At 52.0% G+C, this 132,059-nt stretch overlaps 50 protein-coding genes and 1 non-coding gene across 51 annotated transcripts in view; 26 read left to right on the top strand and 25 right to left on the bottom strand.

The window, feature by feature from the left end:
- The window catches only part of Z520_06405 (uncharacterized protein), a gene marked incomplete at both ends in the record, with an annotated part of 2,602 nt that extends 1,487 nt beyond the window's left edge, over positions 1-1,115 (bottom strand). Inside the window, 4 exons of the mRNA XM_016776905.1 lie at positions 1-127; positions 183-263; positions 320-633; positions 695-1,115. The exon at positions 1-127 is cut by the window's left edge and continues 523 nt beyond it. Of these exons, the coding sequence (XP_016631750.1) occupies positions 1-127; positions 183-263; positions 320-633; positions 695-1,115 (943 nt within the window). The remainder of the gene's footprint in view (positions 128-182; positions 264-319; positions 634-694) is intronic.
- A 704-nt stretch (positions 1,116-1,819) lies between these two features.
- Z520_06404 (uncharacterized protein) lies at positions 1,820-2,614 on the top strand (the record flags this gene model as incomplete). The annotated part of the gene is made up of 1 exon (XM_016776904.1): positions 1,820-2,614. The coding sequence occupies one exon, from the start codon at positions 1,820-1,822 to the stop codon at positions 2,612-2,614; it is 795 nt and encodes a 264-aa protein (XP_016631749.1).
- A 1,422-nt stretch (positions 2,615-4,036) lies between these two features.
- Z520_06403 (uncharacterized protein) lies at positions 4,037-5,870 on the bottom strand (the record flags this gene model as incomplete). Its single annotated transcript, XM_016776903.1, has 4 exons — positions 4,037-4,205; positions 4,375-4,976; positions 5,043-5,581; positions 5,651-5,870. 4 exons carry the CDS (start codon positions 5,868-5,870, stop codon positions 4,037-4,039), a joined length of 1,530 nt encoding a protein of 509 aa, XP_016631748.1.
- Positions 5,871-6,381: 511 nt separating this feature from the next.
- Z520_06402 (uncharacterized protein) lies at positions 6,382-7,521 on the bottom strand (the record flags this gene model as incomplete). The annotated part of the gene is made up of 3 exons (XM_016776902.1): positions 6,382-6,618; positions 6,664-7,380; positions 7,450-7,521. 3 exons carry the CDS (start codon positions 7,519-7,521, stop codon positions 6,382-6,384), a joined length of 1,026 nt encoding a protein of 341 aa, XP_016631747.1.
- Positions 7,522-8,767: 1,246 nt separating this feature from the next.
- Z520_06401 (uncharacterized protein) lies at positions 8,768-9,997 on the top strand (the record flags this gene model as incomplete). Its single annotated transcript, XM_016776901.1, has 1 exon — positions 8,768-9,997. The coding sequence occupies one exon, from the start codon at positions 8,768-8,770 to the stop codon at positions 9,995-9,997; it is 1,230 nt and encodes a 409-aa protein (XP_016631746.1).
- Positions 9,998-10,215: 218 nt separating this feature from the next.
- Positions 10,216-12,018, bottom strand: Z520_06400 (uncharacterized protein; the record flags this gene model as incomplete). Its single annotated transcript, XM_016776900.1, has 1 exon — positions 10,216-12,018. The coding sequence occupies one exon, from the start codon at positions 12,016-12,018 to the stop codon at positions 10,216-10,218; it is 1,803 nt and encodes a 600-aa protein (XP_016631745.1).
- Positions 12,019-12,252: 234 nt separating this feature from the next.
- Z520_06399 (FACT complex subunit pob3) lies at positions 12,253-14,747 on the top strand (the record flags this gene model as incomplete). Its single annotated transcript, XM_016776899.1, has 4 exons — positions 12,253-12,290; positions 12,921-13,658; positions 13,720-14,359; positions 14,415-14,747. The coding sequence occupies 4 exons, from the start codon at positions 12,253-12,255 to the stop codon at positions 14,745-14,747; spliced, it is 1,749 nt and encodes a 582-aa protein (XP_016631744.1).
- Positions 14,748-15,191: 444 nt separating this feature from the next.
- Positions 15,192-16,158, top strand: Z520_06398 (uncharacterized protein; the record flags this gene model as incomplete). Its single annotated transcript, XM_016776898.1, has 4 exons — positions 15,192-15,290; positions 15,350-15,407; positions 15,464-15,598; positions 15,653-16,158. 4 exons carry the CDS (start codon positions 15,192-15,194, stop codon positions 16,156-16,158), a joined length of 798 nt encoding a protein of 265 aa, XP_016631743.1.
- A 1,743-nt stretch (positions 16,159-17,901) lies between these two features.
- On the top strand, positions 17,902-21,636 carry Z520_06397 (uncharacterized protein; the record flags this gene model as incomplete). Its single annotated transcript, XM_016776897.1, has 5 exons — positions 17,902-18,191; positions 18,244-18,281; positions 18,338-18,370; positions 18,423-18,580; positions 18,634-21,636. 5 exons carry the CDS (start codon positions 17,902-17,904, stop codon positions 21,634-21,636), a joined length of 3,522 nt encoding a protein of 1,173 aa, XP_016631742.1.
- A 1,058-nt stretch (positions 21,637-22,694) lies between these two features.
- Positions 22,695-26,934, top strand: Z520_06396 (uncharacterized protein; the record flags this gene model as incomplete). The annotated part of the gene is made up of 2 exons (XM_016776896.1): positions 22,695-23,172; positions 23,228-26,934. The coding sequence occupies 2 exons, from the start codon at positions 22,695-22,697 to the stop codon at positions 26,932-26,934; spliced, it is 4,185 nt and encodes a 1,394-aa protein (XP_016631741.1).
- Positions 26,935-27,714: 780 nt separating this feature from the next.
- Z520_06395 (uncharacterized protein) lies at positions 27,715-29,611 on the bottom strand (the record flags this gene model as incomplete). Its single annotated transcript, XM_016776895.1, has 4 exons — positions 27,715-28,114; positions 28,224-29,025; positions 29,119-29,373; positions 29,491-29,611. The coding sequence occupies 4 exons, from the start codon at positions 29,609-29,611 to the stop codon at positions 27,715-27,717; spliced, it is 1,578 nt and encodes a 525-aa protein (XP_016631740.1).
- Positions 29,612-31,090: 1,479 nt separating this feature from the next.
- Positions 31,091-32,290, bottom strand: Z520_06394 (uncharacterized protein; the record flags this gene model as incomplete). The annotated part of the gene is made up of 3 exons (XM_016776894.1): positions 31,091-31,693; positions 31,778-32,089; positions 32,192-32,290. The coding sequence occupies 3 exons, from the start codon at positions 32,288-32,290 to the stop codon at positions 31,091-31,093; spliced, it is 1,014 nt and encodes a 337-aa protein (XP_016631739.1).
- Positions 32,291-32,647: 357 nt separating this feature from the next.
- Positions 32,648-34,490, bottom strand: Z520_06393 (uncharacterized protein; the record flags this gene model as incomplete). Its single annotated transcript, XM_016776893.1, has 4 exons — positions 32,648-33,324; positions 33,378-33,661; positions 33,721-33,939; positions 33,991-34,490. The coding sequence occupies 4 exons, from the start codon at positions 34,488-34,490 to the stop codon at positions 32,648-32,650; spliced, it is 1,680 nt and encodes a 559-aa protein (XP_016631738.1).
- Positions 34,491-35,681: 1,191 nt separating this feature from the next.
- On the bottom strand, positions 35,682-36,825 carry Z520_06392 (uncharacterized protein; the record flags this gene model as incomplete). The annotated part of the gene is made up of 3 exons (XM_016776892.1): positions 35,682-36,013; positions 36,067-36,507; positions 36,564-36,825. 3 exons carry the CDS (start codon positions 36,823-36,825, stop codon positions 35,682-35,684), a joined length of 1,035 nt encoding a protein of 344 aa, XP_016631737.1.
- A 332-nt stretch (positions 36,826-37,157) lies between these two features.
- On the top strand, positions 37,158-38,817 carry Z520_06391 (uncharacterized protein; the record flags this gene model as incomplete). Its single annotated transcript, XM_016776891.1, has 6 exons — positions 37,158-37,190; positions 37,244-37,441; positions 37,498-37,852; positions 37,894-38,053; positions 38,102-38,403; positions 38,471-38,817. The coding sequence occupies 6 exons, from the start codon at positions 37,158-37,160 to the stop codon at positions 38,815-38,817; spliced, it is 1,395 nt and encodes a 464-aa protein (XP_016631736.1).
- A 56-nt stretch (positions 38,818-38,873) lies between these two features.
- Z520_06390 (uncharacterized protein) lies at positions 38,874-41,362 on the bottom strand (the record flags this gene model as incomplete). The annotated part of the gene is made up of 7 exons (XM_016776890.1): positions 38,874-39,391; positions 39,441-39,916; positions 39,964-40,131; positions 40,184-40,376; positions 40,422-40,913; positions 40,963-41,207; positions 41,253-41,362. The coding sequence occupies 7 exons, from the start codon at positions 41,360-41,362 to the stop codon at positions 38,874-38,876; spliced, it is 2,202 nt and encodes a 733-aa protein (XP_016631735.1).
- A 543-nt stretch (positions 41,363-41,905) lies between these two features.
- Z520_06389 (uncharacterized protein) lies at positions 41,906-42,367 on the top strand (the record flags this gene model as incomplete). The annotated part of the gene is made up of 1 exon (XM_016776889.1): positions 41,906-42,367. One exon carries the CDS (start codon positions 41,906-41,908, stop codon positions 42,365-42,367), a length of 462 nt encoding a protein of 153 aa, XP_016631734.1.
- A 423-nt stretch (positions 42,368-42,790) lies between these two features.
- Positions 42,791-43,785, top strand: Z520_06388 (uncharacterized protein; the record flags this gene model as incomplete). The annotated part of the gene is made up of 3 exons (XM_016776888.1): positions 42,791-43,067; positions 43,117-43,620; positions 43,679-43,785. 3 exons carry the CDS (start codon positions 42,791-42,793, stop codon positions 43,783-43,785), a joined length of 888 nt encoding a protein of 295 aa, XP_016631733.1.
- A 1,143-nt stretch (positions 43,786-44,928) lies between these two features.
- Positions 44,929-45,529, top strand: Z520_06387 (uncharacterized protein; the record flags this gene model as incomplete). The annotated part of the gene is made up of 3 exons (XM_016776887.1): positions 44,929-45,121; positions 45,188-45,414; positions 45,473-45,529. 3 exons carry the CDS (start codon positions 44,929-44,931, stop codon positions 45,527-45,529), a joined length of 477 nt encoding a protein of 158 aa, XP_016631732.1.
- Positions 45,530-45,607: 78 nt separating this feature from the next.
- Z520_06386 (uncharacterized protein) lies at positions 45,608-46,774 on the bottom strand (the record flags this gene model as incomplete). Its single annotated transcript, XM_016776886.1, has 1 exon — positions 45,608-46,774. One exon carries the CDS (start codon positions 46,772-46,774, stop codon positions 45,608-45,610), a length of 1,167 nt encoding a protein of 388 aa, XP_016631731.1.
- Positions 46,775-47,233: 459 nt separating this feature from the next.
- Positions 47,234-48,358, top strand: Z520_06385 (uncharacterized protein; the record flags this gene model as incomplete). Its single annotated transcript, XM_016776885.1, has 1 exon — positions 47,234-48,358. One exon carries the CDS (start codon positions 47,234-47,236, stop codon positions 48,356-48,358), a length of 1,125 nt encoding a protein of 374 aa, XP_016631730.1.
- An 811-nt stretch (positions 48,359-49,169) lies between these two features.
- Z520_06384 (uncharacterized protein) lies at positions 49,170-51,245 on the top strand (the record flags this gene model as incomplete). The annotated part of the gene is made up of 7 exons (XM_016776884.1): positions 49,170-49,311; positions 49,366-49,854; positions 49,906-50,098; positions 50,145-50,300; positions 50,348-50,805; positions 50,855-51,058; positions 51,109-51,245. 7 exons carry the CDS (start codon positions 49,170-49,172, stop codon positions 51,243-51,245), a joined length of 1,779 nt encoding a protein of 592 aa, XP_016631729.1.
- Positions 51,246-51,343: 98 nt separating this feature from the next.
- Z520_06383 (uncharacterized protein) lies at positions 51,344-52,339 on the bottom strand (the record flags this gene model as incomplete). The annotated part of the gene is made up of 1 exon (XM_016776883.1): positions 51,344-52,339. The coding sequence occupies one exon, from the start codon at positions 52,337-52,339 to the stop codon at positions 51,344-51,346; it is 996 nt and encodes a 331-aa protein (XP_016631728.1).
- Positions 52,340-52,829: 490 nt separating this feature from the next.
- Positions 52,830-54,497, top strand: Z520_06382 (uncharacterized protein; the record flags this gene model as incomplete). The annotated part of the gene is made up of 1 exon (XM_016776882.1): positions 52,830-54,497. One exon carries the CDS (start codon positions 52,830-52,832, stop codon positions 54,495-54,497), a length of 1,668 nt encoding a protein of 555 aa, XP_016631727.1.
- Positions 54,498-54,643: 146 nt separating this feature from the next.
- Positions 54,644-55,075, bottom strand: Z520_06381 (uncharacterized protein; the record flags this gene model as incomplete). Its single annotated transcript, XM_016776881.1, has 1 exon — positions 54,644-55,075. One exon carries the CDS (start codon positions 55,073-55,075, stop codon positions 54,644-54,646), a length of 432 nt encoding a protein of 143 aa, XP_016631726.1.
- A 1,428-nt stretch (positions 55,076-56,503) lies between these two features.
- Positions 56,504-56,762, bottom strand: Z520_06380 (uncharacterized protein; the record flags this gene model as incomplete). Its single annotated transcript, XM_016776880.1, has 2 exons — positions 56,504-56,578; positions 56,628-56,762. 2 exons carry the CDS (start codon positions 56,760-56,762, stop codon positions 56,504-56,506), a joined length of 210 nt encoding a protein of 69 aa, XP_016631725.1.
- An 820-nt stretch (positions 56,763-57,582) lies between these two features.
- Z520_06379 (uncharacterized protein) lies at positions 57,583-61,183 on the top strand (the record flags this gene model as incomplete). Its single annotated transcript, XM_016776879.1, has 14 exons — positions 57,583-58,189; positions 58,248-58,410; positions 58,458-58,588; positions 58,693-58,901; positions 59,210-59,228; positions 59,280-59,479; positions 59,533-59,721; positions 59,766-59,852; positions 59,904-60,196; positions 60,245-60,316; positions 60,382-60,574; positions 60,628-60,747; positions 60,800-60,940; positions 60,992-61,183. The coding sequence occupies 14 exons, from the start codon at positions 57,583-57,585 to the stop codon at positions 61,181-61,183; spliced, it is 2,616 nt and encodes an 871-aa protein (XP_016631724.1).
- Positions 61,184-61,939: 756 nt separating this feature from the next.
- On the top strand, positions 61,940-62,398 carry Z520_06378 (uncharacterized protein; the record flags this gene model as incomplete). Its single annotated transcript, XM_016776878.1, has 1 exon — positions 61,940-62,398. One exon carries the CDS (start codon positions 61,940-61,942, stop codon positions 62,396-62,398), a length of 459 nt encoding a protein of 152 aa, XP_016631723.1.
- Positions 62,399-62,626: 228 nt separating this feature from the next.
- Positions 62,627-64,689, bottom strand: Z520_06377 (uncharacterized protein; the record flags this gene model as incomplete). Its single annotated transcript, XM_016776877.1, has 4 exons — positions 62,627-63,920; positions 63,972-64,234; positions 64,308-64,417; positions 64,479-64,689. The coding sequence occupies 4 exons, from the start codon at positions 64,687-64,689 to the stop codon at positions 62,627-62,629; spliced, it is 1,878 nt and encodes a 625-aa protein (XP_016631722.1).
- An 857-nt stretch (positions 64,690-65,546) lies between these two features.
- Positions 65,547-66,268, bottom strand: Z520_06376 (eukaryotic translation initiation factor 5A; the record flags this gene model as incomplete). The annotated part of the gene is made up of 4 exons (XM_016776876.1): positions 65,547-65,611; positions 65,665-65,797; positions 65,857-66,123; positions 66,245-66,268. The coding sequence occupies 4 exons, from the start codon at positions 66,266-66,268 to the stop codon at positions 65,547-65,549; spliced, it is 489 nt and encodes a 162-aa protein (XP_016631721.1).
- Positions 66,269-67,097: 829 nt separating this feature from the next.
- Positions 67,098-68,861, bottom strand: Z520_06375 (uncharacterized protein; the record flags this gene model as incomplete). The annotated part of the gene is made up of 4 exons (XM_016776875.1): positions 67,098-67,275; positions 67,347-67,963; positions 68,017-68,555; positions 68,651-68,861. 4 exons carry the CDS (start codon positions 68,859-68,861, stop codon positions 67,098-67,100), a joined length of 1,545 nt encoding a protein of 514 aa, XP_016631720.1.
- A 1,514-nt stretch (positions 68,862-70,375) lies between these two features.
- On the bottom strand, positions 70,376-72,065 carry Z520_06374 (uncharacterized protein; the record flags this gene model as incomplete). The annotated part of the gene is made up of 4 exons (XM_016776874.1): positions 70,376-70,725; positions 70,808-71,028; positions 71,090-71,898; positions 72,036-72,065. 4 exons carry the CDS (start codon positions 72,063-72,065, stop codon positions 70,376-70,378), a joined length of 1,410 nt encoding a protein of 469 aa, XP_016631719.1.
- An 844-nt stretch (positions 72,066-72,909) lies between these two features.
- Positions 72,910-74,958, top strand: Z520_06373 (uncharacterized protein; the record flags this gene model as incomplete). Its single annotated transcript, XM_016776873.1, has 1 exon — positions 72,910-74,958. The coding sequence occupies one exon, from the start codon at positions 72,910-72,912 to the stop codon at positions 74,956-74,958; it is 2,049 nt and encodes a 682-aa protein (XP_016631718.1).
- A 419-nt stretch (positions 74,959-75,377) lies between these two features.
- Positions 75,378-75,494, bottom strand: Z520_06372. The gene has a single exon. It is a non-coding gene; the product is annotated as a tRNA-Cys (tRNA).
- An 883-nt stretch (positions 75,495-76,377) lies between these two features.
- Z520_06371 (uncharacterized protein) lies at positions 76,378-79,404 on the top strand (the record flags this gene model as incomplete). The annotated part of the gene is made up of 5 exons (XM_016776872.1): positions 76,378-76,795; positions 76,841-77,292; positions 77,340-77,910; positions 78,393-79,207; positions 79,258-79,404. The coding sequence occupies 5 exons, from the start codon at positions 76,378-76,380 to the stop codon at positions 79,402-79,404; spliced, it is 2,403 nt and encodes an 800-aa protein (XP_016631717.1).
- Positions 79,405-79,940: 536 nt separating this feature from the next.
- Z520_06370 (uncharacterized protein) lies at positions 79,941-81,989 on the top strand (the record flags this gene model as incomplete). The annotated part of the gene is made up of 1 exon (XM_016776871.1): positions 79,941-81,989. The coding sequence occupies one exon, from the start codon at positions 79,941-79,943 to the stop codon at positions 81,987-81,989; it is 2,049 nt and encodes a 682-aa protein (XP_016631716.1).
- Positions 81,990-85,353: 3,364 nt separating this feature from the next.
- Z520_06369 (uncharacterized protein) lies at positions 85,354-87,126 on the top strand (the record flags this gene model as incomplete). Its single annotated transcript, XM_016776870.1, has 2 exons — positions 85,354-85,443; positions 85,516-87,126. 2 exons carry the CDS (start codon positions 85,354-85,356, stop codon positions 87,124-87,126), a joined length of 1,701 nt encoding a protein of 566 aa, XP_016631715.1.
- Positions 87,127-89,158: 2,032 nt separating this feature from the next.
- Positions 89,159-91,198, bottom strand: Z520_06368 (uncharacterized protein; the record flags this gene model as incomplete). Its single annotated transcript, XM_016776869.1, has 2 exons — positions 89,159-90,736; positions 90,791-91,198. 2 exons carry the CDS (start codon positions 91,196-91,198, stop codon positions 89,159-89,161), a joined length of 1,986 nt encoding a protein of 661 aa, XP_016631714.1.
- A 605-nt stretch (positions 91,199-91,803) lies between these two features.
- Z520_06367 (uncharacterized protein) lies at positions 91,804-92,466 on the bottom strand (the record flags this gene model as incomplete). Its single annotated transcript, XM_016776868.1, has 1 exon — positions 91,804-92,466. The coding sequence occupies one exon, from the start codon at positions 92,464-92,466 to the stop codon at positions 91,804-91,806; it is 663 nt and encodes a 220-aa protein (XP_016631713.1).
- Positions 92,467-93,342: 876 nt separating this feature from the next.
- Positions 93,343-93,864, bottom strand: Z520_06366 (uncharacterized protein; the record flags this gene model as incomplete). Its single annotated transcript, XM_016776867.1, has 1 exon — positions 93,343-93,864. One exon carries the CDS (start codon positions 93,862-93,864, stop codon positions 93,343-93,345), a length of 522 nt encoding a protein of 173 aa, XP_016631712.1.
- Positions 93,865-94,549: 685 nt separating this feature from the next.
- Positions 94,550-94,987, top strand: Z520_06365 (uncharacterized protein; the record flags this gene model as incomplete). Its single annotated transcript, XM_016776866.1, has 5 exons — positions 94,550-94,561; positions 94,620-94,645; positions 94,699-94,764; positions 94,821-94,869; positions 94,925-94,987. 5 exons carry the CDS (start codon positions 94,550-94,552, stop codon positions 94,985-94,987), a joined length of 216 nt encoding a protein of 71 aa, XP_016631711.1.
- A 922-nt stretch (positions 94,988-95,909) lies between these two features.
- Z520_06364 (uncharacterized protein) lies at positions 95,910-102,329 on the top strand (the record flags this gene model as incomplete). The annotated part of the gene is made up of 1 exon (XM_016776865.1): positions 95,910-102,329. The coding sequence occupies one exon, from the start codon at positions 95,910-95,912 to the stop codon at positions 102,327-102,329; it is 6,420 nt and encodes a 2,139-aa protein (XP_016631710.1).
- Positions 102,330-102,989: 660 nt separating this feature from the next.
- Z520_06363 (uncharacterized protein) lies at positions 102,990-103,803 on the top strand (the record flags this gene model as incomplete). The annotated part of the gene is made up of 2 exons (XM_016776864.1): positions 102,990-103,254; positions 103,340-103,803. 2 exons carry the CDS (start codon positions 102,990-102,992, stop codon positions 103,801-103,803), a joined length of 729 nt encoding a protein of 242 aa, XP_016631709.1.
- A 567-nt stretch (positions 103,804-104,370) lies between these two features.
- Z520_06362 (uncharacterized protein) lies at positions 104,371-108,245 on the top strand (the record flags this gene model as incomplete). Its single annotated transcript, XM_016776863.1, has 2 exons — positions 104,371-104,470; positions 104,527-108,245. 2 exons carry the CDS (start codon positions 104,371-104,373, stop codon positions 108,243-108,245), a joined length of 3,819 nt encoding a protein of 1,272 aa, XP_016631708.1.
- Positions 108,246-110,990: 2,745 nt separating this feature from the next.
- Z520_06361 (uncharacterized protein) lies at positions 110,991-112,617 on the bottom strand (the record flags this gene model as incomplete). Its single annotated transcript, XM_016776862.1, has 2 exons — positions 110,991-111,008; positions 111,064-112,617. 2 exons carry the CDS (start codon positions 112,615-112,617, stop codon positions 110,991-110,993), a joined length of 1,572 nt encoding a protein of 523 aa, XP_016631707.1.
- A 1,374-nt stretch (positions 112,618-113,991) lies between these two features.
- On the bottom strand, positions 113,992-115,683 carry Z520_06360 (uncharacterized protein; the record flags this gene model as incomplete). Its single annotated transcript, XM_016776861.1, has 4 exons — positions 113,992-114,338; positions 114,392-114,548; positions 114,639-115,525; positions 115,578-115,683. The coding sequence occupies 4 exons, from the start codon at positions 115,681-115,683 to the stop codon at positions 113,992-113,994; spliced, it is 1,497 nt and encodes a 498-aa protein (XP_016631706.1).
- Positions 115,684-116,550: 867 nt separating this feature from the next.
- Positions 116,551-117,744, bottom strand: Z520_06359 (uncharacterized protein; the record flags this gene model as incomplete). Its single annotated transcript, XM_016776860.1, has 1 exon — positions 116,551-117,744. The coding sequence occupies one exon, from the start codon at positions 117,742-117,744 to the stop codon at positions 116,551-116,553; it is 1,194 nt and encodes a 397-aa protein (XP_016631705.1).
- Positions 117,745-118,568: 824 nt separating this feature from the next.
- Z520_06358 (uncharacterized protein) lies at positions 118,569-119,258 on the top strand (the record flags this gene model as incomplete). Its single annotated transcript, XM_016776859.1, has 1 exon — positions 118,569-119,258. One exon carries the CDS (start codon positions 118,569-118,571, stop codon positions 119,256-119,258), a length of 690 nt encoding a protein of 229 aa, XP_016631704.1.
- Positions 119,259-120,512: 1,254 nt separating this feature from the next.
- Z520_06357 (uncharacterized protein) lies at positions 120,513-121,379 on the top strand (the record flags this gene model as incomplete). Its single annotated transcript, XM_016776858.1, has 1 exon — positions 120,513-121,379. The coding sequence occupies one exon, from the start codon at positions 120,513-120,515 to the stop codon at positions 121,377-121,379; it is 867 nt and encodes a 288-aa protein (XP_016631703.1).
- A 1,322-nt stretch (positions 121,380-122,701) lies between these two features.
- Z520_06356 (uncharacterized protein) lies at positions 122,702-123,568 on the bottom strand (the record flags this gene model as incomplete). The annotated part of the gene is made up of 2 exons (XM_016776857.1): positions 122,702-123,272; positions 123,330-123,568. The coding sequence occupies 2 exons, from the start codon at positions 123,566-123,568 to the stop codon at positions 122,702-122,704; spliced, it is 810 nt and encodes a 269-aa protein (XP_016631702.1).
- A 2,129-nt stretch (positions 123,569-125,697) lies between these two features.
- Z520_06355 (uncharacterized protein) lies at positions 125,698-131,429 on the top strand (the record flags this gene model as incomplete). Its single annotated transcript, XM_016776856.1, has 3 exons — positions 125,698-126,023; positions 126,079-126,167; positions 126,220-131,429. 3 exons carry the CDS (start codon positions 125,698-125,700, stop codon positions 131,427-131,429), a joined length of 5,625 nt encoding a protein of 1,874 aa, XP_016631701.1.
- Between the last annotated feature and the right edge of the window lie 630 nt (positions 131,430-132,059).

Here is a 132,059-nt window from a genome sequence, read left to right as displayed (position 1 = left end):
TGATTGCTACACCTACCCAGTGCCAGCTGTCGGTCCTGTCGTGGGCTTGTCCCAACCAATAACCAAGCAGTAGGACTGATTGGATCAGGCATATCTTGTCCGTTTCGTACTCGAAGTCGTAAAGTGCCTGTCGGCAACAGATCAGCTCCCAGGCCTCAAGCGTTGGACAGGTCATAAATCACCTTGGCTCTCTCGTAGAATCTTCTCTTCATATGCTTGAGCGACGGCCAGCCGGACCTTGTGAGCCCATCTGTCGAGATAAACTAGAAGCTTGGAACTGAGGACTTGTTGATGTACAATGGTCAAGGTGGATGCTTACGTTGCATGCAGCAAGAAACATGCTCTGAAGCAAGAGCGGACTGATGCTTTGGACACCGCCAGCCTCGTACCGACGACGAAAATCGTAAGGGTCCACAATCGGCAGGATCGGGTAGACATAATCGAAAAACAGGCCAAGGAGCTCGTCCCTCAGGTCATCCGACTCCGTTGAGAATGCCCCCTTGGCCTGTAGACAGGCGTACTCTTCCGGTGACAATTGACGCCTCTTTGGCTGAGGAACTAGGTAATGGGCCTTGGAGGCGATGCTCTTGTCTCTGGCCACATGGAATATGAAACGAAGCGATTGGAGCTCGCCTGAAACTTCATGCTTAGCTGCTTTCACTCGTGCAACACACGGGACACTGCGCAAACGCACCGACATACAGCGGGACCTTGGCTCCGCTCGTCTCAACTGCATCGACAATATTCCTGTAAGCTTCCACATTGGCCTTGGACTCATACTCATCCCGCGATGGTGGTTCTAATGGCAGGGCGATCGAGTGATTCGAGTCCGGAAGATCGGTAGAGCCCGTTGGGGGGTTATGAGCCTCCGCAGTTGGTCCAGCCGAAGACAACGAAGCGGGCGTGCCAGAGCGGGCGTGGTTATTCTTGTTCAGTTTTCGCCGTTTGTGTTTACCTCTGGCCGAGACATGCAAAGCACATTCAGTCTGGTCTTGGTGGCAGTTGGAGCAGGGCTGGCCAACAAGGACGACATTGCAACGGACTTTCCGAACATGGCAAGCCGTGCATGCAATGGGAGCACGTCGCTTCTTTCCGGTAGAGATTGCAGTAGACATCGGAGAAATCGTGTCTCTGGGGAAGCTGGGAATTGTCAACAAGGCCAACAGAGCCGTGTCTTGGATGCGGAGAAGGCGACAAATACCGGGGAGACATTCTCGGTTATATGCTCTTCAGTTCTGAGCCGAGGGTATAGCAAGGCCATGGAGGTATGTACTTCCAGACTTCCCCGGATGAAGCGGAGTTGGCATGCTAAAGAACGACATGGTGGATCGCATGGGTGAGAGTCTGAGAAGAGATGGAGTGACTCGAGTGACTCCGAGTGAGTCAGTTCATACTGTAATTACCTTGTAGTTGTGAACTGCACCTCATCAAAACTGACAAACTGGACAAAGTGACAACCTGGAAACAAGCGAACGACGGGGCCGTAAGCGTCCAGCGCCTTACACAACACCATGGCGTGTCTCAAGGACGCCGACATCGGCCATTGACTTGATCATCTTTAAGCCTCATAACACCAACAACGCATCACTCTCATCTTGACATTGACAAACCTCATGCCTCAGGTGATGAGGAGCCACACCGAAAGCGACATCCCATCTTGAGTATGAGCGCTGTCCGCAGGTCTCTTTGGTTGCAGGCGACAGCTTCAGTACACAGACACATTAGGAGCACACACCGCCCACAACAGCCCTTCCTGAACGAGAGCGTCAAGCTACTCCAACCCGCTAGTCGTCGATCGTTGCGTTCGTCAGGAGTTACAATGGAAGGTAAAGAGGGTAAAGACTGGAGCGCAGCTCAGTATCTAAAGTTTGAAGCCGAGCGGACTCGTCCAGCGAGGGACCTCCTCGCGCAGGTGCCCTTGACGGCCCCAAAACGAGTAGTCGACCTGGGCTGCGGACCTGGCAATTCGACAGAAGTGCTCTGGAAGCAATTCCCCCAGGCTCACGTTGTCGGTCTCGACTCGTCCCCGGATATGATCGAAAAGGCGCGAAAGAGGCTGCCTGACCTCGAGTTCGTCCTTAGCGACGTGGGTTCATTCGAGCAGGCCGAACCGGCCGACCTGCTTTACTCCAATGCCGTGTATCAATGGCTTCCCCACGAAAAGCGCATCCCAACATTCATCGACCTGATCAAAACTCTGAAGTCGGGCGGCGTCTTCGCCTTCCAGGTCCCTGACAACTTTTCAGAGCCCTCCCATGTTGCCATGCGCGAGGTCGCCGACCAGGGCCCCTGGTCCGACACTCTTAAGCGCCTGCATCCAGCTCGCAAGGCATTTCAGTCACCTCAAGAGCTCTACGATCATTTGAAGCCCCTGTGTTCGGATATCAATATCTGGCATACCCAATACTACCATATCCTGCAAGACCACAAGGCCATTGTGGAGTGGGTGAAAGGGACAGGTCTGAGACCCTACGTCGACCCTCTGTTGGCCTCGGAGAGGGAGGCCTTCCTCGAGGAATACCTGAAGCGAATACAGGAGGCGTATCCCCTCCTTGTTGACGGGAAGGTCTGCTTGGGCTATCCGCGCCTGTTTCTGGTGGCTACTCGGGCTTGATTTCTGTTCCCTTCATTCGACAGCTTTCGCTAGCCTAGACACCCTCCTCCAGTATGTGATCCTGATTGAGTGACGGGCAACCACATATCAATTCCCTCGTGCAGCCCGATCACAACCGAATGATGTCCTCGGAGGAGATGCAGCGACCCTAGAGTTTACTCAATCGGCGGTCTTTGTTCTCTTACTTCTCCCATCCCGGAGCTGGTGGCGGTCGGCCTGATATTTCCTGGTGCATGGACGCTTGCGGGCAAAGCATTTGGCTATCAGCACGAAGTCTATTGGTCGAGGGATGGAGGTTTGTGGTACACGTCATGATAAGGCTCGCCCACAGACAAGTTTCTTCATTTCGACAAGCCCCATTCGTCTGAACGAAGACCGCCTTCGCTCAAAGGAGTTCAAGAACCATCCTCAAGGCAAATCTCCCCGGCGTCGGGAGACCGTGACGCCCCACAAAATTTCTTGCATGGCTGAGCGCAACCCAAGAGGGTCCTGCTGTACAAATACATTAAACGGCACCTGTCTTGTTCGGATACGTAGTTGGGTGTCAAGCAACGATCGCAGAATTGTTTGGACCATGCCCCCCGTCTGTGTTACCCGTGCCCCTCTCCACTGCGTCCCGAGGAAAAAAGGCCCAATGATCCAAAGACTTCTCGACATAAGAGACTGTACAGGCTCCCGAAGGGACGAGTCACCTATTGTCACGACTAGATATGTTCCAAAAAAAAACCTGACTAAAGTTAGATTTGAATATCCTCAGGACCTTAAGAAGCTTTTTATTTTTTAACCTTCCTAATCAAAAGTAATTATTGTTCAGCAGGAGCCAATCTGTAGTCTACTCTAGGTCATAAGAGTGCTAGCCTTTTGCCCATATTCAGCGGGTATGTGTTGTGACTTCGTCAAGGATTGACTATAGTCACCGACATGGGTCATGACTACCTAGGTATATAGTCTCAACATCGCTGCACATGGATACAAAAAGAGAGGTGGAGAGGCCGGGACCACGGTTCTTTTGTTGACCCTCCTCTCTTCGCTTGGCAACTGGGTTTGTTTGAACGTACTCGGGGTATGGCAAGTCGAGATCAAGCGTTGTCACCGAAACCCCTGGACTCTGGACTCTGTGCAACGAATACCGCATATTTCCCATCCGCTTTAATCAGACACTCCAGGAACTGGTCCCATCATCGGATTCCTAAATCGGCGGCAATCTGTCACACGTCGCTCAGGGTTCGTTTGTCTCGCTCGTTTTGAGGCTTACAATTCGTCATGAGGACTATACTGAGCTAGGTACCTAGTGTATCCTATCCCTCTTCTCCCATCACTGCACGCCAGCTTCCCACTCGTGCCACGGTCCATGATAGAGAGGGAGTCTTGTAAATGCTTGTTTCGTCGAATCGGTTGTTGCGTCGCGTCGTGAGGCTTCTACTACTCCTGCTTCAGCACCTTGACCCTGACACCTTTGCTGTCTAGCTTTGGACTGGGCAGGAAGAAATCGTGCGCGAGCTCGACGTCCGTAATGTCCGTGTCATATAGCTCGAAGCGGAAGTTGCGGAAGACGGCGGCGAGGGTCATGTAGAGTTCGGCGTGGGCGAGACTGGAGCGTTGAAAGGTTTAGCTAGACGTCTTTTGCTAGACCGGAGTACCAGCCGCGCAAAGAGAGATTGACAAATGGACTAACTGAGTCCAGAGAGCGGCATAGAATGATGCCCCGCTGCGTTTTCTCGCTCCATCACAATAAGGGACAAGGGCGAGGTGCGACTTACTTGATCCCCAAGCAACTCCTACTCCCCTTCCCAAACCCGACAAAATATCTCTCGAGGCTACTGCCATCCTTCGTCTTGGGCGGATTGATCCATCTCTCGGGCTTGAACTCGCGCGGGTGTGGAAAGATGTCCTCATCGTCATTCACGTCGACGATGGTCATCGACACTGGCGTACGCGGCGGGATCACCCAATTATGGTAAGCGAGAGGCTTGTTAAACAGCCGCGGATTGCGTGTGGTTACGGCGTAGGACAGTCTAACAGCCTCCCGCACGCAGCCGGTCAGGTAGGGCAGCTTCTCAAGCTCGGTCCAGGACAGCGGAGCGGTCGGGTCGGGAATGGCGGACTCCAACTCAGCGCGAAGCTTAGCCAAAGTGTTTGGATTATTGACTAAGTGGAATGTTGCTGTTGTCAGGGCCCAGCCTGTGGTTGTCACACCCGCGGCGACGACGAGTTGTGCTTCGTCCTGTAGGCGGAGGGTCTCTTTCTCTGACGCCGGCATACTACCAGAGATGAGTTCTTGGAAGACAGTCGGATGGCCGGCCTTCTTCATCAAGTCATCCATTTTGCCCTCTTTCATGGCTGTGATCTGCTTGCGGAAATCCTAGCGACAGAGTGTGGCTATGAGACTCTGTATTGTTTTCATGCTCATGAGGAGGACTCAACATACAGCTTGCATTCGGAAAACCAGTGCGTACAGCGGCTCGATCTTGACGAGCACGGATTCCGGCAGCGAAAATAGCAATTTGGGTACCCAAGGACACTGAAGCGAGAGATGCCCGCTGATACTCGCTGCCATAAACGGCTCGTGTAGCGTCTTCTCGAAATTGGGCAGTTTCAAGTGATCATATGCCATTGAGAAGCAATATTCCATCACAACATCGCCGGTCAGAGCCATAAAAGCGCGATTGATGGGCAAAACTTTCTCCTCGTCCCGAAACTCACGAATTCGTTCGAGAAGAAGGTTGATTTTCTGCCGGATAATGGTCTGCAGGTCGACAATCCGAGCACGGGAGAACAAAGGGTTGAGCGCACCCCGCCGGATTCGATGCAACTCGTCAGGCCCGGTCGTGAACACCGATGTGTCACAGCCAAAGCGGCCTGCCATCCAATCATATTTATCGACTCGACCAGCTTTCGCGTACAGCGTGTCATAGAACTGTGAATCTTGGATGTGAATTTCATCTGGGACGATACGGACGATTGGTCCTTGACGGATGAATGGTTCAGCATGTCGCGAAAGGGCGACGGATCAGGGACAGCTGGACGCGAACTGACCATATCGCTTGTGATATTCCTGGACTTTGAAGGTGAATTGTCCTTTTTTCACTACCTCATAGTAGAACTCATGCCATCTGCTGATTGCCGCATATCTGGGTCCCGGGAATTTCGCCAAAGGGTGGAAGTAAAGCCGGTAGACGACCAATCCCCCGAGATAGGCAAGGTATGCGACGAGGAGGCTCGTGACAGGGTACGACAGAGCCCAGGAGATCGACATTTCTGTTTCTCTGTTGCTATTCGGGACCATCAACATAGATACACTCCAGACCGACATAAGAAGTTGAAATCGTCGTTGGGGCAGAGCTCCGGATACAGGCTATGGCGGTCCGTGAACCTGGCGGGGAGTTGCAAGTACCGGCGGATGGTGCGACTGATTTGGCGACGCGCATGGGATGGTTGCATGGCACTTATGCAACACCTTGCATCCGCGGATACTCGTACTCTGATGGTGGGGATTGTGGACTCAATGTAAGCCGTGATTGGTGAATGCTTGGAGACAATATACCGGCGCTTCATGCATTGATGTACATTAGATCTCGTTTGGTGCGGTTGAAACGAAGCCGGTGTGAGCAGAAGCAATGCCGCAAGCTGGTAAGTACCAACCACTGCCTGGACACGTGTCTTTGCATCAACCGCCTCGAGAGAGGTACATACCTGGGACGATGCAGGTCAGTTGTTTCGCTTGAAATTGGAGTATGGAAGTCTCCATCACCCTCTGACCCTGCTTGCTATCTCATCGGCTTCTGCCCGTACACAAAATGCCACCGTAGATAAAGGTGTAGGCTTTTGTCTTGAAATTCCTTCTTTACTAGCGCCATCGTGACCTGTGTCCGTTCCATGCTATGACCTAGAATTCGGGTATAGTAGGCCAGCATGAAAGACGGTATGCTTTGTATCATTTGCACTCGCATCAGTCTGCCAATTTCTTTCAGTTTGGGGTCTGTCGCCCAGGAACCGATCGGTATCTGTAGGGAGCTTAGCATCGTTCAGACTGGGAACCATGAACATACCTTGCGAATGGTCTCGGAAACTCCCTCGAATCCAGCATCTACCATCCACTGGCGGTGTTGATGCGCGACGTTCAGTCGTTTTCCAAAAATGACACTGGCTCTGTCGACCTCGCGAATCCATTCGGAACATCCAGGGGCTTTGTCCATTCCACCATCGTCGCTGTTGATCCAGCATTCATGGTCCTGCATCTCCATCCACCCCCCGGGCTCGAGATTATCGTAGGCCTGAGCATAGAATCTTGGCCAGTCCGCGATGGCTCCACATAGAGCACGGCCATGGATGAAGTCGAACTTTTCCGATTCGCTGAACATCCATTCGCTCTCCGCGTCGTCGATATAGAATTGAACATTTGGAGGGACCCAGTTTGGTTGAATGGGCGACAAATCCGTGCCGACCACAACCGCCATTGGAAATTGATCACCCATTTCAATAGCCCAGATGCCGGTGCCGGTCCCAACGTCCAGGACTCGATGAGGCTCTCTAGGTAAAGGCGCTGTGAAGAGCCTTCCTCCGAGAACCATTTTAAAAAGATGATGCAAAAGGTCGAGACGGTCTTGTTCCTCGGCGTCATTTGGGATTGGATATTCGCCGTCACGGAAAGCATGATACGTGCGGCCATTTTCGTACCGATGATTGTAAATCGACGATCGCAATGAGTGGCTTAGGACGGTCTGCGAGTCGTCGCTGAATGCAGAATCGACGTCGTCTGAAGATGCCTGGACAAAGCTGGGTTAAAGAATTCATTCGCCCACTGCTCGCAATTGTCTCGGGGAGCTCCCTCTTACATTCGAGGCGTCTTCGGCACTAACATGATCATCTTCCATCGTTGAGAATGCTGCGTCGTGGTTGAGAGCCATATTATCATAGCGGTCTCAACCGTTGTGTGTCGTGGTTCAGATGAGGACTCGACCAGCCGACAATCAAAGCAACACTTGTGCTAAGGCTTCTCGAGTGGCAGCGGCAGCTATTAACACCGGGTTGAATGTTATGATAACAGCCCCGCGCCATTGAATGAGTCGCTGAGCAAATAATGCAGCTAGGACAGTCACCATAACAGAGCCAATGCAGCCCTTGTAAGTCGGTAGCCTGACACTATGGCGACGAGGGAGGGCCGCCAGTGACTAGTACTTAGCACTTGACCGAGCGCATGAGCTAGTCTTCGAGCAGCAGCCGGGAAAAGCTGTCTTTCGGCATCAGTAGGAAATTCCTCCATCGGGCCGAACAGCGAACAGGAAGGGCCGGTAGATGCATGCTTACTTCTTCGATTGGATCCAGACCCCCTTTTACAGCGCTGACCTGTTGGAGGATGGGAGGGGTCAGGGGTGAGCCTTCGTCGACTATACAAGGTTAAGCGTATATTCTGAATCGGCCTCGTCGGTTTGTGCTCGTGTTGGCAAACGGTGCCCATGAAGGATGGAACAGGAAGAAGGATGCCTCGACAAAGATCCGGGAATATTTGGCCACATAAAGTCTGCGTCTCACGAAGGCATTCAGCGATGAAGCAGGTAATATCAGCGTAAGATGAGGCAAAACGTTCGGTCATATCACGTCAATTGCGAACCTGTTTCCATAGCTTCAACCATTCCAAAAGCATTCGGTGTCTTCTACTCGCAGCATGCCCACAAGTTTGCTCCAGCCTTGAGCTTGCTGTTATATGCATTCTCTTTGTAATAGGTGGTCACCCCAGTCGTACAGACACACGTGCCTCCAATGGTCACTCCTGAGCTTGAATATCGAGCGCCGCTGGGCCTGCACAACGACAGGGACAAATACACACACATCACAATGAACCTGAAGTGCAAGAAGTCAGTGACCGCGACGTGCAATGCTCCTTCCGTGTGCCATTCATCGACCGTGATTCACACGTCAGACATGAACAATGGCTTTGGCTTCTTGGACCTCCATCATATCCTCATTGTCATTGTTTGAACCTGCGCTCGCGCCTCGCACATCGGGTTGGGCCGTATACTATATGTTTTTTAATTGCATCTCATGCTCCGTCCTTGTCTTAATTCGCTGCATTTCAGACATACCTATCAACCGCAGCAGACTCGCAGCTGGCCAGGCCGGCCAGATCCATCTGGTGGCAAGGATCAAGCAACTATGCCTACTCCGTCACACCAGCCAGCAGATTTGACGCGGCTGTTCGACACGAATCTCCAACCGCGTCGCCGTGTTGCTGCGATAGAGCGAATGAGCCTCCTCTCCGAGTATCGTGAGACGATACGCAGGCTGTTACAGCACATGGTATTTGCCCTCCTCCTGGCAATCCGACTGTACATGCTGCCTCTCCTATACATCTCCCACAAACTCTCGGTACACGACGACCCTTGGTATCCTGCAATCTGGGATCTGATCCTGCGTCCTGGTCGGACACTAGCCAATTGCCGCCGATGCCGGAAGAGAAATGACAATGTGACAGTTTGGAAAGCATTGGCCAATGTTGGAGACGGGCTCTTTGCTCCTGTCAGAATATTCGGGAGCTTGTATGCGTTGGCCAGAATGATCGGCGAAGATCCAAATGCCTTACAATCGGGTCCGTTCCCTCAGCCAAATGCTGACACAATCAGAGATGTTGACGACCGAAGCAAGGACGAGGGCAGCGTGGAAGACCAAGGCACAGGATCGTCGAACTCTACGCTTGAAGCACCCGTTAGTGCTTCCCAGATATACCATGCAGCATTGCTCAGTAACAGCACCCTCGATGACTTGCTTGCAGCTTTTGAAGCCGACAGAGACAACCAGGCAATGGGTGGCAGTCGCGTGAGGATTGGCCACGGTCGGAATGCATATCTTTCTGCTGTACCTCGTGATGCAGCAGGTCAGATTAAGCCGCAACAATACCGAAGTCTGAGCATTCGATCTACACCTGAAGCGGTGCTGGCTGCTGGAAAGGCGGACGAACCATTTCGCAGTCGTGATATTCAGTCAAGTCCACAGGATTTTCAACCGCCCAAGTCCCCAGACAAGCGAGCCAACGCGTGCCTAGTGCAGGACCAAGGTGAAGTTCAAGAAGGCCACGAATCACCCAAGAACAGCCCTGAGTTACACACATCCATTTACACCCGTTACCTTCCTGAGGTACAGCAACCTGACGGAGGACTAGATGCGCTTGCTTTGGATCGCTGCCCAACATTTGTTCGTCGACAGGCTCAAAGCCGCCTTCCCAGACGATCGGAAAGCAAAGACAAACAAGCCCTCGCCATGTTGAAAGCAAGAGGTGCAGTGTCAACCCCTGAGCTCACCGCATCTCCGCCCACCCCGACTAAACGCGTACGGTTGCAACGAAGAGTACGACCGAGGAAGAATGTGGTGAACGCTTCGAACGACTGAATCCAGAAGCGCTGATCCAGCTCGATGTGAGGAGCACAGGGTTTAGCATTGAAATTGTGACATACAGCAGTACAGGCAGACAGCCGTTCTTCAAGGGCAACTTCAACTGCCTCTCAGCTGGATAGTGCTTTCAGGCTTCAGACAATCTTCACTGGGCCTGACAAATGGAGTGCTGTACTCCATTCCCATCGTTGACGTCGAATCTGCACTGCCCAGTTTCATCTAAGGATGTAAGGCTTGTGGCGGTCAGCGCTGGTGAGAATGATATTTCGATCCACGCCATGAAGGTAGCATTCCCCAATGACTTTCCAATGTGCACTTGGTCCCTTTGGACTTTGACGTCTGACGACGTAGGCAGTCTTGCCTCCACATAGAGCTACGACCACGTCACCCCGTCGCGTTTTGAAGGGGCCGAGCCCAAAATATCCAGTCTTGGTGACGAGAAAGCGCCGACCGTAGGCGGCTGCCTGATGGGTTTCCATGAACGCGAGTGCCTGTTGAAGCTCGTTGGGGTTGCTCTGCTGGATGTAGGCGTTCAAGTATCGCCCTCGCTCTCTCCCACCAACGCGCCAGAATCGAAGCCAAGACTCGTAGTAAGTCTGAAGGGCACTGCCATCATTCGCACCGTCAGGCAGGACGTTCGCGACGATGGTGCGAAGGTAGGCTTCCTGCACGGGTTCACCAGTAGGGTGGTGGTGAGCCGTCCCTCGAGACATATGTTCCCACTGGCGCCAGCGCTTCATCTGGTACGCGTCAGTCGTGAAATTGGCGAAGCGAGCTCCTCGCACAGAATTTCCCGGTCGCGGGATCCACTCGAGGAACGTGTCTCCAGCGCGATCTATGGTGCCTAATTCGACTCCCCAGACTTGAAGAGACGTCGAGTCTGGTGACGTGCGGGAAATGAGATTGCCTGGATTCAGTTCGGCAGTGGCGGGGAGAGGCCTTGTCAGTCCAGAGAGTGACCAGTTGGGTGCCCACGAGGGTGTTTTGTCTAAGAGGTCGACCGGGAGAGCATAGTCGCCCCAGATCTCGGTGTAGTTGAGTATGTCCAGGGATTGGCGCGTCTCGATCAATTTGGCGGCGAATGCTGTGTGTACGGCGTGCGTTGCCATATTGTAATCAGGGTTTATGAGGTTGAACGACGGAATCAGGCCCAACAAGCCAAATATCTTGTCTCTTGGATCTGTGGACTTGCTCGAGCGACTTTCCTGCAGAATCTCGAGGACAGATGTCCCAGGGTGAGAAGCGGCAGCCTTGAGACGGGCTAGGCGGATGACCTGAGACGGGTCGACATCCACAAGCATAGTGAGCGAGTGATCGTCTATGTATCTCGCTGCCAACTCCAACTGACTCCATCCACAGGATGCAGAGCCTGAGAAAACACGGGCTTGTCTAGCCAAAGAGATTTCTTGAATTATCCAGACTCGAGAGAACCAAGAGCTCCACAGAAGTTGATCAAGACTCTTCCAGACCGGATCAGATGCAACTGGCAAGTCACAAGCTTGAAGGTCATCATGCGTGTACGCAACGGTCTGGTGGTCGATGGGGTCAATGGTCCTCATTGCCGAAAGCTTCGAGATCATTGCGAAGACTTGATCTGTATGATCCATTTGGCGGCCGAGCCAGACGAGGACGCAAGACGCACGACCATATATCTCCCGCATCATTTGTACTTGGACATTTCTCTCTGCCACGTCCTCCTGGTTGATGCATAGCGCATCGATCCAGAGAACCCTCACATCTTGCTCATGCCGGAGTTCCGAAAGTGCGTGCCACGCGTTGCTATGGACTTGCAGCGAAAGGCCGTCGCATGATATTGCCGTTGTAATTGTGAGGTCCCCCCATGTATATGAAAGTGCTTCGAAAGCTGGCATGTCGTCCTCAACGTGTGTCGCCACTAGATTGCAAGTGATGAAGTCACTGACGCTCCGAGGTTGGAGATGAAGCAATCGGATCGATCCATCTGGAAGAGGGTCGTAGTTGTACGATATTTCCGAGCTTTGATCATCAGATATGCTCATTGTTTTGACTCAGTCCAACTTCAGAGGCTTACTTATATTCGGGACATTGCATTCTGCCATCCTCTGCTCGAATCTGCGGCCTTGTTCGATACGAAACGTCGAAATACTGCCATATTTAGAGACGTCAGAAGAAGGGTAGTGAAGGGAGCAAACCCACAGGAGTTATGGGGATTCTAGGAAAAGATCTAGGATCACCGTTCTTGATGAGAGACAGTTCACTGACTGACGAGGATCATGGGTCAGGAAGCAACACCACCTTCTGAACCGAGTTTGTAGTTCGAGGGAGCTGAAAGAATCCCTGAACCATTGGAAGCCGGCTGACGATGTCCACGCAGCTTGAAGATTCCACATCCATTCTGGACCTTCACTTGGGAATCCTGCTGCGCTCATAACGATCCCTCAATGGCCAGACAGTAGAGTGCATGTCTGGAGCTCTGGCTCTGTCGACCTGTTGAGGCTCACTAGACTGCCACTGAGGAGTACCACCTACAATAGGTACCTAGTAGTACCTAGGTAAGTAGAGGTGAGGGTCAGCGCCACATGGGTGGCCAGCCACATTTCACTTTCGCCTGAGCCGCGCTGCGGTTCTCGCGCGTGAGGGCGCGCCTCACTAGCCTCAATTCAATCTTGTCTCGCAGGCATTCTTTGAAGGTTTTCGCAATGCGTCAACCCTCAGTCTAAATCTATTTCGCTTTGCCCCGTGCTCATTCGTGGTCTGATTTCTCTTTTGATTGAACTCATTCCAGTAATCCCTCTTCCAAAACCATTCCCGTTCAAACACTGCATTTTCCCCTCTCAGAAGGCCTTCCGACATCATCCCCGCTGCTGCAAGTGGCGCAGCGCTCATACAATGTTAGTGATCTCCACTGGCAGCGCGAGAACCAGTCTAACAGCCTCTATAGGGAGAACTTCGAGAATATCTACCTCGACCTGTCAAGACAACCCGGCCGGTGTCGTCTAGCAGAGAGCGGACTCGGTTGGAAGCCCAGTGGAGCGAGTGAGCCTTTCACTCTAGACAGCAACCAGATCGGCGCGGCGCAATGGAGTCGAGCAGCAAAAGGCTATGAACTGAAGATCATCACCCGCGATGCCGCTGTCATTCAACTCGACGGGTTTGAACAAGATGATTTCGACCGTGTGTCGAAAGCCTTCAAGATCTGGTATGGCATCAACGTGGAGAACAAGGAGCATGCGCTGCGAGGGTGGAACTGGGGTAAAGCCGAGTTTGGACGATCGGAACTGGCTTTCAATGTCCAGAACAGACCAGCTTTTGAGATCCCCTACTCAGAAATCTCAAACACGAATCTGGCAGGCAAGAATGAGATCGCCGTCGAGTTCAACCTTGGTCCAGATGGGACACAGAATGGCACAAATGGCCACAAGCCCGGAAGCACGAAGAACCGAGGCCGCAAGGCAGCTGCAGGTCGGGATGAACTCGTTGAGATGCGCTTCTATATCCCAGGCACTGTCTCAAAGAAAGAGGTGAACGGAGAGGAGGGCAGTGGCGCCGAAGACGAGGACGAAGAGGAACAAAATGCCGCCAACTTGTTTTATGAGACCCTGATGGACAAGGCAGAGATCGGAGACGTCGCAGGCGCCACGTTTGCAACCTTCCAGGATATATTACATCTCACTCCCAGGTACGTTCTAGCCCTGTTTTTGATGTGCAATTCGCGAACGACACGCTGATCTCGTGTTCAGAGGGCGTTTCGACATTGACATGTACGAGAATTCTTTCCGCTTGCGTGGTAAGACATACGACTACAAGATCCAGTACCAGTCCATCAAGAAATTCTTCATCCTGCCCAAGAACGACGAAATGCACACGCTCATTACCCTTGGCCTGGAGCCCCCTCTCCGGCAGGGCCAGACGAGGTATCCATTCATCGTGATGCAATTGAAACTGGACGATGAAGTGAACCTGGACCTGAACATGACGGAAGAGCTCCTACAAACTAAATACAAGGACAAACTGGACGCCCACTACGAAGCCCCCATTCACCATGTCATTGCCAAGGTCTTCAAGGGACTGACGGGCAAGAAAATCATCATGCCCTCCAAAGACTTTGTCAGTCATCATAACATGAATGGGGTTAAGTGCTCCATCAAGGCCAATGAAGGATTACTTTTCTGCTTGGACAAGAGCTTCATCTTCGTGCCCAAACCCGCCACCTACGTCTCGATCGACACGATACAAAGTATTACCATGTCACGGGTCGGCGGAGCTTTGGCGGCCAGCCGAACATTTGACATCACCATGACCTTGAAGAACGGTGCGGGAGAGCATCAGTTCAGCAATATCAACCGTGAGGAGCAACAGCCGTTGGAGGCGTTTTTCCAGGTATGGATTACTGTGCATTCTTCTATCGCTGCTCGAGCTAATTATGGGCACACAGGCAAAGGGTATCCGGTTCAAGAACGAGATGCTCGACGATTCCTCGGCTTTACTGAAGGCTGCACTTCAAGACCAGGACCTTGCTTCCTCGGATGAGGACGATGATGCTGGAGTAAACCGCGGTTCTGCGGACGAGGATGATGACTCACCAGATGAGGACTTCCAAGCTGAATCGGAAAGTGATGTTGCCGAAGAATATGATTCGGCCCACGAGAGCGATGGTAGTGATGCAGCTAGCGATGCGGACATGGCTGATGCCGACGACGATGCTGCTGGCGGGAGCGAGGACGATGAGGAAGAGCAACGACCGCCAAAGAAGAAGGCGAAGAAATAGTGGCCTCGCTCTAGTGACATTGACCAGCCCTGCGGATGAGCTGGAAACCAACGGGTGCTTTGTATATCAGCATCGAGCAAGACCGGGGCCTGTAATCATAGCTTGAGTGACAATGCGCAGGTCTGCATTTCCCCAGACACATTCATGCGTGTGAATTTTAACACCTTGTCACTCTTGGCGAGCTGAACGCACTAGTACACTCTTGGCGACTTAACTTTCACCCTCTACTTAACTCGTCTTTTTTGTTTTTGTCGCCGCTTTATCTTTTTACCACGTGACAACTGTCACACTGCCTCGCCGCTTTTAGGCGAGGCAGTCTAAGCCATCTCGGTTCGGATTATATATATATCCGACCGGCTAGCCTCTACGGCGGCATCGGCGGGTTTAAATTGTTTTCGGGAAACCTGCCAGTGAGTTGCAGACAACAACGCAAACCAAGCGAACATGAGTTCGCAAAAGCCCACCAAATCAAAGTCCTCTGGGACCGTGAGGAGTCGCACAGGGTGCCAAACTTGCCGCACGCGCAAGTTGAAATGCGACGAGGTAAGAGCGCACTGAATTCCCTGCTGTTGATGATGACTGACTGATTTGTGAAATTCAAGGCAAAGCCGATCTGCGGACAATGCCTAAAGTCGCACCGTGAATGCGTGCGCTCCGAACGTCAGTTCGCCGCCACGATACAAAGAGACCAGTATGCACTGACACTCCTGACACAGCGATCACCTTCCGCCACCACCAAAACTCGAGTTTTGGCAAGGATGGCCAAGAACATTCCCTGGACAGTTTCTTCAAGTACAGCCAAACGTACAGTGAAGACGATCTGAAGGCTTTTCTCCCGGTGCCAAAGCAACGTGTGTATCTTGGCTTCTAAAATTTCTGACAAGACTGACTGACTTCGCCTTCAGTCACTTGGATTCATGTCACCGACCCGACTGCAGAAGATGCAAATGCCATCACCCCTCCTCCGTCCCGAACTCCAACCGCCTCAGACACGGTCCAGCAAGTCGCAGCCCATACTTTAGAAGCTCTGTCGACAGCAGCAGCTGATCAGACATCATATCCGCCTCAGGGCACAGCTTACTACACGACAGCAAATCCTGCGACAGATTCTCACCCTGAGTATGGATTCGTGCAGACCGAACCATCTGGGTCTACGAGTGGTGGACTCTCAAGAAACATTCACTATTACCTCAGCAACTCCTCTCCTCAAAACCACACCGACGCCTCCCTGATCGACCCAAACCTCGAGTCCACTGCGACTGCGAACTCTCAAGAAGGAGAGCAAACGGACATGGCGCGTGACGGAAAAGCGAAGAGCGAGGACAAAGACCAGAAAGACCAAGAAGAGATGACGGAGGCAGATACCAGGGTCGCGATGGCGCTCAGAACTTTTAACGAGCTGCAAGCATAGGACTCAAGGCTAATCCGAGAGACACAATAGAAGTCCTTGATGGACGTGTCATGACAGCATCATGGTCAGGTCAACATGCAGGTATCGAGTGATGATTTTCTTTATGGAGCAATGGACGGACGGCAGGCGCTAGAGCGCATTATGCAGCTTGGAACGAGCAAAGATACCCGTCAACTGATCGAAGGCACAGAAGAGAGGTGCCAAACCCTGCCGAGGCGGGTTATGACTGTACTACTAGCTTTCACACAAATGGAGAGGTGAACTGCAGGCCGAGCCATAGACAAGGCAAATTTCAATGGTTCGTTCTACTTGCGCGCTTTCCAAGACCATCTGTTCCTTGTCCCTGATGCGACTGATCATCCGAGGGGCGACGGCGGACTCAGCCCATAAAGCAGACAACAGCTCCACCCTGAAGGAAGACCTTGGGTGCGGAGTCTAGCTCGCTCCTACTCGTACATGCAGGAGACACAGGAGGTTATGCATGTCTCGCCGGTGGGTGCCGAGACACGTATATTTCACCCTGCCGAGTCCTTGGGTGCGCCCAGTCAAAACTCCACGGTCAAGGGCCGACCGGAACGACTGGCTGAGGGCTCCTGTGCCGGCACTTCCAGTAAAGGGGGGTGTCAATGAAGCTACAGAAAGGACGGAAGTAGGATTGAACGGCTGCTTTTCTTTACGCTGCGTACCTATTGTCCGTCTGCAGGGCCGATTGCGTCCAAGGGCAGGGGGAGTCATTCGTCAACGAGTCAACGACTGAGCAGATTCCGGGGTGCTTGGCCCCGAAAAAGGCCACGCAAGCCACTTTGCCAGGGCATCTGATGCTGGTACGGCTACTGGTAGTGTCGGTCGCAGACAAGGGAAAGCGAGGACGTAACTCGGCGGGATCTAGCAGCCACGTAGCTAAGGAACTCGGCTCAATCTCCTTGGTGGATGATTTCATGATGTAGCTGGAGCTCGGGCGGTAAGTGGATGAGAGCCTCTGGATCTCCAAATTGGGCCTTGCGTAGCCTCGACTAAAGAGTTTAGTTAGATAAGAGACGTCATCAACGGCAGGCGATGCCTCGCCCAAACAAAACTTGGAAGTCTGAAAGTCTAGCAAAACAGTGACGCTTTGTGGCTTTCTGGCAGATCTGGAAGGCTTGGGTTTTGCCTGATTCTGTTCTAGTCTGAGCGAAGTGGCCGGCGTATCGCATATCGTGGTGAGCATCGCCTGGCGAGGGTTTTGGAGGGGCGCTTTAGGTGCCCACTTAACTGAGGATTTAGTTAAACAACGTCCAAAAGCAAAGTAGAAAAAGGTGAACCACTGCGACACGGCGAGAACGGATACCACCCACACCACATCACCACATCACCTGCGCCCCAGATCAGTAGTACATCTCTCTTGTTGTTTCCACTTCCTTGTTAAACTCCCTCATTTTGTCTGTTGACTGCTTGCTCAACGCAGCTGTCTTTCCGTTCACTCATTCCCTGTACATCTACTGCCATCAGCAGTGCCACAAACCCGGCCTTCCATTACCCGCCGAAATCGTTCTTTCTGGGCGCCACCTTATCATGGCAAGCTGAACGATACCTTTTGTTTTTCTCCGACAAGGCAAAACGCACAAGTGTGGTGGTGAGGCCACCAGCTACCTCTCGTGAATCGCACGCTGCACGGTCCTCTTCGATCTTTCCTTCCGCAATCGAATCCAGGCCCGAGCGGCAGGTGCAAGTTCCATCAGGCTAAACACAGACAACATTGTCAACATGGGCCGCCTTCGCAACCTCTCCGAGAGCTTCAGGGCTGCGGCATTCAGCAATTCGACCCTCTCCATCCCTTCGCTGGCCAAGTCCTCTTCCCCCGGCCACACTGAAGTCGTCGACAAGGACTTACCGTCACCGGCACGGTACCAGGACTCCCCAACACCCACCGAAACCCCTCAAACCACCCCTCGGACAGACCGGGTTGTGTCCCGCCCAACGTCCATGGTGTACACGCCTCCGTCAATGGAGTTGGACAGAGAAAATCACATCGAGGAGTTGAGACCGGTGTTCAGGTACGCCTGGCGGCCTAGTTATATGAGAACCTAGTGCTGACGCTCCCACTAGCTTCCTCTCAAGTCACGGCAACAAGCTCTATCAAGAAGGTACTTATTGCTTACTTGTAGGATCAACACGTCCCGATGCTGATCATCTCGTGCAGGGTACTTTCTCAAACTGAATGATCTTGACACTCGTGAGTGCTGCCGATCCCTCTAGTCCTCGCTCATTGACTAACTTTTTGAAAGATGGAAGACCCAACGCGGATCGCAACTGGACTGAATGCTTTGCTCAACTGGTGGGCACTGTACTTTCGCTTTGGGACGCGGCTGCTTTGGACACCGCTGGTCAAGACGGAGAAGTGGCTCCCACATTCATCAACCTGGCGGATGCCTCCATTAAGATGGTACGATATACAGCCGCCCTTTCATGGTCGTCCTGATTCTGAGTCATTGGCAGATCGAGACGCTCCCTACACGAAATCCCGATGTTCAGCCTTTACAGAATGTGCTGTCGATATCCACAGCAGGAAAGAATCGCTATTTGCTGCATTTTAACTCGCTGCATTCTTTGACACAGTGGACGGCTGGCATCAGACTCGCAATGTTTGAACATGCCTCGCTCCAGGAACTTTATACGGGCTCCCTGATTGCCGGCAAAGGAAAATACTTGAACAATATCCGAACGATCATGGAATGGACAAAGTTCAAGGTGGAAGATTGGGCCCGTGTTCGATTTGGTGCTGGCACTCCATGGAGACGATGCTGGTGTGTGATAGAGCCTCCCGATGAAAAAGAATGGCAACGGTCGAACAAGTCTTTGAAGAAAAAATCAGCGTACGACAAACCCTCCTTGCCAAAGGGGGTCATCAAATTCTATGATACCAAGAAAACTAAAAAGGCCCTGCCTATAGCGACCATTACCGATGCATATTCGGCATATGCCATTTATCCCCAGTCGAAACCGTTGATCGATCAATCCACCCTGGTGAAAGTCGAAGGCCGAATCACGATACACTCAAAACCAGAATCGAAGACTGAAGGCTTTGTTTTCGTTATGCCCGAAGTACACCCCGCAGTCTCAGGTTTTGAGATGATGCTTCGTTGGCTTTTCCCAGTTTACGACATTTTCCATCTCTATGGCCGTCCTCAGCGATTGATCGCCGACACATGGGACACCCGAGGCCTCATGTTTGCGATGCCGCGAGACCGGAGATACGGCTATCTCGATATCATTGACGTTGCAGCGCTAATCCACTCTCAAGGTAGTGAAAAATGGAGCGAACGCGAATGGCGTAAACAGTTGAAAGAGGCCACCTCCAAGCGAATGTCAATGACCGCGCAGGGACGGTCGAGCAGCAACTTGGAGAACCGGCGAGCAAATCGAGTGTTTTCGGAATCGAGGCAAGGTGTGCACTACTACGACGATGCCGACTCGGTTCGTTCGTCGCCACCTTCTCGACACCAGCACAATCAATCAACGGATGCAGTGTTTGCTTCCCCTAAGAAATCTGCGACAGCCCCTGCGAACATCGCGTATCTTTCGCCCGGGCAAAATCACCATTCGAGGTCTGTATCAGAATCCGTTGCGTACATGTCGCCGACCCAGAATCGTCGCCAGCACGAAAATTACAATCCATCTAGATTGTCCGCTGAATACAGCGAGATGGAGCCTATTCAGCCTCCCCCGGCTCCTCCAGCTCATCGAAACCCATTCAAGAGCAACGCCATACATAGTGAAGTCGAAACATCAGACAGCCGGTACAGCTCGGATAGCGACGGTCAAGGGCCGCGGACTCATCCGGAAGATATTCAAGAAGATGTGGGGGAAGCAACACCGCCTGCACCAGTGGTGGCTCCCCCAGAGATGCAGCATCAACACAGTGACGTCCCACAGAGGCGACCTGATGTCCGGCCAGACTTGAGACGTGAGAGAAGTCGCATGTCAAATGGAACATTGTCTCAGATTGTCGATGTGAATAAACTCGCGAGCGGTGGGGCGGCGGGGCATGCAGCGTTGGTGGCGTGGAATAATGGCCTGCAAGGCGAGAATCAGGGGCCTCGAGGGGTAAATGAGACCCCTCGCGACGAAGAAATATCTGCTAATCAACATGTGTCTCAAGAAGTGGTAGCAGAAGGTGCTTATATGCCAAACCCTGCTGATGTCAGACCAGAACCTCCTCGGCTCCCTACCGAACATTCAACAGCCTCAAAACCAATCCATCGAAAGCCGGTCCCGACCACAAAAACAGCTTTCTTAGCGCCATCATATCGTGCTCAGTCGCCCGACAGTATGTCCAAATATTCAGCCTCGAGCTACGACAGGGCGCAGAGCAGCTCACCAGACTATGACAGCCTTCCTGAGAACGATGATCGTCCCGTCTTTAGCAGAAAGACCAGGACAGGCGTCTTAAAAACTGTCGGAGATCCTCAACTATCTGGTAACCAACAAGATTCGGTGAAAAGCGACGTACCTGCCGTTGACTTTGGCATGACCTTTACACCAAGCTTGACTCCGGGGCACAGTCGCCCTCCGACGGCTTCTGGGATCACCGGTGGGATTACCGGACGGCAGTCGCCATTCGATCGGCCCTTGACGGCTCCCGCAACCCCGTTGACCAGATCTCCTCAGGAAGAGCGAGCCTCTCCAACCCACTTGACTCCTAGCGACGAGCAAAGATCTCCGTTGGCCGGGAGGGACAGCCCCAGGGGAAATCACTCTCGGTCGTCGAGCTATGCCTGGCATCCTGGATCGACCTTGGCGAGACACAACTCTATGGGAGGTTTAACAGCTGAGGAGTTCGTCCAACAACGCGCTGTCGCTGCAAGGGTTCCACATGGCTATGTCCCTCACCGGAGCGTTTCCTACAGCAAAGTCGAGCAATCTCCGAACAAACTGCAGAAAAAAAGAGATTCAATGCTCCGATCCAGCTCGAGACAATCATTGTTGGTCGATCCATCATCGCATTTATCGGCCCGGGAGCAGGAACATGTTGCAAGGATGACAGGCGGTCCACTGATTCAGGTGATTGACAGAAGCAGGACGCCAGACCCGTTAGTCGGGCTGATTGGGGCGATTGAGGCACGAGAGCAGGAAAGGAGAAATATCAAAGAAGGGGTCGCCGGTCATATGGTCCAAGAGGCCATAGCGCAAAGGCAGGCGGCGGAGCGCACCTACGGAAGCACCTACGGAGTGCAGCAACATTCCGCTTACAATTCGCCGGTCGACGTCAGACAGAGTGGTCAATGGATCAACGCCCAAGCGCCTGCGTACTGGACTGGTACCGTGCCACAACAGCCGCAGCAAGTCTGGTCAAATCAGCCGGGTTGGCAGTATGAACCACAGACTCAGGTCCAGGGACAGCAAATGCAACAGATGCAGCATCAGCAGCCGAACCAGATGTATAATGCGAGATTCAGTGGATATTATGTGCCACCTCCTGGCCATGATGGGTCACGGTAGACGGGCATTTTGATGGGGCGTCATGGGTAAATTTTGCATTGCAAGCGGGTGATTTTTGGCATGGGTGGGCGCTGAGCGATACACCTTTGCAGAGGGCATTTATCCGGGGTTGCATAGAATGATAAGAAGGTCCAAAAGTATAGGAGCTCCTTCCTCAAACGGCCAAGGTCAAGCTAGAGGCAGGCTGAAGAATAATGATAATGACTCCTTGCATTGGCTATGGTCAGGACAATCCCACGGATTGCGGCCCGGATTTGGACAAGCGAAAGGCATCAAGCGAGAAGACGGAGTCTCGCTTTATGCGCATGCGTCTGCATGCATGACCCCGTATCTGAAGTCCTCATCAAATTTCTAGGGGCTGGGGGGGTTTGGAGGCTTGAGAGATTCACCTGAGAGATGAAGCACGTGGCAGGAGTTGAAGGTGCAGTAGCTCTGCCTTGATTGAGGAAAGCGAGGGGAAGCACCGCTCGGGACCAGTGTCCAGGCAGGCACGCCTAGCCAGTGGCTCACAGGTCCAGCCATTGGGCCATTAGCTTTAGAGGGTCCTGGAAGGCTGGAAGGGGGTCCCTTGTTAGCAGTAAGTTAGCACACTGGGCCACTGGCACCCCCGGGCACCTGGGCTCCTGCCCGCGACGGAATGCGATCGGGAACCTCCAACTCCGTCAACTCATTGTCCTCCAACAGTTCCAAGAACATCGCGATTATAGTGCATTTTCATGCCAACTTTATTATCTCACATTCGCTACTCGGTACTCCCTTCAGAACAACACCTCAGCGGACTTCCTTGCACTCTCTTCACTCGCTCCTTCCTGTCTCTTGCGTTTCCGCGCCCAAGATACTTTACCTCGCACCCATCTCACAGTCACAGCCGGCCTGCTGACTGAGAAATCGGGGCCTCCCGTCTAAGCAAAGCAATTTCTGAACCTCTCCCGGTCCACGTACGCAGTTGTCGGTTGTCCGTTTACCCCCTGCGACGTCTGTCTCCCCTGCACGATACAAATCGCTGCAGCCATTGTGTTCACCATGGTCTAACTACGGTTTCGTTGACACCTGACGCCATGCCGTTGCGAACTCTACTGCCGTCGAAGCCTGCATCAGGTCCTCTTCACCGGAGACATAGCAGTATCGTCGAAGATCCCCCCTCGACTTCGGCCAGCAGCAATGGGCCGCCCACTCGCACTCGCAGTCGTGGTAGCTCATTGAAGAGACTGAGTTTGAGTCTGTCGCGGACAAATGAAGAACCCTTCCCTCCATTTTTGACGCAGGATCTCGAAGGACTTCCCTCCCACCAACCCTCTGTCCAGCCTGATGGGCCTTCCCACCAACCTGACCTGCCAAAGAGTGCCAGCACTCCGATAACCAGATCATCCACGCGGATTGACGGAGAAGCAAGGAACGGGCTTCAAAATGACCTCGACTCTGGTCCGTTGCCCATGCCTCAAAGACTGTCACTCTTGGGATTGAGGCATGCGTCGGACCCCCAACTGTCTACCAGATTCAAGAACGAGGAGATCAGTCCTTCGAATGATGTCCCACGTATGTATCCTTTCTTACATCTTGGTGCACTTGTTGCTAATGTCTCGTCGTGCAGCGCCCACTATTATCACGACCGCGCCTACGACAAACGAATTCGACGAGCCTATCCAGAAGCCATCGAAGCGAAGATTGTTTGCCCGAGCGCCAAGTCCTTTTCGGAAGAGTCACAGCTTTAGACGCACTATTCTAGACCCTTTGAAGAGTACAGCTACAGAAGATGGGCAGGATGAGAAAGGGAGCTTGGCAAAGCCAGGGATACTAAAAGAATCCACCTCTTTTGAGCGCCTCCCGCGACCGAAGACTGGTCATTCTGGCGGGGAGCCACCTGCGTACGGTGACGAATCTTCGTCCTCGCTGGCGATCCCCATTACGAGACTGTCGGAATCGTCTCGATCAGATGACAGTTCTGGCGACCACCACGTCTACGCAAAGACCACCACTACACACACCATCTCTACCACCACCACCTTCTTCAAACTCAAGAGGCGGAAGAAGAACAAAGGTCCACTATTTCCGCTGCCCGAAAAGTTTGCAACGCCTGCCTCTGGCCGAACCACGACTTCGCACACCCCTCAAGAGTCCCTCTTCGGGAGAAAATCCATGTCGCCGAGTAGGAGATCAAACACGGCCGTCAGATTTGATACTGAGCCAAGTCGACATGGTTCTGCAGTTCCTTCACCGACTCATTCTGCCGTGGCACTTACCAATGCTCCATTTGGGTCACCGGGGGCCACCATCGTCCGACAAGACTCCAACTGGTCCACACACTCTGGTCAATCAACTCCGTCAGTGACTCTTATCCCTCCGCGAGTATCAGGGAGAGGACGGTCCTCAACCCTGAGTTCGCTGGGAAAATCGACCGAGAGGTTATCTGACGCAGGTCCTCAGCCAGCCTCAACGCGTACGTCGACATCGACGAGTGGCAGGAGAAGCTTTGGCGACCTGTTGTCTCTTCCTCACAGACTACGGCAGAATTCTGCACCACCTACGCGCCCAGGTGCCGGGTCAGCTCCAGGAACGCCAGGCTCGAAATCCAACTCGTTACATATTCCTCGAGAACCAGAACCAGAGCGTGTGTATCCCAAACGAGAGGATGGCGATACGCCGGCTAGTTATCTGGAAAAACTCGAAGCGGCAGTCCCCAGAGGCGCGATGGCATCCATTCTTTGCAAGAGCGGAGACGACTTCTCCAAAACTTGCTTGCGCAAGTACATGCGTGGCTTTTCCTATTTTGGCGACTCCATTGACATGGCCATCCGTAAAATGTTGATGGAAGTAGAGTTACCCAAGGAAACTCAACAGATTGACCGACTCCTGGCCGGGTTCGCGGACAGATACTACGAATGCAATCCGGGAATCTTCTCCTCGACTGACGAAGCAGCTTTTGTTGCGTTTTCCATCCTTCTCCTTCACTCGGACACGCACAATAAGAACAACAAACGGAAGATGCAGAAACAAGATTATGTCAAGAACACCCAACAGGGGCCGGTTCAGATCTCAAGTGACATCCTCGATTGCTTCTACGACAATGTGTGCTACACGCCCTTCATCCATTTCGAAGACGAGGTCGCCGTTAACAGTCACCGTCTGTCGGCGCCCAAGCCGAAGAGAAGCTTAATCAAGACTAGAAGCCTCGAAAGCCTCCGCGGTCCTGTCGATCCCTACACTCTGATCTTGGACAACAAGCTGGACGTCTTGCGGCCGTCTCTGAAAGATGTCATGGATACAGAGGACTGTTATTGTTCCACAGGCACGTCTGGTGTTCTCGAGACCGATCATCATCATAGAGCCTTTGTGAACTCAGCCGTGTTGCAGATCGTGTCTGCCAGGTCGAGGCCAGATGCTTTCTTATCTCAAGTCGGCATTAGCAATCCTGGTGAAGCGCAAGCTGGGCTGGTCAGCATCAAGGTGGCAAAAGTGGGATTGCTCTGGCGCAAGGACCCAAAGAAGAAGAAAGCCAAACGCCCGTGGCAGGAATGGGGCGCTATTCTGACCGACTCGAAGCTCTACTTCTTCAAGGATGTCGGATGGGTCAAAAAGCTGATGGCGCAATATGACGCCCATTCCAAGTCCAGCAACAGGTCTGCTTCTCTCGTCTTCAAGCCGCCGCTGACTTCTTTCGACCCGGACGCGCTGATGTCTATGGATGATGCCGTGGCGTTACTGGATTCGAGCTACAAGAAGCACAAGAATGCCTTTGTTTTCATCAAGCATGGTGGTTTCGAAGAAATCTTCCTGGCTAACAGCGAGGTCGAAATGAACGACTGGATTGGCAAGCTCAACTACGCAGCCACTTTCCGCACCGCCGGAGTGAGGATGCGTGGGCTCCTGGGATCCAACTATGAGGCCCGTCATCTTGTTCGAAAGGACTCTGATTTCTCAACCAAAAGCGGAGACACTCCACAAAAGGACAAGAGGGGCGACTCTCAGATGGCATGGGAGATTATGTTCTACCGCCGGCAACTGATCAACGAGAAAATCAGCGACTTCGACGAGAGGATTGCAGTGGCCCAAAAGGAACTCGACCATCTCCTCCGCAATGCGCGGCACCTGCTCATCCTGCTCCCCATTCAGCAGAAGACTCGTGAATTTCTTGTTTTGGCTGCTGGCCGGATGTCCGCCAAATTGAAGTGGACTAGGGTGGAACTTTGGAGAACGAGAACTCACCGAGACATTCTCTTCAAAGACCTCGAGGAGGAGGGCGCCACTGCGTTCCCTGCTCCCAAAGGATCATTGACCACGACGCCTCAGAAGACAACCCCTCTAAAGACGGGCCAGGCAGATCTTGGACGAACCATCACCGACACGAGCCACGTCACCTTGTCACCGATCAGTGCTACTTCCTCGAGGCCGTCCAACATCATTGAGAAGCTCAAGACGTCAGAAAACGTCAGTATGCGAACTGACCACAGCACGGTCGATCTTCCATCGACCACCAGTCCATCCTTGTCCGCAGAGCCGTCTCTATCAAGACACGAAAGCATTCAAGATTCTCACAGTCTTTCACACCAAGTGTCGTCCACCAGTTCCCGTCATAGTCGAGATAAAGACCGGCTTGCACGTGGGGCGGATGATTCTGAGGAGCGCGTCTTGCGTGAAGCAGGGCTGATGCATGTGGACGGTAATGTTGCCCGCGATAGGAGGCCCGACACCAGTGAGTCGGAAAGAGACCGCGTTGGGGCCATGGCCGGTGCAGCTGAGCCTTCGTCCAAGACGGGAAGTGTCCGCCGAAGTCTCCAGCGCAGCTTGCGCGAGCCTCATCATCCCCATCATCCCCACCACCATCACCAGTCCCCTAGTGTCCATCGCCATAAGAAGGCTAAGGAGTCGGGCTCTAGTTTGGCTACGACGGAGGATGGAGGCAAGTCGGTGCACGGTGAAGCTGAGGAATTGAGGCGAGGCGCAGGCAGTTTCATACTGCATGGCAAGAAGGCCAGTGTCATTACCATGTCTCCAGAATGGCAGCACATGTCTAACGAGGAGAGGCTGAAGTTGAGAAAGGCCGAGCGGGAAAATGAAGAGGCGGTTGATGGCAAGGCTCCCGTATCTACGACACTCTACAATCGAGACGCGACCTTGGGTACGGCGAACAACGCTTCTTCGACCCACGAAGAGGAATGGGATGACCGGTTTAGGTCGCCTAACTCGAGTCGGAAGCAAAGCTTTGCGACCACGTCAGGGGAACAGTTTGTGGATGCGGAAACTGGGGAGGGTGATGGTGCTGCCGAGGCGGCTAGTGGAGAGGAAGCTGAAAGGAAGTGAGACAAGGCTCAGACGAAGCTTTCCCAGTCACGAGAGATCCTGGTGGTTTGGAGTGGGCTAGAGGGCGACCAGGGCGATGGATGATTGTCACGACTAACGGATCATGTTCCAAGGGCACGACTTTAGAGGAATGGGAATTCGAAACCACGGGACGTGGGTCATGTAACGCTTATGGAGGGATCTGGCGCAGGTGAGACGGGATAGATGAGCATCAGATGAAGCGAGACACTTTGCCGTGACCTAAATGGGAAAAGTATTTTATTCTTGATCGTATGCTCTGCGGCCTCTGTACATGACCATGATTCCAAAGGCAATGGATGCCAGCAGCACGAGGGATGAGGTGGTCCTTGACGGGGAATGTAGACACCTAGATATGTGTCTTTACAAGTCAGTCCTGGCTGTTTTCGTTTCCAACAACCCCCAAAGATCCTGTACGCCGATACCATGTTCACCAAGAACTGGCTTGCTGCCGAAACTCGAATGGGCGGTATCATGCATTCTCGCTCTAAACCAGAATATCAACATCACCAAATATCAAATCATGTCTCAATTGGATCTAGCATTCACGCCTGCTATCTGCTCTCGTCTGCGACCCCGCCAGCGTTAATCGCCCAATGTCAATGTCAATGTCAATTTCAATGTTCAGTGTCAATGTCAAGTGTCAGCATGAAGAAGCCAGTAACTGTGATGGACCATTTAGTATCAGCAACAATATCCCCAGCAATTCCCCCCTTTTCCTGGCTTTTTTTTTTTGAGAAAATTTAAGCCCACATAGATACATCACAACGTATGCACCTCGTCCAACGGATCCCTCCGCCTCCCCTCCTCCCAGACCTTGTCTACGATCGCCATCCTCTCCCCGCTTCTCGGCTTGAGGTCAAACACAAACGGCCGGGGCTGCACGTTGAACCCGGCCGTGTAGTCGTACAGCGGCACGTCGACGTCGGGACGTTTCGAAATGTGCGCGGCCCAGGCGATGCGCGCGACCAGCAGATGCAGCGAGTTCTCGGCGATGTTCATGCCGGGGCAGATGCGGCGGCCGAAGCCGAAGCACGAGTAGTTTTGCAGGTTGGGGAATTTGGACAGGGGTTCGCGGAACGTCGGGAACGAAGCGTCGAGCCACCGTGCGGGATTGAAGGATTCGGGGGACGGGTAGAGTTCCGGGTCGCGGTGGATGGCCCTGTAGATATACCCAGGTAAGGGGATGGTTTTTTATGGGAAGACAGAGAGAGAGGGAAAGGGAGAGGGTGGAAGAGAAGAGCAGGGAAGAGCATGGGATCGTATCTTACCACTGGTTCGCATGCACGTTGGTCCCCGCCGGCAGGAAATATCCATTGTACACGTCGTCCTTGACCAGCTCGTGCGGCACTCCTCCAGCCGTCACGGGCCGCCAGCGGAGCACCTCCTTGATCACAGCCCGACAAGTCGGCAGCGAGGGGATGTCGCTGTAGTCCGGGCAGCGGCGGTCGCCGACCACTTGGTCAACCTCGTGCTGCATCTTGGTCTGCCACTCCGGGTGGTGGCACATGCAGAGCACAAACGACATCATGGCCGCGGCGGTGGTTCCTGCGCCGGCCTCGAACAGCGTGCCGATGACATAGGCGCCCTCGTCGTCCGAGAGGCCGAACTCGGCCTGCCTCTCGAGGAACGTGCGGGAGAAGCACCGCGGACCTTTGTCGGCCTTCATCTGCTCCCGCACTTCCAGCAGCAGGCCGCGGAACGTCTTGATCTCGAACTCGTGCAAGCGAGCCGCTTCGCGCTTGAACGGCGCCAGCCACGTCGGCAGGTACATCAGGACGGGAAACGTGTCGACCAGGTATGCCCCCGGCGAGGCGACCCGCTCGACCGTGTGCACGATCTGGAGGATGTCGCGCACGTACTCCTCGTCGCCCGTGTCGACCGTCTTGCCGTAGCATAGCCGCATCACCACCGCCGCCGCGTATCTCTCAAACAGCTGTTCGTACTTTTCGGGCGTCCGCAGCAGGTCGTACAGCAGCCGCTCCGACTCGTAGATCTGCACCGGTTGGTAAGACGTGGCCGACGCGTGCATCGTCATGTTGTGCATCACTTTGCGTCCGCGGCGCCATAGCTCTGTTTTTGGGGGAACACCGCTCTTTCGTTAGTTCTCCAGTATATAGCCTGGGGTTATGAAGTTATGTACCAGTGGGCAGTGTTTTCACGCACCTCCATACGGCAAAAATAGCGGCCTCAAATTCCGCGACATCAACCTCGCGGCCATGGGCAGCTGTTCTCGAGACGAGTACAGGTTCCCCCGCTCCCGCAAGAGGTCATTGGCGATCTTCTCGGTCGACACCATGACGAGGTTTCGGCCGAAGATGGAGATGCGGTAGATGGGGCCATATTGATCGGCCCAGGCTTTGAACTTCAACCACGAGTGCTGCGGCGGGATGTCTAGGAGATTGCCCACAAACGGCTTGCCTGATGCAGGATCGCTCGATCAGATACATAATTGGGACAAAGATATTTCTTGACCTTTTTGGGAATCAAGAGAGTAGAGATGAACAGGGAGACCTGAGCACAGCGGGGCCGACGTACCCTTTGGACCGGGAGGCAATTTGGCGTTGGGAGGGATCTTCCAACGGTTAGAGTATTGCTGGATGAAGACGCCCACCAGCAGAAGGACAATGGTGCCAGCTGCGAAGAGTAACGAGGCCATCTTGTTGCTGTTGCTGATGTTGTTCCTGTTTGACCTCGGTCGAGACACCTTGGAGGGAACATGTCTTGTTCGGGTTACGCAGTATGTAGATATATATATGCTTTCTTTCCTTGCAGATGGAGCTGGGGTCAACAGGTTTGAAGCACACCATGTCTTCCCCTTCTCAGCTTAGCCCTCTTGCTTGACTGTGCTCCTCCGGCCGGCCCCCTCTTACCAGGCACCCAGCAGGCGTCCTATTGGAGTCTTCGGTAAGCATGCATCCTTAGCGCACCTGGATGGCACCGACTCCCGCATCATAAGGAAGTTTGTCCGTTGACCCAGGGCAGATCTGGGTCAATACAACATGTCATCAGATTGCAATCTCCATCCCATAGGGCTCCCTTCTGACATCGTATCTGTTTCGGCAGAACGGCGATGGACCCTTGCGTGAAGCCATAGATATCCTCAGGAGCTCGGCGACGCTGCTGGGTCCGCCTCCGGTGTTTGTTCAATGCACGCCTCGGAACTGGAAAGGCTGGAAAGACCCCAAAGCCACCCATGGGGAAGGGCCTGGGGGACCTCTACGAGGTACTCCGTACGGTTCCATGGGGTTATCCCGAAGCGCTGGGGGTGCACGCTGCAGAACAAGCTTGGGGCGGACTGTGCCCGGGACTATAAATTCCCAGGACCTCGGATTTGCGCAGTTCCCTGCCATACCTGTGATGAGAAAAGAGTGGATAGGTCAAGGCCTCTAGTGATCAGTGAGCGGCCGATAGTATAGCAGAGAACACCCCAAAACCACTTTCATACTAGATGGATGTACGCTTGTCCGCGGCTTGTCGGCAAAAGACGCAATTCAATGTAAGCTTATCATACCCAGTAGCTGACTCATGACGCCTCCATCGTATCCAGGCAACGTGAATCCAAATAACACAAGGACGCTAGGCTTGTGAGGGATGAGCGAGGCATCTATGCTGGGCCTGGGGGCTCCGAATGCTGCGCGATATCCCTAAAGAAACAGGGCAGGCACCCAGTTTACAGAAAGGCTGCCACGATGAGATAGAGATCAAGGCTCATCAGCCCTGAGGTGACATATATGATGCACAATGCCCCTGGCACGCGCTGTCTCCTGTAAGACTTGAAGTGTCAAGGGAGCAGTCGGCGCAGGTTCCCCTGTAAATCGGCCCCAGGCTTAATGCAAAGCGCGAGACAGGCAGACTGCACGGTGTTTTGAGATACTGGGCTGTGCTGAGGTCTTCGTTCCTCAATCTCGAACTTGGCATCTCGTACTTTCTGTGAGGTCAACCTCTGTGTCACCTTTCTTGCTGCGGCATTCGACCTATGTCAGCATCAGCTTGATTCACAAACACAGGCAGCTCCAGGAACGGAACAAGTGACAATCATGTTGTGACATGACATGGATGGCTTTCTCAAGGCTGGAGCAGCATCGCAGATGACGCTCAAGCTGCTGATTCACAGGGGCTGGGCTTCCTACTCACCTCACATGTACTGCCTACATTCCCTGTCGCTCCATTCCCAGAATGTTTTTGCAATGCCATTCCCGCCTTCTTCCACACTCTTGCAGCTCTCCCTAACATCGGCCCTAACATCCAACACGCGGCCCCAAGGCCCGATGTAGCAACCGTTCGCTTCAGTGCTCACATCCTCCGAAAACCCAGAGAAGAGTTCTGTGTACGCACCGAAAATAGCGGGATACAAAATCAGATTCTGCATCATCCTGCGCGTGGGTGACACATAGCGTTGCAACTCGGTGCGAAGATTTCCCGGATTAAAGCATGTGCTGACTATACTTGGACCTTGGGTCATGGACCGTTTGCCATATTCTGAAGCGTAGAACAGATTACCTGCTTTGCTGATGGCATACAACTTTTGGGGATCGGAAAGAGGGAGAGCCGGAGCACCGTCCGAGTTCAAGGATATTCCGTGTTTGGGTGAGTAAAGGTCGATCACCACGGAACCGGCCCATGACACCCGGACTGTGTTTGGTGGTGAGCCTGCTGCCGTGGAACTAAGGATGGGATGGAGGAAGTGTGTGAAGAGCCAAGGACCAAGACAGTTCGTGACCATGTGCAACTCATGGCCCTTGACATAAGCGGAAATGTTAGCTCTGTTGGGGTGATTCGATCGAAGAAAAAGGGACCAGACAAGTCGGGAGTCACAACGAACCTGAGTGCCCTGGGACCCGGCAGGTGCCAACATGACTCCTGCATTGTTGCAGAGCCAGTCCAGTCTCGTCTCTTGACGGAGAAACTCATCCGCACTGGCTTTGATCGAGGCCAAATCGGCAAGATCGAGCTTCAGAAATCTGAGCGCGCCCTTCGGTTTCGTCTTTGAGCCGATTGACTCGACGATGGACGAGATGGCATGCTTGCATTTGTCCTCTGATCTCCCAGCAAGATAGACTGTCGCATTGTGTTCATACAGAATTTTGCAAACTTCGAACCCAACCCCGGCATTTCCTCCCGTCACGATACACACCTATTAGGGCGCCCTGGGTTAGAACGATCATCCTGCGCGGAAAGTCATGTCGGCCAACAAAGCGTGAAATGATATGGACGCCGTGCCAGAATTTGCACGTACTTTTCCAGTTTGGTCAGGTAGGTTTTTCTCAGAGAGTGGAGGTTTGGGGATGAAAAACGACTGGGCCAATGGTCCTCCGCGACTGAATGTGTGCCCCATATTTCTACAATGAACTGAAGTCGTGGTATATGGCACTCGATGGACGAAGCAGTAAGTCGAGGTTCGACGGAGGTGAAGGAGTCTGAGTTGGCACGATTGAAATCGCATCTGGGGTTGTTGCGGTAAAAAAGGTCAAACGGTCATCGAGTTGGAAGTGCCAGATGGGTTTCATTGCGCGGCGACGAAGTTCATCTCGTCCAATCGGATTCCGGCTTCGGAGTTCCGCATCAAGGTTATGCCGGACTGGCCCACCGAAGCAGAGCCTCGCATCCATGTTTGAAACCAGTAACACCCAATATCCTGCTCAGTGCTCACTCCCCTCGGAGACTGAAATCGAGCCATATCCTGCCCCGGAACTCACCCGCTCCCAGTATCTCCCCACTTGATGAACGCCTCCGAAGGGTCCGAGCTTTCGCTGGGTTTCTTCCAGGGAGATTTGGCGTATGGACAACTTGACGGACCCCCTGGGAAATCCAAGCAGTCATGCCCTAGGGGCAGCCGCAGAGGCTTCGTACTCGTTTGTGTGAGTTTAGGAGCGAACAGATCTTCATGGATAGCGTGAGCGCTTGTTAAAGCTGGCCCATACCATTTCTTGGGGTCTTCAAACATGCGACACAAGTATACTAGATAGTGATTGGATGGGTTGTGAATACTGGCCAGGACGTCTCGAAGCTTCGCTGCGAGGGATCCGAGGTAGTTTCTGAGATTAGCCATGGTCTGGAGGAGGTTGGTATCCAACAAAGGGGCATCAACCCCAGAGGAAAATCTTCCGAGAACAAGCATGGCGTAGAGCAACCTCAAAAGGTCAGGCGTAGTGTACCCGAGGATATCAGCCGTTGGGAGAGACAAGAAATGGTCCAAGTATTCCCTCGTGGCTTCCAAACATCCGAGTAAGCAATTGTGTCGAGTGGTCGAATCATACCATGATGAACTCGATCCGGAAACAGGCACGCTGAATGCTGAAGGTGGTTGGGCGTGGAAGCCGATCTCTCTTGCGTAAATCTTGATCGCACGATAAGAAGAAACTAGCTTAGCTGTCGTCTTGTGTCAATATAGCAGCTCACCTGCAAGCTGGCAATGCGCTCACCATTGTTCCACACATTGAATGGAAGTGCTGACCGTAATTGTTCAAGCTGTTGTTCGAATTTGTTGCACAGAATCTCGATCTTTTCGACGTTGAGCTCGTCTTGTCGATCGGGACTGTCATATTTGAATGCCTGGTTGATGTCTTCCTGAAGACGCTGTAGATGGACATAGGAAGGAAGAAGTGCATCGGACGCTGCGGCTCCGATCCCTGCAAGCAATTCGCTGCACCCACTGATATAAGGGCTGTGTGGCAAATTGTTTGGCTTCCTCATTGCGAAGCATATCCTAGTATAAGAAGATCAGCCGGTCACCACGTCCTCAAGCTGATCAAAAGGGGAGCGTACGACGAAGACAGATAATAGCACCCGAGAAGCGCCCTCCGTCCTTCGACTTCGTCCGGGGCCAGTACGGACTTGGTCCGAAGCTCTGGGACAAGACTTGCCGGATTGACGGGTAGTTCCTGCCGCACGGGTCTGTCCAAGCAAAGATCAAGAGCTAAGGAATTGGCCATCTGCACGAGCTGATACAACATTTGACGTGCGGGATCAAATTGGAAATGATACCTATTTCGCCGAATGAGTTGGGTTTGGGGATGCTGTAGCCACTGGGCTCACCAGTTCACGTAGACCAGAAGACCCTGCAGGAGATCCAGACTCTTCTCACGTTCCACAATCAATCTTCGACTCAATGACTCCCTGAGCTCGGCTTCCAGTTTCGCCTGCAGTGCTAAATTCCACTGCGCAGCAAAAGTAAGGATGGAGAGGAGAAGAAATGGCCTTCTGCGGCGAAAAATATCCAATCCCATGGTTGGGTCAATGAGGACGAATGGGAAATTGCGAGCTTCGCCCTGAAACATCTGTAGCGAGGCCTCGGCTTGCTCGAAGCTGACGTAGCCTTTGGAAACGGCATCTTGAAATCCATCGAACACAATATTTGAGAACTGGAAAGGCGGCAGATTCACTGGCATTGTGTACGCAGTCTGCGTGAACAGTGGGAACGGAAGGCCATGAGTATTTGCTGGTGTTTGCGTAATCAACCTGGAATGCGATGGACGGCCGGCGGAACCTTCGCTGGAGGCCAGACGAGTCAAGATTCCTTGGATCCTCTGCTCCATTTCGGCGACCCGACTATATGCCAGTCAATCACCTCTTTACTCTGGTAAGACGCTCGAGCCCTTGCCTTCTGGAGTTCCTGGCCATTCTCGGTCTGGCCTTCGCCTCGAGAAAGACACACGTCCTCCCTTCGCGAGCACATCTTCAGATATCAACGGCTTGTACCTGTGAACCCCAGTTGGAATCGTACCTCAAACATCGAGATGGATCTTCTTGGCTGGGCAGACAGCGTCCTTTCACTTCGCGGCACCACTCGCACGACTTTCGTAAGCGTGGTGTGGCCTTGAGCGTTCTCGGGTCACTCGTTGCACCTGACGAAGGAGTTGACTCCATGGGTGTGTTCGAGGGCAAGTGACCGATGAGGAGTGATTCCCATTCACGGATCCTCGATACCGTGTCCCTGTCAGGACCAACAAGAAACTATTCAAAGTGTTGAGGATGTCAGGCGGTAAAGGTGCTTCCAAGTGTGATATGCGTGCACAGTGGAATGCTGGAGTACCTAGGTAACGTCGAGCGACGTGTCGCTGATGTGTGCCAATCTGGTCTCCTGCTCCACTGTACTGCTGATTCTAGTCTGGGCTACTCTTTGTCTCAGCTTCTCAGACCCTTAGCTCGGCGCCTACGGCGTTTACGCGTCACGCTAAACCTTTTCCGGAGGAAAAGGCCTTCGCCAGAAGGATCTGAAGCCCAATACGTGAAAATACCCCGGTATCGCGGTGTCGACCTTATCGATACCATGCAAGCCCAATGCCGACTTGTCGAAGTGGGTGGCAACGAGCAGTGTTCCTGCATGTTCACTGACGTGCTCACTATCGAAGATCCGCGCTCTCCGTGAGGTTCCGAAACAGCTTTGTCTTCAGCTATTGCTTCTGAAAAGTGGAACTTTATGATAAGAGATTTGTACTTTGAGAAGCTTGGATGATCGAATGATTAGGGCCTAGTGGACGTATAGCAGAGTGTCTGTGTCCTGGTATAAGCAGCTTTTGTAAGCACGGGTAGATATACAGGAGGAATGGGGTGGATTTATCTACCCCAGAACAATCAACTGTCTCTCATGCACCCCGCCCATGTTCGTTCCCCAGGCTAGCCTGGAACAACGGTAGAATTTATTTGGCATGCGCACGTCCTTTCTATGTCGAGTCGTATTGCACACAAGCTTCGACGTCGGTCCTTTGCAAATCCATGATACATGTCTACGCAGTGTTTTCTCCTGCAGTGCCTTCCAGAGCCATTCTCTCATCACATTCAATGCGATACAATCCCAGAGCCTCCAACATCGGCCTGTCATGGAATCGATACAGATAGGCTGCTGGCCCACAGTCTGGCTGACAGCACACGTGGCGATACTTCTTCCAGGCAGGGATGCAGAAAGTGTCTCCTCGCTGCCAGTCGATGCGTCGGCCATCCACGTCTGTGAAGCCCGATCCTTCTACCACATGATAAACAGAAGAAGCCGTTTCTCGAATGACAGGAGACATCGCACCAGGCAGTAGAATCTCCGCCGTGCCACCCAATGTTTTTGATACTGTATACGGAGTTTAGTTTTGGCGGGAACAGGAAACAATGACTCAGACATACCTGCTTTTCCGTCTTTGCGAAGGTATTCTTCCACCCGCCAACCATGCCATTTCTCACCGCTGTCGAGCTTCGCTTGCATCGAATGCCAGGGGAATACAATGTCACTGTCGTTGCTGTCGACGTCGACTGCTTCGTAGCGGGGTTTCTCGTAATGTTCGACGAAATGGACGGGAAAATGACAGAAGTTAGGCAAGTCGAGACCGTCGAGCCAGATCATTGGCCCAGACCCGTCTTTGCCGTGGTCGTGCCAGTTCCAAGCTGGAGTTAGTATCACATCGCCACGACGCATGTGTATTCTCTGGCCGTGGACTGCTGTGTATCCGCCTTGTCCTTCAATGATGAATCGCATTGCAAAGGCCGTGTGCCTGTGGGCTGGCGCCGTCTCATTCGGCATGACAAGCTGAAGACCTCCAAAGAGCGTGTCAGTCGTGTAAGGAGCATCTAGAAGATCATTCATCAAGCTGTGACCATTAAAGTTCTGGCAGAGAGATTCGCACCTCGTTCTGGATTTACCAGCATCAATACTCGGCGCTCGGCTTGTCTCTCACTGACTACTTCACCGGCCCGCACGAGAAAAGGACGGACTTCCTTGAACCGCCAAATGTATGGAATGCACTTCGGGTTTGGTAGAGATGGATTCAAACGAGCCATCTCCTTCCATAGCGGCTTCACATTGAGGGCTTGTGCAGCTTCGATGATTTGATCATCGGTCTCTAGATGCCGTGCTTCGGTTTCTGTAGTTCTCGTCGTTGTAGCCATGATGTTGACTCTCTTTGATAATCCAAATTGTAAGCCTTTACTCGTCTGAATCATCATCATAAGCATCCCAGACCCTCAATAATATACAATGACAAAGTTCTCTGCATACGAACTGATCCAGTACCAGGCGTGCAATGTCGGGTATAGTCGGCTTGCGCTCCGGGGAAGTATCCCCGGGTGAGTTTGCAACATCTGATGGAAGATACCCAAGCAGAAATGCTTGCTTTGAATTTTTTAATAAAGGCCTCAGAAGAGAGTCCAAGTTGATCGGGGGGAGGGCAGCGAGCTTGCAAGCAAAGACAACGTCGCTGTCCTTAAAACGAGAATTTGATATGGCGGAGGTCTATCACCGCCCACTCCCGGAGGTAACAACCATACAAGCAAGACCAACACAAGAGAGCTAAACTTGTACCAACAGAATGCATGCTTTCCCACTGGCAGCCTGGATTTTCGCAAAGAGCTCTCGAGCAGTTCACTCAAACAAAGGCTCAAATCTCGTATCCAATTGAACATCACCATTGTTGGCGCTGGATTGGGAGGCCTCGCCACCGCGGTTGCTTTGGCACGACACGGGCACTCTGTTACTGTGTTTGAACAAGCATGCAAGCTTGGGGAGGTTAGCTGAGACCCGATCCTGCCGCACTATTGGGAACGCTGACGAATACACAATAGGTGGGAGCAGGGATTCAGATCCCAAGCAACTCTAGTCGGCTTCTAAAGAGGTGGGGAGTCGCCGAGCACCTGGCACCATTTATTGTAGAGCCGCATGGTATCAACCTTCTCAGATGGAAAGATGGCAAACTAATAGGAAAGACTCAACTTGTACCCGACTTCCAATACCGCTTTGGTGCTCCATACTATGTCATTCATAGAGCACATCTTCACAGCGCACTCCACCGGAGAGCAATGGATCTTGGTGTCGACATTCAAATCAACAGCAGAGTAACTGAATATCGCCCGGAGACAGCCACAATTGTTTTAGCCAGCGGAAAGACGTACAGATCAGATCTAGTTGTCGCAGCAGATGGTAAGTAGATGGTCGCATATTAGTCCCAGCTAAACCCCGAGCAGGTGTTCAATCTGTGGCTGTACCTATCGTCACTGGGAGCAAGGACAAAAAAGTCATACCATCGGGCTTCGCTGCATACCGAGCAACGGTGGATGCGGCCAAAATACAGAATGATCCAGAGACAGCGCCTCTTTTGGAAACTCCTGGACTCAACTTCTGGTATGTAGCAACCAAGACACTCCGAACACGCTCTAAGCACGAAAACAGGATTGGAGACCAACGACACGCCATGACTTATCCCATCGCAGGCGGTACATCTTACAATATGGTACTGTCACATCCAGAGACTTCAGACCCATCCACCTGGAGCCAGCAAGATGCTCTGACTGCGATGAAGCGAGAATTCAACAACTGGGACCCAAGGCTGGTCAAGGTCATTGACATGATCGATGCCACGATGAAATGGCCCCTAGTGACAGGCATAGGACTTTCGAATTGGGTCCATCCGACGAACAATCTGGTCGTTCTCGGTGATGCCGCCCACGCTATGTTGCCATATATGTCCCAAGGTGAGAATCTAGCTTGCTATGAGTCCATGTCGACAGTAGGACCCGCACTGACAGTGCCTGCTGCAAGGAGCCGGGATGGCTATCGAAGACGGCGCAGCTCTCGCAGAAGTGATTCACTTGGCGTCATCTCTGGAACAGCTTCCTCAGTGTCTTGACTTGTGGCAACGAGTGCGAATTAAGCGTACCTTCCAAATGCAGCAAGCCAGCCTCATTGGCGCGCACATATGGCACGTCGCCGACGGACCGGAGCAGATTGCCCGAGACACTTCGATGCAGGCGGACATCGAAGGGAATCCGACCAACTCGAGCGCGAACCTGTGGTCAGATCCTGTAACGCAGAGGTGGTGCTATGGTTATGATGCAGAAAGGGAGATACAAGCGGAATGGGGAATGTTGGCGCAATGCCATCTCTGATTCGCCGGCACATGGAGCAATTGTTACTACTAGCCTTCCTCATGATTCTAGTAAATCTACATGGTGAACGCGCCTGCAAGGTCTAAACCTCCCAAATCATCCATGTGCGTGAACGAATACAAGTTCAAATCCACCCAGTCTGTCGGTAAGCCCTCAAAGGCATTGAAAATGCCATTGCCGTCTAGGTCAAATCCCATATCTGCAGCCGAAGATCGCTCGACCTGTATTGTGTCCAGCGGCGTGAAGCTGTGCCGCTGAAATGAATCGGCTAGAGGATCAGGTGGCAGTTGTTGTCGCGGTTCTTCGTTGTCCCGCATCGGACCATCTTCGGCCTGCGTTAGATGTCCAGATGGTCCGAACATGACGGTTGTGATGGCGACAAGTTTGGTAAGTACCTTTGCAATTCTCTTTGCTTGAAGGGCGTCATTGCCCACGCGTTCCGTAACATTGATGGCCAGACGAAGTTTTGTGGCCAGCTCACTGATAAAGTCAAGTTCTGCTCTTTTGTACTGTCCTCCATGGCGCGACAGTTCGAGGAGAAAGCAAGCAAAGATGGCCAATGACGCATTGAATGCTTAACATCTCGTTAACAGCGATAATCAGCGTGCGCGCGACCGACTCACTGTAATACAAGGCGAACCACCACGCTCCCAGCAAGTTCACTGGGCCGCTTGCTTGATCGACCGTGTCAACTAGCTCTATTGCAGTCTCGGCCAGAATTTTGATACTGGGCTTGCACAATTGTTCACTGAAAGCTTTAGAATCGCCTGCATCGGAGGTGGCAGCAGACAGTTTGTGCAAGGCTACTCTGAGGACTGGTCGGTGAAGTAGGATCTTGAGATTCAGATAGCGGAGGTGGATCATAACGTTGAGTCGTCCCGGAAGTGCATCATTTGAATGCGATGGCCTCGCGCGTGGAGACAGAGAAACAGTTGGGTCAAGGCGAAGAGTGATTGGGAGGTTCATCCTCCACTGTTCCAGCCTCGAATCGAGTAATACTATTTCTGGAAGTAAAGATACTAGCTCTGTTGGAGGCTCGTTGTGGATGTTGCCACTGTAGAGCTTGTTGATGACTGAACCGAGGATAGTGTACAATTTACTGAATGTGTCAGCTTGGAGAGATGGGAAGAGTTGGACAGTCCTCACATCGTCTCAATGAAGAAAGAAGCACTGTGCGAGGCATCACGGATCGATCGAGGTGCTGACATCATGGGAGGACCATCAAGCCTATCGAGAGGCACGTCGAGGGGTAAGTCGCCCGCAATATAATCGTCATGCACTGTTTGTACTCGGCCGAGGGTCATACTGAGAGTCCTTTGGGAGCATTCAGCCAGAGGCCATGTGGAGTTAACAAGAAAGGTATTACCTATCCAGAAGAAAGCAATTAAACCAAACTCGTTTGCGAATCTCTTGTGCCAATTGATCCGTGTCTTGAATGTGCGAGGAGGAGTGGAGCCCAAGCCGCATCGCCGTTCGAACTGCGAGGCCATGCAACGCCCAGCCTTCGTCAGGTCTTTGAGTGCCTTGGCAATACTGGGACAGTAGCAGCAAGCATTGCACTGACTATCTTAGCATTTAATCTTGTCTAGGTTGGATCCAAATACCTGTCTCGATGTCCGTCGAATGGAGGGCAGATTCTGAAGCTAAACTCAAGCTCCGGTGGAAGTAAACATCCGCTTCAGCCGTGTTCTGCGAGATGGTGCAACTAGGATCGGCCTTGACGAGTATTGAAACTGCGAAAATGGCGCTGAGCAGCCCCAGAAATGGTCGCGTGATACTACCGAAGTTTTGTTCTTTGAGAGAATTGTACCCAGACCTGACGCGCTGCTCGCTGATAAAGGGATATAGAATTCCGGTGTCCGAGAAATAGAGCTCCAGCCAATGGAGCACGCGATCCTCGCTCGGGAGCTGCGCCACGATGACATCCTTTGGGCGGATTCCATCCCGAGTCTGGTCTGCCGTCGGCGATGGCGCGCGTGATACTAATGGCCTGGTAGACGATGGAAGAGCCCGCAACCGGGTAGGAGAAATTCTGGTGACCATTGTGGTCGTTGCTCGAGAAACCTCCCGTAGAAAGGCGACATTTGACGACGAACCTGTCAACAAGATTAGGGACTAGGCAGAAAGGATTCCGTGGGTGCAGACCAAAGTATCTGGCATGAGGCTGGTCAGCGCTATCGATGAGCGCCATGCCGTCGACATGGTCGACATCAGCGTCAGTTGGCCCACTTGGCAGGACGCCTCCGATCAGGTTAGTGTCTCTGGATGATTCTGACGGACTCAGCAGCGTGCAAGTTGCATTGATCGAGCTTGCCACGATGCTTCGATTGGCGAGTTGCCGAAGCGCATCCTCAATCGATTTAAAGCGGTCTTCAAGCGCTGATTGGGCGCTAAAAGAAGTCAGAGAGCATCTGTGAGAGATGCGAAGCGCTTACTACGACTGACAACTCTTTGGAAGATGCGTGTACGTGCATTCGATACTCAACTCGGCGCATTGGCCGCAGATTGGGACCGCTCCATCACACTTTGCTAGGATGTCAGGCATCATCTGTGAGCTTCTGTGCATACTGACTCTAGATTTCCGTTGCCGGCAGGAACTGCATGCGACGGCAACTCTTCTGCGTTTCCGTGCAGTATCGGCCGCCTGACCGTGACAAGGACTCGGCGAATGTATGGGAGGCATTGCGGAGGTCAATCTGCGTAGCGCTGGTCAATCCTTGATGCCACCGGGGATGAAGGTCTCGAGGAGCAGTCAACTCGGGAAAGACTGGCCGGGGAGAGGGGGGTATATACCCAGGGCGGGGAAGCTGGCGCGGGAGAAGGGGGATACCGGCTAGGTTTGTCTTTGTCTTCCTTCCCTCCAACTGGTGGCTTAGGGGTAAACACGGGTGTCGCCGACGTGCAAAATTTAGGTTGGAAGATCGACGCCGTCGAGTATGAGTGGACGACGGACGCCTTCCTCAACACGGTAACAGTTGAACGCCGACCTGTTGCAAAAGGGAATTGTCGGCAAAGTAAAGAAAATGAAGACAAAATCTTCCGTCTTGTCCATACTATACTCAAGCCCGGACATACCGCCGAAGAACTTATGGCTGATCAAGTGTCGAGGCAGGAGATACAAAGCGCCATCGACGAGAACCGTGAGCACTTTCACTCTTTCAACCTACAGTTGGGCTACGTAGATGGACAACACCTGTCTCGCGGACCCTCGGATTACCGGAAAGAGCTTATGCAAGGTGCTCGACTACCTCACTTCTGGCTTGAAGAGCGAGGCCAAGCAATATCGACTCTCGACTTAGTGGATGCTTTGAGCTTCGTGCTTGTATGCGACTCTACCTTCACAGATCTTTCCTGGCTCATCATCTCCAACGTCTCGGTGACAATCAAGCGATCAAGTCAGGACTTCAACGACCGGGTAGGAGCATGGACCAAATACCTGGAGAGCTTAGCTGTTCGGGCCGTGCTTGTTAGACCAGATCAACATATCGTTGATCGAGTGTCAAGGGTTGAGGACGTGGAGAAGACATTGAGGGCGTACCTGTCTAGCTAAATACCTCGTGCAACCATCCAGATGCCGAAGTAGTCTATAGCAAACAAGGATCGAACTGCCTAAGCCGAGCGAAGCACCGTGTCATCATTCCTCTGAAGCACTTGAAGCGACTCGGGTCGTCTTGTGGACTTTTGAAAGATCACAACGATCTTAGCAATCACTCACGATCCTTTTAGTCTTCATTCATCCAAACCAGCTCAGACTCAAAACCTCAGACTGCGTGGTTGGCTTCGTATGCGGGCTTGAAGACCAAGGATGAGTTTGTAATGTGGTTACCGGGTAAGGCGGGTTTGGGGTAAGCCGGTATCCCCGGGGGTATACTAGCTCCTCTTATAACAACCTCCTTCGGTGGTTCCCAGCAGTCAGAGTACGAACTCTGCGCGAACATAGCAAGCCTTGTACCTCCAGAGAGTATTGAACATAATGTCGCTTCCCTGGACACGCCTCATACGTTTCCGGGCGAGAGATGGTCGAATTCTACGTGGTGAACCTATTCTTCCGACCGACGACTATGACTTGGGAAGTTTACCTGTAGCACCTACTCTCAAGGCGAAGGTCCTCGTTGGATCCGATATTTTTGATCGATCCGGTGCTACTCGATTGTCGGATGAAGTGGTAATTGTGGATGAAATCCTGGGGCCGTTGGAACGAGCAGAGGTTCCAATCCTCCGCTGTATAGGCTTAAATTACAAATCTCACAGTGCGAACCGCCAGATTTTGTCGATGTTACACTCACAAACATGATACAGTTGCTGAAACAGGCCGTCCTCCGCCTCCTGTACCAAGTCTCTTCGTCAAACCGAGACACTGCGTGCATGACCATGGGGCTGACGTTATAATACCTCCAGTATGTCAGGACGACCAGGCTGACTATGAGGGAGAGTTATGTTTCGTCATTTGCAAGGACGCAAAGAATGTTCCATTGGACGAGGCTACCGACTACATTGGTGCTTTCACCTGCGGCAATGATATTTCCTCACGCAAATGGCAACGAGACCCGAAACTAGCTGGCTTTCTCCCACAATGGACTTACGGCAAGAGCTTCGACACCTATGCGCCACTGGGGCCGTGCTTGGTCTCAAGTGAAGTGATTGCAGAACCCAGCAGGCTATGGTTGACCACGACCGTCAACGGAGAGCAACGGCAGTCTTCAAGTGTTGATCTCTTGTTCGACTGTGCATATCTCGTACACTTTTTCAGCCAGGGGCAGACATTGGAGAAGGGCACAGTATTCATGACTGGCACGCCTGGAGGTAAGCTCACGTACCTATACCCATATTTTCCGCATTGCTAATGTGCCGTGCCTTTAAGGAGTCGGTGATCGAATGCAACCCCCTCAGTATTTGAAGCCCGGAGATGTGGTCACTGTCGCTATCTCACAAATCGGCACACTCAGAAACGGCATAAAGCATGAATAGACTGCAAGAGAGATGCTACGCAGTAAAGTACGCTGGGGAAGACATAGTGCGGCGTTCAAAACATCTCATGCCTATTAAATCTTGAGCATAGCCGTCCCTTCGCCGGACGTAGTAGAAACAATGCCGTGGTGAGTCCAAAGGATTGTTTGCGAAAACCGCCGCTCTGCCTGTATTTAGTTAGCTAGCCCCGTACGTCCACCTGTGGTATCAATGCTTTGCATACTCAGCTTCCTGAGTCATATAAAGTTATTCATCGAGTTGTTTAGGTGACAGGTTGTGAGCGAGAATTTGTCGCTTATACTTCCACATACCATTGGCTGAGGCACTGAGTGAAATTCGACTAGATTGTTTGGCTTTATAGATAGCATAATTCCTCGGGCGCTTAGAGTATATAGACCCTTTCTTATCCAACAATTTGTGAATCACCCCCCGATCGCATAGTACGATGGTATCTGTAGAGCCTAGCTTGAGCGAGAAGATAGGTCCGTATTCCTTGGACTATATCTGGAATCTGGACGGATTGGTAAGATTCGATGAATCTTGTTCCTGACCTTTTTGGAATATTCTGCTTGTATATGCCCGTCGACGTGACTTGGTGAGCATTTCCTAGGATTGGCATAGATGGAGGGCCAGTTAAAATGTCTAGATGCGCTTCTCTTGTGCGCCATTCCCCCGCCGAGCTTCGGAACCGAATAGCTGACAGAAGGTCGAGGTTTATGTTTGTGAAAATTGAAACCCAATTGAGGGAGGTAGAGGAGAAGTGTACGCGATTCCACAGGCGGAGCCAATGTCACCAGCACTCGCACCAATCTGATAGAGTGAAAGAATTGCTCGTTCTCTGAGGTTTCTTGGCGATGTGACAGGAGCTTCCAGCCGACCTCGTCGGAATGTCTCAGAGTCCACATTTGAACACAGTTCACGCTCACACACAAAAACACGGAAGGCAGCCGGGGACAAGGGTTCGGTTGTATTACGCAGTCGGCCGGGTGTCTTTCAGCGGATGCCACTGGAAAGTTCCGGATCTTCTTTTCGGCAACTAGACTTCGACATCCCGTTAAGACTTTATGGACTAATAAATACATCCTTCAGAGCTATATCCGTCTGTGCAAAGGCAAGTTACAGGCCGATCAGTCCCGGAAGAACATGGGCGACGACAGGATACAGGGTTGGCCCGAATTCCACATTCCTACTGAGGTGAAGCTGATTCTCAGCGACTTCTTTCGACTCCTTGACACGGAATCGGACGTCGCCCACGAGCAATGGAGCGACTTGTTTACTGAAGACGCACCTTTCATCATAGACGCGAGGGACAATTTGAACATCTCGGGCAAAGCAGGTAGGCTTGGCGAGCGATTGATTACTCGCGCGGCTTGACTATCACTATTCTAATCTACTATTCTAGCACTCATAGCTGAGCGCAAGAAGTCCTGGAGGCTGGTCAAGAACCGAGACCATTCCGTGTCACGAATTTATGTCCGCAATCGCGCCGGCACGGACCTGATGCTGTATGGTTCCAACGATCTGATCATGCGCAACGGCGTCGCTTTCACGCAGGAATTTTCTCAGATCATCACATTTACAGAAGTCAAGCAAGGCATTTTCAAGATTCAATATTTCAAATCGATCATTGTGAGTGTGCTGATTACTTATCCTTTGGTGGACTCGGCCAACACTACGCGTTACACAGGATTCTCGGCCCATCATCGAAGCTGCGAAGGCCAAGTCAATAGAACCCAAACAATAGTGGCGTATTTTCGAGGTAATCTTGGGTTTTGCTCTTCAACCATTCATTGGCAGTTATGTTACATAGCATATGCTGTAGCTACGGGTTCACTACCATCATCCAAATTGGCATTGACCGATCTTGCAGATTCTGGATTGCCTCCATCGCTTGATCCAGCGGCCATCTGTGGGTGATGAGGTCGTCCACCGTTAAAAGTCCTTTTCCAAGAAGCTCGAGAACTGCTTTCTGGTCTGATGGAGTGTTGCCCCTGGTTCCGATTATCCGCCAACAATTTAGCGTAATGTCTAGCATGTGCCGTGGCAACTGAGCTGGATTGCCACTCATGTGCACCAGAGTTCCGTTGACACAGAGGACAGCCATAGTCTGCCAGATGTCTGTGCCAAAGGGCCAGTAATCAATGATAGCGTCTACCTTCTGGGGTACTAGCTCAAGCAAGCGGACACTGAGCAGTTTATTTGCGGGCCAGTCATTTCCTAGAGTCTCCAGTGGCACAGTATCAACTCGGATGGATAAAGCCGCCAGCTTTCTGACCGCATCAAGCCGTTTTTCTGAGCGTCCCACGAGGATGAGGCGGCTGATTCCAAAGAAGTGTGCCAGCTTGATCGTTGCTGTACCCATTGTGCCAGTCGCGCCCGTTATAACCACCGTTGCCCCCGCAGGAAGGCTGGAGACTTTGAGGGCACGAAATGCATTGGCCAAATCGTGTACTTTTGCGCCAACATCGAAGCTGACATTATCTGGCAGCTCTTGAACCTGCCAGAACGGGACTTTGATGTAGTCTGCTAGGCCCCCGTTGTGATATTCATCGTACAGGGTCGTCTTCTGGGGCCCAAACTGGTTAAACCCAATAACGCCGCCGGACTGGCACATTTGGTTGCGATCAGTGCTGCAGAATTTGCATTGACCACATCCCAGGATGGAATTGACTCGTACTCTCTGTCCCACACGAAACCCGTATGCTAGTTTCCCGACTGCCTCGACCAAGCCTGCAACCTCATGACCAAAGATGAAGGGCAGAGGCTTGATCAGGCCTTGCTTCAGCATCTTGAATACTCCCGGTGCCAGGCCTACAGACTTGACTCTGATGAGCACATCTTGGTGTCCGATCTCCGGGATCTCGAGAATTTGCATGCTTGGAACGTTCTGGCCCACGTCGCAGCAAATCGCCCGCATCGTTCCAGTCACAGTGGCATACCCACCGTTAGGATTGATATCGTGTCCTCGTTCGATTGCCAGGGATGCCATAATGAGAGTGTGTCCGTTATCGCTGTTCTCAGAAGCCACTCCTGCTCTACGTTGATGTATACAGTATTTCGGACTGAACTCTAGAATGGAATGTGCATGTGCTGCAGTTGCGGTCCACGTGGTCGGCACTGATCCGAAAGCTACGCGGGTGGCGCGGATAAGAACCGAAAGGTCCGCTAACCTTACATCGCTATCCTGCGGCTCAAACCCGAAGGACGGCCGGCAGGAAGGAAGGACAACCATGCTGGGCGCATTGCCGCGGGTAGAACTGACATCGGACCTCTCTGCTGCAGATCTAGGCTCAGCCACGAATCGAAAGCTGTAACGATCAGGTGCTTTTCGCCCCAGCAAGCTTGTCATCCTTCCCCCTTAGATGGTAGTCTATAATCGCGAAACATACACATCGCAGTCGTACTTTCTAGCTGAGCCAGTGTCACCGTGGCACCCGTCATTGTAACCATGCAGAATCACTCCGACCACGGGGACGACCTCAAGTTGTCCAGCTCCTGCTCGATGACGGCCGTACGATTGTACGAGTTTGGAGGACCAGAAGTGCTGAAAGTCGAGCGACATCCGATTCCAACACCTGCGAAGCATCAGGTTCTGGTCCGTGTACGAGCAACATCTGTCACAGGATGGGATTCGCTGTACCGGCGTGGAAAGTTGACTGCTCCACCCGGTCGAGCTGCCTTGCCTCTACCTCAGCAACTTGGACGTGAGGCCGCTGGTGAAGTCGAAGCCGTTGGCAAAGATGTATCCATGTTTTCCCCTGCAGACCGAGTTGTTGTGATGGTTTCACCTGCATGTGGTCAATGCGCATACTGCAGAAGAGGCGAGGACAATCTATGCCGCGATATAGCTCTGCCGGCCCATCAATCTTTTGGAGGATATGCCGAATACATTGTTGTCTCAGAGCATGGCCTCTTGAAAGCACCCAAGCACTTGGAGTTTGAGAAGCTCGCATGTCTGCTATGGTCGTTTGGTACAGCCTTTCACATGGTGCACAACAAGGCCAAGTTGCGCCCGGGGGAATCAGTACTCATCACCGGAGCTTCTGGAGGAATGGGAACCGCCTGCATTCAGCTGGCTAAAATCAATGGAGCGAATCCCATCATCGCTTTGACCGGGTCAATGGACAAAGCTGACGGACTGCGATCCAATGGAGCCGATGTGGTACTGAATTACCGTGACCCTGATGTGGTGGAGCAGATTAGAGAACACACCACGAACAAGCATGGGGTGGATGTCGTCCTTGACAACGTTGGCGGCGACCAAGGCATTGGCATGGCAATCCAGGCTTGCCGCACGGGAGCTCGTCTCGTTCTCGTCGCATTCATTGCTGGGCGCGAGCTCAACCTTGACATTTTTACCTTGATCATCAAGGAGTTGAGCGTGCTGGCGGCCCGTGGCTCAACACGCCGGGAGCAGGAAACAGTTTTGGCTCTCGCAGCGGCAGGCAAAATTGATCCCACTGTAGACGCCAGATTTGCTTTGTCGGATATTCGCAAGGCTACGGACATGCTCGAGAATCGTGAACATACTGGTAAGATAGTTGTTCTGCCAGGTGGTCTCCATGGCAAGTAGCGGCTTGATGAACGAAAATGCGAGAGTCGGAGTGGTGTGATCAGGTATCTCGTCCGGGTCTCGGGGTGTGCATAGCTAGAAACAATCTTCAACTGAGGCACCTACTTTTGACATGCCTGCAGCAGTTTAGACTTAAAAGGGCTGCGGGACCGCGGGGGCGGGCTCCCCAGGCCGGGTTTCCCTAAGATTGCGGCGGCGTTAGGGCCGAACTTGCGAGAACTGAGGGCTGAGGGTCGTTACGCCGGACGCTTCAACGAGTGCTTACCTAGGTACCTAGGTAGCTATACTTAAGTAGATCTGCTCCCCCCAATCAGCGCTTGCGCTTGGCACCGGGTCGGAGAATCTGAGACAAGGTGACTTGCCAGTGTCACTTCTTCTCGTCGACTGACGCCCGCAATCTTGGTTCAAATCAGGATGCACAGCGACCATATGCTCAACAACTCTTCGCCAGAGCCTCGACCGAAGAGGCAGAGAACTTCTTTGGCATGCCGATCGTGTCGGCAGAGGAAGGTCAAATGCAATGGCGCACGGCCGATCTGCAATAGCTGTTTGGCAACCAGCACTTTCTGTACCTATCCTCAACCTCCGCGATATTCTTACGGAGTGGAAGGTGATCTTGGAGTGTCACAGTAAGTCCTGTTGACTCCTAATACCATCTCTTCGTCTGGCTCAATCTTCCAGAGAGTCCCCTTTCGAAACTCGCATGAAGAACTTGGAATCCATGATGAGCTCGATAATTCGAGAGGTAGGCGGAGGCGAGAGATTTAGCAGCGCTCGAAATCGGCCATCTGCCGGCGTGGGCGTCGCAACTATGGCGCAGAGACCCGATGCTACATTGACCGGTTATCAGCGCGAGCTGGATTCCTCAGCAGGGATGAGAGACACCTCAGAGGACATGGTAGACGGCATGGGCGTGCTGAGCTTTGGGGGTCACCAAACGTCAGGGTACTTTGGTTCGTCAGATTCTGCGATCCGATGATGCATCTTTACTGAGAAGTGCGCTCCAGGTCCTTCCTCGATCTCTGCCTTCTCTCGGCAGATTCAACAAACCTTGCATCAAACGCTTGGCCATCGAGACTCAACGAACTTGACAAACATTGGCAGACAAAACTTTCACCGCTTTGCTCCGACAGCAACGCCCTCCATAGCCGGGCAAATATTCCAACTCAATGATGGCTCAGTCGACATCATGGTCCTGCCACCGGAAAACGAGGTCGTCAGACTGGTGGACCTTTATTTCTCACGAACAGGTATCTTGTTCCCTTACATCCACAAACAGTCTATTTTAAGCGGCTTAGCCGATTTGAAGGCTGCAGGTGTTGGTGGCATGCGCCGATCTTGGCTCAGTCTCCTGAACACCATGATGGCCTTTGGACTCACTTTAGCATTGGATTCCAAGCGAAATGAATATGGTGCTTCCAAGGCCGAACAATGTCTACAGCGGGCTCTGTCACTACTTCCCGATGTGCAGAGGCACCCTATCAATCTTGAGACACGTGAGTTCTAACATACAGTGCCTCATGAAGAGCCACATTAACAGATGATAGTACAAGCGTTGATTTTGCTTGCACAATACTTACAGGGAATTCATCGATCTGTACAAGCGTACAGCTTCCTCGGCTTGACTGTACAAGCAGCCTTCCAAATTGGTGCTTATCTGCCCGGGCAGCAAGAGTTAGAGAGTATGCTCGAGTATCAGATTCGAAAGCGTTGTTGGTACATGTGTTTTATCCTTGACAGGTGAGCGGCTCTAAACTGCGCGTTACATGACGCCGACGGGTGACAGGGCATTTTCGATGAGGTTCGGCAGACCTCCCTTGATTCACAGTGACTACAATCGAATGAGCATGCCCAGCGATGTCGATCTCGAGCAGATTGAAGATCTCACGAATCCGCAACTGGGTCGTACGCCATCAACCACCAGCGGCTTCATTCACAATATGTAGGCGAGCACCATCGAACAACTTACATCTTGCTGACGCGGAGCAGACGCATAGCACGATTCGTAGATGAGATCATCCATGAAGTCTATCAGGACAATATCCCGAACGACGTTGGGTCTTCCCTTGACGAAATGATTCCGGAAATTGTACGAATCGAGTCAAACATGCACGCGTGGAAGAAGACACTCCCACCAAATATGCAGATAAAAAGCAGAGCAGACATGCGTTTTGGTGCTCAGCACGCGTCCGACTCGTTTCAGCTCAGTCTTACCCTGACGCTGCATTATTTGAATGCCCGAACACTCCTTCATCGAGCTGTACTTCCGTTTTTCCTCAACCTCCAGAGGTCGAAAGACGAGGATGGTGGACTTTATGCGCAAAGCTTTGCCATTCCAAGTATTGAACACAGTGTCGCTTCTGCGACGGAAATCATCGAGATTCTTTACGATGTGTCACAGTCAGGGCAGCGAGTACTTATGGCTTGGTGGTTTTCTCTTTATTTCGGTGAGTCTCTGGGTGATCATTCTTCAAAGGCACGAACCGACAGACCTAGTCTTCAATTCCGCACTCGTGGTTTTTGCCGCGATCATCATACAGCACCACCACTCACTGAATCTACCATGTCTTGATCCCATGGCTCTGAGACATTCTTTTAATAAAGCCATTCAGGCAGTGGAAGTCTTAGGGGACAAGAGCGATATCGCATCTCGTTGTGAGACGTATCTGCAGAATTTGTTACGTGGCGTTTCATCTTTTGGTAGGTTTTCCCACTCTCTCCAACTGTTGAATCAGTTGCTGAACTCACAGGCTCACGAGCTGGAGATGCGGCCCAGGAGAGTGAGACCCGGGACGCGTATGCATTCATCGACCAAGGCAATGTTGACTCCAATCTACTGGATATGACAGACCTTGAGCTGGAATACTTTGCACCATTCTATACGTGAGCAAATGTCGTCGAGAAAGGCCTAAATGAGAGCCAAAAAGGTGCGATGATGGCTACAAAATCAACTTGAGAAAATCTTGATCCGGATGGTTTTTCATGCTAGTTACGTGTTCCATTACTGTTACCTCTGAACACCGCTAGTCGCTCTGCGGCATCCTGAGTTGCTATCTTAGTAAATGGCTTCTTTGCTGCAGCTGGATGTCGAAGAATACATGTAATGTACTCATTCTTCTCATTTGCGATATTGGTAAAGGCGCACCCTTTTGGAATGGCGATGAAGTCGCCCGGTTCAAGCTCAAGGCACCCTCGTTGACTGATCAACGTACGACGTCCTTGTGTTTGAATCTGGATCTCGTCTGCCTGCCGATGTCTGACGTATGTCGTGGCATCGCTGCGCGAAAACATGGTGCTGCCAATCCAAATGTTTTCGGACTTGTACAGCCATTCTGTCCCTTCAATGCCGCTTGCTCGCACGACATACATCTTGGACGGATCACTTTTAGCGTTATCCAGCAACATCTTCTCATCGGTATAGAACACGCTGTGATCACTGCCCACTTCTCCGAGGTGCTCCGTGATGAATTCGACCGAGTTTTTCTGTTCCCAGCCAGGATATGGTGGCATGCGATATTCGGCGGTCTTGCAAGGATTGACCACTTCTTTCACATCTTGTGGGATGTAGAAGAGAATGTGGACATCATCAATCCCATTATTATCATGCGACACACCCACGGGAATGCGCACAAAATCTCCAGGTTCCATATCGACCGTCCCAAGCTCCGTCAGGACCTGGCGTGTACCGGTTACATGATAAGCAATCTCATCCGCATCCGCATTGCGATGATAGAATGGCTGACGCCCCATCAAGCGTGTGTACTCCAAGCGTATTTCATCACTCTCGAAGACCCCTTGTGGAACCATGAATTTGCCAGGGACATGGTCCACAGGAAGATTGATGGCACCCAGCAGAGGGTAGTCCCGCCAAAGATTCATTGGAGCTGGATCAGGAATGTCCGTAAGGAGCACTTCATTCCGCCTGACTGTACGAACAGAATCATCGACAGGAATGCCGTCCAAGATCTCTGTAACGATCATATTTGGATTTGCTTGGAGCTAATGAGAGAATAGTCAGTGACGATTTAGGATGGAGATTGGGAGGAGCCCTTTTGAGGCCAGAATCTGCTTTGATTGCCCTTTCAGAGTCTCGGCGATTGGCACATGCTTGAATCTTGACTCGGGATTCTGGATGCAATCCGCCAGTTTCGGAACAAAAGGTTTCGGCACAGTCCCGAATGGACCGAGTAACCTGGCATGGCCGTTGGCGAGGTGAGTCTTAGGTCGCAGAGAGAGAGAGAGAGGGGGGGGGGGAGAGTAGGCTCGGATAGGTTTGCTCTCGGTGCACCGGCTACTCGAGGAACCGAAGACGAGTCGCCATGTCTGGATCGCAATCGTATATTGGTGAGCTGGTAAAGATACAACTTCTTGGCACCAACCTGTCTAACAGACCCTCATATTCGACTCTCAGCGTCCTTGTCATCATCACCCTTAGAAACCACGGGATCACGTCGTCACTCTTCCAGCAGTCATGGGTTCCACGATGGAGCCTCGGACTTTTGACATGCAATGGGTCAAAGGCACAGACCCGAAAGAAGGGAACTGGCCAGGCCTGCGAACTAATCAGGTTGAGAAAGACCTGGGCATGGAGATCACATGGGATGTCCCAGTCGCTCTTCGAGACGGTGTCAAGGTCTACGTCGATGTATTTCGGCCTGATTCTTTCACTGGGAAGTTGCCTATCATCCTATCCTATAGTCCTTACGGGAAACACGGGTTCAAAACATTTGATATGTTCCCTGGTGCAGATGTTCCAGCAGGCTCCGTTTCTCGTTACGCCGTTTGGGAGGGTCCCGATCCTTCCTACTGGACGCAGAAAGGCTATTGCGTGATCAATGCGGACGCGCGTGGCTCTTGGGGGTCGGAGGGGAACTGCACCATCATGAGTACCCAAGAAGGCATCGATGGCTACGACATAGTCGAATGGGCTGGTACTCTGCCCTGGTCTAATGGTCGTGTCGGGCTTTCAGGACTGTCGTATCTGTCGGTCTCTCAGTGGCGTATTGCAGAGAACAATCCTCCTCATTTGGCGTGCATTCAGGTTTTCGGCGGATTCTCCGAGGTGTATAGGGATTATAGCCACCACGGCGGGATCCCAGAAACAAACTTCGTCAAGTTCATGGAATGGTCTTGCCGCTTCTCCCATGGCTTGGTAGAAGACTGGGTGAAGATGCAAAAGGAGCATCATCTCTATGACAACTATCAAGCGGACAAGAGAGCCAAGCTTTCTCAAATCAAAGCACCTGCCTATGTCGTTGCAGACTGGGGCGACCAAGGTCTCCACACTCGGGGAAACCTTGTAGCATGGTCTGAAATATCATCCGAACAGAAGTGGCTGGAGATCCATGGGAGGAAGAAATGGCAGTACTACTACAGCAAACCCAGTCTTTTGCGACAGGAAGCGTTTTTCCAGAAATTCCTCAAGCAAGAAGCGAGCGAAGTTGATAACTGGCCAACTGTGCGTATCGAAACACGAGAGAGAGCACATCGAAACATTGCCAGAAATGAGATGGAGTGGCCTATTGCAAGGACCAGAATGGTGAGGATGTACCTCGACAATTCCACGAGCCGACTTCTTCAAGACCCTCCGAAATCGATCGGAATATCCCGTTACGCTAGTGGAGATCCAAAGGATGCCCTGTTGTTTAGCCACAAGTTCAACGAAGAGACTGAGCTTACTGGGACAATGCGTCTTCGGTTATGGGTTTCGGCTGAGCATGAGGACATGGACATTTTCGTACGAGCTGATAAACTCGACGACTCAGGAGTAGTTGTTCCATTTGTGGCCATGTCAATGATGGACGATGGACCAATGGCGCTCGGGTGGATTCGAGTAAGCCACAGAGAACTGGACCTGGAGAGAAGCACAGAGAATCATCCCTGGCTACAACATCGACGTCAGCTCTTGCTTCGACCCAACGAAGTTGCACCCGTCGACATTGAGATAATGCCGTCGTCGACCCTTTTCCATCCAGGAGACTCCCTGCGCCTCACTATCAAAGGTTCGGACACCTGGGTCTATGACCGCCGACAGATTCAGCTTCACCAAGATACGGTGAATCAAGGCCCGCATTCTCTATATACCGGCGGACCATTTGAGTCATTTCTAGTAATGCCTGTCATTGACAAGGAGACATAGTCTATTGAGTACATCTTTATCAGTGATCCAAAGCCAAGAGTGAGCCACAGTTAGGTCCGCCTCATCGTGGGCTGTCTGTGATTGATGTCATACCAAATTCACCTGTCCTCAGTACACAGGGCACGGACAAATTGATATTTTGTCTATCATGATTCATGCTTTGCTTCTTTTGCCGACCAGTACTTCACCTCGTGACATTTGTAATTCGCGATGCAACCAGCCACCATGTATGGGTCTCCCTTCGCAATTGATTCCGCTTCCTCAATGCTGCCGACATCAAGCATCCAGATCGCTCCTGTGTCATCTGCATATCCGCCAGCTGCTCTCAATTTATTGGTCTCAAGTACGGCCCTCATGTATTCGCCATGGGCCTGAAAATTGCTGGTGAGGTTCTTTGCGATGTACTCGAAGACAACGGCGACTTTCATGGCTCTCTCTTGATGTCGTTCAAAGGCGTTGGAATATGTTGATGTGAGTTGTCTGATCTGGCTTTCGACGTGAGTCTTGACATTGAGATCCAGCACAAGTAGTTTGCCAGTCAGTTCAATAAATATGCCGATGATTCCCCATTCCAGCATCTCGGCCACTAGTCGGATGACATCCGGTTGAGTTTGAGTGCCACTCGGCAGATGTAGCCGGTGGGGAACTTGAGCTGCTAGCCTAGTTCGGCAAGGCGATGACCGTATTCTCACACGCGCAAAGGATTCGGCATCACGACCAAGAGTAATCAGGAGCGAGGTTGAAGTAAAGCATAGAACTCTGTAATAGATCGTTCTTCTGAGAACACTCATCCAAGAAAACTTCCTGCGTATGCTGCCCACAGCTTCAAACGCGGCTGTTGCTGATCCTGAATCTCCACTTGTGCCCTTGCAGCGAATTGGACAGTCTTTGTAGTCTGGCCATCTTTCTCTATGATCAAAACTTTTCCCACCAAAATTAATTCTGTACCACCCATGTTACCCGTGAAAATCGTGTCCACTGTATGGCGCCGCGTAACACCAGATGCAACAGCTTGCTGGCGACAACGAATAATTTCTTTATCTGGTCAGTAGCCACTCAACGGAAAGGAAAGATGTAAGGCAAACGCAGGCTACCTTCTCTGCCTTCGAAGTTCCCATTTGGAGAATGAAATGCGCCATCCACTGTGAAGATTTCGGTGGCCAATCGATGACCAGCGCTCGATTCATTGGAATCCAGAAACTTTAGGCACCTTTCAAGCATCTCCTTGATGCTCTCAGGTATTTCAAACCTAGGGAAGATTGTGTTTGCTAGAGGAGAGACCATGGCTAGAACGTCGGATGCTCAACAATTTCACAACCCAAAGTGGACATTCATCCCACCTTTTATTGTTTTCTCGGCCAAAGGGGCGAAGAGCTCGGGGAAGGATACTATTCCGTGGGTCCCGAGAAAATAGTGTTAAGGACCTAATACTCGGGTGGAATCGTAGGTACTTATCGTTACTGATAAGTGGGGCAAGTGTAGGGACAATGCTAGAACTATACTAGCTGTACGGCTCTCGATGTAGACAGGAACTGTATCAGATAATGCTACCCCAATGGTAGGGGTAGGATTGATAACGAGGTTGACGACGGACTGTTCTTCAAGGCGAGGGCCGGTCCTGGCTATATACCTATATATTCTCTTCCTGCTCAGTGTTGCTCAGTATGGCTCAGTGCGTTCAGTACTGGGCCTGACTGAGCCAGCCTGAGCGGTCACGTGAAGAGTCGTGCTGCCTGGGGATTGGTTTTCTCTCTCCTCCCTGTGGTTAACTCACCATTCCTTCCGTTCTGGGCGTCCCCCGGTGGCATGAAGGTCAGTTCGTAACAAATAGGCAGCTGTCTCGTCAGTCCGGGAGAATCTGGATGCTGGAAATTCATAGTCACAAGAACGGTGTGTCATCTGCGGAGGCTGCTTGAACAGAGCGGAACAACTTGCGACAGACTAAATGTAAGGAGGAGGTGGCCAAGTCGTTAGTAGAGTGATAGTAGATGACAGAGGATTTCATTCTAAATATGAGTACTCTTCGGTTGCTGAAAATTACGAACATCATCAGGAAGCAAAGCGAGCATCCCTGTCGGATCCTAGATAGGAGTCAGACACTTTTGTAGATAATGGCATGAACTGACGCACAAAGTACAGGTGCATACGACGGAATTTCAGCTTTCCTTCTACTCTGGTGAGTTCCATACGGGTTGCCGCCTCATTCTCGTAGATCGAGCCATCCTCGAGCGTGATCCGGTAGTAGATAATTGCCATAATATCCATTGCATCTGGCTGAAAGAAAAACACTTTTTTGGCAGTGTGCCGATTGGTGGGGAAGTTCTCCCAGATGCCGACTATGTACTTTCTGATTTCTGACTCGACAAAGATGAGCGAGGGTTGAAATAATGCTCGATCTGACCAGCTGTGCCGCGATTCACTTTACCAAAGGCCCCAAATTCTCCATCCGAAGTGTAGTAGTCACTGTACTCAGATGCTCTTGTGGGGTCAGAGCAGTCAAGAACCGTCAGAAACTCTTCGAGGAATGTTCTGACCTCCCCTGGACACTGTGAAGGCCAAGAATCGGTTGCTGACTTCTTGGCTGGAAGGAGAGTCATACTAGCGACTTGGTCTTAATCCAACTATCGCAATGGGTAGAACTTGGTATCGCAAAAATGGTTTCGACCGCAGCATCACAATCACGATGATTTTTTGTATGATCCTGATTCACAACATTGACGAGGGTCGTCTCGACGTCTGTGTCTGGATCCGTGGTCTCCGGCCGCGGACTCTACGATCATTCTGCATCCGTGATATGCTCAAGGCTTCCATAATCTGCCGGAAGTATATTATCCGTGGCTCGATCTCGGCTTTGCTTCATCCTGGCTGATCGGCAGGCCGGTTGCGTCCCGATTCAAACCTTGATTCCGGTCTTATGCTTGACGAACTTGCCGGTGTCTGACGGAACGGTGGGGCCAACGACTGGGGCTTGGACAGATGTCGTTATCAGCGACAAGGTATCGCCAAAGGGAGCTACACATGAACTCGACCATTTCAAATATTTGCTGACGAGCTGTGCAATACGACGAGCATTGCTTTCGCCAAAATGACGCTCAAAGTTGGCATTGCCGGCATCGATGGTCAACTAGGTTCTCGCATTGCCATTGGATTGCTGAAACAACCTGGGATAAAGCTAGTTGGGTACAGTCGAGATGCCGATAACGTTGACGAATCCATCGCCGCAAGAGTCGATTTGTTCACAGGTTCGGCGCATGATTCCGATCTAATGGCGGATTTTGTCAAAGGCAGCGAAGTAGTGGTCTGCTGCTATCAAGCGGACGATAGCATCATGGTCGACGCCCAAAAGGTTTTGGTTGACGCTTGCGAAGAAGCAAGTGTTTCTCGCTACATTGCCAGCGATTGGTGTATGGACTATACAAAACTCGAGCCAGGACAACTATGGCGCAAAGAGCCAATGAAAATAATTAAGCAATACATCGAGACTAAGAAGAAAGTGAAAGGTGTTCACATCCTGACTGGTGTCTTCATGGAGACGTTTTTCAGCCCTTATTTGAAGGTTTTCGATCACTTCACAAACACATTCAATACATGGGGAGACGGCACGGAGCTTTGGGAAGCGTGTTCCTACGAGGACGTCACTCGATGGACAATCGAGATCATACGAGATCCATCATCAGTAGGTGTCATACGATGTAAGTTCGCTCCGTCCACGAGCTTTCGACAAGGCACCACTGACACCTGATCTGTCAGTAATCGCAGACCGAAAAACGTTGCCCGAGATTGCTGCAACGTATGAGGAAATATACCGCACGAAAGTTCACGTCAACAATCATGGCACTCTGACGGAGCTCTTTGAGCGAATGCACGAGCTACGTGACAGGTCCCCAAACGATATTGGCAGTTATTTACCTCTGTGAGCAACGACGTCCTCATGTTCCTTTTCGGTAACTAACAGCCCAGCTTCTATAAATATTACACATTGAACGGTCAAACTTTGGTTGGACCAAATTTGGATAACCACAAGTATCCTTCAGTTGTAGCGGGAAACTGGGAAGATTATATGCGCAATCGTACACCTGAGCAGTTGGTGGGTGCGTTTGCGGTTCCTCAGAGCCAAACACTCCCACAAAACTCACTGACAACCGCTGAAATCGTATCTGGTCGAGATACTGGAGTCTATGCCTGAGGCTAGTAGGTTCGGGAGGAGTACGGCTCACGAAAGTGTTTGGTCCCAAGAGCCAAATCAAACGGCGAGATAGTTATGAATTGAAATTCTCTAAGACAAGACTAAACTTGCTTGCTCGAAGTTTTGTTGCTCACAGTTTTAGACCTCTCAAAACTTCGGATGAGCGAGCTACTCCGCAACACTCTGCCCCCGTAAATCCCCATGGGGCCCCTGTTGCGGTAATAAGGTTTCTGATCCGAGTCCTGATCCGAGTCCCGACTGGTCTAGGTTGTGGCGTCGATGTCGTTCCGGCGACAATTTCCTGGAGGCGCATATCTCTCCTCAATTGGGGCACTGAGCTGGGCCACCAAAAGGCACAATATGTACAGCTATTGAACATAACACTACATTCGTAGACAAGAACACTTCTGATACTTGGAAAGCCTCCCCCAGCAAACTTGATACGGATTTCCAGTTACCCGTCATGAGATTGAACCTATTCGGTCGAGGACGTCCTCTCCGCTGGGCTGTGACATTCACTTGTCAGCTCTCTTTTCTTTTCTTTGGTGAGTTCATCCACCGAAGTCTGAGCACGATCCACTGATGTGTATGATTAGGCTATGACCAAGGCTTCATGGGCGGCGTCATAACGGTGCCGAACTTTCAGAAGACCTTCAACCATCCTAGACCAGTTATCATTGGTATTACGCTTGCCATATTTTCACTCGGCGCACTGTTTGGATGCATCTTCAATGTGATATTTGGAGATCTCCTGGGAAGACGGAAAAGCATAGGTTTGGCCATGGTTTGGGTCTGCGTACGTCTCCGCCTGTTGACCGGAGATCACACATTACTGATTCCTCCCTGAAGATAGGCGCAGTTCTACAAGCTTCCTCGTATCAACTTGCTCAACTCATGGTCGGACGTTTTGTCGGTGGCTTCGGGGTCGGGATTGTGTCCGCGACCGTGGCAATGTATCAAGCTGAGATGTGTGAAGCGCACATAAGAGGTCGCTTGTTCTGCTCACAGCTCATCTTTGTTACGCTCGGGGTCATACTGGTTGGTGTCCCCCTGCCACGACGTATACTTCTAACAGACGATAGGCCTTGTACCTTGACTATGGCATGATTCACACCACAGGCAGCGCTAGCTGGAGGGTTCCAGTGGCGGTTCAACTCATATTTGTCTTGGTAATGCCCACAGAATTATCTTTGTAGGTTGTGTGACTAATTTCCTTCTAGATCTGTGCCATATGTATCCTTGGGCTTCCAGAATCTCCACGCTGGCTCTACAGTCGGGGACGAAGCCTAGAGGGCCTGAGGGTTCTCTGCGATATCTACGATCGAAATGAAGACGACCCCAAGATCAGGAGTGAGCAACTCGAGATCCTCAGATCAATCGAGCTGGAGCTCGCTGGAAGCCACTTCGCATGGAAGCACGTCTTCAAACAAGACACCGTCCGCACATCGCGCCGTATACTGGTCTCGTGTGGTGTAGTGGTTATGAACCAATTAGCCGGAATCAACTTGCTTATGTAGGAAGACAAGCTATCCTATCTGGGTCATGTACTAATGTTTCACAGATACTACATGCCGACGATTCTGATAGGGAGCATCGGTACTTCCGTGGATAATGCCATTTTGATAACTGGATGGTGAGTTTTCTTTCGTTTGACGTTGGTTTGCTCGCTTCGCAAAAGGTTGATGAATTTTGTCACAGCGTTGGAGTCCTACTTTGCCTGTCAACAGGGTTAATTACAGCACTCGTTGACCGCGTCGGACGTCGAGGCCCCTTACTCTATGGAAGCCTTGGATGCGGTATAAACATGATGATCATCAGTATACTACTTGCTTTGAAAGATAGCACCGACTCGAAGGGGTTGGCTGCTGCATCGATCGCATTTTTCTTCTTGGTTTGTCCATCCCAGCTGGGCAGTGTGCGTGGTCACTAAGCTTTTTGCCACAGTTCGCATTCTTCTACGCGATAGGCACAGGCACGCTTGCTTGGGGCTTCGCGGCCGAGCTACTTCCTCTGCACTCCCGCGGAACTGGAACGGCGGTGGCGGCAGCGGGTAATTGGCTGGTCGTATGTGTCACCCATTGGCACGTACATTGATGGTACTAAGCTGAAAATGCAGAACTTTGGTATTGCCATGCTGAGCCCGGTCCTTATCAGCACCATTTCGTGGAAGACATACTTGATATTCATGTCTTTCAATCTCACGGCTGTACCACTCATCTACTTTTTTGTTCCAGAGACAATGAACCTGACGCTCGAGGTAAAAGCATCCATGATTTGATTTCAATTTTGGATGGCTAATTGTGCTCAGGAAATCGATCTCATCTTCGTCGATCCACATACGTCGCCGGTCGCCGCCGCCAAACGACTTCAGCAGACTAGAATCAGAAATCTAGAGCTCGGTCAGAGGGCATTCGTGGAGAAATTTGAAGAAGCCATACAGGCAACAACTGTTCATCACGAAATCAGTACTCAAGAAGATCCGGTGCCGCAAAAGAAATGAAAAGAGACACTCAGCCTAGCAGATGCTCAGTTCTGTTGATCTGATAGAGCGTCAAAAGCATTTCTTCATTGGATTAAAGCAGCGAAAATGACAACCTTGAAGACGGCTGCGGGTTTCGGTCTCCTGTGCTAATGCGGCGGGGGTTTGACCACGCACCACAAAAGTTGAGAGTAAGCTATAAGACTGCCGGACGCTGGGTGCGCCGCCTGCAGATTTCCCAGACTTTGGCGAATTCACCACCAAGAACTTCTACGTATTGTCCGAGCAATAAATATACGTATTAGGTCTTTGATCGGTTTAGTAAAATAACCCCTTAGGGTATTTAATTAGTCCGCGCGCCCGCGCGCTAACCGACCAATCAGCGCTTGCGCTTGGCAAACGCAGTCTGAGAAGCTGCAGTGAGACAAGGCTGCTCGACGTCACTTGTGCCGCGGCCCTAAGAGGCGGAAGCTGTAACATAATTACCCCGGTTGGTAGAAAAATTGTCGCTTCGAACAAGATGGTTTCGGACGACCCTGCTCGGATCTCACGATTAAAACTCCTTCCTGCGCAAGTCGTTTTAATCTCACTGTTCGACTGACAATGTCATCCAAACAAGCAGCTTCGTCTTTACAGCAATGTCTCCGCACATTCTCAGCTTCTAGAAGAGCCACCTGCTCATCCAGAGCAGTCCGCCGAAGCACCCCGCAACAGAGAGGTCTTGCCTCAACACAGCATCAGTTTCTCTCCCACAGGTCTCATGCGTGTGACCTCTTCATGCCGCGCCTCCGACAGCCAAAGCGACATTTCACCACGACATTAGTCGTCCAGAAGGAAGAAAACTCCACGTCCACCTCCGCCGCGGAGCCGCGATCGACGCTCTACACCTTCACAGACATGCAGACCCTCACATCCCGCCCGGACCCAAAACGGGTCGTAATCGACGTCCGCGAACCCTCCGAGTTAAAATCCACGGGGAAGATCCCCGGCGCGCACAACCTCCCTATCAAGTCCGCGGCCGACGGCTTCTTTCTAGGCCCCGAGGAGTTCGAAGAAAGATTTGGCTGGGAGAAACCCTCGCCGAAGGATGAGGTCATATTCTATTGTAGGGCAGGGGTGAGAAGCCGGGCGGCGGCGAGATTGGCTGGGCAGGCTGCATTTGGCGGCAAGATCAGCGAATTTCCTGGAAGCTGGATTGAATGGGAGGAGAAAGGCGGAGAGGTGGAAAAGGTGTAATGAGGCTGGCCGAAATCGAGAGCCTGCAGTTGCGACACAGTGCATATATCTGCCGCCGTTTGTACGGCTAAATGAAGCGAGGCACAGACTCGGCTGCCCTAGGCACCTTCAACATTGTACAGTCGCTAGGTTGAAAGGCTGTACAGACCTGCAAGCTGCTTTCACGAATAATGAAGCGATAAACCCAATACACAAGCAGGAATGCTATCTTCACGGCCACCTACAGTCTCAGACTCCGTGTGGTGAGTGCAGCAGCATTTCCGTGTCAACAACCCCTTCGACATCATCCTCGACATTCGGTGACTGCCCAATCTCCAGGCCCTCCATATCTCTCGCCAGCTTCCCCGGAGGACTCGTCTCAGGGATGAAATCCATGTCTTCACCGGTGTCTGGACCGTCCTTGTCCTCATGATCTTCACTCTGCTCCAGATCCTCGCCAAACGCATCTTCCCTTCTCCTATCTGCAAGCCACTGTTCTATTTTCTCCTCCGTACGATTCACAGCCAGCAAAAGGGCCTTGACACTCAGACAAGCAGTCTCGGCCGCTTCTTGGTGGAACATCTTCACAACAGCACCATCTGGCGCCTTATCCAGGTCGTCGACTTTGGGGTATCGAGGGTATCGAGACCCGGGGCGAAGGACATCCAAACTGCGCTCACTTTCTTCTTCAAGAGTTATGGCCCGTCGTGCCTTCAGAGAGGACTGGACCTGCATAATCCGCGCATTCATCCATGACTCTTCCTCTTGATCGGCTTCCCCATTCTCTGCCAGTGTCTTCTGGTGCTCGGGAACGTCATGGAGGGGAAACATGTCGAGAATATCTTTCTCGATGCCTTGTTCTTGCGCTTGGTCTGTTGTTGAAGTATGTTTGCTTGTGATCCACGTCTTCTGGTACCAGTCCATATACTTGTCCAGTTGTTGATCAGTCATATCGAGGATATCACTGTCTTTGACATGGATCTCCGATCCTGGCTTGAAGCCGTTGGCGTCTTCGCCAGCTTGAGTCCGCTTGTCAAAGTTCGCTTTGGCTTCCAGCCAGGATGGCCAATTCATGTTTAGCGTTGTTGGATCATTGGGATCTTGTGGATAGCGCTTTACATTCTCCGAGTCGAACGGGAAGAGGAGCTTTGTGGCAACAACGACGAGAGAGATGAGCTGGCTCTCTGGGTATGTTGTTGGCTGACGCCTCGTTGGCTGCGACGATTCTGTAACATCAGCATAGCGGAACTCATACTTGATGATGGTATTTAGCCCCCGAGCAACGCTGTAGATCTCGAGCGGCAGGGCAAGTTGGCGGACATAGTCGAGAAGGAAGAGATTCAGATTGATCTGCGGCATTACCATGCCGAACGAGGCGCTGTACCATCTTGCGCGGTGATACACGGCTTTCTGGAGCTCATCAGGTCCCAACAGCCGTAGCGTATCCAAGGCTTGGTGATACTCTCCCGGCAATCTGTCCTTCATGTCCTGGGGAATGTACCTGATGGCGCGGATGAAAGGAACCTCTTCTTCGAGGATCCATCTATTCGAGGCCCCGGTCAGCGAGAGCTCACAAATGTCGAGGGTGACTTACTTCAAGACCTTAGCTAGACCAATTGGTCTCCTTAACATGACAATGCCCAGATAGTTCAAAGCTATCGTATCAATCAGCGTAGGGTAGCTGTGTGCTGCTTTGTTCCCCTCGGGCTCACGCCTCACATCGGCATCAAGATCGGTATCCGTATCGTTGCCAGAGCTAGCTGTCGTGTCCGCATTTTGCATTGCCTCTGCGTGGCTGTCGCCGAGACGATGTTCTAGCTTCGAAAGCCATAACGCCCACAGATCCCGGACAATTGCCTGGGTTGTTGCAGTTAGAAGAAAACACAATGAAGGTGCCAATCCAGTGAACTAGAGTTATTGTACCACTTACCCACAACTCTGCCGGCAATCCTTTTTGATGGACCAGCACATAGCATTGTTTCCAAAGGATGAACTGCCATGATTGAAGGAAGAGCTGGTAAGCCTTGGCTCCGCGAAGCACTGTTTTGACCTGGATGGTCAGCTGGCTGGGCTAGGACTGAACTCGCTTCACGGATAACACCTGGCTCAGTCGAATTTGACATGCCTTTGGATATCTTTTGCTTCTTTCTGATTTCCTTCTTCCTCACCACTGTGCCCTGCCTCCCGAAATCGGCGTCGTCCTCAGCAGTCGCAAGGCCCAGACCCTGATCGTGTCCATTTGCACAGAAGATTCTACCGTCCTCGTCGTAAAATTCCGTTGAGCCACATATCCCGCACTCTTCTCCGTCCATGTTGGCCGGGCATAAACGAACACAATCTCGCGGACATGGCGGTCTAGGCCTGGTCGAGGCCGATGTTCCAAACGACCGGAACGGTGAGAAGCGGTTGAGTTCTGTGATGCCACATACACAGCTTGGGTTCTTTCGATATGGAGGCTTCGGGGGCCTATAGCACCCGCCAAGATTGAAAGACTAAGACAGGATTCACTGGATCTAATTAGTGTCAGGAATAACCGAACTGACCGCTTTAGAGCATAATGAAGAAATCCGCTGACGAACTTGGATGTAGATGCCGCCGCTTTTGGAGTCTTCCCCTCAGTTCCAACCCAAGCGAGCACAGGTCTTGGGAGAGTGTGCCTTGTATTCACTGCCAATGTTACAAGTCGGACTAACAGCAGATTTATGAAGAATCTACAACGACTTTGCCAATGAAAGTTTGGTAAGTGATGGTGGCGAGAGACAGGCAAGAACGGTGAACAGTGGCGAAACCAATCAGCGATCAGGTATTTCTATATACAGCCAGGAAGACAGTGGCTGAAATATCAATAGAACCCCTGAAACACTCGCATTGTAAGCAGGGCTGTTGTGGTTCGGTAATTGCTCTGTTATTTGTCTAGCTACCACTTTTCAAAATGCAGAAGGATGCTGGTCCGTCGTAAAATGAAAAACAGTCGCTTTTTCAGGGCAAGCCACAGATCTATGGCCCAGCTGCCTCCAGACAAGTTCGTATCTTTCCGCCTACTCTGATTTTCGGCATGTGCAAACTTGCCCAACACCAAGAACGCTGAAGTATGACCTGGGTTTCCTGATCCATAAATACATCAGTCGTGAAGAGGGGTCGCAGATCTGCTGGTTGACTCGAGGGCCGCTTATTTGGGGGCTTCCTTAGCATCGACAGCAGCCTCCTCGCCCATGGCGGTCAAGACAATGACGTCTGAAGAGGCATTAGTGATCCGATGCAGATATCTTCCAAAGTGGTTTACTCACTGGTGTCCTTCTCATCGGTGCGGAAGAGTTTCTCAATCTTTTCGCCAACTTCGCCCTCGGGCATCTTGACATCGTCCTTGGTGGAACCATCGTCGGACATGAGGGACAAGAAACCGTCATCAGTAATGTCAAGCTGCCGTCATCATCAGCATTCTCGGCTTGCCATGTGCCGCCTAGAATCCATTCTCTTACCAATTGGTATTCGCGGCGAGTGACGTTTGGAACGTCCATGTTGTGGGTGGAAGGAGAGAGATCTTCCATCTTTCGACCGGTGAAGATGTCGAGGGCAACCAAGTGGACCTTGGCGTGGCCGTGTTTGCCAGTCTTGGAGGTGGACATTTCGACAATCTTGCATGGGCGACCCTTGATGACAACATGACCGTTCTTTCTCAAGGCGGAACATTGCATCGGGTAGGTGGCCGAAGCTCCGGCATCGGCGGACTCAAAGGTGTGCTCATGCTGGAAACAGGAGATGTCAGTGTCTGGTGTGACGAGGAGAGGAAACAGCCCAGCCATCTGTACATGCGGCGTCTGGTTGCGCAAATTACGAAAGGCGGGGGATTTCCCTGCAGAGGCTTACCTGCGCGTCGTTGTTTTCCGCCATGGTGAAAAGCTGAAAAGATGTCGCTTACAAAAAGAGAGGAAGATATAGTGATGGAAAGGATGATATCAAACGAAGAGCCACAAATTCTCGAAAGAGAGGGATGGATGAGGAGAAGGGAACCCAGGCCTGGCCAAGGGAAAATATCGTTTTGCAGGAAGTGGGATCGTGGACCACTGCAGGCAGAGGGGCAACTTGCCGCCCAATCGATAACCGCCCGCTAACCTGGTTTGGAGTGTCGGTCTTGGCACGTCTGTGTGAAAACTCACAACAACTTGGAACAACGCCACCCACCAGACGTTGTCAAGTGTTGACATCAAAACCTTTTCTCTGTCCGGAGGTATGCTTTTCATCAGATGTGCCGCTTACATCGACGAGACGATGCTCAAGTATGTCTACGAGGGGATGATGCTTACATATTGTTTATTGTGTTGCATGAGTATCCTTACGCTGGTGTGAGAAAATGAGGTAGAACTTCTGACTTTGAGCGGAGCATTGGTACGAGCTAACCAAAAACACGAGAGAGAGCATCGGCGAGGAACAAGATACAGAAAGTTTGTCGGTGAGAAACACAGGTGTGCTTCAATATGGCACTTGAGGTTTGCCAAAGAATAGCCCGTCTCCACGAACCAACTGTGTCCCCACTGACCCATGATTGATCTGGCGTGGAAAGCAGGCACCAGTTCAACCATCCAAGTTACAGCATGAATATTTCAGACCAGTGGTCAACATGGTGAGATGCGAGGAAAGCATCAGGAAAGAGGACATAGTCCTCATGAATTAATCTGCTACTTGGGTTGTTCTTCAGAGCTGTCATCCCACATCGAAAATCTCATCCATTCTTCTTTCTCGGTTTGACAGTCACCTGAATCCCCTTGGAATCAAGTCTGGGAAATGGAAGAAAGAAGTCGTGAGCCAACTCCACATTACTCTTATCGGTCTCGTACAGCTCAAGCTGGAAGTACCGGAACATAGCCGCCAGGGTTAAGTACAATTCGGCATGAGCGAGGCTAGGGTTTAAGCGAGATGCTATCAGAACAGAGCTCACGAGCTGGAATAGCGGATACAAGATCAAACTCACTTGATTCCCAAACAAGACCTCGTGCCTTTACCAAATCCCACGAAATACCTGTCTAAACTGGATCCGTTCTTGGCCTTTGGTGAGTCGAGCCACCTCTCAGGGACAAAGGACGTGGAGTTTGGGAAGATTTCCTCGTCATGGTTGAGAAACGGGATCGTCATCGAAATCGGCGTCCTGGCCGGGATGGTCCATTTGCCGTACTGGATTGTCTTGGGAAACAGACGGGCATTGCGTGCCGTCGTGGAATAGGACAGTCTGACGGCTTCTTTTATGCAAGCTGACAGATAAGGAAGCTTCTCCAGTTCTGTCCATTCGAGCGGCTCGCTGGGGTCCAGCTCGTCGGTGTCTGGAATGGCTTCCTCGAGCTCTTTGCGCAGACGTCCAAGGACATTCGGATCGCTCAAAATATAGAAGGTGGCTACACTGAGAGTCCAGCCGGTGGTGACGACCCCTGCGCCTATGATCAACTGTGCTTCGTCCTGCAGGCGTCGGTCAGACTTCTCACTGGGGGGCAGGTCGCCTCGAATCAGCTCCGAAAACACAGTAGGATGATCGTTTTTCTCAGCAAGGGCATCAATCTTCCCGGCCTTCAAATTGACGATCTGTCTGGCAAAGTCCTGCGAGCGTCAGAAGAGGTACTGATAGAAGAAGGAGCACTCTGAAGCCTCACTCGTTGCATCTTAGAGACAAGGGCATATAATGGCTCCAGCTTGACGAGCCAGGCCTGCGGCAAGCAATTCAAGATCTTGGGCACCAGAGGGAATTGCAGCGACATGTTCCCACTGATGCTGACGGCCCTCATTGGGTCGTGAAGAATCGGCGTCCACTCGGCAACATCGAGACTGTTGTAATCGTGAGCAAAGCAGTATTCCATGATCACGTCTTCAGCCAAGGCCATATAGCCGCGACTGATGACCACTGGGGCGCCCGACTGCTGGTATTCTCGTGCTTTGACGATCAACTGGTTGAGCTTCTTGCGAATGATGACCTGCAGGTCAATGATTCTCTTTCGCGAGAAGAACGGATTCAACGCGTTTCGCCGGATGCGGTGCAGCTCATCTGGAGCCGTGCTCAGGACCGAGTTCTCGTTCCCGAACCGCCCAGACATCCAGTCGTACTTGTCGACCCTCCCGGCCTTGGTGAAGATGGTTTCCCAGAAATCCGAGTCGAGAATATGGACCTCGTCTGGGGTGATGCGAACAATGGGTCCTGCAGGGTCGTTCCGTGCATAAGTCAATCTCCGTCCTGCATGCGCAACAAATCACCACGCCTCGGCACAATCTATACTTCAAGTTGTTACGCACCATACTTTTCGTGCAGGGCCTTGATGTGGAAGATGAATTTCCCCTGTAAATGGACGTCGTAGTAGTATTCATGCCACCTGCTTATTGCCGCGTACTTGGGCCCCGGAAATCGAGCCAACGGGTGGAAGTAGAGTCTGTATACAACAAGCCCGACGATGTATGAGAGCCAGGCCAGACCGAAGACGATCAGAGTCGAGAACAGATACGACATTGTGAGTCAAAACGCCAAAGTTTAAGGAAAGGAAGAGCAGGAACAGCAACCGGCGGACTTTGGGACGTCAATAGCAAAAGGAAAGAAACAAGTAGCTTCGAGGTTTAATACTGTACATTGCATATACCAGAAATCGGTGAGAGTGTGAGAGTGATTGACTGTTTGCCGGTCAGCACAGCGGCCTCTCCTGGGGCCTCTCCTTGTATGTCCGGAGGCACACTCGCAGACAAACCCTTTTGGGGCCACTGACATATCTAGTCTGCTGCACAAAAATCGTTGTGGGCCGATATACCTTCAGGTCGATCGGTTTCTCTCCTCCATTCACGCACCTCTGCGGATCTGGCTAGACAAGATGGTCGCGTAGCGAGGCCCCTTCGCGCATTGATTGTGCAAGCCGTCGACGGCCGTGTCCAATGACTGTGGGCGACATGCTCGGCATCACACCTTGCGCTACATTTACTGACCTAGGTGCATAAACAGGTCATCCTTTGATACTTTACGAGTTACTCGTTACGAGGTTACAAGTGGTCCCAAAAAGGTGTCCCTGCACGCCGACCCTCTTAGAAGTGGGGTTTGGTACATACTAGGTAGTACTAGTGGTCGAGCGACGGCTCCTCGACACTGAAACGTTGCGGCGCAGCCCGCTGCATACTAGTAGCGTGCACGAAAATGGGGCGTGGCTCATACAGTGATGGGCAGTACCTTATGCCGGACGACAAACGGGGACCAAGAGCGGCTTGACATGGCATGTAGCATATGTACATGAAGTCTTCCTCAACACCATAGACAACGAAACCTTGCTCGCCCCACCTGCCCAAGTCCAGGGCCGGCCGAGGCTGGGAATATTTAGTATATATAATATAAATCCACAATTCCCATCGCCTCCCCAGGTAGGAACATTAACCTAGTGGAAATGTTTACCCAAGCCTTCGCATCAAAAGCAGTTCTTCGGGACTCTCTACACTCTGCAAGATTGTAGTTCAATTAGTAGTTCTTCGGGACTCTGGCTTAGGTGGTTAATGGGTTCCTTCAGAGAGGGCGCACGCAGGAAACTGCGAACCTACCTCTGTAAATACCAATCCCTTTTTTTTCTCTTCTGCTTTTTGGTTCCGTGGTCAAGATTCAAAGCGGTATTTTGTTGTGATCACTTTTTGTGCGCAGCCTGCCACGGCGTCAAGTGAAGATCTTGTCAGTACTTGGCGATATGGCGATGCGCTGCACTGGGCGTCCTCCTCAGCATCAGCACCAGCACTGGGTTATGGGCGATTCACTTCACCGACGAATACCCCCAGTCCACAGTCCTTCGGACCGACCTCGGTTCCAGCCAGCCATCAGTTTAGTCCCACCCGACTGCAAGTTTGAAGTCAACGACTTTGACTAGACTTGGTGTTTCGTGCAAAAGTTCGACCTCATCTACGGAAGAATGCTGCTTGCAATAGGGCTTTTAGCGCCTATTGTGCACCGTGTTCCTACTTGTTTTGGCGTCGAACTTGTCACTCGGGCCACATTTGCACTTACAACCGAGAGACTGGTGGTCTGTCATAGCCTCCGACCGAGCTTTCCTGCTGCTTCCAACCGGCGACCAGGTCCTCCACGACGATCAGCTCATCTTGACCCCAAATGACACCCCCTTCGACCCCATCCGCCACCCATCCTTGATCCGTCTTCTCAAACACGCGATACGATGGGACGCCACAGATCCCGGCCTCGACGGCTTCTTGGGTGTTGTTTCGCAAGATGTCCTTCACTTGAGGTGAGGATGCCTTCTTGAGCAAGGCCGCGGCGTCGCAGCCCGCCGTTGCGAGGTATGAAGCCAAGACCTTGTCGTCGGATACATTGATGTCGCGCTCCCAGCAGGCTCGGACTATTTTGTGCGCGCCTCGTGGTCAGTAGAGTGAGGTAGGAATGGGTCAATGGGCGTCAATCGTAGGGAGAGATCAACTCACAGAGCAGGGGCACAAGGAACGGATCCACAATTGCGCAGCGCAAGGCCGTGGGCGTCCGGATGGGAAAGTGGCTGGGCCAGCGGAACTGCACGGGCTTGTCGTGGGATCCGCGCTGCTGGTTCACGCCGTTCCAATGACGGACCCAGTCATCCAAGTCTTTACGCATGTAGGCTCTTTTGGCCTGCGAGGTGGCTTCCATGGGGACATTCGGTGCGCCAACTCTGTTTTTTGGTAACTGGTCAGATTGCGAGTCCCACTTTCTCTCGGCGCGTCCACACTCACGCTTTGAACAGCGCGCCCAACAAAAAGGGCTTCATGACAATCTCGACCTCGGGTCCAAACTGTCTCCTCAGCCGGTCCAGTTGCGTCCACCCAAGGAACCCCCAGGGGCTGCTAAAGTCGAACCAGAACTCGACCCGTTTCTGGCCGGTCGCTGGATGCCCCTGCACGCACCGGGGCTGCAGACTCGCCAGGTTGGGCACTTGGGCGTAGTCGCCACGGCGTTTCAGCGCATGGAGCGCAGCCTCCACGAAGTGCATCCGATCTTGGCCCCAGTAGAGGCGGCCGCGGTGCGCCTTGCCATCCGTATCGTCCACCCACTCCTCCTCATCCACCCAGAATGCAGGCACTCCGGGCGCTCCGCGCGCAATTACTTCTGCAGTCGCCGCACGGAGAGCGTCCTGGGCATTTTTGTCGTCAAAGGCCGCCTCAGAGAGCCGGACGCCACTTCGCCGGGCCACATCCTGGAGCACCGATTTGTCGGTGATGTCGAGGTCCTCGACCCAGTACGCGCGAAACAGCGCGTGCGAGAGCGCCGGGCGGGCCTCGACGGCCACATGGTAGAGCAGACGCAGAGCTAGGACGGGACTGCGGGGGTGGACGGAAGGCCAATTCAGCTCCACGTTGTTACGCTGCAGGGTCCGCCGCAGAGCACGCGACGTGAGCCGTTTCTTGGTCGGGTTGAAGACGTCCGACGCTGAGCCCGCGGCGCCCTGCGGAGCGGCGGTCTCCCGATAGATGGCGCCCAGGAGCACCGGGGTCCAGATGAGGTCGGCTTCGGTGCGACGGGCGAGGGCTTCGACGCTATTCTCCTCCAAAAAGGAAGGGGGTCAGAGTCAGAACAAAAGGAGCAACAATCAAAGCATTTTTTCATAATTCATTCTTCCTTGGCGTGGATTGGTTGGATACACAATGCGGTAACCCAACTACGAAGGGGTATGTTACCTACCGAAGCGAGCCCATATATGCGAACGGACATGTTACCTAGTTGATGTTTGGGTCAATAAATCATCTGCTACCGTGAAGAGTGTTGCCCAGGCAATAATGAAAACTATTTGTTCATTCGTCGAGTAGGAGAGAGAGACTCAAGACCGGCTTGAACGGTTGTGTGACATACATCGTAGTAGAATTGGAGCGTTGGCTTGTCCTTGCGAGCCATTTCTCAGGTGTCGTCGACGGGGACGGATGTAGATTTTGAGACGGCAGTTGTCTTGAGCCGCGTAGAGAGCGATGTAAGCAAGTTATAATGACGGAATGGAATGGAGAGCTTTCATGGAATGTATGAGCATTTTGAATCAAGGGCTATGGGAGCAGTGAGAAGGAATGTTGGTGGTTAAAGGCTTGGGATCGGACCTCGGTAATATGCTGCCGGTAAGACGGGAGCGGGGTCCCCACACACTCTTCAGCCTCGTCAACTGGCACCACGGGCCTTGCTCTGCATAACATTGTACATGCATGGCTCGTTTCTGTCTCCGCGTGCTGGGGAGTCGAGGGATAGATCAGACGATTGGAAGGAAAGGAAATAGAAAGCCCTTGCCAAGTTGGATCTGATTGAAGAGTATCCGCCCCTCAACCCAATCGCACTTTCTTATCCTAGGCTGAGCTTCCGTTCCACATTCGTATTTAGTGGTTGCCTAGTCCAAGCACAGTAGCTGCTTCCGCTTTCCAGTGTACGCATTTAGTTTAAGGCTGGAGATGCCTGATCTTGGTATGCTCCCAAGCACACTTTGAGCTGGCGCCTTGAAGTACTTGACTTTACAAAGGCAGCGGCCAATTCAACACCTCGAATCCAACACGAACGAGCTCCGGATACTGGAAGCAGCATGGATGACAGCCAGGCAAATGGTTCTGATCTCTGCGATCTTTGCGAGGTTCTATTTGAGCATCTCCTGGACATGCGCAACCCACAGCGATACTCTTTGGATGCATATGACCAGAAACTACATTTCTCTTCTGAATTTCTAAAGCGAGGCGGTGACTTTGACTCTCTACCTCCAGACACAGCGAGGACCCCATACAACCTTATCCGCGCGTCGGGTGGTGGGTGTGCTGTGACTACGCACCATGGCACCGTGAGTAGACTCGCTAGTTCGGGTGAGACGTGCGCCGTCTGCCGTCTCTTCTCTGCTTCAGATATATTCCTGGAAGGGGCGACTACCTACGAGGTCAACCTACATGAAGGAACTGGCAACGCAGATGACCTTATCTTCGAATTACTACCTGTAGATGGACCACGGCAGGAAAACGCTCGGTTGAGTGCAGACGCCTACTACCTGTGCATGAGGCACGATTTCTCAGAAGACAAAGTCCCGGAAAAGATACAGGATGCAGCCAGAAAACGCATCTGGGGCCGACAAGTTCATGCTCGATCTGACTCGGAAGAATGCCGACAGTTGGCCCTGAAGTGGTACAAGACATGCCAAGCGCATGAAAGGTGCCATCGACCCCAAGGATCGACTTTGCCGACACGCGTGATAGATGTGGGAAGACGTCCTGCAGATACCATATGCTTGAAGACGACGAGCGAAGTACACGGGAAATACGTTGCTTTGAGCTATTGCTGGGGTGACTTCTTGCCCCTGAAACTGACCAGGGACGTCATCAAGCAATTCGAGGTCAGTATTGCGTCTGCCAGCCTTCCAAAGACATTTCAGGATGCTGTCGAGGTTACTCAAAGTCTCGGATTTCGATACCTTTGGATAGATGCTTTGTGCATTGTCCAAGACGACCCTTTGGACGTGGCTAGAGAGGTCGCTTCAATGCACAAGGTGTATGGTAACTGTGAGCTTGTGTTGTCAGCAACATCGTCCGAGAATTGTAATGGTGGGCTATATTCTCTTCGGAATGCCGTCGCGACCGAAATCCGATTGCCAAAGACTACCAATTTGCATACAGCTGGCACAGTTCTCATCGGTCGATATAATCGACACCGAGTGGCACACTTAGATTCACAACCACTTGATCGCCGTGCATGGAGTCTCCAGGAAAGATTACTAAGTCCCGCTGTGCTTCACTTCTTACCTTATGGCTTAGTCTGGGAGTGCCGGACAGTATGTGTGAGCGAAAATGGAGAGGTAGAAGTTGACGGGATCGATCCCTTCCTGAAAGCTCTTCCGTGGCTGTTTTTGGGAACTTGGACTGCTACAAAATATGGCACCTGGACCGAGATTGTGCATAAATACTCATCGAAGAGCATGACCTACAAATCTGATCGACTGCCAGCAGTCGCTGGACTAGGCTCATATCTTCATGATCATGAGTACAAGCACACAAGATATTATGCAGGGCTGTGGGAGTCAGAGTTGCCGTGGAACCTTGTTTGGAGGACATCATTTCCCCAAGAACGTAGTACGACGACGCAGTGCCAACCACCTTCCTGGACCTGGGCAGCTGTCAGCGGAGCTGTGAGCTACTCTACATGGCCTGCCGAGCTTAATCCAAAGGAACGGAAGAGCTATGTGACAATTTCACATATTGAGACAATCCCAACCCTACCAGGCCACTTCCTTGGCCATGTCAATGGTGGGAAAATCGAACTGCATGGGCCAACACAGGAAACCAGCTTTGACTCAAAGCTCAACTCGCTGGACCAGCGAGACTTTTTCGGACACATAGAATGCTTCCTCGACATCAAGATTCCTTTGAAGAGATGCACATGCTTGCTGGTAAGCTGCTTGCCGCAAGTGCTGCTAAATGAGGGCGAAAAGAAGTCGTGGGTGGCAGATTCCCTGATTTTGTTGGCTTGCAGCGATGATGATGAGAGTTGCTGTCAAAGAGTCGGAGTGGTACGACATTATATTGAGGGTGATACCCAACCTTTTCCGACTGACGTGTTCAAACACCCTATCACTCGAAGGGTGACGATAATATGAGAGTGTAAGCAGGCAGCCTCAACTTGCCATACGTGAGCACAATCATCGGAACCGTTGGCACGGAGACGACATTGGTTGTCGAGGTATCGTACGTAAAAAAGTCTGAGGAATACCTTTAGAAGTCTGAGTTAGGAGCCGCCCTCCGTAGTCTTCTCCAGATCTCTGGTACAGTGTGGCACGACAGACAGAGGATGAGAGAGCACAAATCACACTCCCGCGCCCATTGGACGTTCGTCATCAACGGGTACGGTCCACTGTTTCGAAACCACGGCTGAAATGTCGCAGACAATGTTGAAAAAAGGGCAGCAGCATCTTGAAGTCAAAGATTTTTGAGCGTACTCAAACAGAGAACAAAAACTACTATATGGATATGCTGGAACAAAACCGTACGTAGTTTGATGCAAAAAAAAAAAACAAAAAGCTCCGAACGTGGTTCGAACACGTGACCTAGAGATATTTGTAGTGTTGTAGCTTATTTTTGAGCGTTGTAAGCTTTGCAACTGCAATCTCTCGCTCTACCACTGAGCTATCGAAGCAATCGCTGTCGAGGTGACTTTCAACCATGAATTTGGGCACACATGAATATAAATAATCAAAAGGTTGGGGGTTCCTGGCGCGCTGGGTATGACTGTTCAGGGGTGCGGGGCTGAGGGCGCAAAGCGGGGATTGGCCGAGTGAACATCCCGGGCCAGTACTCCGTACGAGGTACATAATGATGACGACCTTCTACTAAGACTCATCGCTGACTCCTTGCCACCGCAAGGCGGCGGGAGCAAGCAACTCAGTCACGATTACGATTAATGATACTCGGCATCTCCAGCTACGCACAGGTCGACGACACTTTTGGAGATCCACCGCTCATGCCGTGGTCTCGGAAGAAGTCGTCGCGGCTGGCGATACAAGCAGAGTGTGTAACTGACAGCATCAGCCACAATGGGATCTAAAAGGATGAACGATAATCTTTGGCTTTCCCTTTTTCACAGCCAGACATGGGTGTTGCGGGATCTCAAACAGGCCGCCTGTTTGTCGAGTGCTGGCCTCAACAATACCGCCTCACGGTGCAGGTTTGCGTTTCAAGATGGCGATAAATGTTCCTCAGCAACGCGATCCCGCATGTATGATTTGTCTCCCGCAGAGAGTCAGAAGGCCCGCACTCTGACTCGGAAACACACGTGATTTGGATCAACTGAGTCCTTTAACGGAACATTAATACCAGGTAGTATGCCTGTTTTCGGAAAGTGCTTAGTCGATGGAAATCCAAGCGCAGCGGCAGTTACCTAGGAGCCGCGGCCGTTGGGATGAGCTGAATGAGGACTCTCGCATAAAATCATATCAACTTCCGCCGAGAAAAAGCGTCCGAGAGCAGCTGAGTCGGAAAGACGAGTTGTCTAACAAACAAGTATTGAACAGTGAAACAAGATGGCAGTAAACGGGTTGAGTGGTCAGCATACGAACAATGTGCCCCTCTGGATTGACAACAAGCCTGTGCAGTCGAAGAAGACGTTTCCCGTTTTCAATTCGACGACACAGAAGGAAGTATGGACCGCATCGTCTGCCAGTGTGGAAATTGCTAGGGAGGCTGTTGATTCTGCTTCCAAAGCCTTTCAATCATGGACTCACACCCACCCAACAGACAGGAGACGCATCTTCTTCAAGGCTGCAGAATTGTTCAGATCTCGCGCAGACGAAATTATTGAAACCATGGTTCAAGAGACCAATTGCCCCAGACAATGGGCTGCTGCAATCAACGTGCACTTGGGGGTCGAGTTTTTGGAAGAATTTGCCAGCCTTGCCACAACTTGCAGCATGGGTTCGTTACCAACGACAGAAAGCGAAAGTCGGTAAGCTCTGGATCCCTCCACATTCCCAGCTAACAACCAAGATCGCTTGGCTCTTGTCTTCAAGGAACCGTATGGAGTAGTACTCGGGATTGCTCCATGGAACGCAGCATTCATCCTGGCCCTTCGAGCAGTAACCCCACCGATCATATGTGGAAATACCGCTGTGCTCAAGGCATCAGAACTGTGTCCCAAGACCCACAACATCATTGGTCAAGTTTTCCGCGACGCAGGCCTGCCGTCTGGGGTGTTAAATATCATCCAGCACTCCCGTGAAGACGCTGCTGAAGTAGTAAATGCCTTGATAGCGCACCCTGCAGTTCGCAAAATTAACTTTACCGGATCAACGGCGGTAGGAAGGATCATCGCACAGCAGGCAGGCCGTCACCTCAAGCCTGTTTTGCTAGAGCTAGGTGGCAAAGCTTCGTGCATTATCCTTGAAGACGCAGACCTGGTCAAAGCCGCAAAGGCCGTGGTGATGGGAGGGTTCTTGCACGTGAGTTGATCCTCCTGGATTCTAGGCCGACTTTTGACACTCTATAGCATGGACAAACCTGCATGGCCACGGAGCGAGTGATTGTTATGCGTCCGGTTGCGGAGAAATTCTTGGAGATACTCAAGAAGGAGGCCCAAGCATTTGTCGCAGGCAACGCTGTGTCCATTGACGGGGCGAAGCGAACGGAGTCCTTGGTTCAAGCTGCGGTGGACCAGGGCGCTCACCTAGAATTCGGACATGTCTCTCGTCTCAATGCATCCCTCCAACCGACAATCCTCAGTGGTGTAACAAAGGACATGGCATTATTTCATGACGAGAGCTTTGGGCCAACTCTGACCTTGACAACAGTGGACACTGTTGATGAAGCCGTTGCCTTGGCCAACGACACGGGTTACGGTCTCTCGACGAGCATATTCTCCCAGAACATCCCAAGAGCGCTGAAGTGTGCAAGACGGATGGAGACCGGGGCCTGCCATATCAATTCAATGACGATCCATGATGAGCCGTGCTTACCGCATGGAGGATCGAAACAGAGCGGATTCGGTAGATTCGGTGCCCAATGGGGAATGGACGAGTTTCTCCAAGTTAAGACCATAACAATCCTAGACGAAGGAAATAGTTAGTTGCCATATCTGGAAAATGAACAATGCCGCTGGAGCCTGCGGTAATGAGAGCGCCCTACTGGAAGCATCGAGGCGAGCGGCACCCCAGTGCCCCAGTGCTCCAGAGTGAGCTGAATAATTTTTGCATGTCATAATGGATCGTGGGCCTCCGCTTTTTGTCCGGCATGTTCGGTCAATATGCGGGTTCATATACCGAATACCCAGCCGAACACCCTGCATCAGGACGCCACGTGATACCCTCTCCCTTTGTTATAACTGCCGTTTTGTCCCCAAGTGACCGGAAGAAGGTAAAAGAGCACAAAATGGCGTCCGGATCGAAGTCCAATGGTATGGGGAGCACAGTCGCTCTGGTTGTCTCTGAGCACCATGGGCCCTTCGAAGTTAAAGAAGTACAACTGAATGATATGCGGCCCGATGAGGTTGTGGTCCGCATGATAGCGACGGGTGTCTGCCATACTGACGTGGCTACTTCCATAGGAAACAGAGGTCCTGCACTACCTGCCATTCTCGGCCATGAAGGTTCTGGGGTGGTTGAACAGGCCGGCTCCGAGGTGAAACACGTCGCTGTTGGCGATCATGTGCTTCTATCGTTCAGTTACTGTGGGAGTTGCGTCCCTTGCCGACGAGGAAACGTGGCATACTGTCGAAAAGGGCCTCATTTTAATTTTGGGGGGTCCCGTCTGGATGGGAGCAAGCCATTCTCTCTCAACGGGACCGAGATCAACTCATCTTACTTTGGCCAGTCCTCCTTCGCCGCTCGCTCGATTGTGAGGGGAGTCTGTGCGGTGAAGGTCCCGCCAAACGTCCCGCTAGACATTCTTTGCTGTCTGGGTTGTGGTATTCAGACAGGAGCTGGCACCGTCTTGAATCTTCTCAAGCCCTTCGTGGGAGCATCAGTTGCTGTATTCGGAGTCGGGTCGGTCGGGCTTGCGGCAATCATGGCGGCGGCCAATTTCACACCTGCCACAAAAGTTATTGCTATTGATATCGTGGATTCCAGACTGCAGCTTGCGACAGAGCTAGGCGCGACGCACACGATCAATTCGACTGGGAAAGACGTGGTTGCAATGATCAAGGACGTCACAAACGGCGAGGGTGTCGATTGTGCACTCGATGCGACGGGAAACGTTGCTGTCATCGAGTCTATGATCGCGGCAGCAGCGAACAATGGAACAGTGGCAACAGTCGGAGGAGCGCCCAGGGGGAAGTTTGTCAATATTGAAGCGGCTGCCTGGATAGGGAGAAACGTCAGTTACGTTGGCTCATGTCAGGGGTCTTCATTTCCACGAGAGGTATGATCGATCGGGAGGTGACGGCTTGGCTTTGAACTAACAGTCGGCAGTTCCTCCCGATTCTCGTCGATTTTTGGAGCCAAGGGCGATTTCCAATAGATCGCCTGGTCACCAAGTACCCCTACACCGAGATCAATCAAGCAATCGCTGATATGCACCATGGGAAATGCATAAAGCCAGTGCTGGTATGGGAATGAGGGAGGAAGACTAAGCCAAGAGCCTGGCCTTCGAACGATCATGAGCTATCACCCTTGTCGCCGATATTGAAACTCTGCGCTTGTGTGTCGCACAACTCGTTGGCAAATTCAAGGAATAGAAATGTGTCGATGATCACGGTCATGGTCGGGGAAATGGCTCCAGAATTCATCAAGCAGCCCTGAAGATATGGCTCGCGTTGAGCTGTCAGTCCAATTTTGATGCGACAATGCAGGATATGCTTGATCTCGAGTAGCCGTGCTTGTAGACGAAAGTATACCCCTCGAAATGAAGAATGAAGGGGAAGCTCAAAGCCTCGTCGAAAAGGAGAGGCTCGGCGTACGGACTAACAATCCCCCGAGACTGGGCACAATTGCTCACGTTGACACTTTGGCGCGTCCGGCGTCGACGTCGCGAGGTGCACCAGAGCCTAGGAGTTGGGTAATGAATGCTACCTGATATCCTGGTTTTCAGACAGGAGCCATGTCTTTATAACACACACTCCCTGTAATGACTCCTGTCAAAGTGATCCTTCAGCATGTGGCTGGACCGCTTAACTGCTGGTGCTGCAACACCCAGCGCCTCTCGTGAATCGCTCGTCCCGACGAGGCCATACTCTCCCTCCCCTCGCAAAACCTCACAGCTTGGTCAGGCCCAACGCACTCTCTCAGGCCTTGGTCTATCTGCAACTAGATCCTCGACCTCCATTGATCTTAGTGCGAACACTTCTACCACATCGCTCACAGCCCCGGCGAGACAACCCAATGGATCCTCCCTCAGATTCGAGCAGAGACCCCCACCCGATGTCGCAGACCCCGTGAATGTCATAAATAGTATACTGGGAAACTCGAAACATGGAACAACACCTGATGGTGGGTCCAGGAAGCGAGACGGAGAAACGAGTAAAGAGATTGACTTTGGGGGTTTGAGCCTTGAAGAGTTCGTTGTCCAAGATATACCGCTGCGACCTGCTGGCGACGGTTCTGCGGTTGCGATATCAACAAAAGAGAACAGACGGAAATTCGAGGAATTTCACAAGTCAATTGCAGAATGCGACCAAATTCTTACCAACGTCGAATCTTACCTGACCAATTTCAAGGCCGAACTTGGTCAGGTCTCTGCGGAAATCGAGAACTTACAGGCTCGCTCTACGCAGCTCAACGCTAAACTCGACAACCGTCGTAATGTCGAGAAGCTCCTGGGCCCTGCGGTTGAAGAAATCAGCCTTTCTCCTTTCACAGTGAAGTCCATCGCAGAAGGCCCCATGGACGAGACATTTGTCAAGGCTCTGAAGGAAGTGGAAGCCAGGTCACTCATAATAGATGCCAAAGAAGGAAAGTCGGAGCAGGTCAAGGCGTTGCAGGACCTGAAGCCTCTGCTCGAAGACCTCAAGGCCAAAGCGATTGAGCGCATACGTGACTACATCGTGGCTCAGATCAAAGCGCTTCGTTCACCAAACATCAATGCCCAAGTGATCCAACAGCAGACTTTCCTGAGATATAAAGACCTTTACGCCTTTCTGGCTAGAAATCATGCGGTGTTGGCCGAGGAAATTGGGCAAGCATATGTCAACACGATGCGGTGGTACTACAGCAGCCACTTTTCCCGGTACCAGCAAGCTCTTGACGCTCTACAAATCCACGCCTTTGATCAACATGACCTGCTCGGCTCAGAACCGGCCCCAGCAACAAGACGGAATGTCCTGGGCTCATCCAAACCCCCTCCTCCACCGCACGATGCCTTCAGCCTGGGGCGAAGGGAAGACCTTCTTAAATCGAAGAACGACACAGCCCTGCCAGCCTACCTCGCGGAAGAAAGCAAGTCAGCACATTATTACCTAGAAGTCCCCTTCCGGAATTTCAACCAAGCACTCATTGACAACGTCTCGGCCGAATATTCGGTGATCACCGAACTGTTTTCCACCAGTACGTATCATCAAATCTCGCGCCGGGTAGGTGAGATCTTCGAGCCGACGTTCGCCATGGGTCACAATCTGACCAAGTCGCTCGTTGAAAACACCAACGACTGCTTGGGCGTCTTACTCTGCGTGCGTCTCAACCAGCATTTCGCATTCGAGCTGCAGCGGCGCAAAGTCCCCGTGGCGGACTCATATATCAACTACACAAACATCCTCCTGTGGCCGCGCTTTCAGATCGTCATGGACGCGCATTGCGAATCTCTAAAAAAGGTCCCCGCTCCAACGACCGGTAGTCGGGGCGCCGCGGCTGCAGCTGCGTTTTCCCTCGTTGGCGGAGGAGGATCGCCGTCAGATGCCTTAAGGGCCTCCTCGGTCGCACCGCACGCCATCACACAGCGCTTTGGCCAATTCTTGCAGGGGATTCTCCTGCTCAGCGCCGAGGCCGGCGATGACGAGGGCCCCGTCTCGAACAGCCTGGCGCGGCTGAGGACCGAGTACGAGTCTCTGATGGGCAAACTGGCCAAGGGGGCCGGCGACGCGAGTAAAAGGAACAAGTTCCTATACAACAACTATAGTTTGGTCTTGACCATCGTCAGCGACACGAGGGGCAAGCTGGCGGAGGAGCAAAAGGAGCATTTTGGCGGTCTGGTCCGGGAGATGAAGAAGTAGATTAGACCCAAGCCTTTGAATTAATAATGAGGCTTTGGAAAATGGACGCCAAAAATTTGATAATGTATCTATTCATGCTTCCATCGTGACGTATTCCATGGTGACATCGCACACGCCGACGGCCTCTTCTTGCTCCTGCTCTTACTCTCTCCCTTTACAAAGTAGCATGCCAAACACCAAGCTCGGAAAGCAGAAGAGAAGTAGATCTATTCGCACGCGAAAGCAAGATGAGGAAACCCGTTATGTGCTCCCGTGCAAATCTAGGTTACGCATGCCCAGATTGTCGCACGTATGGCACTGCTCTTTCGATTAATCCCACAATTCTTGAGCTCTCCGGGTAATCTGAGACTCAGGGCTGCCATACCCTCTAGATGTAGGTACTAGCCAGACAATGACGGCAAGTCCATTGTTTGTGGCGGATGACTAGAGCCGGTACGGGCGAGACGGATTGAGGTTTCTTTGAAAGTGATCCTAACCAAACCAGCAAAAAGACCTCCCCATAGCCCTTGCTGGTGAGAGTAAGACATCATCTTGGATTTTCGCATACATCCTCGTATTAATTGTCCCGTTAGATCATGAATCTGTAGGTGACGTTAGATATAGCTCTGGTCACGAGTTCATCAAAGTGGACGAGATGGTGGTGTCAACGATGGTGGTTTCAAGCGCAAGTCGAAGAATGATAGCGAGATTCAAACAATTCGATAGCTGAGATATATGCACGACTGATCAGCAGCCTCCGATTGACCGATGCGGAAAGGCTTCAAAGTCAGGGAGCTTGCTGTTGCCAGACTTGGACCGCGATGAAAAACCCCATCTCTCTCGATCGACGCAAGTGACATGGAATCCCAACCTCAGGTATTTGCCTGGAGGGGCATATCTAGGCGAGCGAGCCTTGTCGCCAAGATCCAAGAGCCAAATAACGGGTCATCGGTGCGAGCCTGGCTGGGTCAAGCTGGCGCTGGGAAGCCAAGGCTGGGCGTACTGGTAGATCATGACGATAGCGGCAGAGTAAAGTCAAGCTGCACAGGTTGTGACGAGGGCGAGCGCCAACTCACCCGAGGTTGTCTGACCTCACGGAGAAGGTGAGCAGGAATCTGTTAGAGATGAGGTGGTGAGATCGAGCAGAAGAGGGTTTGATGTGGTCGTGTAGGAACGTGGAGGAAGCATCTGAGCTGCTTGTAGCCAGAAGAGCAGTTGGGGCGGAATGCCAGTCCGTCGGGGTACAAGGACAGAACTCAACGAAGCGCTTATTCTCGGAGCGCAAATTTTGAAGCAGTTATCTAGCGTGTTTGCTTTTTGCTCTTGTCTTTGGCTTATCAGAGTTGCTATGCCAAAAGGAGAGCCTGTTGCATGTGTGGCGACACATTCATGAAGTTTGGCCAAGGAAGTCGGTAGGAGTGGTTTGATCGAAGACGAGCAACGGGCTTCTAGAAGCGTCAGGTCGTGTTTGACGGTCCGGGTCGAGAGAAGAGGATATCAGCACTGTGTTGCTTTAGGTATGCTTGGTGCCTGCGGTGACAGGAGGTCAGTACCTAAGGGGATGCTGTAGAAGACCAAAAAGAAACCAATTGGCAGATATCGAAGGGTAACAGATACGCCATCGCATCTGCACCTAAAACTCTCGGCTCCTGCGCCCATGACCTTTTGATTATTAGCCCCATGCAACTCCCCCGTTGGCGTCCTTCCAGAAGCCCTTCTAACCGACTGCTAATTCGAGGTCGACGCATCGGAGGCGGGGACCGGATTGGGAGACTAGGGCCGCCCCCTGTCGCCCTGCCGCTGAACCTTCGCCTCGAGTGGCCCAAAGCTGATAGTCCGCCTTTGTCTCGATGGCGTTTGTTCAGTCCAGGATTGAGTAATTTAATTGGGGTTGCCAGAGCCAGATCCAGTTCTCCATAGTAGGAGGGCAATTCAACTCTGATAGCTGGGGATACTGGAGGTGGGATGGAGAGCGTGGTAGAACGGACTTGGTTTTGGCAGAGTTGCTTCTGTGGTTGGCGGCGTGGATCAGTTCAGAGTAATTTCAGGAGGGCGCTTTTCTTTTGGTGTCCCTGGGCTTCCTGGTTGCTACCTACCTACTAGGTAGCTACCTAGGCATCGAGGAAGCAGGCCTGAGGCAGCTCCTTGGGGCTTTTGTTTGCCTATTGCTTGCCTATTGCTTTTCTTTGCTTGCCTCCTTCTGGTGGTCCTTGGAACGCGTGCTTCCCTGTTCCTGGTGAGTTCTCGGCCACCTTCCCTTCTGGATGCAAGCTCTGGAGGGAACGCTACCTAGTACTTTACCCCACAATCCGCCACACCAACAGAACAGAGCCCAATGCCTCAATTTTCTCTTACTTTCACCTCACTTCCATTGCAATGTCTGGCAGTTGGGCCACCGGTGAAACTGCCTTGCCGCCTCGCCGCATGTCAACGCCTCGCACAAGGAAAAGCAAACCCATTGTCCGACGGCCGGCGTGCATTGGCATGCCAATAAATCATGGTGCCCAGGTGCCCAGGTGCCCAGGTGCCCAGGTGCCCCGGTGCCCTGTGCAACATTGTTATCTGTAAGGCTCCCTTGGCTCCCTTGGCTCCCTTGGCTCCCTTGGCTCCCTTGGCTCCCTTTGTTTCGAGTTGCGCTGCAGGTGGAGTTGTGAGTTGCGACTTGTGAGCGCCTTGGATTGTCGGCTTGCGCTGTCACTTGCCACGCCACCCTCTGATACATTGCTCGAATTGGATCCTACCTGATGCTGGATGCCTCTGGCTCGCTTTCAGTGGCCTTTTCGTGGCCCTGATCGTATCTCACTCCAGCGGAGATCACACCTTCCCTGCTCCACCACAGTTCCTCCAACCACCCATCAGGGCGCCTCATCCGCTCCTGTCGCCCTTTCTGCCCACCCATCTGCGGTCGAGACTCGAGACGGCCCACAGAGACTGTACCCCGTACTCACAGATGATCACTATTGCACCATTATTCTTGTGTGCTAGCGCAGGCCACTTCCATGATCGACTTTGCCCAGTTCGCCTTGTCCGAGTGGGTCGTAGGGTCACACTCTGGCACCCCAGACTGAAGTCTCGACAGTTCGTATCTCGTTGTCCCTCGGCGCGAGCGATGATGCCAGAGTTGTCGATGGGCTCGACGCAGCCAGGGTCATCCGTCACGCCCCCCCGACACCACCCATGCATGGCCCACGCGCACATGTTGTTGTCCTTCATATACCTGCCCAACTCGCTCCGGTCCTGGAGGCTCTTCTTGTCTTGCCTTTCCCATCTCGAGGTCCCAGGCGCTGTTGCCCGTCCCCTATTCGACTCAAAACGACCGTCGAGCCCTGTCAACGGGTAAAACAGTCAGCACTCGACACCTGCAATAGCTCCAACAAGCTCGAACATGGAGAAGACTGCCGAGTTCCATTTCGCTTCCGGCTCCGAGTCGCCAGAGCCTATCCCATTTGACTACGGTGAGGCCAACAAGATCGAGGTGAGTCTGAACCGTGTGCACGGCACAAGGAAAAGGAGGTCCAAGGTCGCTGACATGTTTTTGCCCACTCAGGCCCGACGAGGTTCCAAGGTCAACGAAGCCACCGATGTCTTTGGCGACATTGCCACCGCTGAGGAATATGGCTATGTCTCGCGAGGTCTCAAATCTCGTCACATCCAGTTCATTGCTCTCGGTGGCACTATCGGTACTGGTCTCTTCTTGGGTATTGGCCGTGCCTTCCTTCAAGCCGGCCCGCTGTCGGTCCTCCTTGGCTATACCTTCACTGGTCTGGCTGTCTTCGCCATGATGATGTCTCTGGGTGAGATGGCCACATGGCTTCCGCTCCCTGGTGCTATCCCACAATTCTGCGCTCGTTATGTCGATGATGCCATGGGCTTTGCTGTTGGCTGGAACAACTGGTACTCCTGCGCCATCACCCTCTGCGCCGAAATCTCTGCAGCCTCGAGCGTCATCCAGTTCTGGCACGGCGCTCGAGATATCAACGTGGCAGCATGGATCTCGATCGTCATAGTGCTGGTCTTGGCCCTCAATATCTTCGCCGTCGCCATTTACGGTGAAGCGGAGTTCATTTTCGCTTCCATCAAGATCATCACCATCCTTGGCCTGCTCATCCTCGCCCTCATCATTGATGTGGGTGGCGTTCCAGGGCAACACCGTCTGGGCTTCCAGTACTGGAACAATCCCGGTGCCATGAAAGAATACATCGCCTCCGGCAGCACTGGTCGTTTTCTGGGTCTCTGGTCCACTCTCGTCAACGCCGCCTTCTCGTATGGTGGTGTCGAAATGGTGGCCGTCGCCGCGGGTGAGGCTGAGGATCCCCGCCGAAACATTCCCAAGGCTGTGCGCCGAGTGTTCTGGCGTATTCTTTTCTTCTACGTGCTGGGCTCGTTGGCAATCGGCGTCTTGGTCCCGTATAACGACCCCAATCTTTTGAACGCCCGCGAAGAGGGTGCGCCTGGTGCCGCTCAATCCCCGTGGGTCATTGCCATCAACCGCGCCGGAATCGATGCTCTTCCATCCATCATCAACGCCGTCATCTTGACATCCGCCTCTTCGTCCGCCAATGCTTTCTTGTACACCGGCTCTCGATATCTGTACGGGATTGCGCAAATCCGCCAGGCACCCAGATTCCTGCTCAAGTGCACAAAGACTGGTGTCCCCGTGTGGTGTGTGCTGGTCACCTGGTCAATCTCTCTCTTGACCTACATGTCTTGCTCTTCCGGCTCGAATACTGTCTTCACGTGGTTCCAGAACTTGACCACAATCTCCACCCTGTTCACCTGGGTCAGCATTTGCATCGCTTACATCCGCTTTTACTATGCCTGCCACGCCCAGGGTATCAACCGCAACCAGTTGCCCTTCAAATCTCCCTTGCAACCATGGCTGGGCTACATCTCGGCCGTCTTCTTCAGCCTGATCATTTTCTTCAACGGTTTCGATTCCATTGCAGGCACTTGGGATTACCAGGCCTTCATCACCGACTACATCGGAGTGCCCATCTATTTCGGGTTGTACTTGTTCTGGAAGATCTTCAAGCGCACGCACTTCCGCAAGGCGGCCGAAGCCGATTTGTACACGGGCAAGGCTGCGCTGGATGCCATAGTGTGGCCTGAGCGTAAGCCGAGAAACATCCTGGAGAGGATCTGGTTCTGGATTGCGTAGAAAAAGGGGTCTGGAGTGACGCTTTTCTTGGTCCAAAAGTGATATATACCATACCCAGCATGCGGTCTTGTCATTGTGTCTTTGAAATAAGAACAGAACTACCAGACAGCTCGTCTCGCGAGCTATGATAATATCAACCGAAACTCTTGACAAACTTCACGTACCTTGATCTCGGATGCGTCTCTTATACTCTTCCTTTGTTGTCATTGAGTTCTTGTCGACGCGCTGTAAAGTACCAAGTAGTCATTGGTTACCCTGGCATGGAGATGTTGTTGAGAGATGCGAACGCCTCACGTGGTCTGGTGTGTTCCGACGAGGACTAGTCTGTTCGCGACGATCAGACAATGAAAAGGACTTCCATCGCTTGAAGTTGGATTCAGAATTGACGGTCGAAGCCGAAGTGGGACTGAGACTGGAACTGGCTGTCCATGTCCATCATGTGTTCATGTAGATAGCCGTCGATACCATCTCGTCTCGAATCCGTCTTGGGCGCTCATCTCCTATCTGTTTCTTCTCCTCTCTTATCTCGAGTCTCGAGGTCCTCGTCCGTTGTGTCTCTCGGAGTCGGCATACCGAGTATTTCGGGCGCGTCTCTCTTTCATCCAAATTCCGGATTCGGGGTTGGCATGTGTGCATGCGCGTATAGGAGTATGTGTTGTATATGAATGTCCTAATTTTGAATGCGATTATTTGTGCCTTGTATACAAACACACTGCATTCACACAGTGTCTTCCTGTTGAACAGGATAACTCAATTGCTCAAATGAAAAGGAAAGAGGTGAAACAAAGAGAGAGGGAGAGTATGTGTGTGAGAGAGTCTCTTATGAACAGGTAAATGAGTTTCGGGAGCCTGGAAAGTCAAAACCCGAACCCGAACCCGAACGATGAGCCAAGAATATTATAAATTGCCGAGGAGCTTGCGGAAATTTCCAATATTCCTTCCAGGCTGTGTTTCGTCAAGAGGGTGTATTGAGAAGAGTAATCTCAACGGAAAATAGGGTCATCGTGTATCTTCTTGTCGATGATCGGGTATGTTGGAAAGACCCCGGCTGGAACGTACGCGATGGGAAGAGGGATATGGGTAAAAGTAGAAGGACGGAAGAAAGACCTACATATACGAACTCAATCAGAGAAGATTGACTGAGTAAAGTCTGGTTGGCAGAGCTGGAACTCTTCCTGGTCCACTGCACGATTCTCATCAAGCTTTCTTTTCTCACAACCATCCTCCAGCGGGCTCAATAGGAAGCCCCCAGTCCGAGCATCTGGTCCGCTTCACGCGCGTATCCGTGCCAGCTTATTGAGCTTGTGCGTACAGCGGACGCATGATGTGCCGGGATTGATCACCGAATAAATGTTGTCCTGTGCTAGCCTCGTCCACTGTCATTGGTCAAAGCGCAATTTCTGTTAGTGAAGGGCGCGGCGTAGGAAAAAGACTTGGTAGATTTGGTAAAAGTGGGATGGGACTATCGCTCCACCAAGGAAGAGGAGACACGAGGCCTTGAGGGACGAGCCCTGCCGACGTCGGAGGCACCAGGAGAGTCAGAAACTCCATCTATGCAGACGCAAATCCACAAGGTTGCTCTCACATATCCGCGTTGGAGGGCTAGACCAGCCTCGACGTTTTTGGTCTTACTAGAATACCACAAACGCCCGATGAAGACCGGCCGATGGCAGTATCTCAAAACTGGGTGTAATACTGTCTGCATTCTCGGTCGGAAACTTTTGGACTCTTCGCAACTCGCATTCTCCAGAAAGCAAAGCGGAGATATATACAACAGGCGATCAAAAGTGTGAACTGGAAATAAATCCTCTAGCAGGCGTCGCTGATCAACCAAATAGATCGAGAGAATGAAGAATGACCAATGTTTCGATCGGCTCAGCAGGCCCCTCGACATCCACCATTGCAGCCATTGACCCGTTAGCTGCGCTTGGTTGACTCCTCTTGACAAATCTAAGTGTAATTATCACCTGGACCGATGCTGTAAATCGCAAAACTTTTTTCTTTTCCAAAAAAGGAAGTGGGGATTCGAGCCTCACTGCATCCGCTCAACAGAGGTCGTATCAGTTGGGACATGAACCCTGCACCATTTTTCGTGCGTGTAGCCCTGTATCCCAGTGTAGTCGTCTTGCTTGTCGCGGATCGCCCAAGCTGATTCGCGTGCAGAAAGGACGCAGTCGCTCATTCCGGGAGCGCCCCGCCACCAAGGACCTGCGAGTTTCAGTCGTCCGTGAAACGTCGACGTCAGAGCTTCCTGGATGGTAGCCATGTCCTGAGCGTATCCAACAGGATACTGTGGTATACATTCGCGGTTGAGCCGCGCTTTGGCCACTTCAGGAGATTCCTCGATGTTGAGGTGTCTTCTCAAAAGAGTCTTGGCCATTTCAATGGCTTGCTCCTCGCTGGGTAGGTCACTTGGTGCCCATTCGCTCCACCAATGGCCACCCATCATGACCGTCAGCTTCGTGCCTGGGGCGGTGTCCTGCGACACAACCTCCGAATAATCTTCTGGGGGATCTGGATCCTCCGGGGTACTCGATTCGGAGTCAAAAGAGACGAAATAAGGGCCAGCGGATCTGGGGGTGACTGAATCAGACCGACCCGATGTCTCGGAGCTAAACAAGACGCCCAGCGCACGCTCAGGGTTCTGTTCGAGGGGTACGGAACGTGGAATAAGGTAACCAAAACCTCTCAGTGACGCGGGCAGCAGGTTGGGGTTGCTGTAATAAAGATTGATAACCATGACATTGACCGAGCAGCCGCTGTGCTCACAAGCCTTTATGACCTTAGGATCTAGCGTTGAGCCTGATGCCCGGGCGCTGCTGGAGAGAAATTGTTTCAATGTCCGGGGCCCTAGTGTCGAAACCACATAATCATAGTTCGAGGTGATTCCAGCAGGGTTTCGGGTGACGGAGACATGATTCTTGCTATTGTTGAATACGACATCTTCGACGGAGGATGACCGTACAATGGTGATATTCTTGTTTTTACCAAGTTCTTGTTCCAACGCAGAGGTTATCTGACCCAGCCCTCGCCTGAATGTATAGACGCTCATTTCGTCAAAGCTGTCCATATTCGGGAGTCTTTCGAAGTAATACTCTTGTGACCTGAGCGCGAGAATTTGCCGGCGCGTGTGTAAAATGACGTTGAAGGGCTTGAACATGATGCGATTCACCATATTGGACAGGATTTCCAGAAGAATGCCAGGTGATCTTTCTCGATCTCTGGTCTCAAGATGCCACAGCTGGGGCAGCAAAGTTCTAGCACTAAGCTTGTAGATGTCGCCAGCGAAGATCCCGTGGAATACAGCGGAAAGCAAGTTATCTGCAACATTCTTGTCAAATCTTCGGGATATGAAGTCTCCGACGGATTCGTCCTTCACATCTTCATCTCGGGGAGCCACCCACGGTTCTCTCGAGCAAGCCAGAATTCCTTCGTACAGCGGTTCGGTGAGCAGGGAGTTCAAAGCTCGAAGCAGCTCAAGGACCGAAGTTTGTCTGGACAGGGCAGGCAAGCGAACGAGGTGATCAGGGTAGTAGATGTACCGATTGAGGGCAGCCGGACTGGACTTTGATACCGCGACGAGGTCTTTGCCTATGTGAAGTTGCGCAAGCTAGGAACCACATTTTAGCAAGACGGGCAGAAGATCCTTCAGCGTTGGGCTTACCAGCTCGAGCATAGCAAGCGGTGCAGGGGATGACCCAGCTCTCAGCGTTCGAGGACCCCATTCGAACAAAACCTCCCCCTTGTCTACTTGGACCACCTCTGAATCAACCCATCCACCAAGCCTGTCGTTCTTCTCAAGTATTGTGATCTTTGCATTGGGAAGCTGGCTGCTGAGGTGGAAGGCTGTAGCAAGGCCTGTAAATCCTCCGCCTAAAATTGCTATCTCCCGAGCATGTGGATTTGGGGGAGGTAGAACATCTTTGCCATGGAGGTGGTGTGTACTGTTCAGGACATAGCCATGCCCGGCGCTCGAATGAAAGGAATGGAGGCGTGGGCTCGGGTACGCTCGAGGCTGCAATGCGTACTTCACGGCATTTTGGTAGGGAGCAGTACAGCCAGCCACGCGCATATCCAGTGGATACACACCGAGCGGTGCATGCGGAGGAGGTCGCAGGATAAATCTAGAGGAATCTAGAGGCTAAGAAGGAGTAGATGGGGGCCCATCAATGTGCAATAGGAATCGATTCTATCAAAATTTTGGCGTGATGATGCTGGGCGATTCGGCTCACTTGCCTTAAACCAGCACCAAAGTCCACCTTTGAGCACCATGCACCTGCAAGGCGCGTTTGATAGAGGAACTTCAAGAGAAGCAATTCCTCTCTGGACTGAGATTAGACCCTCGACACTGCGTCACTGAGAACGCGGCCCGGTGGCGCGGCTGATCTCGGCGGCTACACTTGGTGCTCCGGACACTGCTGGCAATCTCACACTAATATGCCCTCCACTAACAACCATATTTTGTTTATGTCCAGCGTATTCCATTTCATGCAGCCGCCATAGCCTTGTGGGGATTTCCGGCTGTAGGTTTGGTAAATATAGGTTCGTAAAGAGGTGGAACCAGCGGTGGAGTTGCGCCTCACGTCTTGAGCTTGCGATCAGTCTGTGCTTCCGAGACTTGGTCGACAGATCGTGGAATAGCAGTCGTATCTGCCCTCAACCGACCTGCTTGATCGATCAAGCCAGTTCATCGCCAGGCTCAGAAGTGTCTGTCTGCAGCTCCGGGCCATCATAGCCCAACTTCTTCAGATCCCGCAGCAGTTCGCCCTCTTTTCCAATCTTCATGATCTGGTCAGGCGACAACTTCTCGCCAGCCGCCCGCTTTTCCCTCAGTTCACGGACTGCACGTAACTTCTTGAGCTGGTTGCGAATCTTCTTTTGTTGCTCCAACTCGGCGTCGGGGGCCAGTACTTGGTTGGTCACCAGCTTCAAGGGATCGTGCCAGTTCTCCTTTTGCTTTTCTCTCTCCGAGATCTCAGTCCTTTGCATCGCTGATGTGAGCGCGCCTTCGGCGTCTGCTGCAGACCCTTCTGCTGCAGCCCTCTTCCGCGCAGCTTCCCTGCGCTTTGCATTCTTGCTCAATGTGGGAGTCTCATCTTTGGCTGCAGCGAGCGAGTCTGCCCCAGGTACGCCACCTTGACCTCTGTTCTTCCATGCCTCAGCACTCCGATTTTTGTAGGTCTCGACGTCTTCCGGCGGCCGATAGCCTGGTCTCACTTTGATTTCTTTTCTGGTAGAGCCGTCCGCCCGTTTCGAGGCCGGAATGTACGAAGCGCCATCGGCAGTGGTCTGTATGCCGGATTTGCTGGCTCGAGATGTGCTAGAAGGTAGGTTCGACATCGTGTAGGAAGGGCAAGCGGCCGGAAGCGTTGTTTCCGGCTTTTGGTCAAGTGGGCGTCAACATGGCGGACTCACCGGCCTCTCCAAAGGTTCCGCGCTCACGTAGCCAAAGCCCTTTTCTGAACTAGGGTTTCGGGCAGCGAAGAAATGCGTTGCGAATAATTTCGGTGGCTTTTGTGGACCTTGCAGTGAGTGGGGGAAGAAACATGGAAAAGACAAAGTGATGGGTGCGCACCTGCGCTCGCCGCTCGCTGGATCTTCGAGCGAAACCCCGCACCTGGTGGGGGAGCTGGGGAGCAAAGGAAGTGTAGTATTTTGATAATAGGGGGACGGCCTCGCGGACGACCTTCCTGGTAAAGACGTCTGACTAGAACCAAGCTGAAGAAGGTGGACTGTTGGCTACAGAATTCCTTTCTGTACCTGCTCGCTTGGTTGATGACGTGACACTCGGTTTTTTGGCCAAACTCTGGTAAAATTAGTCTAATAGACTTAGAGGTCTACTGTTCTTAGGGATGCCGCTCATCTTGTCTATCCATGATGGCCGCTGCAGAGGGTACTACGGATCCCGAGCTTGTGATATGGGATTGCGAAACAAGATGTTCTTCGCTCCAACGCAGTCTCGATCAAAGGTGCCTTGCGACCTTTCGTCATTCAGGATTGTTCTCAAAGAAGGCCCCTTTCCCTTTTCGTTGATATCAGCACAAGCTTTCACACATATGAAACAGAAAGAATTCGTATTGGTGAGAGAAGGAGAAACATCGCAATACAGTCACACTGCCTTGAGGCTAGAGTGAGGCCGCCCTGTCCTCAGCATCGTCGTCTCAATCTCGAAAACAATGGCAACCAAGTCGTCTGCTGAACACTGCATGACAACAATTAGGATATGTCACCTTCCTGTCCCAAGTCACCCAGGTCGTGATGCTTCGTGGTCACGCCCTTGATCTCCACCCAGGGCGCCGCTCTTTTACAATAAAACTCGATCTCTGGAGCCAGTCCCTTCAGTCGCTCTTCTTCTGTCAAAATAGCATGCTCCGCCTTAGATTCACCAAGCCGCCCATCGATAGTCCCGGTTGCTAATGAGATCATCCCTGGAAAGTCTGGGCTTGAGCAGTAAAGCGGACTACCGCAGCTGGCGCAGAAGCGACGATGGACTGTGCGGCCCGAGTCGGAGCTTTTGTCTGGGTAAGTTGTCATTTGCGGCGGTGGAGAAATTTCTTCATCTGGCTTCATGTCAAGGGCAGAGCTAGGAAACATGACGTTTGGCATGAAAGAGGCGCCAGTCCACTTTTTGCAGCTGATGCAATGGCAGATGATGCTCTTAAGGGGCTGGTTGAGGACCGTGTACCTCCATGCTCCGCAGAGACAAGAGCCGGTAAGACTTTCGGTAGGAGCAGCCATTATGGCTGTTGTCACTGTGGTAGAGATGTGCCGTCGTCGAATGAGCTGGATTTGATGGAGAAATGGATCAAGAGTCTGTGTTGGAGACCAAAGGATATGGCACACCGAGTAATTCTCACCACTTGGGCGGCCAAGATGGGGGCTGCGGCCCTCTTTTGAGGTAAATTTTGTTTACAGTTCCGTCCGCACGACTTTGTGTGACTGGAAGCGACGTCAGGCGTCTCGCAGGTTCTAGAACACTTACCTACCTAAGTAGGTACAAGCTGCGCAATGTGACGTGGATAGATACAGGGAGCTCATGATCACAGGCAAAATGCAGAAGTGAACAAAAAAAATAGCACCATCTCTAATAGTGAGTGTCTTCCTAGACCATGTAACCACGTAAGGTAGTCAGGATACCCGGGAGTCTGGCATTATTCTTCGAAAGTGTCTCCTGGCACCAGACGGTGAACTCGGAGTTCACGATCAAGTGCCAAGACATCCCGGCACACTTTCTTCTTTGGGATAACATGCATTCCAAGTTCGCTTGAACCCAATTCGGGCTACCTACCTGCCTTGGCTTCCGAGCTCTAGCCCGCAAGCTGTCTGAACGCTTTGCCTGCGATTGATGCCGAGCTGCTGAAGAACTCCCTCGCGTTTCCCTCCTTGATCTTTCCAATCTCTCAACAATAGCTGATCGTGCAAGATGCCGGTTGTGGTATGCTTCCACCTGCTGGGATTTCTATCGCTGTTCAATGGCTGACTGACAACCGCAGTCCCAGATTTCGAGCGGCCTCTTCAAGTACGAACTCCCTTCCAGCGATTCCGTCTCTGCTCCTGCTCACCCCTTCACAGTGGCCTGATGCGAAAAAATGCTACCTGGTTAACGACCATCTTCCTTGGCGCCTTCGCTTTCGAGCTGTGAGTTCGTCTCTATCGCGATATTCTTTGTATCTGGAAGCTGATACACTGCGCAGTGGGTTCGAAGGTGTAACGAACTCTGTATGGGACAGCTGGAACAAGGGTGTACGTGTTACATCAATTATAGACTCCTGGCACGCAGATTCTGACCTCGACGCAGCGGCAATGGAAAGATATCAAGCACAGATACATGCAGCAAGCTGAAGAAGAGGAAGAGGAGTAATTCGACCGTTACAGCGCATTTGAAGTATGGAGTTACAATCAAAATCACGATTACCCCAAGGGAGCAACGAAAAGAATTTTGTCTCCTGCAAGGCAAAAGACTCAGGAAGACCATGTACATAACCAAGAAGGACGAGAAAAACCCTACAATTGAGACCGTTTTGCACCATCCAAACCATACCTAAGTAGCATTCTGCAGCAGTTTCAGCAGCGGAAGCAGGCGGCGACAGCTGCATGTCGGACAGAATGCAGCACCTTGAACAACATGGCTCGCTTGCCATCGATAGAGCATCAAGATTCGACTCATGCGCATTTTATGGTGGTATGGGCCTTTGTGCATGCGGCAAACGCCGGATGGGGATACTCCTCGTATGAAGCACCTGCAGGCCTGGCACTCGCCTGTGACATGTGTTAGACGCTGAGAAAATGAAGAGAGTTGAATGTTGGATTTCGTGGATTGTAGTATCTGCCTCCCATCCCGTAACTGTATCATATTGCCCCTATCAGAATATGTGAAATTCTGGGGACAGGATATTGATGTAAGGGGAGGCATATCCGCCTCGCCGCCTCACGGCCTTGGCCTCGAGGGTCTCATGGTTCATAGTAACTGCGTCCGCAGCCTTTGTCACATTTCCCTCTGCGAGATCGTTTGCTTGTAACAGAATCCCTTCCTTCTCTTATGCGGGTTGAAGTTTGCATCATCTCCATCAGCTCGCCGGATGACGAAACCCGCGTGAGCACGAGCCGAACTACAAATCTGTCCATTAACGAAACGATCTTGCCATACTCACATCCTTTACATCCCCAGCCCTGGGCGATTCATCTCTCCGTGTATCCAGCCTCTTGAAGATACGCTTCCTCTACTAGAACATCTGGCTTCTGCATTTCCAGATGTGGGCCACAGCCACCACGAAAACCTCATCATGACAACGCCGACCTCCAGCCTGGACCGTCGACTGCGGCAGGCGCTCTGCGAGCATCCGCGGGAGCATGACTATCGCTATGATGCCAGCGCAAAAAACAGCCTCCTAGAGTTCCTCTTTCGGGCCCTGACCAATGACCGAACAGATTACTTGGGTGAACTCTTCCCCCAGGGTTTCCCTCCTTCCTACAAGCTTCAAGACGCACAGGGAGTACAAGAGAATGCTGAGTATAGTGCGGCTGCAAGAGGTCATCCATGTGGACACATTTTCAAGCCGGGAGAGGCCAGCTACCACTGTAGCACTTGCACCGACGACACAACTGCCGTACTTTGCTCGCGCTGTTTCATTGCGAGCGACCATGATGGGCATCAGTATAGCGTGAACGTCAGTGCTGGGAATAGCGGATGTTGCGATTGTGGTGACGACGAGGCGTGGAAGAGACCTGTGAAATGTGCTATTCATACTGCAAGTGACGACTGGGCAACAACCGACGAGCATGTTTCTCCCCTGCCAGCAGATTTGCAAGACTCTATTCGCACTACTATCGCCACAGTCTTGGACTACTTCTGTGATATCATATCTTGTTCTCCGGAGAACCTGCGATTGCCCAAGACGGTGGAGTCGGTGACCCAAGACGAGGTCAGAAGTCGGCTTTCTGCGGAACACTACGTGCCAGGAGATGAGGTCGAAACCAACCCTGATTACTGCTTGATCATCTGGAATGACGAGAAGCACACAGTGCGAGAGGTACAGTCGCAAGTGGCCCGAGCGTGTCGTCAGCGCGAGGCGTTCGGCTTGGCTAAAGCAGAAGAAGCCAATGATGTCGGCAGAAGTGTGATCAGGCACTCTCGCGACCTCAAAGAGCTCACCAGAATGGCAAAGATTATCGAAGAAATCAAAGTCACGGTGACGATCAGGTCATCCAGGGACACCTTTCGGGAACAGATGTGTGGTACAATCATTGAATGGCTTGCTGATATCGCTGCTTCCAGCATTGCAGGAGACGGCCATATCCTCCGGCGTGTCATTTGTGAGGAGATGCTCCAGATCTGGAGGATTGGAAGTGAGGCTTGGAACGCCAAAGTAGGAAGAGAAGATCTGGACGACCATGGCGAGGAGGACGATCGCGAATACAGAAGGAGAACAAGACTCCGCTTTTTTGACCCCATCCAATTCGCAATGCAACGAGCAGTGGCGGGGGAAATTCTTGACGATGAAGATGAAGGTAGTGACGGCGACGAGACTGGGGACGTTGATGATGACGAAGACGACGAAGATGAAGACGACAACGAACTGGTCGATGTGGATGACCGGGAAATGAACGATCTCCTCCTCGCGGCAACGGTTTTCGACGCGCCGCATCGCTTGAATCTTCTGGCCGAACAAGCAGGCGACGCAGATGTTACAGATGACGCTGAAGAAATGGACACCGACGGTGACGGGGATTTCTTGGATATTGCAGAGCGGATGGATATGGACGGGCCATCACCTACACCGCCAGCACTTCCTCCTCAAGATATTGGAGACCCTGGAAACAATGTGGCAATGGGCGAGGGTGCGTCCCCCACTGATCCGGACAGCAATGCCAATTACCTCAATATACCAAGGACGCCCGCGGCCTCTGCACGCAGAACACGGCACCGTCCCCCGCCGCCAAATCACTGGAAGTTAGCTCCGTCAAGTCAGCCTCCCCAGAATGCGACCATCCCTGTCTATGAGGACCTGACGAAAAATATCCGAGTGGACTCGATGATCCTCTTCGATCTGCGCTTGTGGAAACTCGCAAGGACGAACATGCGGGATCTCTTCATCAGCACACTTGTCAACATCCCCCAATTCAAACGTATCCTTGGACTAAGGTTCTCCGGCTTGTATACAACCCTTGCCCAGCTCTATCTGGTGGCAGATCGCGAACCAGACCACTCTATCATAAACTTGTCATTGCAGTTATTGACCACGCCCTCTATTACGGAAGAGGTGATTGGGCGGGGCAATTTTCTCACGAATTTGATGGCCATTCTTTACACCTTTCTGACTACCAGACAGGTGGGATTCCCGAAGGACCTTGACCCTGGAGCCACTCTAGGCTTCGATGCTGGATCCGTCGCCAACCGTCGACTCTATCATTTCTTCTCTGATTTGAGATACTTTCTTGCATCCCCGTTCGTTCAAGCGAAGGCCCGAAGCGAGCCACAGTATCTGTCCCAATTCCTTGACCTGGCCAAACTGTCCCAGGGCATCTGCCCTAATGTGAGAGCAGTGGGGGAACATGTTGAATACGAAACAGATGCCTGGATCAGTGCCTCTTTGTTGACACGTGATATCAACAAATTATGTCGACAGTTTGCGGAAGCATATTACGTCTCCAAAGTCAGCAGTTCTTCGGCTCTTCGCTCGACTTGGGACGCAATTTCGCACGCCGCCGGCGTCGCCATCATTAATTCCGTCGGGCTCGAGCGACGCCGGTTTGAGCAGGCAGAGATCAAGGAACCTGTCCGCTTTCACACAGTGGCACCATATGGCTACAAAGTTGTCGACTTCGTAGTGGAGAAGGGCGCGTTAAGTTTCCATCATCCGCTGCACTATACGCTCTCGTGGTTGTTAGAATGTGGGAAGGAATTCAAGCAGTCCATACATACTCTCCGGGAAACCGCGCAAACATTCTTGTCACACCTACACGATACCCATTTGGGCTCCCGAGACAGTGCAATCAAAACTACTCTCAACTCAGCGGACGATGCCCTCCTTGCGATGTTCGACTACCCTCTTCGCGTTTGTGCTTGGTTGGCGCAGATGAAGGCCAATCTTTGGGTCCGGAATGGGATGAGTTTGCGCCATCAGATGGTGCAGTACAAAAGCGTCGCTCATCGTGATGTTGGACATCATCGAGATCTGTTTCTTCTACAGACGGCACTTGTAGCTTGTGACCCTAGCAGAGTGCTTGCGTCGATGATCGACCGTTTCGGCCTCTCTGCTTGGATGCGAAATGGGTTTGACTCGCTCGAGATCTGCGATGACAACCAGATGCTGGATCTTGCGGAGGATTTTGTATACCTTTTGATCAATCTACTTTCGGACCGAGATGCTCTCATTTCCGATCGAGACAATATGGAAACACAACTTCTTGCACTTCGAAAAGACATCGCACATACGCTCTGTTTCAAACCGTTGTCGTATTCTGACCTTTATTCTCGCTTGACGGAGAGAGCACAGGACCATGAACAATTACAAGAAGTTCTTGATCAGATGACCAGATACCGGCCCCCAGAAGGTCTCCACGACTCCGGCTTATTTGAGCTGAAAGAAGAGTACTTGCAAGAGCTGGATCCGTATAACTCCCATTTCACGAAGAACCAGAGAGATGAAGCAGAGAACATTTACAAGAGCTGGATGGGCAAAAAGCTGCACAAGCCCCCGGAAGACATCGTCCTGGACCCCAAGCTGCACCCTATTCCGTGCGAAGCATACGCCAGTCTCTGTGCCGTTGTAAACACCACTATTTTCGCAGATGTCATTCACAAGGCACTTGTCTACGTTGCACATGGTCATAAGTCTAAGGCTGGTGTTTCGGCAACACGCGTTGAGGCGTTCCTTCAAATTGTTCTCCAGCTTGCCCTTATCGCCACATTGGAGGACAATTCCTCGGATGATGCGGGCGACGGCCCCTCCTTCATTCGCCATGCCATGAAGCTCGAATTGGAATCTTATGATAGCCCACCATCTACCATAATTGCGGTGCTGTCCAAGATATGGCTCATGGAAGAATTCAGCTCCTGCCGAAGCAAAATCAGACACATGCTGCGGCTTTTCCATCAGGTGTTGCCTCACCAATTTACAACTGCAACACGGAACCTGGATTTCCCATCAGGCAGATTCGACACAGCTTCTCCTGCGAACATCGAAAGCGAGATCGAGGCTAAGAAAAAGCAAGCAATGGAACGAAAAGCAAGAGTCATGGCTCAGTTTCAGCAGCAACAACAGAGCTTTATGGACAAGCAAGGCATGACCGACTGGGGGGATGAAGACTTGGATTCCCCAGATGAAGAGTTACCTAAATCTACCGAGATGCGGCACTGGAAATATCCTGCTGGACTATGTATCCAATGTCGTGAAGATACGTCAGATTCAAGATTCTACGGCACGTTTGCTATGATCACCGACGCCCACATCTTGCGGGAGACGGCCACGGATGATGTGGACTTCGTTGGTGAGCTCTTTGCGATCCCTGACAACCTAGATCGCTCTCTCGAGAATATCCGGCCATTTGGAGTCTCAGGTTCCAATCATGAACAGGTGAAGCGTCTGACAGCAGATGGCCAGGAGGTCACCGTGGATTTTCAAAGCTTGGGTAAAGGCTGGCCACAAGGCTATACCATGAAGGGCCCAGTCTCGACGAGCTGCGGTCATATTATGCATTTCACTTGTTTCGAAAACTACTATCAGTCAATTACACGGAGACACTCGCAACAGGTCGCCAGGAACCACCCCGAACGGATATCCTTGAAGGAGTTCGTTTGCCCTCTGTGCAAGGCGCTAGCAAATACATTCCTACCGATCGTGTGGAAACATTCGCAACAATCTTACCCCGGAACACTTCAAGTATCGCAAGAGTTCGATTCCTTCTTGGACAAAAATCTGCCATCAACTGATGCACCAACCGCTGCTCAGGACCCCTCATTCGATGCTCATGCCTCGCAGACCTACTTACAGACTCTGGCAACATTCTCCAACAGCTCCCTGGCCCCAGCCATAGCTCGCTGGCAATCTGGTGATCTCACCATCAGCCCAACAAGCCAAGCATGGGCCGAGCGACCGGAGCTTGCCGCTTTCGCTGAGCTCGCAAGTATTTACGGTCGGCTTCGAGAAACCCTTGCGATTGTGGCGGCGACAAGCCGAGTCGCAGCTCCTCAGGAGGATTCGAATTTGAACCATTTTCACCTCCTGGTCGACACATTGGCGAATACCATATGCTCAGTCGAGATCGGCCACAGAGGCCGCGAAGCTGAATTCGGCACTTCGTTGTTGACAAGCATGCCGCAGCAGACACTCAGTCACCTACAAACGCTATCGTCAACCTTGAATGCCTACGCGGCTACAGGTGCACTAACAGTCCGTGGTTCCGTTGAGGCGCAGTACAGAGAGCTTTGCGATCGCCTTGAGCGTCAGTTGGCTGGAATAACAAGTAACATGACGCCGTCAACCGAGTCCGAAACCGCCGTGCCTCTCCTATGCATGGATCCTTTTCAGTTTCTAGTTCAGGCAACGATGGTGCTTAGCCCCATTCGGAGCCTAGAGCTGCGCCATGTTTTACAAATGGCTCTGACCCTCGAGCTCCTCCGAGTGGTTCTAGCTTTCTTGCTCAAGCCCACGGCTCTCTCGAAAGTGGGCGAGATGCTCACTCAAAACCACATCCGACAGGCCAGTCTTCCAACTTCAGAAACGGAGCAGCGGCGTAGTTTGGAAGATATTGTTTTGTGGATCAGACAACAAATTCAACAAACAGACGAAGGTCGCCACTTTCCCAATGACCTGTCACCCACTACGACTGGGATGTTGTTCAAGTTGTGCAAGGTGTATGCTCTTGCTTTCCTCCGAAAGTCTGCCGTCTTCTTTCATGTCGCGCACGGCGTCGATTTTCCCACCACAGCCGGCTCCGAAGCAGGCTTGCCGGAGCTCGAGCGTCTGTGCCATCTCTTACATGTGCCAAACATCGATGACATTCTCAGATCATTTAGCGAGTACTCGACTTCCGGCACTCTAAAATATCGGGCCGGGATTTGGCTTCAGGATTGCATACGTTTTGAAATGATGAAAAAAGGGATGCCTCAGCTCGTCGGTGTGCCTGTGCGTCTGATGGGTATCAAGTTGTTACACCCGGCACCGTTTGAATTGATTGGGCTTCCAAAATATTTTGATGTGCTGATGGAAGAATCGCACAGACAAAAGTGTCCTACCACAGGCAAAGAGGTGCTAGATCCTGCCCTCTGCCTCTTTTGCGGGGAGATCTTCTGTTCGCAGACTGTCTGCTGCCAGACGAAAGACAAGCGCGGCGGCTGCAATGCGCATATCGAAAAGTGTTCGAGTCCAATCGGTATGTTCTTATTCATACGGAAATGTCACGTAGCACTACTGCATGTCACCAAGGACCCCAAGGTTGGTAATCAAGATATTCTCCGGCGAATCCATGGGCTGCCACCAAGTTCTACCATGAGCCACGGATCTTTTTTTCCAGCACCTTATTTGACCAAACATGGGGAGACGGATTCGGGGTTGAGATCGAAACACCAGTTGATTCTCAACCAGAAGCGGTATGACAAGCTGCTGAGAGATACTTGGTTGATGATCAACGGCAGTGTTTGGAGCACAATTGCTAGGAAACTGGAAAGCGAGGTCAATGCCGGCGGTTGGGAAACACTCTAGACACGCATTCTGGGTGACTCTTGGCCACTCTGGGTTGTGATGGAGGAATGGTTGTCATGAGACTACCACGAATCAGGCAAGGGTCTCAGACATGGGTGATTGTCGTCAGAGTCCGAATCCCCTCTCCGGGTGATTTACATTGGTGATATGAATATGTTGATCTGGTGGTATACCTAGCGAGCGCTGTAGGAGTGCCAGTGGACGGCGAGGCTGCCAAGCCTTGTGACGGTTTCAGGTGGGCGCTTAGTAGAAACCAAACAGGGGCCAGCATGATTGGTTTCTCCTGTTTCTTTTCATGTTTCATCACCCGCAGCCCGTCTCCAATGACACTCATCACACTTGATATCTTCGACTTCTCGACCCAAGGTCCGACCTCAGAGGCCATGGGCCGGAGGCAGTGCATTTGCCCAGGCCGCCGTTCGAGATGGCGCCGTCCAAATGTCCTCAGCGTGCAGACGCCCTCCCGTTGAACATAAGCTGAGTCGAAACCGCAAGAAGACAGCAGGTCCCCAGCCTTTTCGCTTTCCCATTTCCTCTGCTGTGTAGACCTGTCCTGCATATCTTACAATCAACTCGCTTTTCGTTTCGACTTTGTTCTCTCATCGCTGTCAGCAACCCCGGAGCGCAGGACGAGGATACTCCTTCGAGGAGCAAGTCACCATGATTTCGTCACCCCTCGCGCAACCGTTACTGCACGTCCTTGCCTTTCTTCTATGCCTTGATCTCCTCGAACATTCGCGAGTCCTTGCACAGTCCGGTGATGGCGGTGAAGCTCAGGGTCTTCAACCCGGCGACATCGGCTCTAGCCCGGGAAGCTCCACAGAAGACGCCGGGGCTGCAGGACCAGATACTGGGTCTATAAATTTGAGCCGCGGGGCTACGATTGCGATCGCACTAGTTGTGAGCGTTGTGGTTGTTCTTGGTGGTGAGTCTATCCCTTTGATCCAAAATCATCCCGATGCCCTTTACAGTTAGAGTGTCCTAACACGACAGGTTTTCACGCTTGATAGCCACGATGGCGGTTTTATTCTATCTGGCAAAGAAGAGACAGTGGAAGATCAAGGAGAGCATCCGACGGTCAGCAAGAAAGGTCACGAGCGCTGTCAAGGCCGTTACCACGCCGCTTACACCCAAGAAAATGACCTTCTCTCCCGTCGAGAAAAGAAGACGAATGGAGGACACCTTGAGGAAGGCAAAGGAGCAACTACCGCCATCAAACTCGAGTGTGGCCAACGAAAAGGAGGCGGGAAGCGGCAGCCGGTCATCGTCAACGGGCAGTAGTCGTGACCTTGAAAAGGGGCTGCCAGACTGTGCTGTCAGCGTCGAACCAAAAGGAGATTATGACTCAGTGATGGTGAAAGCTGAAAAGAAGGACAGGAAACGGCCGAGGCCTCCCAGTGTTACCATTCCGTCTTCGGCATTCGAAATGGACAGCCCCAAGACACCCCTGTGGAAGAAAATGTTTGGACGGTAGAAAGGTCGTCAGGAACCACCTGTAACAAAACCGCGGGGGTTGAGCATACATGGTTACAAATACTTCGGGCTGAGCACCGATATTGAGGGCACGTGTTGAGAAAACATATGGATATGTCGAACAGGCAATGCTTTGGAATGATACCATGGGGATGAACAAAAGATACGAACAGATCTGGGCTCTCTGCTGTTTCGACTTTTCCTTGATTTCCTCCCTTTGGCTGTGAAAAGAAGAGTTCACATGCATGCACCTGTTCTCCTTTCTCAGTTCCATAAACGACTGCTGATTTCATGGACAGCCAAGAGCAGAGATAAATCCACAGTACGGTCGTCGGTGATCCTGGACAATCGATGAGAAATATGCGTTCAGGGATTGTGTCGTGGGTAAAATTCGTGAATCGTGGTGAAGGTGCAACCGTGAACAGAGGCTGCAGTGACTCTTGGCTCTGCCATACTAGGTACGCGGCCACTTCGCGGCCACTTCGCTGCCATTTGGCCTTTCCTTTTCTTTCACTTCACGGGCAAGTTCCCTCCTCGACCCTTTCAGTCCTAATGCAACGCTCACGCAATGCCTGGAGATTTCGACACGCCACAGAGCCTTCAGGCCAACATTGATTGTCGCCAGCCAGAAGAGGATGCTGATGGAGAAGCCACACATTGCTCCGAAGGTGATGTCTTGCTACACCAGGTTCCATACCACCAACTCTAACACTGAAGTGAGCAGAAGCCCGAGCAACACCTGCTGAGGATACTCCAAAAGCTCTTTTCAAGAATGACCATGTTCCTGAAAACAACCACTCCTACCAGCTTCCTGGCCTACGAGGGATACAGAGCGAGGAAGGTGTGTCCAGTGATGAAGCTCAGTTCGACTTTGCACCAATCCAACAAAGCAACCTAGACCACCAATCCATGGAGCCTCCCATTAGCGTGCATGAAGAACTCAGTAGCCCGGGCTCAACACCGTCACCAGAGGTCCACACAATGAAAAGAGCGAGGTCTGTTGGTCATAGAGCAGACGGCATAGGTATGGGTCCAATTCACGCCTCTAGGGTTTCGAAGTCTCCAAGAGAGTACCTTCCGAGACCGACCCAAAATCGTCAAGGACGTCCACAGCAAGACAATGCAACAACTGTCCCTCAGCCGTCAGAAGAGGACCTGCTCTTCCTTCTCATGTCCCGTGCGCGGGAGACGCAGAAGGCCCTCGAGAGGCTGGAGCATCTTGAGCACGAAAATGAGAATCTTCGAGAGCTACAGGGGCAGACAGAAGCTGAGCTGCAACAAACGGTCAAGGCACGGGATGAAGGTGCTCAATATTCCGATTTTCTCAGTCAGCACTTGGACATTTTCAGAGAGAAGTACTACAAGCTGAAGAATTGGGCTTTGGAAACAAACGAAGACTGCGAATTGCTGCAGCAGAAGGCCTCGGGACTCCAGCGAACTCTAACAGCCTTGGCCAAAGACAAAGATTCCCTGCTCACGCAATTGCAGGAAGTTCGGTGCTCGTCGGGCTCAAACTCGGAGCAAATGGAGAACATTCGAAATGGAGTCCGTGAGGCTAAAGCAATGGCAGAGGATAGCGTTGCGGTAATCAGGCAGTTGGATGCTTTTGCCATGGCCCAAGACGAGCATTTGATGAGCGAAAAACAGAGATGTCGAAAGTTGGAGGCTCACATACTCCACTTGGAACAGGAGAAAAACAAGCAGAACATCAGACTCCACAACCAACATCAAGCCACCAATCAATCCCTTCAGGACATCTCGAAACAACTTGGCGCGCTCCACGATGAGAGGGCAGAAGAGAACTCCGCGACAGCACGTATCGTCGAATGCCTGTGCCAGATACAGTCGGTGATTGACAAGAATCTGGTGGCGAAATCAGATCTCGTTCAGCTGAGAGAGGACTGTACATCAGTAAACTCATCACTGGCCAAGCTTGAGGGTTCACTTTCCGAAAAGGTCCAGACGGCAGTAGCAAGTCTCAAGCACGACTTGCAACATGACGTCTCCACGCAGGTGTCGAGATTATTATCGGAAGTGCAATCAGGCAATGTCGAACTTGTCGAGGCAAAAGCAGAAGTGGCCCGACTTGAAGGAAAGACAGAGCAGACACACCAGATCATAGAACTCCTTCGGGAGGCCAAGCGTGAAGCACAGAGGCATGAGGCGGAGTTACAAGACGCCAACAAGAGTCTTAGAAATAACAAAGAGGCAGCTCTAACGCAAGCCGAGGAGCTCCGGACATCATTGCGGACGGTTACGACAAAATGGCAAACAGCATGCTCTGAACTTGAAAAGTGCAAGCAGGACAAGAACGAAGCACAGGCAGAAGTCATTGATTTGACAATTAGTCTGACCGAAGCCATGTGGGAGCACAATTCCCTGCAAGCTGACCTGGTGGCCAGCGGAGATATGCTCAGTGAATTCGCACAACAAAATGAAGAACAGACTATAGAGGTAGGGGTGTCCCGGTCTGGTCGTGACGTTGCTAAACTGAAACAGTTGAGAAACGTAAATGCCCGGCTTTCGAATCTGCAGAGTGATTTCGACTACGAGATACAGGAGAGACTTGAGATGGATGACGAAATGGCGAGGAGTAAAGCACGGGAGCTACAAACTCGACAAGATCTTGAGAAGTCTCGTCAGGAAACAACTGCAGTCACCACATTTCACGGGAGTTTGCAAAGCCAGATAGGTGAGCTTGAACAGAAATTGACCGGGGCAGATGAGAATGCTCGGAAGCTTGAGGACACTCTCAAATCTCTGGAGGAGACTATGGCTGAGCTGGAGCGTCTGAGGCAGGAACAATCCTCTTTGCAGCGCCTCAAAGAAGAGTCGGTGTCTCAGATCCAGCAGATTGCGGACAAGTCAGAGGAGATTCAATCCCTCAAACAGCAAACCGAGCGGCTGCGAAAGATATCTGCCCATCTCGAAGAACGAGCGAAGGAAAAGGACAGTCTCGCCGAGGAGAACGCCATTATCCACAATGACCTGAAGAGCCTGCGGGAACAGCTCTCCGAGCAGAAGGACTTACACGAGAAGCTCCAGCAGAAGACCACCGAGACTACTGTGCTAGAATCCGCTCTTGCTGCTGCTCAGATTCAGACTGCGAGACTCAGCGAATTGGAAAGAGAAAACTCCTCCCTCAAGGAAGCTGTCAAGTCTCTTACAACGGACCTCGAACAAATGAATGAGCAGTGCCTCCAAATTGCACCCTTGCAGGAGACCGTCGGGCAGAAGGATAGTCAAATCGTGGAACTGCAGAACCAGATAGCATCCTTCAGCGACCAAACCGAAGAACTCAAGATGCTCCGAGCCGAACTGGAGGAGAAAGAACAGCAACAGGCAGACATGCAACAGCAAATCCTCGGCCTGGAAGGCGCCATCTCCAATGCCAAACTTGACGGTGATGAGGCAAACCACAACTTGCAGCAAAGAAGAGTGGCAGACCGCTCCGGAAACGCAAAACATTTCCATCGCCCGCAGTTACCTCAAACGCGTCCACAGTCCAGTGGTGTCGATATCGAACTTCTCAATGGCGAGACTTTGCATTTGAGTCCGGCGAATCCCATGGCTAGTGCTATGAACGTTGTACCAGAAACACAACTCGAATTCCAGCAATCCCCAGAGGATCCTGACAGCCTTACATTACCTGCAGATCAAGGGCAGGAGGACAGTGGCTCAGAACTTACTCCGATCCCAAGCGATGATTGGGAAGCAGACCTTGACGACGTTATTAATCATGGCCTTGAGCCCAGCACTTGGCGGGACGACCGCAGCCGAACGAATGTCTGGCCAAAAGGGACCAGCAGCATCAGACGCACTCACAAACCCACCCAACAGGCCCCATCCAGCTCCTATGGATCGCAGAGTGATCAGATGCTTTTGGATCAAGTCAGCCAGGGTGGGTCTCAAGTTCCAGACGATTTGGCATCCAGTGAGACAGGTCCGACGTTAGTTAAGCCTGATAACAGAGCCAGGCTGAAGCAAGGACCGAGTCCAAGAAAATTAAGAAGTGAACATCGCAGTCAGAGTCATCGACCTAGTGATTCTCCCGACCCACTTGCCGAATCTCCAGTTCATCGGGCATCCACACCTGTCGTCCTGCGTGAGCGACATCGACCCAACTCGGCAGCTAAACGTCGAATGGAGCCCGAGAACGACGAGGACAAGATCCCTCCCGAGAATCCTAAACGTCTCAAGCGGACAGCTGCGAACCTCGAAGCGAGGATGTCACAACCTGCCACGCCGAAGCAGAGAGCGGAAAAGTCTTCGTCTCGAGGTGCCGCCAGCTTTCGCAAGAGCAGCAGCGGCCGAGGCGGCAGCAGCAGCATCGTCGGAACGAATGCCCCCGGGCCTGGGAAGAGTCAACAACGATCGACTAAACCTGCTCGAAAAGGTTCCCGGCAGGACAAGTATGCCACCCGATTTCGTGCCGAGACTTGACGCGGAGCCAAAGTAAGTGAACAGGCAGTCGTTCATATACGGTAGGGGTATGAAGGTTGAGGAAGGAGAGCAAGATACAATAAAGGAAAGGAAGAGAAAGGAAAAGAAATGAGCCATCGATGGTCGTACGAAAAGACTCCGTGAAAGCTGTAGTGACGATATGCGTGTGGCATGTTTTTGAGCTCTGGACTTGGAGGTAATTATCGATTTGAATGTGTGTGCTTGATGAGACACAATCATTCATTCAATCTTTCACTCGGTCAGTTTCGGGCACCAGCTACTCCGAACGGTATGGATGCATATGTGTATTTTCTATGCAAGGACAGAATGTCGCAAAGAAAAGACAGAAAGGGAAAAGGAAAAGGAGGCAATCAAGAACAACACACGTTACAAAAAGACGCGAAAATGGTATCCCAATGGTGGGCGAATGGAACAATTTTGTAAGAAACAGACTGGAAGAGATAGGGCAGAGATGGGAAATAGCTAGAGGTTGAGATGTAGATACTCCGGACACTGACATGATACAGTATATTATCCCCAAAGCGGGTCTCCGGTCTTGGAAGACGGCCAGATGCCACATATTAAGGAGCAAGTAGTTTGATTGATTGCCAATCCGCCTTCACCGTGCCGACGATGGTGATTCCCTCGATACTTTTCTCCGTCCTCGTCTTGTCTTAAGGTTGTTTAGCAGTATCGACCCACGCAGCTCTGATCTCCTGGCTCGCAACTCTCAGCTCCAGGAGCAAGTCCGTGAGAGAATTGCATTCTGGATGTTCTGTATAGCGCCGCCATCCTCCATGTCATGCGGAAAGGTACACAGCGAGACAGATTAAGGTAGGTAGGTACCTAGTCAAGTCTCCTGCAGCTCGCTTCGTTTCGTTTGGCCCAATGAGCACGACAGCTCCGCCACTTTTTACGTTTCGTCTCGTGTTGTAAGTGATGATTTAATATGGTTGTGAGCAAGCTGTTGTTCGTGTTCGATCTCTCGGCTTCGGAGATTGGTCGATGGAGAGAGAGAGTTGGGAGAGCGCAATCAAGTAAGGTAGAAGACCTCCGTGGGAGTTTGCGTTTTCTTTGTCCCTTTTCGAAACCCCCAGTTTCGTCGGTCCATATACCATAATATCAACCCTTCAGGTCCTTGAACTGGGGTGTGCATGCAGTGTGAAATGAACACCGTGGCCATTGCCGCTGGGTGTCAATGGCTGCATGTGGGATGGTATGTTATATCGTTCCCTGATTGCATCTCATTCCGCGACCCCGTGGCTGGGATGAACTTGATCCGTGCATCGGTCGTCCAATACAAGTAGTCCGTAGCTTGGTGCGTCGACTCCTGGGGAGAGGGGAGATCGCACTCCCTGTTCGAGTCGCAGCATCTGAATGTGCACGCGGTACCACAGCGCGGTGGACGGACCGATTCGTTCTTCTCTGCGTATGAGGGGTTTCCCTTTCGGCCTCTTCACCCCTTTCGGTTCCCCTTCCATTCCATTTACCTGCCAGCTTCCCCGTGGCTCTTCCCTCGCTGGTCCACCATACATTCCAGACTCTTTCTCTCCTCCCCTCTCTCTCACACACATATACGGCCTCGCAAGGCCGGAGAACGGACCCTCTCGTCCCCACATCCCGTCTTTTTCGGTCCTTCCCTCCTTTATTTATCTGTTTAATTTCCTCTTTCAATCCTCTCAATAATAATATTTATTTCCCCCGCTTCTGCTCCAAGAACAAAACCTGCCTCTTCACCACGGGATCGTACTTCATCATGCTCAGCGGCCTCGACGTGCGCGGCCGCACCATCGTCCGGTAGTACCCCGTCAGGGCCATGGATATCAAACGGACGGCGACGGTGCGGGATTTAGCTGTACGCAAGTTGGGAATGTCAGTTCGACGAGGACCGCGAGCTTGTGGGAGGTAATTGGGGTGGAAAAAGAAATATATGTCAGGCAGGGTCGGAACGTACGTTTTTTGGCCATTGCTGAAGAATGGTAGAGGCGGAGTGAGTGGATTCGAAGCAAAAACGTTTCCCACTGGTTTTAAGCTCGAGATGAGATCGCAATGGCTGTTAGATGGAGTGCGAATCGCGTGGAATAGTCAATGGAGAGCTGCCAGTTGGATATCGAGGTACGAGCTTGACGAGGTACAGACTAGCCGCCAAGCCTGGACAAGTGGAATGTTTAATCCACCGTAGAATATCCGCTGCCATGTCTACTGCGGAGTATTTAACGTTGCCCCTTTTTGCTCTTCGAACCTCGTCCTGGCTACAAAATGAAATAAAATCATAGCAACGCACGTATGTACCAGAGTTTGATTCTCAGGACGCCGGTACAGCCGATTCTCTTATCTTGAGGCAGCCTACAAGGTCAAGCATGCCGCAGTGCCAGTGAATGGCCTTTTTTATGATGCATAATGATACCGCTGCTCCCAGCGCCTGAAGCTGCGACTGCGTTATTTCCCTCCACGATGTATGATAGACCATCAGGCAGGACATGAGACAGCGCTGGCTGGTCCTCCTTGTGGCCAACTCGAAACCCACGATTGAAACCTTTGATGCAGCAAACCCCGGTTTTATGCCGTCAAGTGTCGTCGCGTCATGTCAATTTCATTGATTCCCGAATCGACTTTTTATAACCTGCGATATGCACAATGCGAAACAAGGAATGCTATTTATAGCTCGTCGGAAGAGATGCTGGTAGGCTATGAGTTCTTTGGTGGCACTCAGATCAGTCGGCACGATGGGATATGATTCATCAATCACTGCAATAGTGGATCCTGGAAACCCGTCAGCTTTTCTGTGAGCAAACACACAATCTTCTCCAACACTTACCCTGTAGTGCTTTTGACTGTTGGCCTGCTTCTCCAGCTTGGCCTGGTACCGGTTCTGTGCCCGTCTCTCTTTTTGTCTGGCTCTAATCTCTTCTGAGCGGACGTCTCGTCTCTGCTGGCTCGTGGCACCAAGCATACCAGCCTCACCCCGTCTCATGAGACTGTTTCGAGGAGGGGTCGCCGGAAGATCGACGTCGTCCATTTCCGCGTCTTCTGAGCTTCCCTCTTCAATCAATCTCTGGGCACGCTCCATTCGCTCGGCTGCCGTAGGGTAATTATGCAGATTTTGCCGGTAATATTTCCTCAAACTTCGGTGTCCAGCGACTCTACCGCTGGGAAGATGCATTTCATGTTCGTCATAGAACACGGCATTATTGTGGTGATGCGCGTGTGAGTGCCAGCCGTCTGCATTCCGGTGCGGTCGTGGGTCGGTGTTGGAGTGATGTCTGTGCAAGGGAAGACGTTGATAGGATAGTGTTCGATCATCATTCGGCACAGAGGCGAGTTCATTGGTGTCGAGCGAGGAGAAGGAGGAATCAGTCTCCCAGCCATCCTCTGCACCGTCTTCGGCTGTGCCCTCCAGTTTGACTCCACCGTTCTGTTCTGCTTTCACTCCTTCCATCTCCCCGTCAAACTCTTCTTCGCCATCGTCTGAGTATGTGCTGGAAAAGTCATAGAATTGTCCGACCTCGACCATCTCTTCCTCTGTCTCGAAAGCGATCTTGCAATGACCCTTGTCTCTCATGTGTGTCTGCACACCTTCCGCATTGCCTCTAAGTCTGTGGCAGTACAGACACTCGAAATTTTGGTGGATTTTGGCTTGCATATATCGAATCAGACCTTCCAGGTCAACCAGATAATTCTGTTCGGGAATAAAGAGACCGTGGATCTTGGTCATGTGCATGACGCTCAGTTTCAGGTTGGGAGAGTCGTAGTTGCAGAACAAACACCTCGAAATCGGCATCGACGAGATTTCGGCCTTCTCTGGAGACATGGGGTGGTCTTCTCGCGGCTCTGCGTCTGGTGGGGGGTTCGAGGGTCTCCGTGTGATCTCAGGCATGTCTCGGATGGAGGTCTCTTTGACTCCCGCAACCACTTGCTCGAACTCGGCTTCCGCCACTGGATCTCGAGGTTCTGAGTCTGCTGTCGAACCCACTGCGGACAATGACCGCCGCACGTCGGACCCACTTATGGAATTTGTGTCTCGTGTTGAACCTCGACTCAATGCCACTTCTCTTGTCTTGTGTGCTTTGCTTGCAAGGTGGTTCTGGAATGCATTTTCACTGTAGTATGTCTTCTGGCAGGTGGCACACAATTTTGCATAGGCAGCCTGGGCGGCGGCGGCATTGTTGTTTGCCTGAGCAGCCAGAACCTTTTCGTTGTAGTCTTCGGAGGAAACTGCAGGTAACTCGGCCAGTCTGCGTTTCAGGTTGTATCTGTGCCAGTCACTCCGCATGTGAGTCCGTTGGGCATCACTGTTGCGGAAGGCGACTGCACACGAGTTGCAGGTGTAGGGATGGGTCTGCGAGATATCGGCAGGAGCCACGGTCGCCATGGTGGCACTGGAGGAGTTGGTAGGAAACGTGAGGTGAGAAGAGGAGAGGCGGCAGAGGAGGTGGGTTTGTGCGCTCGAGACCCTGAAGCTGTTAGAGTGGTGAGTGAGTGGGATGGTTGCAGCTTTAAGATGCAGGGCGCGAAATGCTCGCTCGCTCGGCCAGTGGCGGGCTTGACCCGGTGCGCAACACAGCAACCAGGAACAAATGGAAAATGGTGGTGGAGAATCGACACAAATTTGTGCGCTGATGATTTGTGACGTACGTCGGTGGGCGTGGTGGGCGTGGTGGGCAGGGGAGCCAGCCTTTCCACTCTTTCCAAAACTCTCCACCACCTGGAGCCCGGGATAGGCTTTTTGCAAGGGGAGATACGGATGGTCAGCCGGGCTTTCCACAACCTCGATGTTTCTTATTTCAGAGACGGAAATGAGCGGTTTGGTATCAACTGCTGCTTGTTGTGCAGATAACGACGGACAAAGCGTCAAATTTCTCACCTCAGGGCGATAAGTCATTTGTTGAGACCACTAGAGCAACAAGCACATAACCGTCGCGCAACTCTAATACCATCAAGGCAAGGAAATGAGTTCCCATAGTTCGCGGATTGTTGGGTGTGTACTGCAATTGTCGTAGCCAAAACAGGCTGAGGCGACGAGGCCAATTCTATCCTTCTATCTTGGGTATCACAATTCATTTCTCATCAGTCCGCAGCGCCACCAGTATTAAGTCCGTAGGCTGTCGCAGCCTCGTGCCATTTCGCCAGACCCCTGAAATCTTCTGGAAACCTTCCAACGCCACCCTCCATTACAAACCCTGGTAGGCTGACAAACGCCCCTCCTGTCGGTTAGTTAATGCCCAGACGCCCCTCCAAGCTCCAAGCTTTCTCTCAAAACAAGCATAACGCGCCTAACACCACAACCCCTCCAAGCGGATGCAAAATCCGAATTTGAGGTGCAATATTCACAGCGGGCGGCGTACCTGATGCTGTGGCGGATGCTGAAATCGTTGCTGTTGTGCTCAACACTTGACTCGATGTCGTCAAGGTTGTACTGTGGTGTGAGCTGACCGCGCTGGTTCCGCTCCTATCTTCAGTGGTTGAGCTTCTTGAGCTGATCGTCGACGAAGTTTTGCTCGAGCTCGCAGACAACCGATTTGTTGAAGAGGATGACCCAGCAGATGAAACAGAGCTTGATATTGGTGCGCTGCTCGCAATGCTTGTGACAATTGTACTGCTGGCAAGCGTAGTTCCGACGACAGTGCCTGTGTTCGAAATAGTGGTTGGTGATTGAGAACTGACTAAGCTAATGACAGCGGAGGAGCTGCTTGTTCTTGATGGAGAAGTGGCTGCAGCTGTAGTTATTGATTCTGTCCCCGTGGAACTAGTTGTTGAAATGAAAGCGGTGCTGCTTGTGCCTGATAAGGAACCGGTTGCGGATGTATTTACTGACTCTGTTTCGGCGGAAATAGTTGTTGTAGACGCTGTGGCAGACACCGAGGTGGACACAGACCCCAATCCCGAGGTGGAGATCGAACTGAGGGGTGTCGAGATAGACACTGCGGTCAATGTGTTCGTGCTCGTCGTAGCACTTGGGCTCTGTGGAGCGGAAGCTGCAGAGCTCGGGCTTTCGGATGGTCCTGAACCCGAGGTCGAAGGAACAGCAGATGCAGAGCTCACCGATGCGGATCCGGTTACGGCTGTGACTGATGATCCCTGTGCCGTCGCAGGCTGAGAGGTTGACTCAGGAATCGAATTGGTACTGGTGATTGGAAAGCCTTGACTGTCGTAGCTCACTGGTGTTGTTGGCGCCGCAGGATTGATGGTGACCAGTGTTGGGAATCCTTGCTCGTTGTACGAGGTCGAAATTTCAAGCGAGGCCGAGGCCGAAGCCAACGACAAGACTACTGATGAGGACGTATATAGGGACGGGGATGTCGACTAGTAACCAGTTAGCACATCAACACGATATTTGAGCTGAAGCAAGAGAAGACACCACTGACTTGTCAGCCCGGAAATTGAAGAGCTTACCACAGACACTGCTGTGGCTGTGGCCGTGCCAGACCACGGCCAACCTGTGCGCGTCGCATACACAGAGGAGGTGTCACCGCCGTTCCCAAATGCGAGAGGAGCCGAATTAGGCACGGAAGAGGTAACGGCGGGTGCTGAGACAGATGAGGCCGGTGTACCATCTCCTTGGCCGTTGATTTGGCCGCCGGTGGAAACGATAGACTGCCACGTGCCGCTGGTACCACTGTAGGAATATTGTGACCCGGTTGAGTAGTCCGTGACGTGGACAGACTTCACATACATGGTGAAGGGCCCAGCAGAGTAGTCAGTAACTCCTCCAGCCCACTGAATCGTGCCCTCCGGGTTGGATGGATCACCTCCAGCCCAAGCCCCCAGTTTGATGTACATCGGGGTTTGGGGATACTGGCCGGCTTCAGCTTGGTCTTGGGTCATGGCTCGAACGGTAGTCCCATCGATTGACCAGACAATTTGGTCGGCAGTCCAGTCGATGCTGTAGGTGTGGAATTCGTCATGGTTGTTGGGTGCTCCATGAAACGCTCCTCGATTGTACCCAGTGGTTGTGATGCCTTTGCCAAAGTAATTGCTTTGGGCCTGCGTATCATCCCCACCTATCCACTCCCAGTCAATCTCGTCGAGGCAATCCGACTGCAAAATAGCGGCACTGACTATCCCCGTCCCTGGAGCAGCTTTTACCACGTAGTCGACATGGCCAAACATTATGTACCAATTCGAGGAGATGGTAGGAGCATCGCCGTGCTGGGAGATGGTGAAGGCTGCGCCGTCGGAGGTGTAGCTGACGGCTCCTGACGCAGTGAAGTCGTTCGAGGAGCCTGCTGTGAAATCAATGTCGACAGTCTTGCTGAGAGCAGGGTCTGCTGGACATCCGCCTGAGCACAGTTAGTGGGTTGTTCTGAAACGTGATGGACGGGATGGACTCACTTTGCTGTAGAGGGTTACATGACGAGTATGTCTGTGCTGATACGGCAGATATGAGAGAGTAAAGGGTCAATGTAGTGAGCACTGAGCTCGCAAGTGTGGAATACATTTTGTACAGGGTAAAAGTATCGAACGCCGGAACAATGCAGCAAAGACCGAGCAACAGAAAAGTTGCTGGAAGAAATTAGCAGATTCAAGTTGATCGCATGACAGTAACACAACCAATATTCACTGAACAAACAAAGAAGATTGAGTGATGCGGCAGGAGAGAAATCCATGGACATGGGCACAAAAGTAGTCACCGATGGTTCCCACGGCGAGGAGGCTGGTAAACACGACGTCAGCTGAATCGGACAGCACCACAAACTCCTGACACCGAAACCAACGAAGCGGGAAACATTTTTGAACACTTTAATTTGGGCCCTAGCTAGCGGGACATTCGACCATTGGCCATCACCGCGAGAAAGTGGCTGCTATTCACAGAAGAAAACGAGATGCACAATGGAATTGGAGGGATGGAGGGAGGCTGGAAGCCCAGCTCGAGGCTGACAGCACAAGCGCCAGCCTCATTAGGGTTAGCGTTGGAGATCGGATATTTCAGGACCCTGCAGCGGTGACTGCGACGGACTGGAACGTCGGTGGCTGGAAGCCGTCAAGCCGTTCAAATCTCCCCGGCTTGGCAATAGTCAAGCCACAGTGATCGAGAGGCACCCGCTGGCACCAAGTGGCACCAAGTGGCATCAGTGAGATCCCAGCCACCCAATCGCAGGTTTCACTCTGGCGTCACTCATCACGGTCGCTCCTCACCCACAGCCTCGTTGCCCATAACGTGTCCCTTCATCACAGGCCCAGCACGAAGTAGCTTCCAAATCCGCTTGCATTGGAGTGATGTAGCGTCGAAATCTCTGAGGGCCTGGCTATGGCTTTCCCATCGAGTGTCCCATCAGCACTGACGCTGCTATAAAATGCTCTATAGTCACTCTTCTAGACTTTTGATTCCTCCTTCATGCTGGGAAATGCTGCTATACTCCTTCGGATATTGTTCGATTATCCGTTTGAGTTCTTTCATCTGGACCCGAGCCTCTGGGGTGATTTCCTCATAGACGTCTTCGAACATGGCTCGTACCGGCGGTTTCTTGACTTTTTCTGCGGCCGAAAATTCGCGCAACACTTCTTTGCGTATTGACGCCCTCGCTTCCTTCTCCTTGTCCTCGTCCCAGATGCCTTTCTTCTCCATCCACTTGCGTAGTCGAGTAATGGGGTTGTCTCTTCGTTTCCATTCCTCCACCTCTCTTTTGGCTCGATATGCAAAGCTGTCGTCGCTGGTGCTGTGATGACTCACTCGGTAACTCATGGCTTCCACAAGGATAGGCTTGCAATCACCTTCCAGCGCCCGTTTCCTGGCTTCCAGCATGACTTCTCTCACGGCAAAGATATCGTTGCCGTCTACCCGAATAGTATCAATCCCGTACCCTAATCCTCGACTAGCAATGCCGTCTCCCTTGTACTGTTCGATGCTGGCTGTCGAAATAGCGAAGCCATTGTTGCGACAGACAAAGACAATAGGACATGATTTCGTGGCGGCAATATTCAGTGCTGCGTGAAAATCTCCCTCACTTGCTGCACCCTCTCCAAAGTAACAAGCGACAATCCGCGGAGGTACATTCGGGTTTATGAGTCGCTGCATCTTCAACGCGTATGCAGCCCCGGACGCTTGGGGGATCTGCGTCGCCAGAGGACTCGAGATCGTATGCACGTTGAGCTTACCACTGCCATAATGCACAGGCATATTTCGTCCTTTGCCGTGGTCGTCTTTGTTGGCAAACAATTGGCTCATCATTTCCTTCAGCGTGAAGCCTCTTTGGACGAGAACCCCTTGTTCGCGATACTGCAAGAAACAGACATCTTCCGGTATTAGTGCCGAGGCTGATCCTACAGCAATACCTTCTTCGCCTGCAGAGACCATATAAAAGCTAGTCCGCCCCTGCCGTTGGGCGTCGAACATGATCAAGTCCATGATGCTGACAGTCAGCATGTTCCGGTACCACTGAATGATTTCATCGTCAGATACAGATTGCGGATCTCTGGTATTGTCCACAATGTTGCCGTCTGCATCCATTATTCTGTAGGTGGGCATGGCGTTCTCCTCGGCTGGATTTTGAAACTTCATGGTCGAGGTAAATTTACTTTTCAAAGCTCCTGGGAAGTGCACTCTAGCGACAGACGGTCAGTCGTGGAGACTGTGGACAGACTCTGAGGGTCGTGAAACATACGAATCCGATCCCACTTTCTGCGCAGGCCCGGCAGACCAGGTATCGCTGGCCCATCGGATCCCTGTCCGCCCTATTCGTACACCGTGCTTGTACCTGCAGGATGCCGCCAAGGGCCTCAGAACAGCTCGACCTTTCATTCTCTCCTGTCTAAAGCAAAGAAGCCACCCTGGGGAAAATCGAATCAAAGCAAAGGCTGATGTTACGACAGCAAATTGAGAAGAGAAGGAAAGGTTGGATCACGGACAATGAGGAACAGCCTGTGTTGAAAAGGGACTTCGGTTATCGTCGGTCGCCCTTGGAATGAGAACGCCGGAGCCGGGGAAATCGATGGAGTTTAAGGCGTGGGCAAACTAGGCTGTTTCTGGAACCCAGACTCGCGAAAATTGGCTTGCAGCTCCAAGTCCCGCGTTGGTTGAAGTTGTGTGGCACAGACTTGCACCTGGCCAGGAACAAATGCTTCGCACGTTCTGTCCAAGGCCCGGCGGCCTACTGGGCTGCCGTGTGCGTTCGATATCGGCACGGCAATTCCTTACTACAAGTTCACGGCGACTCCAGCAACTCCCTGGCGAAAATGAACGAACCACTCACTTCGGATTCGAGACCATTTCGGAGACACAAAAGGAGGCCAGAGGTAGTGTTTACAAGCTGATCTTGTTAGTCAGGATGCTTATACTTCATAGTTGGTGCTGTTTTCTCCTCCGTTGCTTCCTCGTACGACACCATGAACGATCTCATGTCGTTGGGCATCCATCGCCTGTGGAAGGACTACTTTGTCCGCAGCCTCAACCCGGGCAGCCGAACCAGCGAAAAAGGCTGGAGTATTCTTGATGTGGCGGGAGGCACCGGTGATATTGCATTCCGCATGCTTGACCACGGCACCAACGTGAACTTGGACCTCAAAACAAAAGTCACCATTGCAGACATCAATCCGGACATGCTAGCTGAAGGCCAGAAAAGAGCCCAGGAAACGCCGTATTGGAATTCAGGCCGCCTGTCATTTATGGAGGGAAATGCCGAATCCATGCCCTTTGTCGAGTCGAATTCTATTGATCTTTATACGGTCGCATTCGGGATCCGCAACTTTACCAACAAGGACGCTGCCATTCGAGAAGCATTTCGAGTCCTCAAACCAGGCGGCGTTTTTGCATGCCTAGAGTTCAGCCACGTCAACAACTCGTTGTTCAACGCCGTTTACAAAAGATGGAGTTTTGGGGCGATACCTTTGATAGGCCAATTGGTCGCAGGTGATCGAGACAGTTATCAGTACCTTGTAGAAAGCATCGAACGATTCCCGACTCAAGAAGAGTTCAGGTCGATGATCGAGGGAGCCGGATTTGTCACACCAGGGCAAGGCTACGAAGACCTGACGGGAGGTATCGCCAGCATTCATCGAGGTGTGAAGCCTTTGTAAAATGTTTCTACTTATCAGCATCAAGCATCGACCGTGCGACTCTGTTCTGCTTGAACAGTCCAAGCGAATACTCCGAGGAGATGCATGTGCCCTCCTACGATTTTCGTGTCAACTGCAGACTACATATTGCAGACACGTCTACTTCGGCAGAGAGATGTGAAGCCGGGCTCGAAAAGTCCCAGACATGCATGATCAATGCCGTTGCCAGCCCTGGTCGCCAGCAACACAATGTCGGTTTCGCGCTTGCCATGGCTCGAGGAACATTTCTCACGCCGACAAGCGACAGAAAAACCGTCCGTTGCGGTCGTGACCGTGCCTCTCTGGGAGACATGCAGACCGCTAATTTCCAGCAATTGAGCGAGATTGTTCCCCATCGGCGAAGCATTTTCAGCCAGTAGGGTGCCATTCGAGGAGGAATAAAAGGAATGTACTATCACCATGTACTTGTATACACTCGCATGTGTCGTTAGCATCACTCTTGATCATCGCTTCTCTGGTCGTTTGATGCATGAAGATGAATTCTTTGAGGAGGCATGGCAATTCAATTCGCAGCTTGCCTCCACGGGCCATCATTGCTCGGTCCTTTGCTTATTAGGTACCTTCCAGGCTTAGAGTGCCTATTTACTGTACGGTGGACAAGCTCCTCCTGATTACGATTACCTCGGGAGGGGGGCCGTGTCATCCCCACAATCCGCTACTCGTATTTGCTTTACGCCGGAGTTGACCTAACAGGAAATCGACCGTGGGATGGTCATCATCAGCTGCCCCCAAACTGCGCTATTGACCAGGGTTGGCTTTGCTGCATCTATCTAGTTTGACGTGAGACCAAGACCTATTCTTGGACTTGTGCCTGTCTGTTGCACGAACACCACGAGATCCTCCTCAGGACGTATTGCTCCGCCGCTTTGGTATCCGGTTCGGATTCTTTATGACAGGCATATGCGCAATCAATCATTGACCTCGACAAAACACATCGATCAGCGAATGCGCCAGAGCACTGCCACCCTCCAACTTTCTGAACTTGGATAATTGGGACCGACCCGGCCGGGATAAACGGATTAACTACATCATCACCACTACTATAACCACCACCATCTCCCACCACATCACCGTTGCTGGCCCTCACCGACGCCGTATTGTGCTGTCGGAGATAGTGACTCCAATATCTCAGGAAGAACGTAATCTCACCCACCTAGGCAAAAAGTGTCAACATTACCACTGTGTGAACCGGTTGTCAGCAAGATTACTTGAACCATGGGCTGCGGATCGTCACGTCTGAAGGGAGCAGATATACCCGACGTCAATACCCAGACAACGACAATTACACAATCGCAGCCAATCAAAAAAGTCAGGACCAACTTCTCGGACGTCGACTACGATCAAGACGCTCGACAGCGGCGCCTCACGGAATATGCACCGCATGAACAACCTCCTCCAGTGAGGGAGGAGAGTCGCGACTTTACCGCTGAACAGAGTTCTTACGAACAGTATCAGCAATACGACAATCGACCTGATCGCCCGGCTTATGACACCGGCGGGTCGGCGACCTATGCGAATGACAGGACCATGTCAGGCGCCAGCGGCCTGGACAGGGATAACGATGCAACTCTGAAACCCTACCAGACCATAGATGGGGGTGACTGGGATAACCAAGACGACCAGCAGCGGAGGCAATCGTCCTATGCCAACGGCATGCAGGACGGACAAGACCCGACTTCAGACTCATCCAAGAACGATTTCGCCTCGGCAAACGACCCGGCGAACCGCAACTATCAAGATGGCTCCCAGTCTGCCCAAAGGGAAAGCCGTACCCAATCTCAAGCCGACGGGCACAACAACGCCGACGACCAGAACACGTCTCCGACCTCGTACAACACCAACCCGGACATCCACGACGACGATGGCGACCACAAGAAGTCGTGGTTCGGCCAGAAATACGCGTCCTTCCAGTCCTCCAAGCGCGGGACGGGCCTCAGTGACGAGGACATACTCAAGTACACGGGCAAGGACAGGAGCGAGCTGAACGAGTGGGCCCAGAACAGGGCCGGGGTCGGGGGCAACCAGGAAGCTGGGAGGATCGGGTCGGACTCGGGCCTTGCGGCGGGTGCGCCTTGGAATTAGGGAAGGACGGGAAAGGGAGGGGAGGGGAGGGAAGGGCTCTATGGACAGAAAGCTAGATATTGCAGGAGAAACAGGAGGGGAGAGAGTGAAAGGAAATTTTCAGGCGAGCTGCGGGACGACCTTGGGAGGTTAAGGCGCCGGCTTCTCCTTGAGACGACGAAAAGACCCAAGCAATCACTTGTGAAATGGAATGGAATCGAGACGAGACGAGCGAGTTGATACATGATGGGAGGGAATCAACCCAAGAATCGTGGAGGGGCCCCAAGCCAGCTCCCAATCGACTCCGCCTTCACTCTGTCTCCACGTCCGGAAGACCGGAAGGCGGAAGAACGGGGGACGAGGATGATGATGCAGGAGTGCATCATGCACTTCGGCGCCTGGTGGGAAACAAAAAATAAAACATTGGGGAGTCGATCTACAGTGTGTGGTCTTCCCCCTATTGCTGGAGAAAAATGTTGGTTTGTACTTTGTGCTTGTATGTAAATCCCCGTGTGAGACAGACCACGCTGGGCACATCACCACCATACTTTACTTTTGCTGTTGTGTTGTACCTATAGGTAGGTAGGAGACGTGCGAAAAGCTGCTTGCTAGGGTTCATTTGAATGAACATGTTTCGCCTTCAAAGCTCTTGGACAGATTGCGTTCTGGACTCCTCGATACATCTCTGTATGATGCATATCACAAGAAACGTGTCCAACCCTCACAACATGGCAATTGCCTGATCCTGCAACGTTATCCTATAATATATGATTCTCTTCTCTCGCTATCTGGACCCTGCACTCGAGGCTTCCTATATCGCAGCACCGTGTCCTCTCTCAGAGAAGGATGGCCATCGGAGCTCGATCCCCAGATGACTTCACATCGACGTGTCTGTCAATCGCCGTGCACACCTCCTCTCTATGGACGTCGTCCCTCTGGCGCACACTATTCAACCACTGCATAAACGCCGACGCCAAACTTTTGATTTATCCAGTCGCTCAATCCATCACATTCTCGCTTTGCCAACTCCACACGCTCTAGACGTCTCTTAGTTGATAAATGTGATGCAGAGGCAGGCGGAAACCTCACTTTTATCACACAAGTAGAGCACCTTCGCAGTTGCCAGAACACGATCCCGGCACCGACCCGTGAGCTCCAGTCAATGTACATCGTCATAGCAAAGGGTGCCCATTTCATCTCCCTTCTGGCAGTACCTTTCCCCAGCACGCGAGGGAGAACTGCGTTGCTCATCGTGGCTTAGCCTGCCTCGATTTTCCTCGAGGATATATTAGGTTCGCTAGATATTTACATCAAGCAACTTCGTTTGTTGTCGGAGAAGCCTTTCAGCTGGCTGTCGGAACTTCTTTGGACTTCCCTTTGTCGCCATCTGGGTGGTGGATGGAAGTGGTGCTCGACGAGCGAGCATCGTCTCTATAAAGATGATTTTGCTCAATATATTCGACGACAGGTGCCGGGATAAGATATTGTACGCTCATCCCTCTCCTCAAGAATAGTCTTATCTTCGTGCTGCTGACGTCATTCTGGATAAGTTGCTGGATAACGTGGATATTGTCGCGATAGTTTTGCAAACTTGCCAGGGCCTCGTCTATATCGGTGCCAGATCTTTCAATGATAAAAGTGCCGTATCTTCCGAGAATGTGATCCAGATCTTTCTCGCTCCAGATGCCCGGGGTTGACATGGTCTGGATCAGGTCGGCCCCGGCGAGCAGAGATATCTTGACTTGTTTCCGGGTGCCGTTTCCAGCGTCGATGCCCTTCCGGACAACATTGATTTCATGGTCAAAATGATCCAACACCTTTGCAGTAGGCTGGTATTCCTTCTTTTCCGCTTCCCACGGGTCCACCATGAGCCAGTGGGAGGCTTTATCAATTGCAAGCTGGCACATCGCAACTCTGGGAAGAACATGTCAGCAATCTAAAGTACACTCCGTCAGAGCCCGGCTTGCATACCTATGTTCTGCTGGGGCCAGGCCTTGCTTCTTGTATGCGTCGGACACAGGAGACAGATATCCGCCAATCATCTCGTAGTCCGTGTTGTGCTTGACGTAGTCGGCGGCCATGACGAACATGCGCAAATGTAGGAAGGTAATGGGCGAGAAAGAGCCGCAAGCAACAAGCAGAAGAGGTGTCTTCTCCGGGTCGTCCATCTTCTTCTTGAGGCGGGATTCGGGAAAGTGGTATTCATCCATCTCGTCGCCGTCACCAGTGATCGCTTGCAGAACGGTTGATCTTGTCTGGATGAAGGTCTTCCCAGTCCTTGGGAAGCCTCGAAGGGAGTGCGAGGGAGACAGGAAGATGGCCGAGGGAAGAGGTGATTTGTCAGAAGAGAGGCTATTATCTTTGGAGATGGAGGAGCCGGATAGCGGGGCTCTCGTGCCTCGTGGAGGATTGGGAAAGGCAGCAGACGACCTGTGCAAAAGCCTGTTCGTGGATGAGTAGGATGGAAGGAAGTGAAGCTGAGGACGACTCAGCATCTCAGGGCACCATTGCCCGAGCTAGAGAGTCTTGTCGGAGGGGCGGGCGTGGTGCAGTTATGTCCGGCTTCGGCAATATGGGAGTGGAGGAGGAGTTGAGGAGGAAAATAATCGAGATTTTCGTAGCAGGCAGAACGAGTGGGAGTTGGAGAGGGTCTGGGTCGATCTCCGACCGGCCTGAACGCCCTTTTCCCAGCCTAGCCAGCCGGCGAGGTTGAGTAATTCTTCCGTGTAAGTAGTTTTGGAGAGTTTTGCTAGTGCGCGCCCAGCTTTGGAGGAAGGTTCAGTTGATCCTGCTGTGAGAAGTGGGGTACGAGGTGTGGCAGGGAAGAATGGAGATGTGGAAGAAGGGAAAAAGAGAGACAAATCCAGGCCGTGGTAGATGGCGCAACTAACGATATATGTATTGACCGCAGCGACCGGAAGGACGGGGATGAGCCGCATTTGTTTGACAAACTCACTTTGATGTTGATTTCAACTCAACAGCGCATTGCGTACAGGACTATCATGAATACTAGGGGAAGAGCGGCATGCATCTATTTGCCCATAACGATTGGGAGCATGCTGGGAAATGATGATAATGATATGACGATGATGGAATTGGGGTGGGAAAAATGTCTGCGCAACACACTCAGATGCACGTGTTACCGAGTACTCATCCGGCCATCGAAACCCATTGTAGGACAGGGTGCAGGGCGTTCAACATTGTCATTTATTCGCCTTGCAGGAATGAGCCCGCTTGAATCTGGCGTCATGCAAGTTGGAAGAGAAATGGGCTCACAATCTGTTCAGCGGTGGGTAAACTGATCGAGTAATGAGTACATGCTTTGCATGCAGGGTGCATGAGTCTCGTCCCTGGGAGCCGTTACCCTCAAGTTGCTAGGAAGATTGACTGTATAATAGTCGAACCCATGGGCTCTTCAAAGGTTCAGTCTCATTAATGGCAGGCCTGATCACTGCAGCTTATGCAACTCGTCAAGGGCTTAGGGGGTCAACCATGGTTACAGGAATGTTCTTCGACGGGTTAGAGGTTGAGGCGTTCGTTGGGCTTTGGGTACCTGTTAGGCTTGATGGGGGAAGCCGTGCCGCCTTATATACTCTGGGCCACCCCTAAGCAGGAGGGGCGATCCCCCCGAGAATTGAAACACCATGCCCTGGTGGCCCGCCCTCCAGTGGCTGAATAGGGCATGGTGTTCCGCTCTGACGCCAACGGGCTACAGGCTGCGGTTGGTTTGGTTGGTTTGCATTGCCGACCGACGTCGTGTTGGTCGGTGGTTCTTGGGATCCAAGCATTCGTCCGTCAAGGCTTCTCGACCAACTCAGACTCTGTTTCTACTATAACACAAGACCATTTCAGACTCATATTTCGTTTCGCTCATCTTGATTTACGTTCCTTTCCCATCTGACCACGATTAGCATCTTCCCGTCGCTGCAGATGGCGGGTTAACATGGCAAATCTGCCTGCACGCCCTTCGAATTCAACCCCCATACACGGACGTGCTGAAGGCCTTCTTCCATCTGATCATCAACCTGCAACTGCAGCATCCGCTGCCACCACCACCGCCCCTGCGACTTCCTTACATCCAAATTCTTCGAATAGCACCCGCGGATCCAGGTACTGCTCACTTGCCTCTGTTTCCACTGCCTTGCACTTCACCTGCGTCGATTGCTTGGCTCAGAAGAATCCCTGTTTCTTCTCCGCCTCGCTCCTCACCTTGGTTCACCAAGAACCACGGCCACCTTAAACCCACACATAATTTACTGCCGCACATCTACACTGTCCTTCTCTCTTGACTTTTGTTCAGAACTACATCCTTGACATCTTTTGGCGAGATCCATTGCTCATGTCTCTCAGAGTCACTCGTTCATCTGCGAGGCTCGCTGCAGAGTCTGGCGCCTCCACTACCTCGCCTGCCGCTCCCTCCAACCCGTCGACGGCCATCTCCACGCCAAACCCGCCCCTCGCCTCCTCGAGAAAACGAAAGGCACCAGCCCTTCAAGCGTCTAGTCCTACCGATCAGTCTGAAGAGACAAGCCCGCCGTCAACCCGTCGTGGAAAGAGACAAAAATTGACCGACCAGGCCCAGCCTCAGCCGGCGATCGCACAGCCTGTCTCTCGATCAACTCGGAGAAGAGCAGCGCAGAACGAGGTGGCGATGTCTAATAATGGGTATGTTGTGAATACCGAGAACGAATTGCTGGCTCCAGAGATCTGACATGTTCAGTACCTCTTCAAAATACACTGAAGAGTCCGAGAAACAGTTACCCTCAAAATCGAGCTCACGTCGCCAACCCAGCAGAAACAAGACACAAGGTAGCTTGCGCTTCACAGGTGGACACTATTTTTTGGCTGACTCTCACGGCAGACCTCTCTCCATCCACCCCGTCCTCGCAGCCGCGCAGACAGAGGAAACGCCTGTCCAAGAAGGACCAAGATGTTCAGATGAAAGACGAGGCCGAAGACGAGAAGCTTTCGAGTCAAGAGAAAGACACTTCCCCCCTTCCTCACCACTCCAACAGCGATAGTAACGACGGAGACGATCATACCGATATGGATGATGACGATGGCCCCGATCCTTTCTCCGCGGCCCTTTTCGGTGCTGGCCGTGGCCCTCCCTCGGGGTTATCGAGTACCCTGAGAGCCTTAAGTGGAATGATGAGCGGCATGTCGTCAAGATTGAGAGACATTCTGAACAATTTACGACAGTCGGATAATCCTACGATGCAAATGGTGGCCTTAGAGGAGTTGTCGAATCTGCTGCTGGTCTCAAATGAAGACAATCTTTCGGGCCAATTTTCGCCAGATCCGTACGTCAAAGAACTCGTGGCTTTGATGCAACCAAACCCCATCACGGGTGAAGAGAATCCCGAGATGATGCTCCTGGCTTGCCGTTGTATTGCCAATCTGATGGAGGCTTTACGAGGCTCGGTTGCCAACGTGGTGTATGGAGGCGCCGTGCCCGTCCTGTGTCAAAAGTTGCTTGATATTCAGTACATCGACGTCGCCGAGCAGGCCTTGAGCACGTTATCTAAAGTCTCGATTGACTTTCCAGGATCGATCGTCCGTGAAGGCGGTTTGACCGCTTGTCTTCAATTCCTTGACTTTTTTGCTACCGGCACACAGCGAACTGCCGTTACCACTGCAGCCAACTGCTGTCGCAACATCCCTCACGATTCATTTCCAGTCATTCGGGACGTTATGCCGATCCTTCTCAATGTCTTGTCCAGCCACGATCAGAAGGTGGTCGAGCAAGGCTGCTTGTGCGTCACTCGGGTAATCGATAGTTTCAAGCACAGTCCAGACAAGCTCGAGCAATTGGTTGATCCTCCACTACTTCGAGCAATCCTGGGACTACTCTTACCGGGTACTACAAACCTCATTGGTGCAAATATCCATACAGAATTTCTCCGGGTGCTCGCGATAGTGGCGCGGGCAAGCCCTCGACTTTCTGCAGAATTATTGAAGATGAATGTCGTCGACACCTTGTACCAGATCCTCACAGGTGTCTCGCCTCCTTCTGAGACCGAGGACGCTGCCTCCAAAATCGACAGTGTGGTCATCATGCAAGCATTGATCCACAGACCGAGGGAGCAGATCTACGAAACCCTGAACGTCATATGCGAACTTCTTCCTAGCCCAAACCTTTCCAATGAGTCCGAATTCGAGGTCTACGAAGACATGGATGATTACATGTCCGACGATGGCAACCATCAGCCAGCGCAGCAATCAAGGACTGAGAAGAGACTCGAGCTGCTAGAAGACTGCAAACAAGAGACACGCCGATTTGCGACTATCCTCCTACCAACTTTGACCGACGCTTATTCAAGCACTGTGAATCTGAGTGTCCGTCAGAAAGTGCTTATCGCCCAGCTCAAAATCCTTTCCAACCTTGAAACCTCTGTCATCGAGGAAGCTCTCCGCCCAGTGCCATATGCATCATTCCTTGCGTCAATATTGTCTCAAGAGGACCACCCGAGCTTGGTCATGTTTGCTCTCCAGGCGTCAGAACTCCTTTTTGAGAGGCTTGAAGATATTTATCAGTACCAGTTCCATCGCGAGGGTGTCATTGGTGAGATCAAGAAATTGGCTGACAGGCCCCTCGAAATCGACATCAAGTCTTCCAAAAGCAACGATGCGAACGGTCGCGACAGCGGCGAAGGGGACAATGGGAGCCAAGCAGAGGGCACCGAGAAGCACGGCCACGGACACGACGGCGGCAACGATGATGAAGCTGGCCAGGAAGAAGGCGACATAGAAAATGGCGAGGATCATGGGGACGACGATCCAGAAGACGAAGACAATGAGGAGATGAGAGAGGACGATGATGAAGACGAGGACGACGACATGGGAGTCCGACATCACCACGATCCCGATCTCGATGAATCTCAGAGTTCAGACTCCTCTGATGATGATGAGATGCCGTCCCCGCTGGCCATCGCCGGAGTCGCAGACCTGGTCATTATACGTGCGAAGAAGTTTTTGGAGAAATATGACACGGCAAAAGGCAGAGAGCTGAAGGAAAAGGCCTCGAAGATCCGTACCGACCTCCATAAATTGGCAACCGATATTGAAAATTTCTACCGCCAACCGAGCCAGATGGAGACTGACAACGACCTCTTCACCCGCCTTGCAAGTTATTTCGACGGTGATGCCTTGGAAAGCATAACAAGTTCAGAGTTGTTGGACTCTGGAATAATTCGTGTACTAGTACAAGTACTATCTGAAGTTCCTCCGGCGTCCAGCACTGCTAGGGCGCACCTTGTTGCGGCGCTCATGCAAACAACCTACAAAGGCAACATCAAGACCACCTCTGCAACGTCTGCGGCGACGCCGTTCAGTGTGCTCATTCAAAAGTTGCAAGATCTACTGAGCCGTGCGGAACATTTCGAGGTTCTCACTGTCAACAACAACGCTTCCGAGAGCAATCGGAGCAGCTCCACTTCAATGCTATCGCGCCAGCTACGCTTGAAACTGTCAGCAGATGCCGACAGCGATATACCTCCAACATATCGTGATATGGTCGTCTCCATTCACGCTATTGCCACCTTCAAAGCACTTGATGATTACCTCCGACCTAGAATCAGCCAGTCCGAACGTCCCGTATCGGCCCAGCGACGCCGGGACATGCTTCAACAGCTTGCAAATGCTCGTCTCGCTCATCTCTCTGGTGCGGCCGAGTCGGGATTGCTATCACCATTCGGTCAAGAACTGAGCTCCCCAGCACCTACTGCGAAGGTAGAATCTCGTCCCGAGTCTCGTGTCTCTTCTCGAACAAAACAACGATCTGACGAGCGCCAGAATCCCGTCGACAAGAAGCCAGCCGAAAAGACCGAGCGAAAGCGGCTGACTCGTCGTACCCAAGCGTCTTCATCAAATCAGGCCCCAGCGCCCGAGCTAAACTCCGACGACACATCTAACAAATTAGAGTGTGCCGATGAAAAGGTTCTCGAAGATGTTGAAGCTCCTGATGCGGAGGGAGAGAGTGCACTCGAGGCTTTTGTAGATGGGCTTGAAGAGGATGGTTCAGATGCAGAAGCACCTGAACCTGGTGCCGTCAACATGGAAATTGGCTCCAGCGGCAAGGTGACGGCTCGAAAAGAAGATGGTACGAGAGTCCTGACACCTCAACCAGGAACACCTGTTCCTGGAAGCACGCGCCCGCCATCTTCAGGACAATCTCCGGGGCCTTCCCCGGCCGGGCCGGGAGGGCGGCCTTCCTATGCCCAGGCCCTTGCTTCGGTCCCTCAAGACTGGCACATTGAGTTCAGTATCGATGGGAAGATTATTCCGAACAATACGACCATCTATCGAGCAGTTCACCACAACCGTGACCAGCCACAAGTTCCGGCGTCCCGGAGCGTCTGGTCCGGTGTCCATACGGTGAAGTTCAGAAAGGTCCGTGGCCCTCCTCCTACACCATCAAATATCTCCACTTCGGACGAAAGCGAAAACCGAGGATCCAAGAATGGTTTGCCGGCTTCGTTCAGTGACCATCCTGTCACGTCGTCTATTCTCGCTTTGCTCAGAATCCTCCACGAGCTCAACGCAAATCTTGACGAACTGCGAGATTCCATTGGACAACCGGAATCAAAGCTCTGCCCAGAACCTCTTGCATCTTTTATCAACACGAAATTGACCGCCAAGATGAATCGCCAGCTGGAGGAACCGTTGATTGTGGCTAGTAACTGCCTGCCAGATTGGAGTGAAGACCTTGCCCGGTCATTTCCATTTCTATTCCCCTTCGAGACTAGGCACCTTTTCTTACAGTCAACCTCTTTCGGTTACTCACGTTCCATGATTCGATGGCAAAATAGTCAATCAGAGAACGACGACCGCCGCGATCGTCGCAGAGATGATCGACCCATGCTGGGCCGACCTCAGCGCCAGAAGGTGCGCATCTCTCGGCATCGTATCTTGGAGTCAGCCATGAAAGTTATGGACATGTATGGCGCCTCACCCAGCGTGTTGGAAGTCGAGTATTTTGAAGAGGTTGGAACAGGTCTAGGCCCGACTCTCGAATTTTACTCGACCGTGTCAAAGGAGTTCTGCAAGAAGAAGCTAAAGATGTGGCGTGAAAACGACTCGGGTGAGAACGATCAGTTTGCTTTTGGTAAGAACGGCCTTTTCCCGATCCCAATGGGTCCGGATGAGAGCCAAAGCGAACCGGGAAAAAAGCTATTGCTGTTGTTCAAGACACTTGGAAAATTTGTGGCTCGCTCGATGCTTGATTCGCGCATCATCGACATCGCGTTCAGTCCAACCTTTTTCAAGATGGGTGGGGCCAGCAATGCACCCCCCTCAATTGGCTTGTTGCGGACGATCGACCAGGACCTTGCGAATTCTCTCTCTCAACTTCAACAATTTCTCAAAGCCAAGGCAAGAATTGAACTTGATTCGTCCATGACAGAAGATGAGAAGCGGCACGCGATCGAGGACCTTAGCATCCGTGGAGCCAAAGTTGAGGATCTCATGCTCGACTTCACCCTGCCTGGCTATCCTAACATTGAGCTCATTCCAGATGGCGCCAACGTCAGCGTGACCATGGAAAATGTCCAACGTTATGTTGAACGAGTGCTCGATCTGAGTCTCGGAAGCGGGGTCCGCGCTCAGATTGAGGCTTTTCAGACCGGGTTCTCCCAGGTCTTTTCGTACTCGTCTCTGAGAGCATTCACCCCGGATGAGCTGGTCATGTTATTCGGCCGCACCAAGGAAGACTGGAGCATCGAGACATTGATGGATTCTGTCAAGGCCGATCACGGGTATAACATGGACAGCAAGAGCGTCAAGAATCTGTTGCAGACAATGTCGGAGCTGACGGCCCCTCAACGCCGTGACTTCTTACAGTTCGTTACCGGCAGCCCGAAGCTTCCCATCGGAGGATTCAAGAGTCTCACGCCGATGTTTACTGTGGTTTGCAAACCCAGTGAACCGCCCTACACGTCCGACGACTATCTGCCTAGTGTAATGACCTGTGTCAATTATCTCAAACTTCCGGACTACACCTCGCAGAAAGTACTGAGGGAGAGGTTGTTTGTGGCCATCCGAGAGGGCCAAGGGGCATTCCATTTGTCTTGAAGACTGATTACAATTTGCACCGGAAGTCCGGACGGATGAAAAGAGACCGAACCAAGAAAAATCCGGGGTTGTGGATGGAAGTGTGCATCACTCTTCCATGGTAATGAGCTTATTCTCGAGCTTGGAAAAGAAACAAGAGGGTTGCAAGTAACGGTTCCCGGGGACTGAGGGCTTCCTCGGTGCATTATCACAGAAACAAACAATATGGCCCTTCGAACTATGGGATGGGGACTAGGTGTGGAAGAGGTCAGGGTCATACGGTTCAGCCAAAATGTATGGGCTGTCGGATGAGTTGACCAGTATTAGGGACCAACAAGCGGGCTGGTGGGTGCAACTGGCTGGAAGGATCATGGGGGTGCCTGGGTTGTTGATGGGATGCCAGGCAGCAAAGCTACCCTGCTCATGGTGCAAGATTCAGAAAAGGGATAAATATGGAAGACGGAGATATGCGAGGCGAATCCTTAGTTGCAAGGGAACCGTGAGAGCAGAGAAGAAAGAATGAAAAAAAGGCCAAAACAACATAGCTTAGTTTTCAACGAAAATGAAACCCCTCATGATGATAGGCAGAAGAGATCTTTGGCCATGCCGGACTCGACTCGAATCGTAGCAGAAGCGACCACCCCCCCCCCC

The sequence above is a fragment of the Fonsecaea multimorphosa genome, assembly GCF_000836435.1.
Source record: "Fonsecaea multimorphosa CBS 102226 unplaced genomic scaffold supercont1.12, whole genome shotgun sequence".
Taxonomy (NCBI): domain Eukaryota; kingdom Fungi; phylum Ascomycota; class Eurotiomycetes; order Chaetothyriales; family Herpotrichiellaceae; genus Fonsecaea; species Fonsecaea multimorphosa.
Note: the sequence above shows the minus strand (reverse complement) of the source record. Positions and strands in the feature narration are given on the sequence as shown.